This window comes from Ovis aries, chromosome 18 (assembly GCF_016772045.2).
Source record: "Ovis aries strain OAR_USU_Benz2616 breed Rambouillet chromosome 18, ARS-UI_Ramb_v3.0, whole genome shotgun sequence".
NCBI classification, from domain to species: domain Eukaryota; kingdom Metazoa; phylum Chordata; class Mammalia; order Artiodactyla; family Bovidae; genus Ovis; species Ovis aries.
The window spans coordinates 9,860,888-10,005,066 of NC_056071.1; the positions used below are offsets into that span (position 1 = coordinate 9,860,888).

The 144,179-nt window shown below is 45.6% G+C and overlaps 1 protein-coding gene and 1 long non-coding RNA gene across 8 annotated transcripts; both read right to left on the reverse strand.

Moving 5' to 3' along the window:
* Positions 1 to 45,992: 45,992 nt before the first annotated feature.
* LOC105603042 (uncharacterized) lies at positions 45,993 to 87,977 on the reverse strand. Of its 4 annotated transcripts, none has more exons than XR_001021938.4 (6): positions 87,824 to 87,977; positions 56,681 to 57,006; positions 54,478 to 55,895; positions 53,989 to 54,049; positions 51,789 to 51,950; positions 45,993 to 51,372 (listed from the first exon to the last, which is right to left on the reverse strand). It is a non-coding gene; the product is annotated as an uncharacterized LOC105603042 (long non-coding RNA). The 4 variants fall into 4 exon arrangements; XR_006056793.2 differs by having other exon boundaries at positions 54,478 to 54,795; positions 55,783 to 57,006; XR_009597313.1 differs by lacking the exon at positions 56,681 to 57,006.
* A 14,260-nt stretch (positions 87,978 to 102,237) lies between these two features.
* On the reverse strand, positions 102,238 to 116,420 carry NR2F2 (nuclear receptor subfamily 2 group F member 2). Of its 4 annotated transcripts, XM_060401382.1 has the most exons (4): positions 116,114 to 116,420; positions 109,978 to 111,549; positions 107,850 to 108,377; positions 102,238 to 105,142 (listed from the first exon to the last, which is right to left on the reverse strand). In XM_060401382.1, exons 2-4 carry the CDS (start codon positions 110,417 to 110,419, stop codon positions 104,868 to 104,870), a joined length of 1,245 nt encoding a protein of 414 aa, XP_060257365.1. In that variant the 5' UTR covers positions 110,420 to 111,549; positions 116,114 to 116,420; the 3' UTR covers positions 102,238 to 104,867. The 4 variants fall into 4 exon arrangements, with proteins under 4 accessions (XP_060257365.1, XP_027812772.1, XP_042090897.1 ...); XM_027956971.3 differs by lacking the exon at positions 116,114 to 116,420 and having other exon boundaries at positions 109,978 to 111,801; XM_042234963.2 differs by lacking the exon at positions 116,114 to 116,420 and having other exon boundaries at positions 109,904 to 110,087.
* Between the last annotated feature and the right edge of the window lie 27,759 nt (positions 116,421 to 144,179).

The window sequence follows — 144,179 nt, forward strand, 5'->3', positions numbered from 1 at the left end:
CCATTTCCTTCTCCACTGAAGTGGCTGAGACACTGAAAATTCTCCTTAAGCCAGAGTGTTAGGGCTTTCCCAGTGGCTCAGATGGAAAAGAATCAGCCTGCAATGCAGGAGAGCTGGGTTCAATCCCTGGGTTGGGAAGATCCTCTGGAAAAGGAAATGGCAACCCACTCTAGTATTCTTGTTGCCTAGAGAATTCATATGAAGTTTGTTGATGAAAGAAAATTTCCCTCCATCTTAAGATGATAAAAGGCAGCCACTGTTTACCTGAAGCCTCTACTAAATAAGCTCATCAAGTCATGTCACATGATTTGGGGATGTGATAAATGGTTCGTGGAATCGATTTGGAATAACAGATGCTAGAAAATGAAGTTTGTTATCTGATCCAATGAGATGTCCCCATGGATTGGGTTGGTTCTTATTTTACGAAATCAAGAATAATTTAAGAGAGAAGATGTCACCCAAATAAGAGTTTATTAAAGCCGAGACCAACATATAATGGCTTTATGAAAATCTCCATTTCTAGTTTAATAAAAACTAGGACCCAACTTAAAATGGAAAAATAATGTGTTTGAAGATGGATGCAGAAACTGAGAGAAAAATTCTCTAATAAACAGCATTTTTCTAGGTTACAAAGAAAAAATATACTTGTTATAGAAAATATGACAAAGAAAATATGAAGTATTCATCAAAGCCATTGTACACATTTTACAGCACAAACTCTAAACTTTTCCTCCTATGCTCACATGTAAATGCAGATTCTTGACAAAATTTAGAATATGGAGTCATATTCTAAATAACAAAGTTGATTTTTCCCTTACCTTATATGATTACTTCTCAACATTCTTAAATATTGTTTAAAACCTAAAGAATGGAATCTTCTAAAATACAGTCTCTCTTTTCTCTAAATCAAAGATAAAGTCTACTTTCCTTATTTGTAAATGGCCTAGTCTCACTGGGTCAAATTCTGAAAGACAAAGAAGATTAATTTTCATATAGTCAGCATCAGTAATTAGAACATTCATTTCTCTTAAACTGTCAATAAAATGATAATTTCCAGTTTTGCTTTTAACTAATACTAATTTTGGAATATAAAAATATATATATATCCATGCTGGAAAGATTATTGGAAATATTGCTATACTATGTACCTTTGGATATTGTCTTTGTCCATTCAGAGTGATATAACAGAATCCCATAGACTTATAAACAACAGAAATTTCTTTTACATGGTTCTGGAGGCTAAGAAGTACAAGACTGAGGTACTGACAAATCAGTGTCTGGTGAGAATCTAATTCTTGAGTCATGTTGCATCTTTGCATGGTGGAAATGGTGAGGGAACTCTCTGCTGTTGTAAAGTCACTCAGTTGTGTCCCCCTCTGTGACCCCATGAACTGTAGCATGCCAGGCTTCCCTGTCCTTCACCGTTTCCCAGGGTTTGCTCAAATTTATGTCCATTGAGTCAGTAATACTATCTCACCATCTCATTCTCTGCCACTCCCTTCTCCTTCCTTTAACCTTTCCCAGCATCAGGGTCTTTTCCAATGAGTGGGCTCTTCACATCAGGTGGCCAAAGTATTGGCGTTTCAGTTTCAGTATCAGTTCTTCCAAAGAATATTGCACTGATTTCCAGGGAGCTCTCTGGGGTCTCTTTTATAAGGACACTAATCCCTTTCGGAGAAGGCAATGGCACCCCACTCTAGTACTCTTGCCTAGAAAATCCCATGGACAGAGGAGCTGGGTAGGCTGCAGTCCATGGGGTTCCAATGAGTCAGACACGACTGAGTGATTTCCCTTTCACTTTTCACTTTCATGCATTGGAGAAGGAAATGGCAACCCACTCCTGTGTTCTTGCCTGGAGAATCCCAGGGATGGGGGAGCCTGGTGGGCTTCCATCGATGCGGTCACACAGAGTCGGACATGACTGAAGCGACTTAGCAGCAACTTAGTAGCAATCCCTTTCATGAGGATTCCACCCTCACAACTAAATCACCTCTCAAAGATCCCACCTCCTAGTACCATCATAATGTGTGTAAATATTTCAATATCCTAATTTTGGGAGGACAAAAGTATTCAATATATTACAGGTGTCACAAGACACACTCTTATTCACTCCACATAAATATGTAAAGTCACTTTCAGAGCAAATAAAATAACCCCTCTGATCAACTTTTTGGCTTCTTTTTTTATTTAGCTGTTTTCCCCAGATATATAACAACCTGACTTCAAGTGCCGAATTTATTTTACTGTTTGTCCTATACCTGTAAAAAAAATAATAAACTCAAGACTGATTACAATGTTCACCTTTGCTGGACCTGTCCTTCACTTTGCGGTATTCCTTTCCACCAGGATCCTACTATTTCTATGATGGAATGAGGTTTCATTGCACTAAGCTGGTTAATAAATATGCATTTTTTCAAGAGTAGCTCACGAATTCTGAAGTATCAATAAGGCTCACTATCAACTGACGCATCAAAATTTTGATTGGTCAAAACCACAATGAGGTATCACCTCACACCAGTCAGAATGGCCATCATCAAAAGTCTACAAACAATAAATGCTGGAGAGGGTGTGGAGAAAAGGGAACCTTCTTACACTGTTGTTGCGAATGCAAACCTGTACAGCCACTATGGAGAACAGTGTGGAGAGTCCTTAAAAAACGGGATAGAACTGCCGTATGACCCAGCAATCCCACTGCTGGGCATACACACCAAGGAAACTGGAATTGAAAGAGACACATATACCCCAATGTTCATTGCAGCAGTGTTTACAATAGCTAGAACATGGAAGCAACCTAGATGTCTATCACCAGAAAAATAGATAAGGAAGTTGTGGTCCATACATACAATGGAATATTATTCACCTATAAACATAATGCATTTGATTCAGTTCTAGTGAGGTGGATGAAACTGGAGCCTGTTATACAGAGTGAAGTAAGTCAGAAAGAGAAACACCAGTACAGTATATTAACACATATATATGGAATTCAGAAAGATGGCAATGATAATCCTGTATGCAAGGCAGCAAAAGAGACACAGATGTAAAACTAGACTTTTAGACTCCGTGGGAGAAGGCGAGGGTGGGAGGATATGAGAGAAGAGCATTGAAACATGTATATTAACATATGTAAAATAGACGGCCAGTGCAAGTTCCATACATGAAGCAGGGCACTCAAGCCAGTGCTCTGGGACAACCCGGAGGGATGGGCTGGGGAGGGAGGTGGGGGGGTGCTTCAAGATGGGGGACATGTGTGTACCCGTGGATTATTCATGTCAATGTATGTCAAAAACCACCACAATATTGTAAAGTAATTAGCCTCAATTAAAACAAATAACTTAAAAAAATATGATTGTTAATTTTCTTTCTGCAGCCCTAGTTAACTTATCAAGGAAGCAGAAACACATGTAGCTGTTTCCTGAGCAAGCAGGTAAGACCTCTGCCACAAAATCTCACCCTTAATGACAGTGTCAGCTACCAGGCATTGTGCGAGGCATTTTCTATTTGTTCCAACTCTTTAAACTGCTCTTCACTTGCTCCATTTGACAGATGGGAAAACAAAGGCTCAGAAATCAGGACACCATAACCCACATGTAATCCATAAAATGGTAACAACTGATACTCTTATATTTACCTAGAAAGCTCAGTTGGGTCAGAGAGAAAGCCCACTGCTAAGGGTGTCAGGAGAGAATATGCTTTTAATATTACAGTTTGAATGATAAAACTTTACAATTATAATACAGCAAAAATCTATCAGTAACAAAATGAGGAATCATTTCAAATTAAGTAAATCTTATTACATAAGCATATGTATAATCTTTAACTCACTTCCCTAACCAACCAAATGTTAGAAAAGAATTTTTTAAGACATAAGCCTACTAAGACAGAGAGATTGGAAGACAACATGGAAGGAGTGAAATTTTGAGTCTGGAAGGCCAGTGGACAACTAGTAACTAGATCAGCAGATATCCTAGAAAACTGAATCATAAGTCAAGCATGTGAACCAAATGTGAATTACATGGCAGAATTTCCAAGGAAGGAAATTATGGGTCACATCAAAAGTATTTCTGAAAGTAATTACGATGGAAAGAAGGGAGGTTAAATCAGTAAAATAAGGAAAATTGGTTGAAAAAACTCCTTAAGAATAAATCACTTTTCTAGATCTTCTCCTCAGATCACACAGCCAAAATATCCCACCCTCACCCTAGGAAAAAAGGACTGGAAGTTTATTCTGTGAAGTAAAGTTTTCAAAAATTTTCAGGCAAATGATTTCTAACTTGGACTTCTATACCCAGCCAAACTAAGTACAATATTAAAGACTAGAATAAAGACATTTTTTAGACACGTCTCTAAAACTTTCCTCCTCCACTCATTTTTCTTTTAAACTTTTTGGTTTGTACTGGGGTATAGCTGATTAACAATGTTGCAATAGTTCCAGGTGAACAGCCGAGGGACTCAGCCGTACACATATTAATACAAGTATCCATTCTTCCCCAACTCCACTCTGACCCAGGCTGCCACATAACATTGAGCAGAGTTCCATGTACAATACAGTATGTACACACTGCATATATAAAATGGATAACTCCTGCACTCTTTTCTCAGGAAGCTATCAGATAATGTGTTCCATTAAAATGAAAGAGAAAACAAATTAAAAAGATGAGGGAGGGACTTCCTGGCCATCCACACGTGCAATGAAGAGGATGAGGTTCCATCCCTGGTCGGAGAATTAAGATCCCAAATGCCATGTTGTATGACCAAGAAATAAATAAATAATGAATAAAAATATGTGGGATACAGGAAGTAAGGGATACCCCCCAAAGGCAAAGACTTTAAGAATGAATGTTCTCTTAATTTCTCTTTTCCATAACAATCTTGAGTGGGGAGGACAGCTGTTGAGCTCCATGTGGTCATTTGGAGAGCCAAATTTCTCCCTCCGTTCGTAATCACTTCAAGGCCAAGGCTAGGGTCACAGCCACATCAGTTTTCCAGCCCCTGAGAAAGGAAAGAAAAATAAGAGGAATGTAGGTACAATTTTTTAAGGCTTAAACATGAAAATGGCATAATATCACTTGTATCCTGCTCAGTTACTCACATTGGCAAACTTACCCACAACAGATCACTGGAAAACCTAGTCCCTGGCTGGGCAACCACATGCTTAACATCAGTTCAGTTCACTTCAGTCGCTCAGTTGTGTCGGACTCTTTGCGATCCCATGGACCACAGCATGCCAGGCTTCCCTGTCCATCACCAACTTCCGGAGCTTACTCAAACCCATGTCCGTCGAGTCAGTAATGCCATCTAACCATCTCATCCTCTGTCATCCCCTTCTTCTCCTGCCATCAATTTTTCCCAGCATCAGGGTCTTTTCCAATGAGTCAGTTCTTCCCATCAGGTGGCCAAAGTATTGGAGTTTCAGCTTCAGCATCAGTCTTTCCAATGAATATTCAGGACTGACTTCCTTTAGGATGGATTGGTTGGATCTCCTTGCAGTCAAAAGGACTCAAGAGTCTTCTCCAACACCACAGTTCAAAAACATCAGTTCTTCAGCACTCAGCTTTCTTTATAGTGTAGCTCTCACATCCATACATGTCCACTGGAAAAACCATAGCCTTGACTAGACGGACCTTTGCTGACAAGGTAATGCCCCTGCTTTTTAATATCCTGTCTAGGCTGGTCATAATTTTTCTTCCAGGGAGCAACTATCTTAATTTCATGGCTGCACTCACCATCTGCAGTGATTTTGGAGCCTAAAAGAATAAAGTCTGTCACTGTTTCCATTGTTCCCCAGTCTATTTGCCATAAAGTGATGGGACCAGATGACATGATTTTCATTTTTTGAATGTTGAGTTTTAAGACAGTTTTTTTCACTCTCCTCTTTCACTTTCATCAAGAGGCTCCTTAGTTCTTCTTCACTTTCTGCTATAAGGGTGGTGTCATTTGCATATCTGAGGTTTTTGACAAAATTCCAGTTAGGTTCCTTCAAATCCTAAAAGATGATGTTGTGAAAGTGCTGCATTCAACATGCCAGCAAATTTGGAAAACTCAGCAGTGGCCACAGGACTGGAAAAGGTCAGTTTTCATTCCAATCCCAAAGAAAGGCAATGCCAAAGATTATTCAAACTACAGCACAATTGCACACATCTCACATGCTAGCAAAGTAATGCTCAAAATTCTCAAAGCCAGGCTTCAACAGTACGTGAACCATGAAATTCCAGATGTTCAAATTGGATTAGGAAAGGCAGAGGAACCAGAGATCAAATTGCCTACATCTGTTGGATCATCAAAAAAGCAAGAGAGTTCCAGAAAGACATCTACTTCTGTTATATTGACTACTCCAAAGCCTTTGACAGTGTGGATCACAGCAAACTGTAGAAAATTCCTCAAGAGATAGGAATACCAGATCACCTTACTTGCCTCCTGAGAATCTGTATGCCGGGGTCCAGCCCTGGTGGATCCAGGGTGATTCGAAGGTGGGGGGGACGGAGTCGGCGTCTTAGGAACTAACTTATTTAATTACAGAAGACTAGCAGAGAAAAAGAGGCTGAATAACTTGGTTCACATGGCATACCAATCACCACCTACGTAGGCCACAGGTGTCTTCCCATTCTCCCGAAGGAGAGGAGGCACTGAGGCCCCCCGGTCTGATCTTAGAAGCCCAGGCAAAATTAATAGTCTTGGTGGGTACCCATGCACCAGATGGGAATTCGGCCAGAAAATAGTAGGAGAGAAAAAGGGGCTGAATAACTTGGTTTACGTGGGATACCAATACAATTCCAAGACAAGGAGTTTGCACCATCTACAAGTGGGCCACCGGTGCCACTTGAATATCGGAAGGTGCCCCTCCTTGGGCTCCTTCTGGCGTGGGCTTGAAAACCAGGGCAAATAAGTAGACTTGGAGGGCACCCACGCTCCAGATGGGAATTCAGCCAGAGAAACGGGGAGCAGAAAAGAGCGACATGAGGGAATTGGTCTTTCCGGAAACTGATCCAATTTCTTTATTTTTGGGTTTGCTTGTATACCTTTTGTTACACATGGGGATGAATACAGAGTCACGCGGGGGTCAGCAGTCCTGACCTTTATCAAAATCAGGTGCTTCACATAAATGTATAAAAAAAAGTCTTAGGGATATTACTTCATCTTCTGGCCATGAGTGAGACCTGCTGATATTTTATGATCCTTTCTTTCTGATAACCAAAAAACTTGTTTCTTCCAAGGGTGTTTTTTCTTAAACCAAGCACCACCCTCCAAATAAAGTTACATTCCTATAGGGTAAGGGTGTAGTGAGTTACAATCAAGAAAGGAATCTATTTAACCCAAGGTTAACATGATTAATCTTAAAGGTTAATACTTATTTCTCCTATATGTTACTTATATTCATTATAAGGGTAGGGAACATGGAGATTTAGCAGCAAACATCAGCCCAATAAATGAAAATCCTTTCACCAATGTTCCCCTTAAGATCTATTTAGTCTTAAGATAGTGATAAAGTTACATTTTTACATAGCAAGGACACAGTGATTTATAACAAAGTACAGTGATCTATTACAAAAGAGAAAATCCATTAACTCAAAAAGTCTAGTATTGCTAACCTTAAAAACTACTATATTTCCTTTTCTATATTCCAAATACATTGATTAATATATTCCCAGGTGCCTAAGGATATGGAGGCCTGGCGGCAATCATTGACTCAACAAGAAGAAAAAGCCCTATGCTAATTAAGACTCTCAAAATACTCCAAAACTCTCTGTGCTGTTAATGGTTAAGAGGTAGTAAACAATCATGTGCATAGTGGCAGGAGTATGGATAATCCTGTCACACAAGCTAGTCTGTCAGCAGAGAGGTTTGACCTGAGACATCCTTGTCTCACCCAGAGGAGGGAATTAGCAGCAATTATTGACACAACAAATGAAAAACCCTTCACCAATATAATTCCTAACCAACCCACTATACTAATAATTTCTAACTCCCCAAAAGAATTTGCTTTTACTAAGTCTAAAACATCTCGTGCCTCTCAGATTGGGAGGCTGTAAACAATCACATGTGGCCAGACGAACCTATACAGGCGGGCTAGATAACCTTCAGAGGAGTCCATAAGCTGAAACACTCTTGTCACGCCCAGGAATTTTTATTGCCTTGGAGCTGTACGTTTACTCCTTCTCCGAGAGAAACGGTTATGGGGGAGAGCCCCCGTAAAGTCAGAGGTGTAGGTGAGAGCATAAAACAGACTCTGGTTTGGGGGTTAGATGCTCGGGAACAGGGGGTTTCCTGAGGCTTGATCATGCCTTTGCGTATGCCAAGCCTCCTTCCTCATGACCTTTGCCATGGGCGGAGTTCCTCACGCTGGCTCCCGGCAGCAGGTCAAGAAGCAACAGTCAGAACCAGACATGAAACAGCAGACTGGTTCCAAATTGGGAAAGGACTACATCAAGACTGTATATTGTCACCCTGCTTATTTAACTTCAATGCAGAGTACATCATGCGAAATGCCAGGCTGGATGAAGCACAGGCTTGAATCAAGATTGCCAGGAGAAATATCAATAATCTCAGATATGCCTAACATGTTTACTAGCCAAGAAGGAGAAAATGCATTTGGGTCACATTTTGAGACCCAGAGCAAACACCTGAAACTATATACTCCAACAGAAAACACAGGAATACTACTCCAAAAAAATCCATTTGGGGACAAAGGCCACCAAGATCATAGAAGTATTAGGCAAACCACCCCTCACCATTCCTAGCCACTACAAAGTTATCCTAGATGCTATGTTGGAAAGGAGCAGGAAGAAAGGAAAGAAACTCAAAAGACTTTCCATTGGCCCAAAAGAGGCAGTTTTCCAGATAGTTTTAAAAAGCAGCTAAGACTAGAATTACATTCAGTGGTATGAAATAAGTGAAAGCGTTAGTCGCTCAGTCGTGTCTGCCTCTTTGAGACCCAGTGGACGGTAGCCCCCCAGGCTCCACTGTCCATGGAGTTCTCCAGGCAAGAATACTGGAGTGGGTTGCCATGCCCTTTTCCAGAGGATCTTCTCAAACCAGGGACCAAACCCGGGTCTCCTGCATTGCAAGCAGATTCTTTACGATCTGAGCCACCAGTATATACAGTGTATATATATCCTGAGCATTGGAAATGTGTCATATATTTCACAGAATTCTTATCCTAAACGAATCCACTAGATAATTTTTTATTATGTATTCTATACATTGAATCAGGGTCTAAATTGAAACTAGCCAGGGAGTGTTCAATATTTTAACATGAAACTATCACATTATTGTCTGTTAATCAGCTATATTCAATACAAAATTTAAAGTTTAAAATGTCAAAACATAAATAAAATTAAATTTGAAAAGTATTTTGAAAGAAAAGAAACCATGTGTTAGACAGGTATATGTCAGTTTTATTACGTTCAAATTTCCCTCCTGGAATACCATGTTCATATTCTGGCATAAGGATGATATCTTCTCTTTCATTGTACCTGATATTTTCTATTTGGTGGTTTCTTATTGTTGTCTACGAGCTAATTTGATTTTCTCTATTCTATTGGATTCTTTTTTTTCTGTCATGAGCTAATAAAAGCAATATGAGTATAAAAATTAGCGTTACTCAGTAATGAATGATAATTTTTCTCTAGCCATTTAATACATTCTGTGATAGCGGCAGCAGAAGGGATACTGAACTGAGGCCCACCTACATTCAACAGCCACTTCAAGTAGGTGCTACTTGTGTGATTTTAATAAATGATTCAGCCTCTCTGGGCTTTGATTTCTTTGTTTTTACAGAAATAAAAGACAAAGTTAAATTTATTAATTTCTTAGCCCATAAAGAACATAAATTTTAATGAAAGTAAATTTTATAATTTTTATTTGCATGAAAGACACTTGCCTAAACACTGAGCCAAGCACGACTGAAATAGGAAGCTCAAAGGAGAAGGAATGTTTCATTTTGTACTGTCACCAAAAGAATCTCACTGGAAACATTATTAATGATTCTCCTGTACAAGACAGCAACTGCTGGCTTATATTCAGATGGATGTCTATAGTTAATGTAAAATTTTCAGCATCATTTCACTTAAACTCAAAATTCAAATTCAACAAACATTCATTGTGCCTGGAGCTATTCCACATGAAGATTATAAAACAATGACCCTGTCCTAAAGAAGCTGACAACATAGTTAAGTCATTTTCTCCCAGTAGGTTTTCAACCTAGAATCATTTTCATTTACATAAAAGGACTAAGACCAAGAAATGCTAAAATGAAATAACAAACTTCCCAAACTCATCTCAAAATTGAGTCTTCCTTTCAGAAGTTATTTTCAATTTTTTCTTAATATTTAATATATTTTGCATATGTTATAAATAAACATTTTTAAGAGACTTGAGCTCTGTGTGTGTGTGTGTACAATTTTACTAATAGCCTATACTAATTTGTTGCACACTTAATAATGCTTAAATCAAAGTTTCAAAATTAACAAAGAAATATGATTGACATTGGGACTGTAACATGTTATAAAATACAATTACTTAATTTTAAAAATTAACTCCATATAATTAACTAATACACCAATTAAGCAACATGTAATTAAGTAAGTTATCATCCCTGCCACTTAGTCATTTAATCATAAAAGTGAAGCATAGTTTTATAAACAAATGAAATAAATATGAAATCTATTAATTAAGTGTGTGTTTGGAGCTAAGAATAAAATTATTTCCACAGTCTGTGTAATCAGAAAACACGGTCTTACGATCCAGGGCACAGTTATTATATTAGTGTAGACTAGCTGGTACAAAGCACAGCTTGGTAGCTTCTTTTGGATGTTGATTCCACCACACACCAGTGACTCACATATCCTCTCTGAGTATATTTTTTCATCAGTAAAATGAAGATAACAGTAATGCCTAGTTCATTGTGCTGTTTTCAGAATTAAAGGAGATAGTGCCTGGATAGTGTTTACCATACGCTGGTTATGACACCTGGAAAATTCTAGGTACGATTATTACCTAGATGATTTGGGAAATGGTCAGCTTCCTGCAGTATGTGATACTAAATCAGAATTCTGGGACACCCTGTGTCCACACCCTGTGTGTCTATATATACACACACACACAACCTAGTTCTTATGATTAGTAGGGAAACTTTATGGTTCAGATTATAAAGAATCTGCCTGGAATGTAGGAGACCCAGGTTCGATCTCTGAGTCGGGAAGATCCCATGGAGAAGGGAACGGCTACCCACTCCAGTATTCTTGCCTGGAGAACCCCATATGGACAGAGGAGGCTGGTGGGCTACAGCCCATGGGATCACAAAGAGTCAGACACAGCCAAGACACTAACACTTTCAGGGAAACTTTCAAAATGGGAGCAAAAGTATCATTATTTTAGCAAAAACCCTAGATTCCTCTCCTCCTTCAAATTACCCCTTTCTCCTCAAGGAAGTCAGGGTATTGTTATGAAAGTTTCTCTCAGTCCGACTAGAAAACCACTTCAACAAACTTGGTCTGGTGTCGCTGGGTTCGTGTTTCTAAAAGAGAACTGAATTTCCACAGATGGGTCCTTTGAGGAAGACAACAAAAAAATTTACTCTGGCTAATGTCAAGTGAAAAGAATCTGCTGGAAGGAGATTAGGGACACAGGATAATTGAGGGGGCGCTGCAGAACCAGGCTTGGGAGCCGAGGGAACAGAGGCAGCTGTGGAGAGCAGAAACAGGCCCTTGAGGCCCACCCTCACTGCAGGAGTCCCCCGGCCGCAGGGGGAGGAAGGAGTCTTCCCTCCCCTTCTATCTGTTTGCAAGGCTTGGGACACACGCCCGAGCCCGTCTGTACTGGAGCAGAGGAAAGAAGAGTCTGTCCCCCTGGACTTCTCTGGCAAGACAGCAGGCCCAGAACGCTGCCTAGAATCAGCGCCTGCGGAGTGTGAGTGGATTCTGGACAACCTCAGAGGCGGGCTGGTTACAGCCAAATACGTGAAGACTCCACAGAGCTTCTTGAAGCTCAGAAGTAATTACATCAATGTTGCTGGGGGAAAAACCAAATAAGCTCCCACTCAGGGGCTTTAGCACTCACAATACTTTGAAGGATTCACCTGCGGAGAAGGTCCATAAAGCCAGAAGATAATTATAAACTAGCAGAATTCTAGGACTGAACAAGGCTATGTCTGTGGAAATCCTTCATAAAACACAGCCCACCATAAGTACAAAAAGTATCAGCAAATACCTGTTAGGAAAGAGATACCACACTTACCTATGATCGGCGGGAGATATGACATTCTCGCTCCTTACCCATCACTCCCTTATCTCCTGCTGCTGCTGCTGCTAAGTCGCTTCAGTCGTGTCTGACTCTGCGCAACCCCATAGACGGTAGCCCACCAGGCTCCCCCGTCCCTGGGATTCTCCAGGCAAGAACACTGGAGTGGGTTGCCATTGCCTTCTCCAATGCATGAAAGTGAAAAGTGAAAGTGAAGTCGCTCAGTCGTGTCCGACTCTTCACGACCCCGTGGTCTGCAGCCCACCAGGCTCCTCCATCCATGGGATTTTCCAGGCAAGAGTACTGGAGTGGGGTACCATTGCCTTCTCCGTCCTTATCTGCTAGCTCTCTCTTTTTGTTTTATATATTTTTTTAATAATGCTATGTTTTAATCATAGCAAAGGTAGAATTTTAAGAAATGTTTTTAATTTTAAGAAATATATTCAGAAAGCATATATGTCTTCAGGCTATGCTAAATACAGGTCTTGTTTCATAAGCTATTCATACATTAGTTCTCCCACAGGTTTAACTGGCAACCATCAGTTATTGCAAAGAAAGAAACCAAGGAGGGGAAATGCTTTCCAATGAGGCCTGTGTCAGAAGCAGCAATCGAATAAGAATTCAGGGGATGTTCTGATATCAGGATCAGGAGGACTCGTTTGTTCACATCTGTTAAATTTACGGTGCTTAACTTTTCAACACTGAGACTGTCAAATTTCCAGGAAATGTTTTATTCTCTCGGTTTCCTTTGTCTGCAAAATGAAGCCATCACAGAAATATTTCCAAGGAAATCCCAGTGGAGATCTTTTTAGACAGAGAGGTAATTGCATAGATGGAATGAATTGGCTCTGAGTCTTCCTACATGTGGTAAGGCAAATAATATTCTAATCATACAGAAGTTAGCAAATTTGAGGTTTGAGAGGTAAAAGCCAGAGTAATGTTTAGAAGTAATGTTTATCATGGAAAAGAAAGCAAAGGAGAGCAAGGGAGAGAAAACAAGTTAAAGTATACTTTTCTGAAGCAATGTTCAAAAAAGTATACATTTTGCTAAATATTAAAGAGCTCAAGTTATGCCAAACTTTTATAAAATGGAAACAAATGTCTCTGATATATAGGACTTACATTTTGATGAGTAATTCATTTTTTATATTTAATTTTTATCTTTTCTAAAAAGTTTTGAAAATTTGCCTACCCCATATTCTTAAAGATAGACTCTTTTTTTCTTGGAAGTTCATCCTTTTTGCTTTCATTGTAGGTTCACGATTCATCTGTCATTATTGTTTGTATATATGAGGTTCAGTTCAGTCGCTCAGTCATGACTGACTGTGACCCCATGGACTGCAGCACTCCCTGTCCAGGCTCCCTGTCCAGGCTCCCTGTCCATCACCACTCCCGGAGCTTACTCAAAATCATGTCCATCAAGTCACTGATGCCATCCAACTGTCTCATCCTCTGTCATCCCTTTCTCCTCCTGCCTTCCCAGCATCAGGGTCTTTTCCATGAGTCAGTTCTTTGCATCAGGTGGCCAAAATATTAGAGCTTCAGCTTCAGAATCAGTTCTTCCAATGAATATTCAGGACTGATTTCCTTTAGGAGTGATGGGTTTAATCTCCTTGCAGTCCAATGGACTCTCAAGAGTCTTCTCCAACACCATGGTTTAAAAGCATCAATTCTTTGGCACTCAGCATTCTTTATGGTCCAACTCTCACATCCATACATGACTACTGGAAAACCATAGCCTTAACTAGATGGACCTTTGTTGGCAAAGTAATGTCTCTGCTTTTTAACATGCTATCTAGGTTTGTCATAGCTTTTCTTCCAAGAGGCAAGCATCTTTTAATTTCATGGCTGCAGTCACCATCTGCAATGATTTTGGACCCCAGGAAAATAAAGTCTCTCACTGTTTCAATTGTTTCCCCATCTATTTGCCATGAAGTGATGGGACCAGATGCCATGATCTTCATTTTCTGAATGCTGAGTTTTAAGCCAGCTTTTTCACTCTCCTCTTTCACTTTCATCAAGAGGCTCTTTAGTTCTTCTTTGCTTTCTGCCATAAGGGTGGTGTCTTCTGCATATCTGAGGTTATTGATATTTCTCCCAACAATCTTGATTCAAGCTTGTGCTTCATCCAGCCTAGCACTGGAGTAGTATTCCTGTGTTTTCTGTTGGAGTATATAGTTTCAGGTATTTGCTCTTGGTCTCAAAATGTGACCCAAATGCATTTTCTCCTTCTTGGCTAGTAAACATGTTAGGCATATCCGAGATTATTGATATTTCTCCTGGCAATCTTGATTCAAGCCTGTGCTTCATCCAGCCTGGCATTTCGCATGATGTACTCTGCATAGAAGTTAAATAAGCAGGGTGACAATATATAGCCTTGATGTATTCCTTTCCCAATTTGGAACCAGTCTGTTGTTCCATGTTTGGTTCTAACTGTTGCTTTTTGACCTGCAAACAGATTTGTCAGGAGGCAGGTAAAGTGATCTGGTATTTCCATCTCTTGAAGAATTTTCCACAGTTTGTTGTGATCCACACAGTTAAAGGCTTTGGAGTAATCAATAAAGCAAAAATAAATGTTTTTTCTGGAACTCTCTTGCTTTTTCAATGATTCAACAGATGTTGGCAATTTGATCTCTGGTTCCTCTGCCTTTTCTATATCCAGCTTGAACATCTGGAATTTCATGGTTCACATACTGTTGAAGCCTGGCTTGAAGAATTTTGAGCATTACTTTGTTAGCGTGTGAGATGAGTGCAATTGTGCTGTAGTTTGAATAATCTTTGGCATTGCCTTTCTTTGGGATTGAAATGAAAACTGACCTTTTCCAGTCCTGTGGCCACTGCTGAGTTTTCCAAATTTGCTGGCATATTGAGGCAGCACTTTCACAACATCATCTTTCAGGATTTGAAATAGCTCAAGTGGAATTCCATCACCTCCACTAGCTTTGTTCATAGTGATGCTTTCTCAGGCCCACTTGACTTTGCATTCCAGGATGTCTGGCTCTAGGTGAGTGATCACACCATTGTGATTATCTGGATTGTGAAGATCTTTTTTGTATAGCTTTTCTGTGCATTCTTGCCAGCTCTTCTTAATATCTTCTGCTTCTATTAGGTCCATAGCGTTTCTGTCCTTTATTTTGCCCATCTTTGCATGAAATGTTCCCTTGGTATCTCTAATGTTCTTGAAGAGAGCTCTAGTCTCTCCTATTCTATTGTTTTCCCTCTATTTCTTTGCATTGATTGCTGAGAAGGCTTTCTTATCTCTTGTTATTCTTTGGAACTCTGCATTCAGATAGGTATAGCTTTCCTTTTCTCCTTTGCCTTTAGCTTCTCTTCTTTTCTCAACTATTTCTCAACTATGGCCTCCTCAGACAACTATTTTGCCTTTTTGCATTTCTTTTTCTTGGGGATGGTCTTGATCACCACCTCCTATACAATGTCACAAACCTCCGTCCATAGTTCTTCAGGCCCTCTGTCTATCAAATGAATGCTAAGGTATTTACATGTTTTTACTTGGTTAACCAGTTGTTCCAGAACCATTTATGAAAAATGCTTTCATATTTTTTCCTGAATCTTTTTGTGTCCTTGTGCAAAATTAACTTACTTCATCCATGTAGGACTATTTCTGGACTCTGCTTTGTTTCATTGGTCTATCGATCCCTTTGGTTTATCCTATGCCACAAACACCATTTAATTATTGTGATTTTGTAGTAAGTCTTGAATTCAGTGAAAAATCATTAGTAAAAGCCCTCCACTTACTCTTCTTCCACAAAATGTTGTTGGCTATTCTAGGATTTTTCCATTGTCATATAAATTTTAGAATCAGTATGTTAATGTCTTTAAAAAAAATCTGAAGCAGAGTTTGCATCTATCCTTAAACAGTGAACTTTAGGACTTTTCCAAGAGGTAGAAATATTATATATCTTTTTGAAGCCACTCTCATTTTTTTATATCTTTCCCTGAAAATCAATCTAACTGATAAAAGTTTTGTTGGCTCTGATGGACCACTTGCCAAACCCTGAGCCAACGACCATGGACAGGAATTATGATTGAAACAGCTCCATCAGAGCCCTAAGAACTGACTATGGAGAAGAGATGGATCTCCAAGGAAATCAGGGCCTAAGTTAGAATCAGAAGGATGAGGGGTGGATACCACAGTGTACATCTGCTGCAGCTGCTGCTGCTGCTAAGTCGTTTCAGTCGGGTCTGACTCTGTGCAACCCCATAGACGGCAGCCCACCAGGCTCCCCCGTCCCTGGGATTCTCCAGGCAAGAACACTGGAGTGGGTTGCCATTGCCTTCTCCAATGCATGAAAGTGAAAAGTGAAAGTGAAGTCGCTCAGTCATGTCTGACTCTTCGCGACCCCATGGACTGCAGCCCACCAGGCTCCTTCATCCATGGGATTTTCCAGGCAAGAGTACTGGAGTGGGGTGCCATTGCCTTCTCCGACAGTGTACATCTACCACCTGAAAAACACAGTCCCCAGATTAAACAGGATGGAGGAGACACATGCCTTGATTTGTCTTGTGTCTTGTATTTAATACCATCTCTTTTTGAAGAGATTCTTTTCGCTGTTTTTGAAAAAAACTCATTTGGTTAAAATGTGCTTCTAGCCATTGAGATGCTTATACATTCTGAAATACAAATAATAGCCCTCAGAGCAAAGTATGTGGAAGAGACCCAACTACATAGTGCCCGCAGAGATCCCGAAGCATGTTTGACTGAAGAATTGGCAAGTAGCTGAGCTAGATCATCGGGAAAGCCAGAAGTCAATTTGGTGAAAACAAACTCTAGCACCCACCAAATGAAGATTCCTCAAAGGGTGTTTCATGTGTTTGTTGCCTTGCCTATTTTTTCTTGATTTCCACTAACCAGACAACAAGTTTAAACAAAAATGGGAAGGGAAATATTTTCAGATCGGAAACTTACTATTGCAATCTTAGTTTAAAAAGCAAGTGCTGATGGGATGGCTTCTGCCAAATATTTTCTGGAAACCCAGATGAAGTTAGGAAACATGGATGTGGCAGGTGTACAAAGCCCAAAGCAAAACCCAGGCCAGTCTCCTTATTAATGCCTGACAACACTATATGAACATTATAATTGGAATGCACTGTTGAGAGATGACTCAAGTAATCCGGTTGGCAGAAGATCTAAATTCCTTGGAAATGCCTTCCAGCCTGGGTTGAACTCCTTGTTAGGAGCCAGCCAGCTGAGCTTCGCAGTATACAGCTGCTGAGCTTCATAGTATACAGCTACAGGATGAGAATGAGACATCGCCCACCTATTAAATGCAAGGCTGCTTCAGTAGCTGGTTGATTACAGCATTCTGAGGATTACGCCCTTCTCTTTCTTCTTTGCCTGTCTCTGATTCCATCAAGCACCAGTAGAGCACCAGCCCCCCTCATTTTCAGACGAGGAAACTTGCAAATAAATTCCTCTAGAAATGTTTTCAAGTATGAGATAACTTCTTTGCCCTTGTTGTTGACATTCAGTCACTAAGTCATGTCCGACTCTTTGCAACCCCATGAACTACAGCACGCCAGGCTTCCCTGTTTTTCACTAGCACCCAGAATTTGCTCAAACTCATGTTCATTGAGTCAATGATGCTCTCCAGCCATCTCAACCTCTGTCACCCGCTTCTCCTCTTGCCCTCCATCTTTCCCATCCTCAAGGTCTTTTTCAGTGAGTCCTCTCTTCATGTCAGGTGGCCAGAGTTTTGAAGCTTAAGTTTCAGCATCAATCCTTCCAGGGTTGATTTCCTTTAGGATTGATTGGTTTGATCTCCTTGCAATTCAAGGGACTCTCAAGAGTCTTCTCCAGCACTACACTTTGAAGGCATTGACTCTTTTTTATTCAGCCTTCTTTATGGTCCAAGTCTCACATCCATACATAACTACTGGAAAAACCATAGCTTTGACTATAGATATGGACTTTTGTCAGCAAGGTGATGTCTCTGCTTTTTAATACACTGTCTAGGTTTGTCATAGCTTTTCATCCAAAGAGCAAGCGTCTTTTAATTTTGTGGCTGCAGTTACCATCTGCAGTGATTTTGGAGCCTAAGAAAATAAATCTATCACTGTTTCCACTTTATCCCCTCTATTTGCCATGAAGTGATGGGACTGGATGCCATGATCTTAGTTTTTTGAATGTTGAATTTTAAGCCTGCTTTCACTGTCCTCTTTCATCTTCATCAAGAGATTAATTTACTTTTTAGTTTCTCTTCACTTTCTGATATCAAAGTGGTATTATCTGCACATCTGAGGTTGTTGATATATCTCCCAGCAATCTTTTTTTTTTATGCTTTGGTTTTCTTTTTTTATTGAACGACAATTGCTTTTCAGAATTTTGTTGTTTTCTGTCAAACCTCAACATGAATCAGCCATAGGTATACATATATCCCCTCCCTTTTGAGCCTCTCTCCCATGTCCCTCCCCATCCCACCCCTCTAGGATACAGAGTCACTGTCTGAGTTTCCTGAGACATAGAACAAATTCCCACCGGCTATCTATTTTACATATGGCAATGTAAGTTTCCATGTTACTCTTTCCAACATCTCACCCTCTCCTCCCCTCTCCCTATGTCCATAAGTCTATTCTCTGTTTCTCCACTGCTTCCCTGTAAATAAGTTCTTCAGTACCACTTTTCTAGATTCCATATATATGCGTTGGAATACAATATTTATCTTTCTCTTTCTGACTCAGTTCACTCTGTATAATAGGTTCTAGGTTCATTCACCTCATTAGAACTGACTCACATGTGTTCCTCTTTATGGCTGAGTAATATTCCATCGTGCATATGTACCACAACTTACCTGTCAGTGGCCATCTAGGTTGCTTCCATGTGCTAGCTATTCTAAATAATGCTGCAATGAACAATGGGATACATGTGCTTTTAAAATTTTTGTTTCCTCAGGGTATATGCCTAGGAGTGGGATTGCTAGATCATAGGACGATTTTATTCCTAGTTTTTTAAGGAATCTCCATACTGTCTTCCATAGTGGCTGTATCAATTTACATTCCCACCAACAGTGCAAGAGCATTCCCTTTTCTCCACACCCTTTCCAGCATTTATTGTTTGTAGACTTTTTGATGATGGCCATTCTGAACGGTGTGAGGTGATCTATCTCATCATAGTTTTGATTTGCATTTCTCCATGCAAATGGGAAGCAAAAGAAAGCTGGAGTAACAATCCTCATATCATACAAAATAGACCTTAAAATAAAGAAGATTGCAAGAGATAAGGAAGGACACTTCATAATCATCAAGGGATCAATCCAAGAGGAAGACATAACAATTGCAAATATCTATGCACCCAACATAGGAGCACCTCAATACGTAAGACAAACACTAACAGACATACAAGGAGAAATTGACAGTAACACAATAATAGTAGGAGACTTTAGCACCCCACTCACACCAGTGGACAGATCATCAGAACAGGAAATTAATAAGGAAACACAAGTCTTAAATGATACATTAGATGAGATGGATCTCATTGATATCTTCAGCACATTCCATTCAAATGCAGAAGAATACACCGTCTTCTCAAATGCACATGGAACATTCTCCAGGATAGACCACATCTTGGGTCACAAATCAAACCTCAGTAAATTTAAGAAAATTGAAATCATGTCAGGCATCTTCTCTAACCACCATGCTATGAGACTAGATATCAATTACAAGAAAAAACTGTAAGAAACAAACACATGGAGATTAAACAACATGCTTCTAAATAACCGACAGGTTACTGAAGAAATCAAAAGGGAAATCAAAAAATTCTTAGAAACAAAAACACAATAACTCAAAACTTATGGGATGCAGTGAAAGCAGCTCTAAGAAGGAAGCTTATAGCAATAAATCCTACCTCAAGAAACAAGAGAAACATCGACTAGACAATCTAACTTTACACCTGAAACAACTGGAAAAAGAAGAACAAAAAAACCCAAGATTAGTAGCAGGAAAGAAATCATAAAGATCTGAGCAGAAATAAATGAAAAAGAAAAGAAAGAAACAATAGTCAAGATTAATAAGGCTAAGTAAAGTTTAATATTAACAAAGCTTAGTAAAACTTAATAAAGTTTAATACAATTCAGTTCAGTTCAGTCGCTCAGTCATGTCCGACTCTTTGCGACCCCATGAATCGCAGCACGCCAGGCCTCCCTGTCCATCACCAACTCCCGGAATTCACTCAGATTCACGTCCATCGAGTCCATGATGCCATCTAGCCATCTCATCCTCGGTCGTCCCCTTCTCCTCCTGCCCCCAATCCCTCCCAGCATCAGAGTCTTTTCCAATGAGTCAACTCTTCACATGAGGTGGCCAAAGTACTGGAGCTTCAGCTTTAGCATCATTCCTTCCAAAGAAATCCTAGGGTTGATCTCCTTCAGAATGGACTGGTTGGATCTCCTTGCAGTCCAAGGGACTCCCAAGAGTCTTCTCCAACACCACAGTTCAAAAGCTTCAATTCTTTGGTGCTCAGCCTTCTTCACAGTCCAACTCTCACATCCATACATGACCACAGGAAAAACAATAGCCTTGACTAGATGGACCTTAGTTGGCAAAGTAATGTCTCTGCTTTTGAATATACTATCTAGGTTGGTCATCACTTTTCTTCCAAGGAGTAAGCGTCTTTTAATTTCATGGTTGCAATCACCATCTGCAGTGATTTTGGAGCTCCAAAAAATAAAGTCTGACACTGTTTCCACTGTTTCCCCATCTATTTTCCGTGAAGTGATGAGACCGGATGCCATGATCTTTGTTTTCTGAATGTTGAGCTTTAAGCCAACTCTTTCGCTCTCCTCTTTCACTTTCATCAAGAGGCTTTTTAGCTCCTCTTCACTTTCTGCCATAAGGGTGACGTCATCTGCATATCTGAGGTTATTGATATTTCTCCCGACAATCTTGATTCCAGCTTGTGTTTCTTCCAGTCCAGCGTTTCTCATGATGTACTCTGCATATAAGTTAAATAAGCAGGGTGGCAATATACAGCCGTGACGTACTCCTTTTCCTATTTGGAACCAGTCTGTTGTTCCATGTCCAGTTCTAACTGTTGCTTCCTGACTTGCATAGAGATTTCTCAAGAGGCAGGTTAGGTGGTCTGGTATTCCCATCTCTTTCAGAATTAATAAAGCTTAATAAAACTAAAAGCTGGTTCTTTGAGAAAATAAACAAAATTGACAAATCTTCAGCCAGAATCATCAAGAAAAAAAGAGAGAAGAATCAAATCAACAAAATTAGAAATGAAATAGGAGAGGTTGACAGACAATGCAGAAATACAAAGGAATTTAAGAGACTATTATGAACAACTATATGGCAATAAAATGGACAACCTGGAAGAAATGGACAGATTCTTAGAAAAGTTCAATCTTCCAAGACCAAACCAGGAAGAAATAGAAATTATGAACAACCCAATTACAAACACTGAAATTGGAGCTGTGATCAAAAATATCCCAGCAATCTTGATTCCAGCTTGTGAGCCATCCAGCCCAGCCTTTCTCACAATGTACTCTTTGCCCTTGAACAACAACAGCAACAAAAAGCTTCTTGTTTTGTGCTTATCTTGTTTCTTTCCATGGTTCTTATTTTTTCTTTTTCCTCTGAAACCATCTACACTGAAGCCCTCGCTATGTTTCAACCAGACAAATTTATTGAACATTAAAACAGATGAAAGACCAAAGAAGGACTTTAGTGTTGAAGTGTGTGATGGACAAGATCAGACACTTGATTGAAAGCAATTAACCTGAAGCACTGGCATCAATATGATGGCACTGTTTTAACTAAAAATATCCACCTAGAGTGCTGTGCCAGAAAAATTATAGATGGAATCAAGTGGACAAGATCCCAGGCTTCAGATTATAATCCCGTGCTGTTTGCTTTAAATCAATTGCAACAAGTCTTCTTTGGCATCACCCATCATTTCTCCATGGATCTTAGGTGTAGATAGATCTGTGAACATCCTCAGTAATTTTTTCAGCTAGTCACAAACCCAAAAGGACATTCTGTAGTAAGGATGGAGACAAGGTCAAGGCCCTTTTCAGGAAATGAGACTGTTTCACCCACTTTGCTTCCTCTCTGCCTCTGATGGCACAGCTCACTCCATAACATGGTATCCTTAGTGTCTAAGAGACTGTCTTTTCTTTAAGAGCTGAGTTAAGTTCACAACCCACTACTAGTAAAGGAATAGGATTTTATGAGATGCCATGTCATACTCCATGTGCGTTTCCTTTTTGCTTCCTTTGCTTTTAACTTCTTTTACTTAGCAATATTATATATAAGAATGCAGAGTTCCAAAGAATAAGAAGAAGAGATAAGAAAGCCTTCCCTAGTGATCAATGCAAAGAAATAGATGAAATCAATAGAATGGGAAAAACTAGAGATCTCTTAAAGAAAATTAGAGATACCAAGGGAACATTTCATGCAAAGATGGGCACAATAAAGGACAGAAACGCTATGGACCTAACAGAAGCAGAAGATATCAAGAAGACATGGCAAGAATATACAGAAGAACTATACAAAAAAGATCTTCATGACCCAGAAAACCATGACGGTGTGATCACTCACCTAGAGCCAGACATCCTAGAATGTGAAGTCAAGTGGGCCTTAGGAATCATCACTATGAACAAAGCTACTGGAGGTGATGACATTCCAGTTGAGCTTTTCAAATCCTAAAAGATGATGCTGTCAAAGTGCTGCACTCAATATGCCAGCAAATTTGGAACACTCAGCAGTGGCCACAGGACTGGAAAAGGTCAGTTTTCATTTCAATCCCAAAGAAAGAGAATGCCAAAGAATGCTCAAACCACAACACAATTGCACTCATCTCACATGCTAGCAAAGTAATGCTCAAAATTCTTCAAGCCAGGCTTCAACAGTACATGAACTGTGAAATTTCGGATGTTCAAATTGAATTTAGAAAAGGCAGAGGAACCAGAGACCCAGTTGCCAACATCCTTTGGATCATGGAAAGAGAAAGAGTTTCAGAAAAACATTTATTTCTGCTTTATTGACTACTCCAAAGCCTTTGACTGTGTGGATCACAACAAACTTTGGAAAATTCTTCAAGAGATGGGACTACCAGACCACTTTACCTGTCTTCTGAGAAACGTTTATGCAAGTCAAGAAGCAACATGGACATGGAACAATGGTTCAAAATTGGGAAAGGAATAGGTCAAGGTGGTGTATTGTCACCCTGCTTATTTAATTTTTGTACAGAGTACATCATGTAAAATGCCGGGCTCAATGAATCACAAGCTGGAATCAAGATTGCTGGAAGATATATCAACAACCTCAGATAAGCAGATGATAACACTTTAATGGCAGAAAGTGAAGAGGAACTGAAGAGCCTCTTGATGAGGCGAAAGAGGAGAGTGAAAAAGGTGGCTTAAATCTCAGCATTCAAAAAACTAAGATCATGGCATCTGAACCCATCACTTCATAAAAATAGTGGGAGAAAAGTGGAAAAGAATAACAGATTTTACTTTCTTGGGCCCCAAAATCACCTCGGATGGTGACAGCAGCCATGAAATTAAAAGATGCTTGCTCCTTGGAAGGAAAGCTTTGACAAATCTACACAGTATATATTAAAAAGCAGAGATGGCATTTTGCTGACAAATGCCCATCTAGTCAAAGCTATGGTTTTTCCAGTAGTCACATATGGATGTGAGAGTTGGACCATAAAGTAGCTAAGCACCAAAGAATTGATGCGTTCAAACTGTGGTGCTGGAGAAGGTTCTTGAGATTCCCTTGGACTGCAAGATCAAACCAGTCAATCTTAAAGCAAATCAGTCCTGAATATTCATTGAAAAGACTGATGCTGAAGCTGAAGCTCCAATACTTTGGCCACCTGATACAAAGAGTTGAATCACTGTAAAAGACCCTGATATTGGGAAAGATCAAAGGCAGGAGGAGAATGGGGAGACAGAGGATGAGATGGTTAGAACCTCGCTCCCCGGTTTGCACAGTCCCCATGACTCTCAATCATCACACATGGTTGGCTCTGAATCACCCATCTATAGTTCCCACTGGATCCCTGTTGGCATTTAACTTGACCAATCCTGATCTAGCTCAACTTCTCCAACCCCATTCAGAAAAGTAAACTTAGTATCAGAGTTTAAGCAAAATCAGTTTGCAATTTAGGAACAGAACAATGTATTATATAAATGGTAGCTACTATTACAATATTATTCATTAAAAGAAAAAAATGATTTGGGCCAGGATGTTGGTTTTTGAGATGCTTTCTGTATTATGGTTCTGCATATTTTTTCTTTCGTGACTATCCTCGATATACATTTTTATCAGATTCCTCTCATATCAGAATGCTCTTTGGAAAAGGGAGACACAACGCGATTTGCTGAGTTTCACAGCAAACAATCAAAAAGGCCAACAATTCTGCTCTCACACTGACTGCATTCCATCTTGGTGTTAGTCAAAAGCATTTCCTTTCTAACAAATACCATGAAATTACACTCGTAAATGGTGTGCTTCTGTCTGTGCAGAAAGACAAGATGTTTCTATGTATTTGTAATGTGGATATTTAAAGTTTCCCAGGTGATTCATCTGCATTCAGATGCTTATATCTTTCCTTTTATGCTTTGTTTTTTGCTTCTCTTGTTTTCACAGCTATTTGTAAGGCCTCCCCAGACAGCCATTTTGCTTTTTTGCATTTCTTTTCCATGGGGATCCCTGTCTCCTGTACAATTTCATGAACCTCTGTCCATAGTTCATCAGGCACTCTATCAGATCTAGTCACTTAAATCTATTTCTCACTTCCACTGTATAATCATAAGGGATTTGATTTAGGTCATACCTGAATGGTCTAGTGGTTTTCCCCACTTTCTTCAATTTAAGTCTGACTTTGGCAATAAGGAGTTCATGATCTGAGCCACAGTCAGTTCCCAGTCTTGTTTTTGCTGACTGTATAGAGCTTCTCCATCTTTGGCTGCAAAGAATATAATCAATCTGATTTTGGTGTTGACCATCTGGTGATGTCCATGTTTAGAGTCCTCTCTTGTGTTCATCGAAGAGAGTGTTTGTTATGACCAGTGCAGTCTCTTGGCAAAACTCTATTACCCTGCTTCATTCTGTACTCCAAGGCCAAATTTGCCTGTTACTTGCCAGGGTTTCTTGACTTCCTACTTTTGCATTCTAGTCCCCTATAATGAAAAGGATTTATTTTGGGGGTGTTAGTTCTAACAGGTCTTGTAGGTCTTCATAGAATCATTTGACTTCAGCTTCTTCAGTGTTACTGGTTGGGGCATAGGCTTGGATTACTGTGATATTGAATGGTTTGCCTTGGAAACGAACAGAGATCATTTTGTTGTTTTTGAGATTGCATCCAAGTACTGCATTTCGGACTCTTTTGTTGACCATGATGGCTACTCCATTTCTTCTAAGGGATCCCTGCCCGCAGTAGTAGATATAATGGTCATCTGAGTTAAATTCACCCTTTCCAGTCCATCTTAGTTCGCTGATTTCTAGAATGCCAATGTTCACTCTTGCCATCTCCTGTTTGACCACTTCCAATTGCCTTGATTCATGGACCTGACATTCCAGCTTCCTGTGCAATATGGCTCTTTACAGCATTGGACCTTGCTTCTATCACCAGTCACATCCATAACTGGGTATTGTTTTTGGTTTGGCTCCATCCCTTCATTCTTTCTGGAGTTACTTCTCCACTGATCTCCAGTAGCATACTGGGCACGTACCAACCCGGAGAGTTCCCCTTTCAGTATCCTATCATTTTCCCTTTTCATACTGTTCATGGGGTTCTCAAGGCAAGAATATGAAGTGGTTTGCATTCCCTTCTCCAGTGGACACTTTCTAACAGACCTCTCCACCATGACCCGCCCATATTGGGTGGCCCCACACGGCATGGCTTAATTTCACTGAGTTAGAATATAGTGATAACCAAATGCAATTTCAATTTTACAAAGAACACAGCCCATAATTCCAGTGAATACCCCTCAAAATAAAGGTTGAGAATTATAAGGAGGATGGCACCCCACTCCAGCACACTTGCCTGGAAAGTCCATGGACAGAGGAGCCTGGTGGGCTGCAGTCCATGGGGTTGTGAAGAGTCGAACACGACTGAGCGACTTCACTTTCACTTTTCTCTTTCATGCATTGGAGAAGGAGATGGCAACCCACTCCAGTATTCTTGCCTGGAGAATCCCAGGGACGGGGGAGCCTAGTAGGCTGCCGTCTAGGGGGTTTCACAGAGTCGGACACGACTGAAGCAACTTAGCAGCAGCAGTAGCAGCTGGTGTGTTCAACTTCTTTTTGAATCTTATCTTATATGAGAGGGGCTCCCCAGGTGGCACTAGTGGTAAGAACCCACCTGCCAATGCAGGAGACATGGGTTTGATCCCTGGGTTGGGAAGATCCTCTGGAGGAGGGCATGGCAGCCCACTCCAGTGTTCTTGCCTGGAGAATCCCATGGACAGAGGAGCCTGGTGGGCTGCAGTCCATAGTGTCACACGAGTCAGCCACGACTGAAGAGACTTAGCACATCTTATCACGGAGGCATCATGAGACCTTATTCACTCTGGATATGTGTTTGGAGTTCTGTGTCTCTTTGTCAATGTACTCACAAGTTAGCCTCAGAGACCTCACAGATTCATGCATCTTTGGGGACTGTAATTTTATTGGAAAAGGATTTCTGAGATATGAGTTTTCACTATTTGGAGAGAAGAGTCAAGCTTGTTGAACACTTGCCTTCCATTGTAGATACTATTTAAAATTCTGTCCAATGACTGAAGAGAAAATTAAATGTGAACTGCAGTTTGTGTTTTTATTTTTAAATAGCTTACACAAATTGATTCCTTTTTAATTGAAAGTTACTTGGTTTGATTATGCAACCGCCATAACAATAACAAAGTCAGTTTGCAATCACTTGTTTTAGCTCATGTTTTGCCACTCTGCCATTATTGAATTAATTCACCTTCTAATAAAAGTAATTCCTAATGTTGAGAAAATACAGACAAGTACAGAAAAGCTTTATTAAGATCATTGTATTAAAACTAAATCCTTTTTTCTCATTAAAGAAGATACAGTCAATTTAATTAATTCACATTAATTCCCAGTTGACACTAAATTCATCTAAAAATATACACTCATATAGATTATTAACACTAAGGCATAAAAATGTTTTAAATGATTATTAGTATATAGAAGAAATGCATTTCTGAAGAGTCAAGTGATTATATTTTAAAATGTTCTATAGCTGAACTAATCTTTTGAGGCCATATTTTCAGTTTTCAAAATATTTTTGATTTAGAAAAATAAGAAACCTGGAAGATACCTTTCCCAAAGAAAAACATTAGAAACATTTTACTAAGATGTTGATTTAGAACTTATATTTCCTCCTAAATTAATGTAAAATGATCACAGCTTAAAAATCGAGCCCCAAAGTATCTTTATATTCACATCATTAAAATTTTTATTTTTGAGAAATAGTTCTATTTTGTGAAACTTCCTGATATTTTATTCCTTGACTCTTTCAGAAAAGGAGAATTATTAAAGGCAATCAATAGTCCACCTCCAGAATTGTAAATCATTCTAGATTGTAAAGCTGTTTTACTTTAAAACATCATTATGTATGAACTTATTTTAACTGACATTTTAGAACTGAGCCTAATTATAAGTACTGGATGTCAGAAAGTATATTTTCATTCTGGCCTTATCAGTCTGTTTTCAGGCTAGGGGTCACTTTATAAAGAATGTCCTCATGCTATGTTAACACTGATCTCAGACTCAGTTCTCATCTCAAGTCTATGCAGATCAACCTTCTAAAAGTTTAACTTCAATTCATCAACTCCTTTATACAGAGCTCAAAACTTCCACCAGGGCAAGGCAAGCCAAACAAAATAACTGTCTTTCCAACGTACACTGATTTAAAGAACTGAACTTTCACATCAAATAACAACAACAAGAAATAGACTTGTATTTTATCCAGCTTTTCAATTTAATGATAAGCTCTAGACCTAATTAATAGACTGCAAGATGCCAATTTTCTTTATTTACCTTTTTTGTCTCGATAAACATGAGTGTGCCTGAATGGACACCTCTATTTTCCTTGAGGTTTTAAAGCTTCCTTTCATGTGTGTGAAAAATGGCTAAATATGTCAGGGTTTATCAAACAGAGCCTTGCTTTTTTGGCTGGTCCCCTTCGCCTTATCTAGCAAACACATTACCCTCTCCATCAAAATGTAGCAGTGCAAACACCGCAGTAGGCCGGCACACAGAACCAGAGCTACCTTTAAACAGCCTCCAGGCTCTTTAAACTCAGCTAGAAAGCTGATTAGGTCCCAGATCTTGGGCATTATCTTATTTTTGATAGCTGTGCTATGAAAAGCCAATAAAGAAAAAGCTGTCTAATAGGGAGGCAAGTTAAAGTGTCTGCTTACTTAAGAGCTGCACTTAAAAGGAAGGCTAAAAAAATGAGAACTGTGTAAACTAGTTTAACTATTTGCAAATCTCAAAGGGAGCAATGTTTAAAAAAGAATGTATATTTTTCCCTTAAATTTCAGCATTCACGGACAGGAAACCACAGATCACTGTGATGTGTTTTCCTTTCTGGGGACATTCTAATATCTTTGTTTAGTACCTGTTAGGCAACTTTGAAGCTATTATTAGTCCAAAAATGAGAAAACCAAAGTATCCTTCTAGCCCTACAGAATGATCATGAAAAGATATATTGGAAGTTATGTTTATTTCACTAAAGTTACCTTTCTCGGACCTAAAAGGGTAAACTAATTAAAATGTGAAGATACTTAACACTGAAGCTGAGTTTAAACATGTGAGATTCACTATTTTAAGTAAATAGGTCGATGACACATGCCATTTAAGAGTAAATATTTTCGTGGATGAGCAACGTACACGCCTGATTGTTGGACTCTTAACTTCGTGAAAAGTTCGGCTGCCAGAACTTCATGGATTTTCAGTGTATACAGAGTGGAAAAAAACTGTCTCACACTATGGAGCAGGGTGAAAAGAAAAGATATGAAAGGGATATGGAATGGTGATTTAGGGAACTGAGGGGTGTGGTTCTAAGTGGCAAGGTCAATGTTAACACATGTAAGAAAACACTAGCTCCTGTCCGCCGTGTTTGCGTGATTTAGTTTGGGGAGTGGCATGAAATGAAACCTATTCATATCTGAGGTTCTGCGATCTAACAGTAACAAAGGCAAGTCATATTCTGTCTCCATGTGGGGTAACATAAAGAGAAGGTGGGCGGCATGCTGCCAGCAGCCTTTCAAGCACTCTGGTTTCACTTTAGCTCTGATCTCGAGTTACTCTCTGAAGTGGCACCTAGATCAGCTCAAAAACAAGTCAGATATTCCATAGTTGAGGTAATGCTGATGCTATTCCCCATTGACATTGGTTTTGTCTAAATTTCAGAAGTTGACGTGGATAAATCCACACCCCCTCCCCGAATTTTATTATTTAATTCCATTCACCTTCTCATCAAGATTCTAGTTATTGATCAATATCCTAACCTAGTATTAGGAAACATCACTTTCTGTTTGCCTTCGACAGTCAAATGGAGGACAGTGCCAGCTCGTACAGAAACCATATCCTGAAACCCAGAGGATATTAACATAAGCTATGAAGGGCTTAGACACGTAAGATAAAATGAGGAAGGGTATGCTGACAGCCTTACCAGAGTGGCTGGTGAGATGTTTGCCTTTTTACAGACTTTTGGTGGAATCTTCTTGTGATTCGATGTACAAACATTTCAGTGGCAGTACCCACCATGCCCTGGAGTGGCACTTTAGCTTGGCATTTACGTGAAAGGCTCCTTAGTGTGTTTGGGGCCTAGGGAGACAGGGAGAAACATAGTGATCACTTTGCTCGTTTGGGGACAATTTTGCACTTGAGTACAATGCACAGTTGAACACAATGCCTTAAGGGAAGCACTTTAAATTTGGAGGACAGTCACCACAATCCAGGTGACCGTAAGTAAAACTATTATTTTCAGTAAGGATGTTAGTAAGACACTAATGCATACTATGGGCTATAATAAGAGCAGATGCCAATTTAGATATAAGTATGTGGGGGGTACTGCTTTAAGAGCTTCTTCACACATTAACACACGCCTTACAGAAATCCTTGAGGCTGGCACTATTATAATTTCTCCAGATGAGGAAACTGAGGGACAAAGAAATGAAGTGATTTGTCTGGGGCTGCACAGCTAAGAAGTGACTAAACTTCAAAGAAGTTCTTTTGTATTAATATATGTGTCTCTCTGTGAGCGTATGAGCATGGTTAAAGAGGCCCCTTGAAAAGAAATAGGACCCAATTTATTCGAGTCCCCAGGAGACAGCCAACATGTGAAAGTATTTTCTTCCTTGTTAGGAGTGACGTACATTCTATTCAAGAAACACGGTGGTGGTAGATGGCTTTAAAAGATTTATTTTCTTTTTTTATATTATTATATAGATTATATATTTTAGTAAGTAAGCAAAGAAAGAATGGAGTACTCAATAGATGTGGCCTTTGGTCAGCAGTAGAGCAGGTTTTTCTTGAAGTCAGGTAGACGATTTTGGTTACTATCTGGATAATTTAGGTAAAAAAGCATCCAGATCATTTGAGTTGCAGTAATTTTTTTTTTTTTTAATCTGGAGATTCTGACTGATTAGCCTTCTTTGCTTAATGCAGGTTGGTGTAATAACTTGTCTTATGGGGTCCTGGGGCCTAGGGAGGATGATTATTAACCAAACACATTCACTGGGGATGGAAATTCAGTCAGTTCCTAGCTTCTATCTCTCCAGTTGGAATGGCTCTTAGAAATGGCTTATTTTCAATGCAAACCAACGCAAGACTAAAACATTTTGGAAACATGGCTCCAAGTTGATTCACAAGGCATCTATCTCAAAACTCCTTAGCTCAAGTGATTAAAATGTGTAGATTTGGTTCATCACAAACAAATTCGCCTTTTCTTCACCTTGCTTGATCTGCCTTCCTATCCCCTGGCTGCCGTTGAGTCAGAGATTAATATTTCTTTGTCAGCCTGCCCTTTCTCCTACTCTCCAGATATTGTGTCTGTACTGATTTTGATAATGGCTATTTTTCCTCAGCAGAAAGATGCATCTCCTGGAGTTTTATAAATATTTTGGTTTTTGTCATCAAGTGCCAAATAAGGGTAAATAGCAGCATCTAGGGATAAAAAATACATTGCTGAATATGATGCTATCAGCAAGGAAGATTTACCATCAGGGTCTCCTAAACCTGTTCCAAATAAAAGGGACGTTTCATAAAAGGAAATATTAATTGGAATGGGAAGTCTGGATCACACTGGTTAATTTCTTCACCATCATTATAAAGTATACAATCAAGCCAAAAGGTACACTTTTGTGAATAATCATATTTAAGAATGAGGAAAAGTGAAGGATGGATGGATGCATGATGGATGGATAGATGGATGGTGAAGAAAGTGTTAATTATGAAGGTTGGAATCCCTGCCATCACCAGATACATAATTTTTCCCCAGTGTTTACCTAAGAGCTGAAGGGGAAAAACACTTTAAATGTGTTGCGTTATTGAGGGGCAACTATCCACTTGACATCTTTTTTAAATCCTACCCCCACCCCAGCAGTGAAGCATTATGTAAATACGCAGTAAACCACTTTGGTAAAAATCTTCTCATCTGATCTAGAACAACAAGATGAGACTCTAATGGACAAAGAGATACAGTGCTAAGATTGCCTTTCCAGGCTTCGGGAGTCATTCCAAGAGTTTCTAAAGGACAAATGTAAAAATAGCAAGCATAACAAACAACATCTCTATTACTAGAAAATAGCACACATTTTGAAAGTTTGCCTTTACATACACACACAAAACCATTGCTAACCAGAATATAAAAATCCAAGAAGATGCACAAAAAATATGTCCCATTTCATTGTAGCAAAACATATATATTGTTTTGCAAGCTTAGTTTAGTTAGTACACGTGTGTACTCTATTGCTGTTAGTTTAAAAAGAAGTCAAAGGGGAGTCTCCTTTTTATAAGAAACCACATAGGAAGTAATTATTCATGTGTCCTTCAATAAGCAATGCTAACTTCAGATCAAAAATTTCAGAACCACTAGGGTGTGCCCAGATCATTGGGATTATTTATTTGAAAAGACACAAATATTACGAAGTTTATTCCATACATTGAACAGGACATCACTTATTAAAAAATCTTGCCTTAACCACAGGGTACAATGGGGACATTTAGAGGTAGTAAAAATCTAGCCTACTGCCAAAGGACGCTTTGAACTCATTCCCAAAGCAACCTGAGGAGACTGTGCAAAAGAGCCATTTCGTCTGTCTTTCTACTGCTTCCACATCTCAAACCTGTTATTCAAAGAAAGAGAGCCAAAGAGAAGAAAAGAAAAGCCCACACTATCTAACATTTTCACCACCACCACCCCACTTCCCGTGCCACCCACAGTTAAGGAAATGTTGGTCCAGCTACAAATTAAAATGAATAATCTGATCACACTTAGGGAACTGGGGTAAATAAAGGCTGTGTGCCCTGTAATTATACCAACTGAACCATCTCAGGAGGTATTTAAAATATTTGGGGGTTGCAGGTGGAGAAAGGTTTCTTGGCGGTAGTTGTTCATTGAAATCTCTTACAGGATTTTTTTGTTGTTGAAACCTAGTCTGTGATGCAAAACCTGCTGTGCTAAATTATGAACCAAAGGCTTTGGGGTGGGAACAATCAATCAAAATACCTGGAGTAGTGTGTAATGTGCATGCTCTTGTCAGCGTGAACAGGCTGCCCCTGAACACAGTCCCCCAGCAGGTTAAATAAATATGATACTATAGACAAACCGACAGGATCATAGGGCTGCATCAATCAGCTGCTGATAAAATACAATCTTCCTTTAATACATGCTGAGAAAGTTATTTAACACTTACAAAACCTATATCCTTTCTTGTCTTTTTTTTTTTTAATCTTTTTTTAAAGTGCAACTCTTTTAAGGGCAAGAGGAAAAAGATGCACTATCTTGGAGGAAGGAAGATTTAAGAAGAGAAACAGTGAAGCACGGCTATTTAACTTTGTGGGGTGGGGGTGAGAGGGAACGGGGGTGATACGAGGAACAGCGGTTGAGGGTGGGAGAACTGTTCAGAGGCTCGGTGAGAATGCAAAACCCCACCTGAAGCTTTTCGATGGATCTGGAAAACGCGGATGCCTCGTTGAAACTATTCCCGCAGTGAAACCCCTGGTGCAAAACCAACCCAGGCTATGTCAATTCCATTCTTATTTCAGTTCATTTCAGCTCCGCAGTTTGTTGCATCTGGAGAGCATGAGAAACTATCCTGGATTAACTGGGAGGGAAAAAAAATAACTGGAGAGGAAATCATTTAAAAGTGGGGAACCGGAGAGAAAAGTGATCCCATAGGGCTGATGGTAAGGGGGGAGGTGATGGAAGACTCCATAGCGATGACACCTGGGGGTCAGTCGAAGGAAAATAGGAAGACAGTTGCCCGGAGTTCTTCGCAGCGAGGGGGGTCTCGCCTGCGTGCTTGGTGACTTGAAAACAAGTTCCCCGCCCTGATCAAGTCCTCCCCTCTCCCCAGTTGCAAACAGGCAAAAATGACGCGGGCGGTGGGGGGTGGGAGGTGAAGGTGCCAGGACCCAGGCTCGGCTGTCATTGAAGTCGATTTTGACTTGAACCTTCTTGGGGCGTCTCGCCCTGCCCCGTTTAGCCCCGGCGCGTCCCCTTGTCCCGCGTGGACCCGCCACCCCGGGCGCCTGTGTCGGGCCAGGCGGGTGGTGTCGGGGTGCCGGGGAGTAAGCATGGGGGGCAGTCAGAGAAAGGGAGAGGCCCGGGCCGAAGCTGGCAGGCTCTCTCTTACCAAGATTAATGTCCCATCCACAACTAAGCTCTGCGAAGTGCTGTCGATACACCCTAAACACGGAGAGTGAGGAAAGGCGTCGCCTGCCACTCAAAGTGCCGACCTCTCGCAGCCCGTGGAGATCACTCGCCGGGGCGGCCCGAGGTGTTGACGGCCACGTTTGTCAGCGCGTCGCGCCTCCCCGGACCCTCCTCGGCGGCGACGGCCGCTCGGCACTGCTGCAGCCCGGGCGCCGGCGGCCGCCGCGATCGCGCCGCTGCTCCCGCGTCCGCGCGCGCCCTCCCCTCCGGTTTGCCCAAGACCCACGCCCGAACCCGGGGGCAGCACTGGCGACCCAGCTCCTGGAGTCCGAGCGCCCTGAGATCAGTACCGACCGGCCCCTGAGCGCCCAGCCCCACCACGTCGCTGGATAGCCCGGGCGGCCTTTGCCACTCGAGCGCACGTGGGGACACCTCGAGCCCCCGGGAACGCGCGGGACCCGAACGCGCGGCCTGGACTGCCTTCCCCGAGTCCCGTCCCAGACGCCCTACCGAGCCCCGGTTCCCTTGCTGAGCCGGGTCCTCTGGGCGGGAGGCGGGGAGGGAATGGGGATGAGGGAGGGAGGTAATCCGGCCAATCTTGACCCTGATTTCCATCCCCCCAAATTTTCTGGGGGTTCCCTCCATCTCCGGGCGAGGACCCGTCCTGCACTGGCTGCACCCGGGGCTGCCCCTGCTGGAGGAGGCGCTGGAACCCTGTAATGTTTTGGCGGGGCGGGGGGACGTGGCGCTTTCCAGAGCTCTTTACCTGAAACTGACACCCGCAAGCACTCTCCCGGGGCCTGTCGGGCAGATGGAGAGGTAGGGCCGGGTGGGGGCCTGTTGGCGAGACACGGGGACATTTGTCAAGGGTGACCCAGCACCTCGGCTTCTGGGGCCGCGCCGGCGCGGGAAGCCCCGCGCTAATGTCATGAAACGAGCGCGACAAGACGAAAGGCCCCTCTCGCCCCGGGGCCGCCACATGCTCGCTGGGTTTTACTGCCAGGGCTGGTCGAGGCTGTGGCTTCATTTCATATTCCATTAATATTTACAGCAGCTATTGAATTTCCCATTACAAAGTTCACCATACACACTGCTAATATGAAATTTTAATAGTAGTGTGCCCATTATGAAAAGGCCCACCATTAAGAAAAGAGGTGGGAGGGTCCTAAGGAGAAGTTACCCTGGGAAGTTACCGCCCGCAGAAGCCTGGAAACGCCCCTCCGAGTCGTTAAACGTATTCATTTGCAGCTATTCCCAGAAAGACGTGAACGGGCGGGCATTTTATCAATATCGAAGTCAACAGTGAGGGAGGGAATGGAGTGGATAAAAAGCTCGCTGGTTAAATCGAGTCTGTAAAGTTGTGCGCGCGCGTGTGTGTGTGTGTGTGTGTGTGTGTGGTGTATTGGAGCTCTGCCCTCGCTCACAGATGCCTCTTTCCTTCTTGGGGAGCAGGGGAGGAATCAGGAGTCTCCGGGTGATGGCTTTGGGTTCTAGGTGCAGCCAGTCCTAGGTGGAGGGTGCAGGGTTGGCCCGGGTGTCTGGGGGGCTCTCTGCTACCAGCTTGCCCTCCCCACCAGCCCAAAGCCCCAGAGATTCCCAAAGCTGCAGCGGTGGGGGTGCGGTGGCCCCAGAGAACTAAAAGTCCCGGCAAAGAGCTGTGAGAGGCGCCTGTCTGAAACTTCTCAGGATTGCCACCCTTAAGGTCAGTGGTTTTCCCACTGGCCTGGGAGCCGAGGTTCCTTTTCCTCGTGTTTGTGCGTGACCAGGCTGGGGAGGACAAATGCTAATTTGGACTGAAGAGGGGAAGAGAGAAAGGCAGATGGAGAGGGGAGTTTGGCCTGGGCCGCTGCACAAACTGACCCCGGGTCCAGCCGCCTGCAGTGGTCCAGAGAGGCTCCAAACCGAGGTCCGTGGCGGCCGCACTGCCTCGCGGCCGGTTCCGTCCCTGCCTCTGCAGGGCCGCGCGGTGGAGGCAGGGGCAGGCGACCGATGGCAGCCGCACCTTCCACCACCTGCCCCCCTGCGACCTTGACCCCGCGGGTCAGCATCTTCTCCCGCATCCGGGCCCAGTCACGCCTCGTGGCGCGCCTGGGGTGGAGATGTGGCGTGGGATATATGCCCACCCTGCCTTGGCAGATTAACCGCAGGTGCCCCAGTGACAGTCGCTGCGATTCCCCCTTTATACAACTAACTGCAAGGACAGTCAACTTCCTGGAAGACCCAACTGTTCTCCAAACCTCTGGCCTTCTGCACTTAACACTTGTCCTAGGGTGGATCGTAAAATTGGAAGGGAAAGCATGCCTACTTTATCAGTTGTGGAGGAGGGCGTGCGATACAGTTTCTCCAGTATGCACCGGGCTTTCACACCCCCGGCCCACCCCCCCACATACACACAACATCCTCTCCCCACACCCCTGGGGTGTAAATTAAGACACTACTTTGAGAGCCAGGGTGGTGCTTAATAAGCTTCATTTCTGCAAAGAGCAGACAATTTCTGAATCTTTAGGTTACTTTTCAGCTAAAGGAAAATGATAGTGCCAGGAGGTAAAGATGCGTGACATTTCCGCAGGAAGATCTGATGTTGGTTTTCTCCCTGGTTTTAAAAATTGTGACTATGGTGATCATTCCCCGCCCCATTTTGTCTGTGTGTGTCTGTGTTTTTTACAGCCCCTAAATGTGTCCTGCTTTGTCACATCCTCTGTGTGTGTTTTTAGAGAACATTTGAATAAAAGGCTCGATGCCAGGTATTGGTGACACAGGGGGTGGAATTTTCAGCCGCTCCACAAAGCGGTGGCCTCCTCTATTTGCATAAGGTCAGAGTAGTGCTTCTGATAGAACTTTAGCAGCATCCCTGTCTCTTAGCAACACCCTTGCACTCTTGGTCCCTGCATTAAATTGACTGGTCCCTTCCTTTTCTTCCTTTCATTGGGAGGCTTACAATAAAATGTCACCCTTCCAACCTGTGCCTGTCACCCAGTAGGTCATCTGTATCTTCCCCTCCCCCTCCCCTACGCCTTCCTCTTCCCCTCCCCCCTCCCCTCCTTTCCCCTCCTCCTCCCCTTTTCGCTCTAGCTCCAATTAGAGGATGAGGTGATTCCTTTGGTGGATTCTCCAAACTGTTTCATTTTATTGTTAATTAATAGTAATACCATCTCTCCCTTTGTTATTAAGAAAAAGCCCTCATAAACAGAGGCGAGATAAGGAGCAAATTGCCAGCACCTGCCAAACAATGGGCCTGGAGAGGGGTAATAAGGCGAGTTGGAGATAGAAAGAGCAAGGTTTGGGTCAGTCTCCCCATCCATTTAGTTGATGTGGGGTTGAGCGCAGCCTGCAAGCCCTTGAAGCGCTAGGAATATGCCAGGCAGCCCTCTTGGCTCTGGGATGGGACACAGTGACAGGATCCAGATGCTGATAGGTGGTGTTAATGGAGGGTCACGTTTGGACAATAGTATCCATCACTTGCCTCCTGGCTCTTCTGTCACGTGGAGTCATTTCTGACTACTCCATCACTCAGATTTGGGATAGATTCAATTATTGCCTTCACCCTGGCAACAGGATACACAAATCTATGCCCAAAGCGCTAAGCAATCATTATTATTATGACTCCAACTCTTGTCCTATTCATTTTAAAAGAAGACACCCCTAAATGTTCAAAAAATTCCTTCCTGTTTGAGACTAACAACAGCTGGCGAGTTACTCAAGCCCCGCAGAATAATGGTTGCCTAATTAGTACAGAGAAACTTTTGTTTGAATGCCTGAATGATTACTGCTGATTTTTATAATATCAATTGCCTAAATTAAATAGTCTCTGGATGTTTTCTAAAGTTTTGAAAGAGTTCAATTTAGGGTCTTTGAGCTATCTTTAAAGCATATAGAACAATGTTGCTTCCCTTTTGAGAAGTGTTTGCAACAGAGCAAACACAGGAGTTGTATCCAAAAAAGGAGGGGGAGGAGGAAGAGGATTCACAGAAGAGCGGGTTATATGATTACTGTTCATAAAGTTAAGACTTCATTTAAATCAGGTTAAAGGTAACAAAAATTAAAGTCCTGGGAAGCTGGCCAGAAGGAACTGAGAATCAGAGGGATATAAGGAGGGGCGATGCTGGGTTCTTTACATTTTGTCTTTCAGGTTCAGAGAAATTGACTTCTTTCTTGGACTAGGAGTGGTTTGTTTCCTGTAACATAGTACTCATCCCTTAAAGTGACATAAATAGGAAGGTAAAGCATTCTGCTTTTCCCTGATGTTTGCACAAAATCCCAGCTTTGTTTTCTCCTCTCTTCCCCCTGCCTGGCACACCCTGTAATTCCGGCAGTATATTGCTAGATAAACTTGCAGGTAATGGGGTCTGCGAAAGGTAATCAGGGTCAAAAGTCAACTAGCTCCTCTTTAATAATTCACATGTCATATTTCTTCCACTATGTCAGGTTTGCTAAAGAAGATGGACAGGAGCTGAGGGGCGGCCACTTGAGTTTATTATTCCAGCCTCAGAAGGGAGGAAAACTGTAAAAAGAGATGCCCCCTGCACATCTCACAAAGGGGCTGAAGCTGCGCCAGCCTCCCTCCAAGTTCCTCATCTCACTTTGCTCGCCTCCCTTTCCAGATCTTCTCCAAGCTGCTAGGGTGATTTGTGAAGACAGGTACAAAAAAATATCTCTAGGTAACCTCTTCTTACAAATTTGTCCTCTGTCCCCCATCACCAGTAACTTCATTCTTATTCACTCCCAGAGGAAAGGCGATTCCTTTTTTTCTCCCGGCCCCTGGCCGCAATACAGAGCACCTCTGCAGGGCAGTTTCACTTACAGGTGACGGCTCTGGCTTTAACTCACAGATGACCTTTCTTATTTTTATAATTTTTTTTTTTCTGGGCTGTTTCTGGAGACATCTTAGTGTTCCTTCTACTTGAATCTCTCTATCCTCTTTCTTTTCAACAGGGTGTACGGGAAAGTTTGAGATGTGCAGTTTTTCTTTATATTCTCAACAATTTGCTATATTCAGAAAGGGGGCAGGGGACAGAGCATACAGAAAAGACAAGAACGTGTAAAAATCCATGAAATGTTAAGCATATTTGAGTTTGATTCTGAACGATGAATTGATATATAACCCCATTCCAGAAAGCAAGAGAGAAGAAAAAAAAAAAAAAAAGGAGTGATCCTTATCTGTTAAAACTTTGCCAAATGCAAGAATGGGTATTGAGCTCAGTTTGCGTTTTTCCTCTCCCTCAGGCATTTTTGTAAGGATTCCCAAATTACATGGACCAAGCCAGGGGGGTGATTTCGTTTATAATTTCTCTTTCCCAATCTTTTGAAAACCAAAGCACTAGAGGAAGCTTTTCCATTGTGAGGGCTAAAATTTTTTTGATATTTTAACATTTTACCAAAAGAGTCCTACGATTCTGCAAAACATGTAGCTGATGAGTTGCCAACGGACAGTAATTTGAAGAACAAGAATTCTTGTTTGTTTTTTTAGTTCTGAAGAAGTTTAAAACAAAAATAACACAAACAAATAGATCTCTGGGAAAATATGGTTTTATCTTCAAGGTACTATTATGGCTTATGATGACAGAAAAATGACTAGCATCTCTCATTCTATTCATCTTGTGACTTCTTGTCACACAAATTTTCTCTTTTCCAGGGGCCTTTCCCACTCATTTTCAAGGCTCTTTACACTTGATGTAAGTTCTGCAGCACTTCCTCTGCACATGATGAGCACCCAGGACTTGTTCTGCAGGCTCAGCGGTTTTCATATGAACTTTCTCCAACTTCTGTCGCAAATATGAGGTACAGGTCTGTCTGTGCATCTGAAACAAGTTGTTGGGGGGTGGGGAGGCTTTACTGAGAGTTCCAGGGGAGAGTCAAGAAGCAAAGTCTCTGAAAATCAGGCACACTGACATAAGGAGGAAAAACTGTTCTGCAAGAAACTTCCAGTAAAAGATTGGATCGAGGTGAGAAAAACGAAGTTGGGTTTGCACGGGTCTGTGCCACAGGGTGGGTGCTGGGGGGAAGGAGGCATGTATGTTCAAGACCATCACCCCAAGAAAGTGCCTCTCTACAATTTTAAGAGGTTATTACTTTTATCCCATTGGACCATCAGGCAAGCACTTGAGCTACTTTTCATACACTTGAGGGGACCCAGCCTTCCATCAGGGGATGGGAAATGGTGAGGGATACCAGCTACATATTTGGTATGTATTTGTGGTTTATCTGTTCCCTCACCTCAATAACAGAGGTTCAGCGGGTCCTCCACTTCTTATTTCCTTAGATGTTTTTTTTTTTTAAAGCAGGACAGGGAAAGGGGAAGAAAAAGATCTGTAAGCTTGTTCATTTTAAATATCTGCTATACTGTGCTACATATTTCTGCCAGAAAGTTTCTTGTTTCTGGCTTTGAGTTCAAATCCTGAAAATCACCGTGCTTTGTAGGGAGGCTTGCTTCTGAAACTACTAACCACGTCTTGTTTAGATTTGAGTGCTAGAGATGGACTTTAGATAAACTTCTCTCCCTTCTGGGAATACGTTGCCCCCCCCCCCACTCTTCCCCTCCTGCAATTATCTAGATAACTGCCCCTCCTGGAGATCAGCCGCCACCCTCAGACCAACCCACATCTGGCAAGCGCCACTTCCATTTGGGGCTAGTTTTCTGTTCTGATGGAGTCCATTCCACCTCGAGTTCAGAGCCGGACAAGGCTCTGCAGGTCTGAGCACTCATGAAGACAGAATTATTTTCCAAGGGCGATGACTGATGAAAAGCGTCTGAAAGACGGCCGGGGAGAAGGGGGTTGTGTTCCCATTCTGCAGAATCAGCTAGGGTCAGCGGGACCCTGAGCAGCTGTTAGGACTGCGGGGCTGACTTAAGCAGAAACCCCAAAAGACGCATCTCCCACCTGGCAGAAAAAAATAGAACTCTCCGCTTGAGGTCCTTTATTTCTGTTTTAACTAGATGGGAAGAAGTAAACTCCGAGAAAAAACGAAAGTGAAGTGTGTATGGAGCACCACACAGGTTCTCAGAGGAACATCCCTGTTCCCCCAGAGGTTCAGAGAGAAACAGAACCCGGGGAGGAGGGGGAAAGTGTAGATTTCCCTGCATGGATTCGGAAAACCCAAGTTGGGCGGAGGGGCTGGCGCGAACCTTCTGGGAAGGTCGGTCGCAGCAGTGGCTGGACTCCGGGAGGAGGCGGAGGGGAGGTCGCAGGGGTCTCGGGCGGCGCGGGAAGCGGGGACCCCGACCTCCCCATCCCCGCGCCGCCCCTCCCGCCCGGCCGGCCCTCAGATTCCATCTCCAGCCCTGCTAACACCTATCATTTGAAGCCATCTCCGCTCTGTCTCCCAAACATCTCGAGCATCTTTGATTCCGCTCGCCGCTCCTTCTTATTGAGTTCTGCGTGTCTCTCGGCAACTTGTCATAACCTGTAATAAAATGCCCTTTCTGGCGGGAGTTAAAGTCCAGAGGGCAGCCGTTCTATTTCCAACTGAGAGCCGAGAGAAGGAACCGCGGCCGCCTCCCTTTTGTCTGCCTCTGGGTTTAACTCCTGCGGGACCGGTCCCGGGACATGGGGCCCCGCGTGGATGCGCTCCGAGGACCCGGGTCCAGGGGACCCGCCTTCCCAGCTCCCGGGCTCGGCCCCCCACGCCTCTGCCAGAAAGTTCTGGGTCTGGGGGCTGCGCGCTCATGCTGCGAAGGCGTGTTCCTCAAAATGAGAAGAGCCCTGTTGCACTTTGGGGTTCATTTTTTCATGGAAAGAGGGATTTGCCGGGAGGAACAGAACAGGATGGGAACAGATAGAAGAATGGTACCCAGGTCATTTCCGTCAGCATCCCATGAGCTTTTCACGAGCCTGGTTATGTAACTGGTTGAAATCACGTCTTTAATCACAGTCAGTCTCATAACTGTTTTCAGAAGCTGAAATCAAAATGGAAAGATTTATTGGAGATTCCCTCTCCAGCCGGTGAACGTGAAGAGTTCACACGCATTGCCATTTCATCTCAGCAGAAATTAGGAGCTCCCTAGGACCCAGTTCTGCACCATCCACCCCTAGCCGCTGCCACCTGCAAAGGGCAAGGAGTTGATGTGTCCTGCGTCCCGCAGGCCACCAGGTCCGTGGAGTTCCAAGTGAGGATGAGCGCCCCTGAAGGAGACCTCTGGCTTCCCATCGTTCTCAAATCTCTGGAACACCCCCTTTTCCACCATTGTGTGTTTAGAAAGAGCTGCCGGTTTCTTACCTGCCTACCTTGGAATACCCTCATGGGCTGATGGCAGCCAGGGCATCTTCAGCCATTTTTCAGTTCATCCTAGGAGAACCCATGGCTGTGATGGCTCCCAGGAGGAAAGCCAGTGTGGGAAGGGGGCAGGTACCTGGGAAAGGAAGACCAAACCAGAAACCCACCAGCCGTCTTCCTGGTGCTTTATTTTGTCCTGAAAGTGTCAGTCACTCTGTCGTGTCCAACTCTTTGTGACCCCATGGACTGCAGGCTCCTCTGTCTATGGGATTGTCCAGGTGCCTCTGCCCGTGGAACTCTCCAGGTAAGAACACTGGAGTGGGTTGCTCCAGGGGATCTTCCCAACGCAGGGATCGAACCTGGGTCTCCTGCATTGCCGGCATATTCCTCACCAGCTGAGCCACCAGGGAAGCCATTTGGTCCTGAGTTTGTTTAACAAGGAAGTAAGGCGTTTCCTCATAAAGATGGTGTCTTCATGGAGATGGTCTCCCCTGTGACCTCTGGGCCCCATGTCCAACCCCCAAACTCCTCTTCAAAGACCCACAACTGGAGAGGTGCTGTGAGATTTTTCTCATCCAGTTATAAAGCAGAAACAGCCTATACTTAACTTACCCCAGGTGTGGTACTCTACCTCCTCAGAGCATCCCCAGAGACTGATACCCTGATTCTGTCCTGTGACTGGGGTTCCAGACTTCCTGTGTCCATCTCTCTCCAATTCACACCCTCTCTGCTAATTTTTTTCTGTACTGAGAAGCTAGTAAAACATTAGAAACAACATCTTAAAACCCAAACCACATTCTGTTCCCTAAAGAAAACCTCTGGAAATTGACCAGCTGAACTCTGCAAGTGATCTCCCCTTTTTTTCCCCTAGGGGTGGAGGTAATGGTGGAGAGTTTGTGTCATAAACTGTGATAAGACAGGAAAAGTAGAAAGATTTGATTTGAGAGTCTATGTTATTTGATATTCCTCCACACAGAACATTCTGTTAAAAAAAAAAATGCATTCCTGTCTTCTGCATCAGAACTTACTGGTGGGACACAGTGGGGAGAAGTTTAACACATATAGGAAAACTTACGTAGTTGCAGCCCTTTATCCCCCAGAGAATAAAAGTTAAGAAAAGATTAGCAAAAATATAGACAAATGCACTTGTTTAGCAATCATTTTAGGGATACTCCAGTGCACGGTTTACTGCAGTCTCCCGTTTCTCTTTGTTTATTTCTCGAGGTTGATCTGTGGATCCTTCATATAACCTTTGACACAAACATGTTCAAGTGGTAGTCTGCCATCAGCCATGCAGGAGCTGCTGCCTTTATGAAGGTGATGATTACTGTTCCTTTTAATCTCTGGACAGGGCCAGACTCCTTTTCCGTGTGTGTCCTACTTTTAGAGAGACTATGACGCCGTAGATCCTAGAAACAGTCTGGGTTTAAAACCGTGTTCTGAAATCCTCGACATATTTGAAGATCCTGACGATTATAGTCCCATTCCCCCCAGTTAGCTCGTGGACTCTATTCTGAAGGAAGCTATTTGAGGGCATGTAGAAGCCAGTAAATTTCCCGATGCACAAAAGATAATGGTGCTTTCTGCCTACTGCCTCTTTCCACTCGAAAGTGAATAATGCCCCAGTTACTACCAGGCCTGACTTGATTTATCTTGGTTAATAGGATTAATGTGTCAGCCCCTCTCAAGAATTTCCAAATGCAGATCTGGAGTGTCACTGACTCGCTGGTGTCTTTTTTCCTCTCTGATGGGCGTAATGACGCACCTACAGGCAGAGGGCTTTTGTCCAGTGGGAGCAGACAGATTATCTGTCTCCAGTGAAATAAGGCGTGTTGTGGCCACCTTTGCCAAGACTCAAAGCCAGAACCCAGTCACTATAAAATAATTGTGTCACTACCTCACCAGCGCGCTGTTCGTGTTTCATTTATCTTTTGACTGTAATTGAATGGTTGAAAAGCAAAAATGTAGACAAATTCCAGCTGTATTGAGATCTATTTCTTCCTCCAGTACCTCGGCCCATCATTAGATACTTTCCCTCTCTGCGCAGGAGGTCAGAGTGTATAAATATAAATTGCATTTTGCATTACTTCTAGATGAGTGAAGCTGTCAAAGCAATAATATGAGCTTTCAGTCCCACTTTCTACCACTTCTTTCCCATTTTTTGGCCAGGAGGTCATGTGCAAATTGAACGTGACAACCCAGAAGACATGTCCAACAGACTCGTATTGTTACCCCGCTCAGCCGCCTGGCTCATAACAACATTAAACCCACATTAGTCTCCAGCCTCCGCCAGGGAGGAGCTCGTAAACTCGGGACCCAGGCTTCTCCAAAAGTTCACTTCAGTAGTGACATTTCATCTGAAAGTCGTAGGCAGCACTAACTCAAAATATTCTGCGTCCAGGATTCATGAGGGTGTCGTCCTTAGAGACACCAAGCCAGTGTCTTACAGGACAAAGGACAAAGAACAAGATAAAGAGCTGAGAGTCCTCCAATACACACACACACACACAGGAAAATGCCCACGCTTGTATTTGAAATTATGCAGAATTTCCAGAATCTAATAACCATAGGGTTGAAAATCACTTTTGTTGTTGTTTGAACAATGAAGATGCCATCATTCAGGCAGTTACCCTAAAATATGGGTTGGCCTTGTACCCTTATTTGCAGGTTCTGCTTAGCAGTATTTTAAAAAGCCTATTGCTCAAGAGAAATTAAAGTTTTAGCAGCTTAGTATCACAGTGATTAAAAGAGAACCCTCTTGAAACTATATTGCAGTGAAGGAATCAGGAACTTTCATCAATCTGAAGGAAGCTAAATGGCTCAGAGGATTGGTAATTGGCTATCGACGTGACCCATTCATGTCTTGCCCAGATTGCAGTTAGCAGAGAGCTGTTGTTGCCTGACAGGGTGTTTGATGGTTTCTAGGAAATGAGTGGCTGTTTTCATTCCTGTTCCAAATGGACAGGTGTCTACATCAGAATTGGCAACCTGGTTGGCACACTCAAAGAGTGGCCAAAGAGCGAATTGTGTATGGAGAATAAACTTCCCTCCTGCCTGTGATGCCTGCGCATGCGTGGGTGGGGAGGGGGCAAAGCGGAGATGCTGGAGGTGGAAAGGTTGGTTCAAGTCTGTGAACGTAAGCTGGCTGCAGCCCTTTGGTTCCTAGCGGCGCCATATGCAACTGCGTCTCTTCGGCTTTATCTTGTGCTTTACCACATTGCACTCTAAATGCACAAATAAAAATCCATGAAAGATGCTTAGGATGCTCTTATCGGTCTCAACAAGTAAAATGAGCCAAGAGTTGTGTTTTTTCACACTTTGTTAAGTAAGCATTACTTTCAAAAATCTTTCTCTTCTCAATAAAATGGATTTTTTTTTCACCTCCTCCTCTGTAGGTCAGATGACTTGCATGTGTTTGATACTGAATATGAGGTAATAGAAACTGCAAGAATCATACCTGGTGATACCTGGTTCAAAGTAGGAAGTATTGCTCTTGTCCTTAGTGGATAATATCATATTTTATTGTATTATACCTAAGTGAAGACTATCAGACCTATAAAAGTATTTCTCTCTCCTTTCACTTTCACACATAATCCCTGTTGTTCATGCAAATAATTTCTACTTCCTGAGTGTTATTATAAAATAGTATGAGTCATATTCTTGAAGAAAAAAACAATCATTGTAATACTTCAAACTCTGATGTTTTTTATTATTTAACCTTTAATTTCACAAATATGAAAGTTAACGTTTGGCATAAGATTTTTAAAAAAGAAAACAAAAGGCAAAAGACCTCAGACTATGAGACTAAAGCAGTCACTGTTGTTGATACTGGAGATTTACATTTAATTTGGGGTAATTTTTGTTAGTAAGAATGTTTAATTGTTCCAAACTTTAAAATTTAGGTTTCCAGTTGGAAGATTCTTTAATCCTTTTCCTTGGTTCCTAAGTTTTCCCTTCTCTTCTTAATGAACTATTTCTGCAAATCTGACATTAATTTTTAGTTCATTTTGACCCGTTGCTTTGGGGTCAGAAATTGTACCAATTGGACTTGAGCTCAAGTCTACCTCTTCTGATGAAGAAAGTGGATGAAATTAAACTCAGGGAAGTTGCCTCACTGATCCAAAATGAGTCTCAAAATCTGAAGGAGACTGTAGAGTTGGAACGTTTTGTTTCCTTATGGTTACATTAATCCACTTCTAGAAATAGAATCAAACCTTTCTTGAGCTGGCATATAAGGACAGACCCAGGTGCCATTTAAAGATTCATCTTGAAAGAACCCAAAGGAACTCTGAAGCCAGCAGCCTCTAGCACCTGCAGAGACAGTCAGGCAGTTCTCAGAAAACTGCCTGGGAAGGAGTCATCAATCCTGGTTTTCTGGGAATATCACCTTGAGTCAATGTGCGCGTGCGTGCTCAGTGGCTCAGTCGTGTCTGGCTCTTAGTGACCGCATGGACTGCAGCCTGTCAGGCTCCTCTGGCCATGGGATTTTCCAGGCAAGAGTACTGGAGGGGGTTGTCATTTCCTCCTCCAGGGGATCTCCCCGACACAGGGATCAAACCCGCGTCTCCTGCATCTCCTGCACTGGCAGGCAGATTCTTTACCACTGAGCCACCTGGGAAGCCCATTGAGTCAGTAATTCAATTCTATTAGGGTTTTGGGGGACCCGTATGTTGAAATAAAATTTCACGTTGGGAGTAATATTCCATGGCTTGGAAGATTCCCTTACACCTCAGAGTTCATTGGTATAATCTCCTAGAAAGATGGGGAGTTGGTAAGAACTGGAATTTTCCAATTGTAAATCATTTACATGTTAACACAGCTAAATAAAATCCTTGTCCTAGCTGATTCCATATATAAAACCAAACATTCCTTAAATGATTATATAGAAAACCAGTTTGTTCAGATAGCCCCTATACTTGAATCCTTATATGAGATTTGGGGTTGTTTGTGTGTGCGTTTCTACTGTATCAACTGCCCAGTGGTATTTAAAACTCTCATGCCTTTAGTTCAGCAAGGAGCCAAATGGAGTTGGGTTCATTCCATTCCCTCCAACATAACTGCCTCCTTCTGGAAAGCAAATGAGAAAATTTAATGAATAATGAAAATTAAAATGTAGGCAGAGGGAAGTGAGCTCTCTACCCAGAGTCACCACGGAACAGCCACACCAGCAAGAGTTTGGCATTTGCCTGTCATCTGCTTTTCTGACCATAGGGAACAGCTCAAGTGACAGGCACACAGATGGACGCCTTGTATGATGAATGGCATCCACCAGGCCTGGTGGTGAGGATGCGGGAGATGGCGACCGACATGAGCTCGTCCCCTTTTTGGTTTAATGGTCCTTCCAAGGTTTGAAGTTGAGAGGGATTAGGAAAAACTCCAGCCCCATTCGTTTTTACTAGAAAAAATCTGAAAGCACCCCTCCTTCTTTCTCCAGCATCACTTGCCAAGACCAGACCTTTAGTAGGAAGCTATACCAGCCTTCAGAATGGCCCACCAAAATTACATTATCCTCCCACTTCCTTCCTTGCTTTGCGCCTTCCTCTCTCTCTTTCTTTGTTCTTTTCTCCTCCCATCCCACTTTGTTTTTTGTTTTTGGTGGGGTTTTTTGTTGTTGTTGTTGTTGTTGTTTTTTGCCTCTTTCTCCTAAGCATTGTCTCATTTCAGCAAGCTCAGGATACAAACTAGCCCACCAGAATGGGCTCTTCAAAATCTCTGATGAACGTGCAGATCTGAGCAGGGCCAGAGCAGGCAGCGTGAAGCCCCATCGTCACTCCCAACCTAACACCTTCGACTCTACCCCAGCCACCTTCGGTCCAAGCAGGTGGCTCCTCTGTTGCATCAAGAATACAGGAGACCAAGGTTCCACCCTTCAAAATAGGCCATAGCCTCAGGATCATACCTAAAGTTGAGAATTCTTTCCTTAGTCACTCAAATGTGTCAATTCTTTGTGACCCATGGACTGTAGCTTGCTAGGCTCCTCTGTCCATGGGATTCTCCAGGCCCAGTCGTGGAGTGGATAGTGAGTCCCTTCTCCATGGGATCTTCCCAACCCAGGAATCAAACCCAAGTCTCCAGCATTACAGGTAGGTTCTTTGCTGTCTGAGCCACCAGGGAAGCCCCTATTCTTTCCTTTACTGGCTTTTAAATTCTAATTTACCTTGAATAGACATGTAAAAGGTAGGAAAGGGCAATAACACTTCCTCCTATCTCCCAGTCCCTCCCATCCACGTTCACCAAAACCCTTTCTTTAAATTAATACATTTTTGGAGGAATTTTAGATTTATAGAAAATTTGAGAGAACTGTATAAAGAGTTTCTGTATATCCCTTCATATCACTTCCCAACCTTGCCCTGCTGCTACCATCTTGCTTTGGTATGGTACATATATTACAACTGATGCTCCAATACTGATACACTATTATTAGCTGAAGATAATAGTTTACATTAGGCTTCACTCAGTGTTGTATGTTCTGTGAGTTTTGGCAAATGTATAAAGACATGTGTCTACCATTAAGCATAATAGGAAATAGTTTCACTGCCCTAAATATCCCCTGTGTTTGGATCTTGATGTTCAGTGCAGCACTGTTTACCATAGCTAGGACATGGAAGCAGCCTTAATGTCCATCAACAGACGAATAGATATGCAATGGAATATTACTCAGCTATAAAAAGGAATACATTTGAGTCAGTTCTAGTGAGGTGGGTGAACCTAGAGCCTATTATACAGAGTGAAGTAAGTAAGAAAGACAAATATAGCATATTAATACATATATATGGACTCTAGAAAGATGGTACTGATGAACCTATTTGCACAGCTGCAGTGGAGACGCAGACATCGAGAACAGACTTATGAACATGGGAGGAGGGAAGGAAGGAGAGGGTGGGAGGAATGGAGAGATTACCATGGAAACATACACATTACCACGTGTAAAAGAGATGTCTAGTGGGAATTTGCTGTATGACTCAGGGAACTCACACCCAGGTTCTGCAACAACCTAGAGGGATGGGAAGGGTGGGAAGTGGGAGGGAGGTCAAGGGGGAGGGGATATGTGTCTACCTATAACTGACTTATGTTGATGTATGGCAGAAATGTTGTAATGCAACATTGTAAAGCAATGATCCTTCAGTTAAAAATGAATAAAAGTGAGAAAAAAAAAACAAAACAACAACTGTGTTCTATCTATTCATCCTTCTCTCCCCATGGAGCCTCTTGGAACATCTGGGGTTTTTACTGCTCTATAGTTTTGCCTTTTCCAGAATGTCATATAGTTGGAATTATATACAGTACATGTAAGTCTCCTCCATGTCTGTCTACGAGCTCATTTCTTTTTATTGTCGAATGACATTCCACTCTCTGGTTGTGCCATGGTTTGTTTATCCAGTCACTTACTGAAGGACAACTGGAAAAGTACTAAGTCTTGCCAATTATGAATAAAGCTGCTATATACGCTCATATGCAAAGTTTGATGTGGACATAAATCTTCAACTCATGTGAATAAATATCATTGCTAGATAATATGGGAAGAGTGTGTTTAGTTTTATAAGAAATTGCCAAACTGTCTTTCAACCCAACGCATCTCTTGTAGTTTTAAATGACCTATTAGTTAGGTCCTATTACATTATAGGTCCTTAAGCAAACATGGGGACCTAGGCACTGCCAACAGCTCCTGGTGGACCCCAAGGCAAGAGCTAGGACCATTTGGAGGAACAAAGAGTCTCTCCTAAGACCATGAACTTCATCAAGCTACAGGGCTTCATGTCTTGCCTTTGTGACTTACTTGCTCTGTGACTTCAGGTAAGTTACTTAACCTTTCCATGCTTCTGTTACCTCAACTGAAATTAACTTGGTAATAGTACCCAAATGCTAGGGTTCAGAGGATTACCTGAGCTATCTCATGCATGTCTTAGTATCACTTGGTAAAAGTGCTCAATAAATGTTCATTATTCCTATATCTTATTAGGAAAGTGTTTCCATCACTACCACCACCACCCAGCGTATAGCCAGTATATCCTTTAGTGACGGATTTGTGTAACACTTCAGTCAGGTACACCAAAGACAGAACAGTTGATATATTGTGAAATCTGGCGAGGGGAAAAAAAAATGTGCAGCAGCTAAAATAAAAGGCAATCAAAACTAGAAAGGAAATGTCTTTAAGTGCAGAGGTTTTGGTCCACAGAATAAATCCGCTCATTCTTCCTTAGCCCTTGACTCCCAACACTGTCTTGTTGGCTCAGAACCCTCCCGGGTAAGTTCTTGATTATGAAATGCCCTGTCTCTGGTGGCCTGCCAAAGCCTGCTCCGCAGACTCCCAGGCTAACCTGGCACTGCTGGTGGTGAGAAGCCTTGTAACCCCGAGGGCCTGACTAATGCGTGCGTATTTTCCTTTCTCAGACAATTCTGCAGGCAGGCAGGAGGAGGGCCGTTAAGCAATCCACGTGGTAATTTCTTTTTTCTCTTTTTTTGGGCAGTTCTTCCAGGATGACATAATGATATGTGCTAACAATGAAAAATAAAGGCACCATAGCTGTATCTCTTCATACTTGGGTTTACTTTGGAAATCAACAAACAAACAGAAAAGAAATTCTCTCCTGTGCTTTCTTGATGAATAATCCATGGCGCCCACAATGCCCTCCCACCAGTGGAAATGGAAACATTTGACGGCTCTACAAGCTGATTTGCCTTAGTGATATCAGATAACTAGTTTTCCTGTTTTAACTGCATGAGCTGGGTTTAGGTGTCAGGAGGTCGGAGCACATGGAATTTTTTTTTAAACTTAGGGTAAACAATGAAACCCGATAACTTATTCAGGGCATATGGCTCAAGAGCAAGCAGTCACTAATATGAGTCACATCGCATTAATAAAGCATGACACTAAGGGCATATTTGGATCAAAATATTTCAGAGTAACTGTAAAACTGAAATATGACAACAGAGCTCAGACTCCTACTTAGGAATTACACAGAGGTAGGTTTGAAAAGTTGAACCGTAGGACATGTGAGTCTGCTGGAGTCTTCCACAGGGATGCTGACAGCCAAGCATTAAATCTGTTTAGCCCATTAGTCCTGTGGGAAGAACAGGAAGAGGGCAGATCAGCACGAGCCAGTCTTTCTCAATCGGCCCTCCCACACCCACTCAAGTGTCTTGCAATGCCTGGCAGAGCTTAATAGAGTCATGAGGAAAAGGAAGAACAAAGGAAAGAAGGAAAGAATTGGCCCCAAGGAGAGCTCTGCCACTCTAAATTTGCTTTGGTTGTTCTGAGGTGCAGGGAAATCTTTCTAGATTTTCTAGAACCTTCTGTGCCTTAAGGTCCGGCCTGGTAAGTTTGGAAAGTGATTAACAGTATGGTATCAAGAATCAGACCATAGAAAACAACTTGAAGTTCTGACTCCACCCCACACTAGTCCCGTGACACTGAGCAGTTCCTCTCTAAGCCTGGGCTTTTCTTGGTTGCGAAACAGAAATAATAATAGCAACGTACCTCCTCCAGCTGCTGTAAGGATCACAGAAAATCACAGTGCGTGCGTGGCTGCGTGGCAAGGTCTCTGATGCATAGCGAGGGCTCAGTCTAGGTCCTTACCGCACTGTTGTTGTCATCATTGCTATTTTGACTCAACGACCCCAGTTATGGATACTTTTCTATCTGAAACAGGAAACAGGCAGGAAAGAAGTTAGAAGTAGCAGGGTTCAGGCATGACACGCAAGCTGAGCATTTCCGCATCCTTAGATGCCACCAGCTGTGCTTGCTCCATTATTTAATTCAGTTCAGCAAGTCTGTTTTGAGTTCCTTCTCTATAGAAGATTCAGGAAAAAGTTCTAGGAGTGTTCTAGGATCCAGGGGACACAGTAATGTTCCTGCCTGACAAAGGGGTATTTAATAAATGTGCCTGTCCAGTTAGTGATGAAACTGGACATGGTCTTTCAAAATACCATATTGGCCTCTTTGAATATGAATTCACACACACATAATCCTGACCCCTATTCTCCTTCTCCCCCAAATATAGATAGATAGATAGATATAAATATTGACACAGTATGAAAACTGAAAGTGTTAGTCACTCAGTCTTGTCTGACTCTTTGTGACTCCATGGACTGAACCCCACCCCGCCCCGCCGCCACCCCTGCCCAGGCTCCTCTGTCCATGGAATTCTCCAGGCAAGAATACTGGGGGGGGGGGGGGGTTGCTGTTCCCTTCTCCAGGGGATCTTCCCAACCCAGAGATCAAACCTGGATCTCCTGCATTGCAGGCAGAGTCTTTACCATTTGAGCCACCAGGGAAGCCCATTAGTATAGTATTAGAATCATAAGTATAGTAGAGTAGAGTATTATAGCCAGTATTAGTATAGTATAAAACAATTTCAGTTTAAAATCCCTTTTAAGTTAAAATTTAAATATCAACTAACTGCATTAAATATGTCTAAGCAAAAGAGGTTTTTTTCCTAAATATCCTTTGAGGAAAACATGGTTCCAAATGTTTAAACACTATATCAACCTAATGCATGAAGACCGTGGTCCATTCTGCTTGTCTCTGTACCCAAAGTATTTGTCAGCCTCAGTGAGGACATGGATGAGTCATGCCTCTTTAATGATTTGGCATATAACTTCTGCTTCAATGTTTAATAGTTTTGGTATAAAAGTATATTAAGGTCAGAAACTGAATGGAGGTCTAGGACCCTACACTGACTCTCCAAACCAAATTTCAGAATACAGTCTTACATTTGCAGACTAGAACCTGCATCTTAGATATCTGTCCTAATCACTTGCCTTCATTAGGCCAAACAAAAACAGAATCAGGGGATCAACTAATGTAGATAAGCAGGTCGGTAAACCGAGATGTTGAGCTCATTCATGAAGAGTATGCGGAAGAGGATGGGGGCTCAGATGGCCTTCCCGATGCCCAGCAAGTCACAGCTCCACCTGGCAGAATGTGCCGGGCTCCCAGGAGGCCTCGTCTAGCAAGCTGTCTTTTCCACTGGCAGCTGAATGGCCCTTGGTCTCCTGTCAGTGGAGACGTGGATGGACGGACGGAGGTGCACAGGGCCTTTTCTTCAGGTGCAGTCAGGGCAATTATTTTCTGCACCAGTGGGAGGATGGGCAGGGGGATCTTGTGTCTGACCTTTGTTTTAACCTTTATCTTTAATTGGAGGATAATTACGATACTTCGAAGGCTTCTGCCACGTGTCAACATGAGTCAGCCATAGGTGTGCACACGCTCCCGCCCCGCTTGAACCTTCCTCCCGCCTCCCTCCCCATCCCATGCCTCTAGGTCGTCGTGGAGCAGGAGCTCTGGGTTCCCAGCAAATCCCCACTGGCTCTCTATTTTACGTATGATCGTGCATACGTTTCAGTCCTGCCCTCTCAAATCATCCCACCCTCCCCTTCCCCCACTGTGTCCAAAAATCTGCCCTTTATGTCTGCATCTCCTCAGCAGGGCCATCTTTCTAGATTTCATATATATGGGTTAATATACAATACTGGTCTTTCTCTGACTTAACATCACCCTGTATGATGGGCTCTAGGCTCATCCACCTCATTAGAGCTGACTGATTGTTAATTTCCACTCATCACAGACTGATCCTCCCCCTGCGTGGGAAAGCGAAAACATCATTAATTTTTATGACTGCTGTGGCTTTTACCAGCAAAAAAGAAATTTGCAAGTTAGAATGAAAAGTACTACATACCTGGAAAGGTGTTTTCTGTGGTGTCTCTCAGCTGTATTTGCCTGATGCTGAAAGGAGTGCCCTTAAAGAAAAAAAAACAAATTCTCTCTGCACCAGGTGAGCCTCTGTTAGTTTCCAGAGAGAGTAAAGCCCATTACACCCAGCTAGTCTGCCAGGCTGCCCATATCCCATATTGTGATCCCTATCTAGGAAGGCAGATGCGTGGATATAAATGTTTGGTATATTATTGAATCTCTAATGTCCTCTTTTCTAAACTTCTGAAGCTACTTCAAAAGACTTTATTGTAATTATTTGAACTCAAAACTAATCTTGATGAGATTTAGGGAAAAGAACACCTTCTTTTCCCCAAATAGCTTCCCAGGTACTGTTTTTAGTTTTGTTTCCAAAGCAGTAGCTACCCCCCCCACCCCCCCAAGCCCTGGTGTCCTTCTTCACCAGTGAACTCTTTCCTGGAACCCTGCCCTGCAGCAACCCAGCCCTCCTGCCCACCTGGACTTCTCTCAGCTTGTCTGCCACGAGCTCCGTCTGTTTCACCGATGACCTTTTCTCTTCCTAACTCCGTCTTCTTCTGGCTAGCTTCTGCGCGTCCCTTGAGCATCAGTTTGAACACAGCTCCCCACAGGAGGTCTTCACATCTCGGAAAGCTCTTTACCCATGCTCCCGATTCCTGGACGATGACTTCTCAGGCACTTCATGCAACTGCTTCTTGACTGCAGTTTTCCCCCTCTGAGTTTAGACGCTATTTCTGTTTTACTCTTGTATCCCAGAACCCAGCACCATGCGTACATGTGGTAGGTGCTCAGTAATCTTCGATGGAAATAAAAGAGGGAAAAAATAGGAAGAGAGAGACAGACAAAGGAAGGAAGGAAGAAAGGAGGGGGGAGACCGTGAGAGAAAGGGCAAAACTGCATCACTGCAGAGGCACTCCTGGTTCGTCAAACCTCCTTCTCATGGCCTCTCCCCTTCTCTTTTTCCTCTTCCTCCTCTGTCATAGCCTCCTCATGGAAACACCATTCAGTGAAGCAAAATTAAAATCATCCTTGCCTCAGTATGTACTCCAATTTGGTGTGGGTTTTTTTTTTTTTTTTTTTTTGGTCTTTCTGGGTCCTGCCTCCATGATTTAAATGAACAATTTCAAAGCCAATTTATTCAACGAGCACAAAGCATCTTGTCTCTCTCATATATACCTCAGTAAATAAATGACAAAATATGTTTTGTTAAGATACAGTTTTTTCACTTAAGGTTTGAAAGTCTTACACAAGTTTTCTTGCTATCAGATAAGTCCAACTTGACAGTGGCGTTATAAAACTGAGACACTAGAAATAATATTATTTGGGGGTGCGGGTGGAGATGAGGTGTATCCTGGCAAAAATCTAGAGAAAAATGTGGAGCTTGAGTAGTTAGATATTGTATTATCATTTGATTTCACGAGTAACTAATACTTGAGATCTCCATTTATTTAAAGAAATAGATGCCTAGTGTTTTAAATAAAAAGAAGGGCTTAACCACTCCCCTCCATGGGATGCAGAAATTAGAACAAAGATGTGTCGAAGCCCCGTTAGATCATTTTTTTTAGGATAAAAAAAAATCCCAGGGTGTATAATGTTATAAAAGAGAATACTGCACTGTATTTGGATATGAACTAGATAAAAATTTTTTAAAGCAACTTTTTGTTGTCTTCCATGAATTTCCCCTTTTTGTGTGCAGAGAAGATAGATATGAAAGAGCGCAGCACCACAGCATTATGGAGGAGAATAATACATCTTCATCTGTGTTACTGTCTCTATTTCTCACCTGCAAGTATGTGGTTCAGGGATGGCAGAGCTCCAGAGCAGGACAAGAAATTGAGTGCAGGGTAGACTCACTCATGACGAGAGATTTCGAAAGTTAAAATTACAGAGTCAGGGCTAGAAAATAAGAGAGATTTACTTAGGCATTAAAGATAGGTACTGCGCAGTAAAACTGATAGATCCTTATTACATTGTCCCATAAGAGACTGGGCCACTCGGAGAAGTTAATGCTAAGGAAATTTAAAGCAAGTTAGAGGAAATACTTCTTCACCTGGTAGAATTCATTCTGAGGAATTTGCTGCCAGCAGCAGTCATAAAATCAATCACTGGGTTGCATTTTTCCAAAGGGTAGAATAATATATGACCCACTCTTCTGACTAGTTGGGGAAGATAAAAGCAATCAATTCTCCTGCTTCTAGAAGATCACAGTTGATTACAAGTGGGGTCAGCAAAAAGGTGTCCCCCACACTTGATCAGGATAATTAAAAACTGTTTGCCCATGCTCACATGTCTTAGAAGAAACGTCAAAATAAAGCTCAAATGACCTGATCTAATATGACAAATGTTTGTTGACAGGGACAAAAAATTAAACTATGAAAAAGAAAAAAACTATCCTAGGAAATAATCACAGATATTCCTAAAATATTTGTCATAAAAACATTTTTGTGATACTATAAATACGACATGATGCTTTTGTTTTTGAATCTGATTTGCTTGACTAGTACTCTCAGAGTAAATCTGCCAAGTTTGAAACAGTTAGCAAGCATGACTTTCTTTCTCCCGATAGAGCATAGAGTTTAGTCAGAAGTTATACACGCACTAGAACTGTTAGCAAAGTGAAAGTGAAAGTGAAGTCGCTCAGTCGTGCCCGACTCTTATCGACCCCATGGACTGCAGCCTACCAGGCTCCTCCATCCATGGGATTTTCCAGGCAAGAGTACTGGAGTGAGTTGATGTTAATTCTGAGGTTATCATGTGGAAGATCCGTGACAAACCCCTGGATAAAGGCATCTCAGTTTAAAATTAGCTTCTTTTTTTATGGAATCTGCTCCACTTTTTAAACTTTTTTTTTCTTAAAATTGTAATGTATTCTCTAAAATTTCACTTTTTGCTACAACCCATGTATCAAAAGTCATATGAACTTCTGAACAAGACATCCAAAAAGCCATTGTTGGAAGTATGGCTGGAGCCTCCATTTTCATTTGGGGACAAAAGAGTATAATACAATCTATAAAAAAGAGAGAGAGAGATGGAGAGAGAGAGAAATTGTGATAAAAATTGCAAAGTAAAATACAATCCTAAATAAGTCATACTAAAAGCACATCTTGAATTTCAACAAAATGTAGCTGTGCTGAAAAGTCATCGTTGTCACCTCCTGGAAACCAGGAAATGTTACTGACTTTAACGGACAGTGACCTGTCTAGTTTCATTACTCATGTTAAAAAAAAAAAAAAAAGTAAAGATAAAAGGTGTCTGGAAGTTCTTTCATGATAAATCTCCATAACTTGCAATGGTAGTTATAAGTTGAGCTTAAGAACATCATTATTTTCATAACTATCTCTTATTAAAACATTATCCTGACCAAAGATTTCAACAAGGAAAGAGTAAATGCCATATATGAATTTCAGTAGAGTTTTCTATAGTTGCCATGGCACCGTTGGAAGCTCTAGAGGAATTCCTGAATTGGCTCACGAGACAGCTTACTGCTACAAGCACTCGTTGTGGGGGGACATTCCCTGGAGCCAGCCTCCCTCAGTTTCAGTCCCAAGAAAGCCATCTGCTGAGTGCCTTGAGCAGGTCATTTCACTCCCCTTGTCTCAATATCCTTATCTATAACGTGGGTACAACAATAGTGCCTATGCCACAGGATTGTTTAAATCGATCTAAAGTAACTAAAACTGTGCCTGGTATATCACAGAGTGCTCAGTCATTGTTATTTTCTTTCAATCCCTTGAAAGTCTGGGCTTTAAAGGGAATCATCTTTCCCCTGCTTCCCTTGTGGCTAAGCTGAGAAAGAATCCACCTGCAATGTGGGAGACCTGGGTTCGATCTCTGGGTTGGGAAGATCCCCTGGAGAAGGGAAAGGCTACCCACTCCAGTATTCTGGCCTGGAGAATTCCATGGACTACGGTCCATGGGGTCGCAAAGAGTCAGACATGACTGAGCGACTTTGACTTCACTAATCTTTCCCCAGGAGAGAATGGGACATCAGAGGTCATTTCTTCCTTCGTGGGGTTGGGTGTAGGAATGGGAGAAATTTCCAAGGTTACATTCTCTCTTCATTCTGGTCCCTACCCTTTTTTCTGCCTTCTCTCCTGCCAGTGTGAAAAGTGAAAGTATCGTCACTCAGTCATGTCTGACTCTGTGACCCCATGGACCATAGCTTGCCAAGCTCCTCTGTCTATGGAATTTTCCAGGCAAGAATACTGGAGTGGGTTGCCATTCCCTTCTCCAGAGGATCTTCCTGACCCTGGGATTGAACCTGGCTCTCCTGCATTGCGGGCAGATGCTTTACCCTCTGAGCCACCATGGAAGCCGGCTTGCTCCTTAAATTCTGAGCTCCTTAATCCCTCTCAGTTTCCTCACTCCTCACAGTCCTTGCATCTCCTCTTGGCCCAGAATAGTTGCCTCCTTTCTCCCCCACCAAATCCTGATGTGGCTGATTCACACTCATCCTCCAGCCCTCTCCCTGGATGTCATCGTCCTGGAGAATCTCCCCCACGCCAAATCTACACTCGGTGCTCCCGTCCACATGCTCACGGCCCCCCTCTTTTAGTCACCACCTCTTATTTCCTGCTGATGCTCTGCCTCCACCATGACACTAGAAACTCCCCTTGGCAGAAAGTTGGATCCGCCATGCAGCAGTGCTCCTTGTTGCTGAGCTCCAGTTCTGACACACTGAGATGGAAGAGAGCGTCAAGACCAACAGGAGAGCCTGCCCCTTTTCAGGAACATGCTTCCTATTTCCCTTTGCATTGACTCTACAAAATCACTCACTGATGAGGCTCTGCTCAAAAGAAATGGATGTTTTGGCTGTCATATTCAAAGCCAATGTTACAGAAGAACCATGTTGGGGCTGCGTGAAAATAATTGGCCTACCTTTAATCCAATAAACACTGGGAAAATCTATAATGCAGCCTGAATTGGGAAAAGCTCAAAACAAAGTAAAAGGGGAAAAATAACTTGCTTTGAGGTTTATTTAGTCTGAAAACCAGGACTCCAATGGGTGGTAGTGTTGTTTACTATTAGTCTAAATTGTTTAATCATATTGCAGAATTGATACATATCTCCTAGAATATGCAGGATAGTATTAACCTTATAACCTGTTGAGTACAAATAACAAAGACTTCGCTTCATAGTGGATGATCAGAAAGGCAAAAAAGATAGACCAAGCAATTAGATGCAAGCATGATGAGGTAAAGACTGATTCAGGCAATTTGCTCTCATGTTTTACCCATACCTGAAAGATGTAGTTAATAGAGGCATAAGCACACGAATGATTCAAATCTTTATTTCTCTTTGTGAATGAAGGTTAAATAAGCACTTAAAGATATATGATGAGAACAATACTTAGAATATTGAAGCATGAATTTACATACAGAGCATTTGCTAAGCACTGTCCATGTATTATTTTATCACAAGAGTCCTATGAGGTATGCAATGGTTAAAACAATACAGTTGAATAATTTGAGGCTAAATGATTAAGAAACTTGCCCAAAGTCATACAACTACAATCAGCAGTCAGTCTTAAAACCCTTGTTCATTTGACTCCTGAGTGTTTTCTTGAACCTTCCAGTGAACACTACAGCCTTCACCCAAATTCAGATGCAAGATGTAGTGGGAAAAACCTGAGGTCTGGACTCCAAAAACTCACAGTAGTCATCAGTTTGAGCAGATCCCTCCATCTCTGTTTCATTAGTTTTGATAGGAGAAAAGTAATATTCTTTTCTGTCCTTCCTGCCTTCCAGAGCTCTCATGATGATCAAGTGACAGGGTTTACATGCAAGAACTTAGGAAGCGGGAGTGCTATACAAGAATCAGTTGATAGAGTTTATTTACAAGCATAGCCTGTTGATGGATTTGTATCGATTTAGTTGGTATTTAGGGAATATTTTGTGTATGAGGGTTGCAAATGAGTTCCACCAAAACTAGATATGACAAGCAGATGAAAATGATGGACTCTGCCCACAGAGATAAATGGACATGATTTGTAGAAGGAACTGGTTGTCCCATAACTGCACTCCAGTCTTGGGGCACCAGTAACTGGCATTTTTAGAAAGTTAAAACACCAAAGATAAGGTTCCTCTTCTGAAGGCAGTTGTACTTGGGATCAGCACTGCTTACAAATTAAGTGAAAGTGAAAGTGAAGTCACTCAGTCATGTCTGACTCTTTGTGACCCCGTGGACTGTAGCCTGCCAAGCTCCTCTGTCCATGGGATTCTCCAGGCAAGAATATTAGAGTGGGTTCCCATTTCCTTCTCCAGGGGATCTTCCCAACCCAGGGATCAAACCTGGGTTTCCCCGCATTGGAGGCAGACGCTTTAACCTCTGAGCCACCAGGGAAGGTAAATCAATTGAATAACAGGGAGCCTGGGGATTGAAAAGCGATCTTATCTAAAGAATAGACCAGCAACTCCATGTTTACTTACCTGGAGAAGACTAATCACTTACAAACTTTAAAAATTTTGTTTTATAGCTTATAGACCTCCCCCCCCAATATATTTTTGTATTAAAAATTTGCAAAAATTATTATCAACTTATATTACATGTGTAAAGCTCTGAGAAACTGTAGTGTTAAAGAGAAGAAGGTAACTTGAGATCTGACTTCATCTATCAGATTTTTTCCACCTGTCCTTAGCATCCTCGCTGTCTTTGCTCTCAACATAAAATAACACCCTTGGCGGTAATAATCTGTTTTTCTCTCCTGCATTTGTTGAGTACTCAAGAATATAGTTGAGAATTGCAATAGGTATCTGTAATTTTTCTCTGCCCAGCATCCATTCCTTCTTTATGTAATAGAAGCTGGATTTTCTGTTAAGATACCACCTCTTTTCTGTATCTCAGTCCTTAAGGTTTAAATAGACCTGATTCCACCCACTGGGTCCAGCAGGCGAAAGATAACTGAGACCTGATCAGTCTAAACGATGGTGACTTTTCCAACACTGAGCATCAGACCCAATCAAACCTATGGTTATTAACCTGGAAATGTTTGATGCAACAACTACCAAGAGAAAAAAAAAAAAGCTAAATTACAAAGCTATAATCTTTGAGGTACGAGTGGCCATCTTTGCTGCCACTTGAAAAGAAACCACTTGAGAATGCATCAACACGAAGCAGATCCGAAAGATAAAAAAATAATTTCCTAGGGGCATTATACGCACATTCAGCTTTTCCCTCTTCTTTTCCATTACCAAAGGTAATACATTCTTTTTTTTGATCAAGCCAGTTTCTACCCTGGTTCTATTAGCTGCAACTGGAAGCAAGCATTATTATTTCTATTAGTTGCAACCATTAGCCCAAGGTTCTATTAGTTGTGACCATTAGCCCAAGGAGATGTATCAGTTGTACAAAATTTCTACATAGGACATATACTGTCTATCAGTACTGTGATAGCTTCTAAGGAATAGAAAGTAGATATAGAAAGAAATTGTAGAGCTGAGTTTACTCCACTTGTTTCATATTCCTCTTTGCTCTTGATTATCCCAGAATATTGAGTAATAAGTAACAGCAAACATGAGTAGAGTGTATGGAATATGAGAGGCATTCTTTTAATCTTAGTTATGTTATTATTCCCAACTAAGGAAAACATAAAGAGCAAAAAAAAAATTTGTGTTTCAGAAGAGTATTGGAGACATAAGTTGAGCCTCAATGTAACACCCTCCAGATGTCAAAGTGTGTTATATTTTTCTCAACATAAGAATCTAGCAAAAGCATCCAAGGTTAAGAGTCAAATTCTGCTCCTCCTCCTACCACGGAAAAGCTGCTGAAGCTTGGAGAAAGTAACCTATTTAATTTACACCAGGAAATCCACAATGCTAGGAAAAAGAATGGTGGCAAACCAGCTTGTGCTTCAGCACCAGTTGTGAAAATCACAGCTTTGAATTTTAGTCCCAGGGTCACCACTAACTGGTTGTGTGAGCTTGTATGCATATTCTCATTGACTTGCTGCTACTGCTGCTAAGTCACTTCAGTCGTGTCCAACTCTGTGTGACCCCACAGACGGCAGCCCACCAGGCTCCCCTATCCCTGGGATTCTCCAGGCAAGAACACTTGGGTATCTGTAAAATTAAGGCAGTGACATGCAACCTCCTTATTTCTCGTACATTATGTGTAAAGCGCATGAGAAAAGATACTTGAAAATGACTTCAGAAGTTTCTAAGTACATACAGAATATTGTTACTACTTGAGTGTAGAAAAAAAAAATAGCTTTTGCTTAAGTAAAAAAAGAAAACTCTCTACTAGTGAGATATGGCCTGGAACTCCTCTAAGCCACAGCCAGAAAATAAACTTTGCCTGGCATATGATAGAAAAGGGTAATTTAAAAATCACAGCAAGGTCATCATTCTCCGCTCACACCTCATGATTTACTCTACATACGCTATGTGCTGTTGCTTCAGTCATGTCCAAATCTTCACGACCCCAGGAACTGTCATCCACCAGGCTCCTCTGTCCATGGAATTCTCCTCCTCCAGGGGATCTTCCTGACCCGGGGATCGAACCCGCGTCTCCTGCGTTGGCAGGTAGGTTCTTTACCACTAGCGCCACCTATCAGTGGCCATTATTTCCCACAGAGGAAGGAGCAACTACTGCAAAAATAACTGCAGAAATAACAGCTGGTACCAAAAGAGCTGAGTTCTAGTACTGACCCTGCCACTGGCTTATTTTGTGGCCTCGCACACAGCCCTTGCTAGCCCTTGCTTTTCCTGAAGGGATTACATTTGTAATGTGGGAGACAACATGGGCACTCACCAATATCTGGCTTTCCGCTGCTTTCCAACCACACAAAACACTATATTTTCTAGACTAGGCAGTTATGCTTAGCCAGATGACTAGTTCTGGTCAACAGGGTATGAGAAGAAAGACCAAATGCTACTTCTGGTCCTGAAGCCTTTCAGTGCTTTCTTCCCCTGCTGCAGCCACAGAGGCTGCCATTAATTCAAGTGAAAGCATTAGTTGCTCAGTTGTGTCCAATTCTTTACGATCGCATGGACCATAACCCACCAGACTCCTCTGTCTGTGGAATTCTCCAGGCAAGAACACTGGAGTGGGTAGCCATTTCCTTCTCCAGGGATTAATTCAGGGTGGTCCAGCAGTAGACAGTAGAGCCTCCCTCATCTTGGGCTCTGTGTAGGTACATGGAACAGAATCCCCTTGCCATCCTGCCACTGATATGTAGAAAAGCCTTTGTTCTGTTAAATTACTAACACTTCAGTGCTTATTTGTTACAGCAGCATAATCTAGTTTATCCTTACAAATAAAATAATTTCCATGTTTCTCTAAACTCTCTTTGATACAGTTGCCATGCAATATGTTTTCTATGCTGAGATAATGGATTTAGAGCAAAAAGAAGCTATGAATCCCATAGATCTTCTAGGATGTTTTTCTTTATAAGTTGCAAGGAGAGAGAGAGATATATAGATAGGGAAAGGCTCCATGGAGTTTCTCTGCCCCGAGGAGGGGGCATTCTACAAAATTTTCTCGATTATGCTTTCTATTTCCTCCCACCAGGACTTTTAAAAAGTTAAAAGGTGTGTTTTATCTTACTAAATATCAAAAACAAATGGGAGTCAAACTTGGAAGACACATTTTAATACAAAAGTGAACAGAACAAAAAAACAAACAAAAAAATAGTGAACAGAACAGAAATGTAGCTTTAATATCATTAGATGTTACATTTAATTTGTTCGTCATACTTATTTGCAGATGCGTCCCAAAGGGCTTGAATAATATTCTAGTGGGATCTACCTAGGAACTCACTTACTGGGCAAATTCCAAAGTGCCTCTACAACGGCAGCACACAACATGAGTAAGAAGAGAAGAAAGGGAGGACCCAGCATCGCTCCAGGCCCATTCCAGGTTTTCTTCTCTCCTCCCGGAGTAGGAGGAGAGAGAAGGGGAAGAGAGAGGGGGAAAACTGAGGCAGATTATAGGGATGGGCGAGAACAGAAGAAGGAAGTGGCCAAGTGACAAACTTAACAAGATAAAGAGAAAAGGAGAAGAGAATACGCAGGCAGACGCAGACAATTTCAAGCACGGCCAAGACAAGGTGAAGCAGCTAGCGGTGAGTAAGAGAACAGCTTCTTGACTTGTCTCTCAGTAAACAGCCTTGAAATCTGCTGGCTGAACTATTTCTACAATGGCCCAGGTAGCGCAGACCTCAGAGTTACCGCTTAGAGATATGCAGGACCAACCATCAAGGTCACACTGATGGTGCAGGAGGAGCCTCCAAATGCATCTGGTCTCTTCAAGAAGCCAGTCAAAAGCTAGAACCTAAGAAGAAAGAACACCTAAGCAGAAAGCCACATGCGGCAGAAAGAACAGGAGCATGAGTGCTCAGCATCTTCCACAGTGTCCACCCTTAAAGACTGCAGATGTGCCCATGCTCTGTTTATCTCCTCTTACCAGGCTCCTCCGAGAACAGCAGACGAATCCAACCGTGTCCTAATTATACTCTGTGACTCTGTACTTTCAGATGATCTCAACATGTCACACATGGTAAAGAACCTCATAGGGAGGTTCGTGTGAGCAGGAAAGCGGCCATTCATCATAAGAAGAGGAAATAACCATTTTTAAAGGATTTACTACATTCCAGGAAGTGGACTAAACCTTTCACCAGTTTCATCTGTTTTAAAACCGTGCATCATACTCTGCTTGCTTAATGTGTGGATGAGATTTCAAAGGATTAAATGAGTCTCTTAAGTTCTCACAACTGGTAAACGGAAGAGGTGAGGTTCTGAGCCAGGTCATCTGACCCAAAAGGCAGCTCAGGGCACATACCACACTCCAGACAGGATGAGAGGCCACACTCCCCCTCACTGTCCACACTCACTGTTGAATGTCCCACACTATTTATATCCCTTGATTCGGTGATGGTCTCATTCTCACCTCTGAATACCTTGAGTTTGTCGATGTAGAGATAAATTTTGTCCTTCTCCTAATCCTTCACTTTTCTTGGTGACTTGTGTCTCCCCAACCCCAAATCTAGTTTTCAACTGCTTTAAACTGAGAGAGCTTCCATAACTACTTCTTTTTAAAAGCTTGGCAGATGCTCCAGTGGGCTCACAATATTTCACAGAGGAAGAGTTGTTCATTGACAAACAGTAACAGCCATGAATATTTGTTGAATGACTGAACTTTTAATAATTGAAGAGACCCTTTCCTAGAAACACTCTGAAGCTAGTTAAAAGGTTGTTAAGTAATAGGGAATGCTAAGGAAGAATCTAAATTCAACTTTTCATTTATTCATTTTAATTCATGCACTCCACAAATATTTTTTAGCCTCCTAGACAGCACCAGACACTGTGCAAGTTACTTCTGAGTGATGTACAAGCTATCTATTGTTGTACAAAATTAGCCTGAAACTTGGCAAGTTGCACAAACACTTGTGATCTCACACAGTTTCTGACTCAGGAATCTGAGAACAGCTTAGTGAAGTGGTTTTGCTTCTGGATCTCTTGTGAGGATGCAGTCTAGCTATTGGCTGGAGCTCAGGTCATCTTAAGACTGACTGGAGCTACAGAATCTGGCTCCAAGTTCACTCTCCTACTTGTTGGCAGGCTCAGTGGTTCACTGGCTCTTGGCAGAGACTTCAGTTCCTACTCTTGCGGACCTTTTTGTTAGGCTTCCCAGAGCCAAAAGAGAGAAAGCCTGCACCCAAATCAGAAGCCACCATTGCTTTTTATTACCTAATTTCCAAAGCAATTCTATGTCATTTCTGGGAAATAGGTTCCATTCTTCAAAGACAAGCATCACAGAATCCATGTATACAATTTGAAAACCATGGAGGGGAGTTGATTAGAAAGGAAATTGCTAAAAAAATTTTTTTTTCATAGCTTTTTCATTTTTTTGACTAATTACAGTTAACACGTGATATTTTGTAACTTAATTTTCTGCTAATAAACTAGATACAGCCATGTAGTTTCAACCTTTTCATAGGAGACCCAGAAAGCATCAATTCCTCAAGATATCTGGTATCTTTAGATGAGGAATATCATTTTCCATTCATGTGTCAGGAGTTACACAGACCCAAATTTCTAGTTCCTGAGGAGGGCATGAGATCCCACCAGTATTTTTACCAGGACAATCCCAGGAACAGAGGAGCCTGGTGGACCACAGTCCAAGGGGTCACAAAGTATCAAACATGTCTGAAGCTACTTAGCACACATGCACACGTCCAAAGTTCTAGTTAGGTACCTTAAAAGCTCAAAGAGAATGAGGGAAACTTAAGATGACATAGAAAAATCTATCAGAAAGATCATCAGGGAAACTAGAAGCTGCCATCTAAATGTATTTCCCAGTGCAATTCATTTAACTTTTCAATGGTCTGATTGTATTTTGACCCACTGCACTCTTTCAAAGATGTAAATTTTCACCATTATCTTCCACGTCAAATAATGAGTTCTGAAGCGGAATTTCCATCTGTCAGTTTACAGAATGCTGCATCGCATCTCATCTCTGCATTGAAATCAAGTTCCCCTCACCTTTCAGCAGCCAAAGCACCACTTCATCGTCAGCAGTGGGGAAAGCCACAAATCAATTAAACTCACGGTGGATTTGAGAGTACCCATGAATTGCACTTACAGTGGTCGTACAAAAAAGATGGCAGCACAGGGTTCTCAACAAAAGCACGCAAGTCAGGCAATGGCACATTTGGGGTCAGTTGACACTTTCCGTCTTTGTCCTGTCTGTCACTTGAGCAGGGTTCTTCATTTTGTTTTCCTAGGGCCCACTGCCACATCAGCATTGCAACAGTCCACATCGCTTTATTTAAATCTGAGAAGCAAACGACATGCAGGTTTCTGAAGAGCCGCGTGTGGCTCAGAAAGCCTGGGGTTGGAAGGCAGCGCCCTTAATCCCCTCCCAGAGCTAAAGAGGACGAAGCTACTCCGGAGAGGGTTCCAAACACAACAAATGCCCCTTCGAGCTCAATTTTGCATTTCGTTTTCTGCTTTAAAATCTCTACTGGCTGCACATCTGAGAAGGCTTAAGAACATAATTTATTCCATATAAAGTTCCCAGTAATTTATGCTCACCAAGTTGGCAGCATGGGAAGAAATTTTTCATTGGCTACCATGGAGGATTATTACAGACCTTGACATGTAAGTAAAGATAGCACCGGCAGCCATACTTTATTATTTTTCTTCATTTATTTTTTTATTGAAGGTTAGTTGATTTACAATGCTGTGTTAATTTCTGCCAGACAGCAAAGTGACTCAGTTTTGCACGTACATACATTTTTTTTATATTGTTTCCCATTATGATTTATCCCGGGATACTGGATATAGTTCCCTGTGCTATATACAGGGAGTTCTCCGTTGTTTCAGTTGTGTTGGATTCTTTGTGACCCTGTGGACTCTAGCCCACCAGAATCTTCTGCCTGTGGGATTCTCCAGGCAAGAATACCAGAATGGGTTGCCATGCCCTCTTCCAGGGGATCTTCCTGATGCAGAGATCAAACCCAAGCCTCCTGTGCCTTTCGCATTGCAGGCCGCATTGCAGGCCGATTCTTTACCACCAAGCCACCGGGGAAGCCTGTGCTATACAGTAGGACCGTTCTGTGTGTAATAATTTGTACCTTCTAACTTCAAACGTTCAGCCCTTCTCAGCCCCCTCTTAATAAATGTGCATTAATTTTTTAAAACACCATCCTTGTCGAGAAGGAGGACAAAAAGGAGCAAATGTAGACAAATACGGGAAACCTACTGAAAATGTGCTCATTTCCCCAGTACCCACCATCCTGCCACCATCCTGCAACACAAAACTAGTGCGGCTCACGGTTTCATCAAAATTCCACTGTAACTCAGAAAGCAATATGGCTGGAAGTCTCCTGGTCCCTACACGGGAATGTAGTTTTTATAGACAGTAAACAAAAATCTCTAAATTAAATTTGCCTTTATATATTCTTTTAAAATATAGAAGCCCCTGGCCCCAGGCAGCCGCCTTGGCAATCACAAGTCTGCTCTCTATGTTTGTGAGACATAGGTTCATTTGAGGCAGCCATAATTTAAACAAAAGGAAATGTACTAGCATCTCAAGTTTTAAATTCAAATGATTTGTATCTTTTTAATCTATAAATTTATAATTTTCTTTCTTGTTATTTCTTAGGAATGCACACATTGAGAATAGTAAATTGATATATTAGTTGTAATAATTACTCAGATTCCTCTCTGTAGGCATACAGATATGAACACCGTTCTCCAAGATGGAAGAGGTTACTATAACATATTGATTTCCTCTCAGAATCTCAAAAGTGAAGTCTCTACTTTCACAGAGCCACCAGAATGCCAAGGGCTGGCAACTGACCTAAAATTGGACTTCCCATCCTTGCATTTGTGTCATATAATCCCATCTGAATCTCTTATCATGGGTTCTCTGGAATCATATTTTGATATTGCTAATAGGAGAGTTTGACACTCTTCTTGCCCTGAGAGGTCCACAGCCCTCAAAATTTTGCCTTTTTATGAGCAATGTAATCAAGATTGGATGATACCTGTATTGTACCTCAGCTGACTGGGTACCAAGACACAGTATCACTGAGATGATTATCAAGCATAACACAGCCTCCTCAACTCAAAGCAAAAAAAAAAACAAAAAAAAAACAAAAAACTATAAACTTCCTCCCTGAAATATTCTACTGCCCCATTGAGCTAGGAATAACAATGAACATAGCGCTCAAAAATACATTCTATTTCACTTATGAATTTCTTTGCAATTTGAATCCTAAAAAGAGAATTCACAAGAGAGAAGATGGTGGAGAGGAATTTTTTTTTTTTTTTTTTTTAAGGAAGAGTGTATTTAGAAAAGAATGAGAAGATGTCTTGCCACTAAGCCAGTGGGAATTTGAAATTACTCCAAGCCAAGGAGCCAATAGACCGGCTAAAACATAAGGTAGAATTCAGAGGGAGCTGATCATGTTTTCATCACATTTTATGCTTTTCTTCATGCTTGTTTCCAAGACCTAATTGGTGCCTATGTTGGAAAATGTTAACACAGAGCAACGATGCAAAAGAAGGGTACCAAAGCATCTTAGACTAATCCTTCTTCCAACCTAGATTTTGCCCTCTCCCTGAGTAAGTGGCCTTAAGATATTGACTTTTAAGAACCCAGATGATTGCCATTCCCTGGGTCATCTAAAAGTTATACAGAAGCCTTGGGAAGAAGAGGGTATCTTAACCTTTCTTTAGTCCAGCTATGAAAGTATCTTGGCCAAGGTCCAAGTCATACATGAAATGACGAAAACAACAGCAAAACATATGCCAAAAGTGAGTTTTGGTTGTATGAAAGTTCACCATGACTCTGGACGGTAGGAAGACCAGCTCAGAGAGAACAGTTAAGTCAAATCATCATGCTGAGAATAAGGAGAGCAACAAATTGGACAACGCTGATGTGGAGCCTCTGGTACAGTGGGTTTTCAATTTGTGGTTCTTGAGTGTCTTATAAGTGAGTGTCCAAGGTCAAGGCATGGGGTACAGTTTAATAACTATTGTGCTCAAAGCTTTCACTTCAACAGGCTAGTTCCACCATGAATAAAAACAAGTTATTATCAAAACTAGTTGTTCCAGTGATTACTCTGTGAGATCACAATTAAAAACCTAAAATGATAAACCTCAAAAGATATTCAGAGTCTCCATCATGAACACAAACTAAAAGCCAGCATCCTTACACTTGCAGTGTTCATTCATTCAGAATGGACTGAGCTCTCTTTATGTGCCTGGCGCTGTGCCAGGAGCTGGGACCGTAAGAGAAACAGTTCAACTCCCAGCCTCCGTGGGGCTTCCAGCCCCAAGGGAGAGAGAGACACAGAGAACTAACCCAAACAGCATGTTTCATCTGTTCTGAGAGAAGTGGAAGCTCTGAAGTGGAAGCCGACGGTACCCATACTTCTGGCACTTGTGCAAAGTTAGGAATTCATTCTGGCAGGGGTTTTTTGTTTTTTGGTCACTATCCTCCTTATACTAATCTCCTCTGGTATTTCTACAACCTTGTCCATGTCTGTGTGTCCTTCTCTCTGTCTTAAATCTTCAGGTAAATGCCCAAGGGACAAGGAGTTCAACTTATTCACTCCAGAAGGGAATCTAAACGTGGTTCACCAGTTAGACTAAAAAGAAAATCATCTCAAATCCACTCCTCCCCCCATGAAAATGACAGGGAGGCAGAAGACACACTCTACTTAAGAACTATGGGAGAAACCTCCAGCTTCTTTATATAAGCCCCAATAATCCAGGGAACAGTGAACCTGAGTGTCCCCCAGAGAAATAAGAACCCTGGTCCCTACCTTTACTCTGCGCCTCTTTCCAGCTGAAGTTCCCATTCCTCTCTCCTCCCGCTCCTTGCTCTGCCCTACCTCCCATACTTTTTGAATACCGAATGAAATCACCTACATTGGACATCTGTCCCAAGCAGTTCTCTTTCAAACTTCCGAAGCTCTTTGTTCACATTGTCAGAGAGTATTATGCCCTGTTTGCTTGCCTCGCTGCTGCAAACTTAGAAACTCCTCCAGGCCAGGGCCCATGACGTACTAATCTTTGTGTCCACAAGTGCCTCATACCATGCTGGGAACATCCTACCTGCTTAGTAAGTGGGTGTTAAGTAAATACAAAAGTGAGAAAGTCTCCATGGTGAGCAGAAAGATAATCACCCTTCCTCCTCCTCCTGGATGTCTGCATTTTCCATGCTACACTCATGCTTCCACCTCCTCCCAACACTGATGACCCACTTCCCAAGCCAGGAAGCTCTAAATTCAGGAAACTGTAAGCGCAGAATGCCTGCAGGGTCACCAGGTAGGCACAGCTGATCTTGACTTAGCAATATTCCCCTAGGACTGGCTGACCCAAGCTGACCATCTCCTTCCAAATAAGTTACACACACGGGTAGTTCCTTCCTGCAAGCTGAGGATGTGAATATTATCTGTCATTTTTTCTGTTTTGAATTTTTGAAAAAAATGACTACCTCGGTACACTGATTTTTTTTCCTACATTGACCTTAAAAATATTGGATGCTTAGACTCATGGAGATGTAACTTGTATGTGTATATGGAGAGAGAGAGACATTAAGGAGAGTATTTTCTTAAATTCACTTCACCCTCATGAGAAAACAGAAATAAACAAACAAACAAACAAAAAACGGAAAAAGAAGAAAAGGTGAAGTCGAATGCTACCCACACCAGTTTGGCAGGAAAGTTAATGGTTCTCTATCATCACTACTATGTAAGTTTGTTGTGGTTACGCTTAAGGCATAGTATGCTTTTCTAGATGAAAAAAATAATCAGTTATAAAGCCTGATTCCTCATGAAATCCACGAAAAGAGCATGGAGATAGATTAAAAGGAGAAACAGGTGAGATGCTTTCCTTAGTAACCTGCAGTTGTCCAGTCACTAAATGGTGCGGACTCTGTGACCCCGTGGACTGCCACGAGCCAGGCTTCCTTGTTCTTCACCGTCTCCCGGAGTCTGCCCAAACTCGTGTTCATTGAGTTTAGACAACTCTCTGCTCTACCCTGAAGACATTTTCCTGGGATCCCGTGAGGAAATGGGACTTCTTACCAAGAGGGAAGTTCTCGTGACTGTGTTCACATCACTGTCTTTCCCAATCAGAACAGGAAGCGTATCAGAATGTTTGAAATGAAACTTTATTCCAATGCTGCAAATCGTACTGTTGGCCGCCACCAATCTGCGCTCCAGCTTCCAAGATGAATATGCCCAAATATCCCAGGTGCTTTTTTTCCTTTTCCCTGCCCCCCCTTCCCCTGACAAATCCAGGTGCTCTTTTAATAAGCTCTTTAAAAGGGATACGATCCCAAGCTTCTTTTGTGGGCACACGTAACACAGCAAGCACCCCTGATTCATCTCTGAAATACAGAAAGCGCAGGGGCATACTGTCTCCCGTCCCTGGAAGCAGCAGGCTGTGCCTTGAAGGGGAATTGCTGGCCCACCTGCTTGCTACCTCTCAACCGAGTGGTCCACGGGCTGGAGCCTGCTTGAAAACCCTTTCCTGACCCCCTTGGCAGGGACAGATCACCCGCGAAGCACCACTCTGTCCCCGGGAGAAGCTCCATTTACCCTCCAAGTGAGTAGGTTTCTCTCCTAAATCCAGTGTGAAATGGAAGCTGACTTCCAGCAAGTTAGCCTGGTTCCATCCAGGCCTGGTCTGTCGCTAGTGGGCTCAACGTAAGGTTCTTAACTTCCCTGAAGCTCAGTTTCTTTAGCAGCAAAGAGGAGACAATGGCAGTTCCTAAGTCCGTGGGGAGGTGGGATGGGGCGGCTTGTGGGAGTGCGAGGGTGCGGTGCTTAGCCGCGCGCAGGGCTCAGGGCTCGCTTCAGTCTTATTTCTTCTTCTTCTTCTTCTTCTTTTTTTTGATCCATGCGTTTTCCTAAAGAATCTTTCTGGCTGTTGACAATCAACTTTATTGCGCAAAGGTCAATATCCGGGGAAAATCACTCCTGAGCCGTCTATAGAGATGGGAGGGTCAAACCTGCAAAGTAGATTTCAACAGGGCTGCGAGAGTAGATAGAGCCGAACGATGCAGCGGGAACTCAATCGCTCACAAACCCAGCCTTGGCTGCGCTCCCAGGTGAAGGGGAGTCTCGTACCAGCCAGACCACCCCCCTCCCTCGACCATGCTACCGACCCTGGGTGAGCAGAACGAGGGCCCTGGACGCGCACCCTCTTCGCCTCGAAGCGGAAGGAGTCCGGGGCGCACCTGTTTCGTCCCCAAGACGCCGAAGCGCAAACCTAAGAGCCCGTCGTTTTCGGCAGAGAACACCCGGTACTGGTCACAGATATAGGAGCTACCTGCTTTTTCCTCCTGCCCTCAACTGAAGCTTGAGTCCATTTACTCCCAACATTCCCGCGGCCTCCCCATCAAGTCACTTTACCGAGTTCTTGTAGATTTTTAACCCCTCCCCAACTCCACCCCAAATTGATCTCAGCTTCAGGAGGCCACGGAGGACCAGGAGGCAGGGCACCCGCACCCCATCTCCTGCGCACGCAGGAGAGCCAAAGAACTTGGTTCTGCCGGAGAGTAGACGTAGGCGGCTAAGGGTTGTGTGTGGCTGGGGGCAGGGTCAGGCGAATGCACCCCCACCTTGCAGGACCACAGAGCTCATTCCTGCTCCAGGGCTGGATGCCTCCAGGGGCACTAGACTTTTGGTTCCAGAGGAAACGTTGAGTCTAGCAAGGAGGGGGCGGAGGGGGGCGCGTAGACTCCAGGGGGTGGGAGCTGAAGGTTTCCCAGGAAAAGAGAAGGTTAACTGGAGCCACAGTGATGAGTGAGGTGGATGCCAACCACCCCTCCCCCACCACGGCTTCCTCTCACCACCACCACCTCAAACACACACACACCACACTCCTGTTCGGTGAATCCCAAACTAAGGCCATAAGACTTTCCCCACTCAGTGGCTCAGGGCCAGAACCCACAGCATTGCTTATCCCCCTCAGGAACAATTTCTCCTACACTGTCCTCCCCACTGGTTTCAGTCCCAATTCCTCCTGGACAGTTCGTTCAGCCTGATTCCCACCCCACACAGCACTGGGCGGCTGGGGGGAGCCTAGCGTGGCCACTAGCATCTCAGTTTCTCTGGCTGACCTGGGCAGACGAGGCTCAGACCCCTGGGTCAGCAGCCTGGTGCGCTAGTCTCTCCCAGCGCACTGGGCTCATCTCCTGGGGCCTGCTGAAACACAGCCCAGCCTCTAGTTCTAGCCTTTCTCTTCTCCTAGTTTCTTTAAGCTAGCCATAGAGGTCTTACACAGTGGGTAAGGGTAGGGAGATCCCCTTGCACTCCTACACAAACACACATTTTTGCACACTTCTGTCAACCTGCTACTACCCAGGCCACCAAGCCAAAGGCTGTCCTGGAGCAGAAAGGGGTGGGAAGGAGGAGCAAGGGAAAAACCAATGAATCATGTTTGCTCTCTCCACCTAGAAAGTTCTGTCATGCTCGAGAGAGGAGTCAGTCTGGAGGGAAGGGTACCAGGGAAAAGAGTTGGCTGGCCCTGAGGTCTCAGCGAGGCCACTGCTGAGGGGTAGGAGAGACAGGAGAAGGGTTGGAGGGATATACCTTGGAAGAGGAAGGAGGCCAGGGCTGTTGCCAAGAGACTAGAGGGAGGTGATGAATCCTGGGGCCTCCCAGGCTTTCCCACAGCCCCACGTGGCCAAAATCAGAGGCTGGGGACGTCGTTGGAGTAGGGGTGGGAGAACACACAACGGGGCATCTCAGCACGGGCCCCCAAACTCGGGTGCCTAGCCCTGGGCAGGATACTTTCCTCGTTCTCAGGGCAAGCAGGTACCCAGAGACGCCAGGCCAAGGCTGGGGGAAGGGCACAGGCCAAGGGAGCGCTGTCTGAGCCACCCTTGGCCGCAGGCAGCGCGGGAGAGTCCGAATCCAGTGGAAGAGTGAAGGCAGAGGCCTTGGTGGCGCTCGGATTACTCTGGATCGCATGTTGCTTTTCCCAGTTTCTACAGTTCCAGGTCCTGTCGTCATCTTTTATTCAGACTAGGCTTCGGGTTCTGGCTCTCGCGGGGTCCCCGGCAACTCCAGAGTATTCGCAGGACTGAGGAGGTGCCCCGCCTGGGCTGGATTCACCAGGGCCCGGGTCCCTCCGGTTCTACCCTGCGGGGCACCTCCCGTGTCCCCAGTCCCCGAGGGGCAGCTCTGCCCGGCGGGCGGCCGGTGGCAGCAAGAGCAGGAAAGGCAGCCGCAGGCCGCGCGCAACTTTTTTGAAACGCATTGCTGTCCCCCTGAAAGGTGTTATAACAGCAATTCAATTACCGTAAATGGCGCACAGCGTCCTCGCAGCTGGAAAGTCGGTAACGAACTGTGGCCGACGCGTGTAAAGGAAAGGGGCTAAACGTACGCTCTTTATCTCCCTCTCCTCTTTCTAACATCCTCTCTTTCCGCCTTTTCTTCGCTGTGTACTCATCATAGCCGGACCACAGGTTAATTAACTCCAAAGAGCTCAGTCTATCTGGACAGAAACACACTGAGAAATTGGCAGGAGATCCTAAAAACTGGAGGTGGGATCAAAAAGACCACCTGAAATTCCCTGCGTTTCCCTACAGGTCTGCAGTCTTGCCTTCAAGGAACAGAGTTCCAGGCGCAAGTGGCGAATCGCCGGGAGTGTGGTCACCTGGGCGTGTGTGGAGTAAAAATATTCCTGTCTGGGCTTAAATCGAGGAGCCGTGCCCACGAAATCCCACATGGCATGGTCTGCAGGCACCCAAGGAGACGTGGGGTCTGTTGCTGGTGTGTCGCCACTTACAGGCCACTGGAGACAACCCACACACTCGCCATTGGTGTCCTGGCACCGTGTATTTCCGGCTAAACTTTAAGGAGAGGTCCATGAAATTAACCATATCAACAAAAATGAGGCAAAGTGCTGGGGGAGGCAGGAGGCGGGCGGGAAGAGCTGCCTGCTTTCCGGAGTGGCGCTAAATCATTACAGTACTCCATATGTTAAAATCTAGAGGGAGGGCCGGAGGAGGGGGAGAACCTCTCACAAGGCAGCCTGGCAACCATTTAAATAAAGGTAAAATTAACATTTGCTCCTTTGAAGTTAGAGTACAGACAGCTTAAAAGCGGGTTTTATTTAGTGGATGTCATATCAAAAGAGGAAGAAAGGCGTTGCCTCGCCTGGAGTTTTTAGTTTCATATTTTTAAAAAAATCATTTGTAGAAAAGGCCAAGACGGCAACGTGGGAATTCGAGTGCTTTCTCGCCGCCCTGCGGGGCCGGCCTCTCCCAGCCACCACGGGAGGTTTCCAACAGTGGAAACGCCGAGTTTTCCAAGCTCGCGGTAATACAGACATAAGATGCCTCTGGGTGCTCCCCTTTTCCCTACCCAGCTCTCGGGAAGATTTGCGAGTTTCACTCCTGGAGAGGGCAAGAGCGTGCGGCCTGGCAGAGGGGGCGCAATGGGGCCCGCCGTGCGCGCCAGCCCCCAGCGGCGCTGGGCTCCCCCTCTGAGCCCCGAGCCCTCCCTGCCCTGTGCAGCGCCCCCCAGAGCCACCCTGTCCGGAGGGGTCCAGCAGCTGCGAACAGGGGTGCAGTTTCAGGGTCTCCTCACTCGAGGCGGGACAGGCCGAGGCGCGCGGGGGGCCCAGCCCAGGGCCTGCCTGGGGATGACCCCCGGAGCAGGGGTGCTCGGCGCACGCGCTACCCTGGACGTCCCGAGCTCTGGCTCAGGGGCTACCAGGGGCTCTGGGCTGGTTTTCGGCTTTGTTTACTTTAAAACCTAGAGGCGCGGGTTTCTTTCCTGCTCCCTGAAGCCTCTAACATGCAGTTTGCAGTTATCCGCTGTGCCGCCCCTTTTTTGTCCCCCAAGGCGAGACCAGGACAGGTTTCCCCTGTCCATAGCTCCCAGGGCTGGAGACCTTAGAACGTGGGGACCCGGAGGTCACCCGCAGCCTGTGGTTTGGAGAGACCACCCTCTTCTCCATCCCTTAAGTCCCTGTTTAATAGGCTGCTGAAGGGTCACTCCGCGCGGGTCCTTGGCGGGGCCGGCACTCGGGAGTTTCACCTCCCCTCCAGGCCCTCCGTGGTGGGCAAAGAGGGCAGTCCTCAAACCCGCGTCCTCGTGGTGTTTCTTGATGGACCCTCCTGCCAGCTCTCCAGGCTGCAGGGAAGACCCCCGACGTCCCACTCAAGGCGCCCCTAGCCCTCTCCGGCCCTGGTGCAGCGGGGATGGCGGTCACTCGGCGTCCCCGCCGTGGCCTCGATCCTCGCCTAACCCTCGCTCCGCCGGGCCCCGGGCGCGGCTCTGGCTCGGAGGCGGCGCCGTTTCCTTTCGGCCGAGGGTCCTCTCCAACCTCCCCGGCTTTCTGTCCGTTAGCCGCCGGCCCTTTTTCCAGCGCTTCTCCTGGAAGCCAGGACAGGGCCCCGATGTATTCAAGGCACAAAACCCCCGCTTTTAAAGCCCAGCTGGGAGCCTCGGTCCCTCGTAGGAGACAGAGAAAGGGCGAGATTGAGAGCCCAGGGGGTGGCCCTCTTGCAATGAGAAGGCCCCCCTTCGTTTGCATCTCTGGTCAAGTGTTTAGAAGTTATACTCAAGGCCGCTGTCTATTCCTTTCCTGTGGGTCTGGAAAAAAAGACCCAGACATATATATAGGACATGCCGATCTAGAAGAGCCGCTATCCTGTAGATATAGGGCCGCTGGCTCCCAAACCTCCGGGGCAGGAGGTTCTGCCCTGGTAACCTGAGGGTCTGCCAACGGTCTGGATGTGAGATTTGAGGGGCACTCTACTTTTCCCCCGCCTTTCTTCCGGAATTCCAAATCCAGGGGGTCTGCAGCTGAGTGCCCCCCACCCCAGCCTGGTACAGGAAAGACTGGCCGCAGCTGAGGCCTGGTTCCCTCCCCAGCTGCCACCCTGGTTCAGCCCCTACTCCCCAACTAGAAGGGGCTGGCAACGGCTGCTCTGGCGGACAGAAGCTAGAGTAGTCAAGGATTTGGACTTGTAAAACCAGTTAGAGCAACTCTTAACACTTTTCCCTTTCTGCCCACCTGTTAAAGAACACATGTTCTTAAACGGTTTGACTTGATAATTCAGAGAATAGGAGACATTCTTTACTCTGGCCTTTTCCTCCTCTGTGAGGTCACTGCTCTTAATGCATGCACTTAAGAGAAGTTCTTAGGCATTTAACTTCTGCTCATCTTGGTCTCAGACTTAATGAAACCCAACCATAATTTAGATTATTTCTCAGAAGTACCTAGCTAGGTAAATAGGAAAACTGGCAAACTGATGATGAATTAGCCATTCTTTTTTGATCTTCCTAAAGTTGGTCAAACTAATAGAAATTCATTTTAGATGACTCCCATTTTAGCATAACTGGCAGGACTTCTGCTTGTTCACAAAGTCTTTTACAGCTGGGACTGTCAAACCAGCCTCCTCTACTCCGCCTGGTCCCATTTCAGAGTTCCTTACAACTGTTCTCATAGGACCCACCCTCCCTGTCCCTTTATTTCCTCCCTTCACCAGCCATGGATCAATCAGAGAGACAATTGATTTTCCTGTGTCCTGTTTGAATCAGAAAATGCTGACGTCTTGAGGTGTTGGATGAAATCTGAGTGAGCATGAAATCCCACAAAATATGAAGCAGCCAGGCCAATCTCCAGGTTTAACAAAGTTCTGTGTGTATATACATGTATATGTGTTAAGTGTGTGCTTATATTTATCCACCCGAACTTGCATAAGATTGACAGTGGGAAGAAATTTTAATGTAATGTAGGGACACAAGCTGAATGAGAAATCATCTTAATAATCTGGATAAATGAAGAGGAGACCCAGACCTAAATGTCTAGGAGTAAATCGCTACTTATGAAATCCCAAACTCTTTTGAGCTAGGGTCCTATGCTTGCCAGAAAATGGTCATTTTTCCTCTCTTTTATTGGAAACAAGATCCTAAATTCCTTTTGACTGAAAAGAAGTTACGAGACAAGATGTAATTTTCTCTTTCTTTTCTGACAACTCTTGTCATCCAAGGGATCACAGCTATGTCAGGGTGTCTGTCTTGGGAAGAAAAAAGGGAGGGAGGTCGGAGAGAAAGAGTGAGCTAGTGAGAGAAACGGTGCAGCCCGTGGCCATCTTTGCATCAAATTCTTCCAGACCTCTATTTTTGATTGTGATCCCACTGATCTGAGTTTGAAATGCAAGCACAGTGAAGCCCCTAAGCCTTCAATCGTGTGAAATTTTCAAAAGATCTCTAGAAGCAATCTCAGGCTGCCTGACCCCTGACAGGAGCCGATCTCTTTATTCCTCTCTCTGCCGGCACTTCATTTGTTGGAATATCTTTCAGATTTGCACCTCCAGATGACAAACCTGAGTGTTTATTATGTGTACATGAATCGGAAATCTTCAAGCCCGCAGAAAAGCACCATCTTAAACATAATATTTAATTTCCCGGCCTAAGTGCCTGCTTCTTTATTTGCTTTTCATTAGCTTAAATATTTTTTCCAGGTCTCCCCATGTGTCACTTTGATATTTAGATGATTCTCTCTTTTAATCATCATTTCCCCCTTGGAAAAAAAAAAATCCCCTGTCGCCTGCGTCTGCGGAACTCACACTGCCACGTCACTGCGCGGCGGGCAGCGAGGCCGAGAAGCTGGACGCAGAGCCGTTCGGAGTTTGTGGGGGGGCACCTCTCCGGGCCGGGTCGGGGGCGGCCGTGTCACAGAGAAACGCTTGCTTTGTAGCTGGCGGTCAGGGCTGGGCTGGGCCCGCTGACCACCTCGTGTCTCATTCCACCTCTCCTCCTTCAAGCCTTTTTAGATGCTTCTTCTCCTTTTTTAAGAACAAAACAAAACCTCAGGCGGCATGGAAAGGTGCTGCTTTCAGCCGCTGGCAGTTGGGGCCCGGACCTGTGTCTTGAGCCAGGGCGCCAAGTTGAGACATCTCAACTCAATCATGCGGGCGCTCCTTCCGGCCCCGCACCCCCTCCCACCAGGCTCTCTGTGGGCCCCAGATCCTGGGGGTCCGAGGGCACTAGAGGCAGGAGTGTGGGGGAGGGCTTCCTGGGAGACGATTGCTTTGTTAAACTTCCCTCTGTCGAATAATTCCGCGGATAAGATTTTGGGGTGGTTGCCCCAATCTCAGCCCCAGAGTGAGCTTTAGAGCCCAGCCCTGCACTCAGGTGGACCGAGATGACACGGAGACTCACGCTACCCTGCGTAAGCGGGAGGTGGAATCGCCACCCACAAGCCCAGTCCCAGGTCGCGGAGGTGGTGGGCTGAAGCCCGAACGCCCCTCCCTCTGTGTTTGGATAGGCCGTGTTGCTATGATTAACTTATTAAACCCCCTCGTAATTATTTTAATTCGACTAGAAAAAATACTTTGGGCGGCAGTTACGATGTTTGTATTTATCCATCCCCCCCATAAAACCTGTGTTAAAACAAATGTTACTTTTCTCTCTCTGTACATAGACCCTCCCTATTTGAAATAGACCGCAGGGACTGCCATTAGATCGAATGGCAAGTCTTTATGGAAAGTGTTTTGCATAATTACATACCAAAGCCAGAACAGTCACCTCCACATTTTATGGGTCACAAACCATCAACAATTGCCACATTATTGTCCACGAAACCTTAGTCCCTTCATTGATGGAGCGGACTCCACTGCTAATCTAGAACGGGAAAGGATGGAAATTTCTTCTAATAAGAACCCGAGAAGATTATGTCCCCACTGACAACGTGTTTACATATAGTTATAAAGTTCAGAGGACCGACGGGGGAGAGGAAAGGAAATCGAGGGAAGCCTGATTAAGAGCCACGCATCGGTCTAATATAGATAGCGCATCAAAAGGAGTGTCTGAATGTCCTCCCCTTTTCAGATCCGACCCCTTCCTACCTTTGTCATGCAGTAATTAAGATATTCTTATTTAGACAGACAGCGTCTCTAGTAACTGAATAATATTAGCTCCTTTGATGTCAAACTTTTGACAGTTATCACACCAGCACTGGGCAATTTAGCACAAATGCCCTCCTTTAAAAAAAAACAAAACAAAACAGAAAACCCCCATTGGCTTTGAAGAAATCTAATAAGTGTGATCCTTATCACCAAATGATCTAAATCGCTGCCGACAGGCCGCCCAGCTATAAATTACATTTCGTGTTACATAACGAGGCCGAATTTGGGTTTGAGCTCATTGAGGCAGTGTTGGTGGGAACTGGGACGCTCCCCCCCGCCCCATCCGTAATTCCTGTGGCCCCATTTCCGACTCCCAAAGCCTCTGTCCACTGTAAGAGCAAAACCTCACGAAATCGAGGGGTCAGGGCAGAGATGGGGGATCCAGCCGAGGTGCGGGCGCGAAGCTCAGTGCCCTGGGTTCGGCTCCAGAGCGCAGGGCAGGTTCAGCCAGCCACCTACTCCCGGATGCCACTTCGCCGTGGCTTTCAGAGCTCAGGCGCCAAATTTGGGATTTGCCAGATGGCAGGATTATCTTCGCGTCTGCTATATTATGTGTGTGTATGCGTGTGGAGTGTCTCGGGGTGGGGGCGAAGATGGGCATGGAAAGCAGAGCCGGATCCGCCTCTGCCCGAGCTGCGGCTAGCAGCCTGGACCCGTCCCGGGGCTCGGGGCAATCTCCGGGCCGCCCCGCCGCAGGCAGCAGGCGGAGTTCCGCCACCCCCCGCCCGTACAGACCGAGGCCCCGAGGCCCAGATGCGCGGAGCTAGGGGAGGGGCGAGGAGAGCGCTTCCCTCGGAGGAGAAACGGGGGGGGGGCAGGCGAGTTGGAAGAGAAGGGGGCAGAGTGGGCGGGTGGGGAGGGCTGAGACGGCGACGGTGACACCTGGAAGGCATTGTCCTTGCGAGCGACACCTGTCAATCTCCGCTCCGGGGTCCCGGGGCCGGGGAGGCTGATGTCATCGCAGAGTCCCTTCCCAGCCGAGGGCGGGGAGGACTGGGGGGAGGCGGGGGCGAGCGGAGCCAGGCGGCCTGGGAGACGGGTGGGGGAGGAAAGAGGGAAAATAAACAGCAGTTGCACTCTCTCGCCGCGTGCTCTGCTCTGAATTTACACGGCCGTCAATATTCCAACTTCAGTTATTATTTCTCATCTCGCAGGGCCTGCCTAGCCTTGTCACTGGGGGAGGGGAACTGGTCCAGGGCCACACAGCATCCTCTATCCCTGGGAGCACCCCGCCATCCCAAAAGCCTGGAGGGGGGCTGACCCTCCTTCCAGACCCAGCTCCCTCTTTGCCCGGCGGCTGTTCCCCGCCAGAGGCTGCGGGCTTAAGGAGGAAACACTTGGGATGAGTTGTGCAAAGTCTTGTGAGATTGCAGGGGGTGAGGGGAGAGTTAATTAACGTGGGGCTGGCTCAGCGAGTGGGAGAGCTGGCGACTGCGTGGGTGGGCGGGCCGGGTCGAACGCGGGGATGCGCTCGGTGCGGGGTGCTTGTGATCTGGGGGCCCAGCTTGGAGGCCTGGGCTCGGGGCGGGGCGGGGGGTTGGAGGGGGGCGGGAGGAGCGATGGGAGGGGTCCTCCGCGGGGGCTGCTGGCGTGCTCCGCGAAGCCTCCGGTTGGTCCCTGGGAAATTCTGGTCTCCCACCTACCGAGCTCGCACCCGCACCCCCCTTAGCGCTCCTGGACTCTCCCTCTGCCTATTCTTTTCGGCCCGAGCTAATTAGCAGCCTGCCAGCGGCCTGATTTATGGAAACGCTCGGGCGGGCGGAGACGCGCGGCAAGCCGCGGCTGGGTGCCTCGGGGCGGAGAGGAGGAGGAGTCTCAGCGGCCCCCTCCGCCCGGCCGGAAACGGGGAGTTGCTCTCCCCGCTACCCACCCTCCAACCCTGGCGAGGCCCGGCGCCCCCGCGCCCCCCGAAGCCCCGGCCTGGGACGCTGGGAACCCTGGCGCCAGCGGGGCGGGCAGGGGGTGGTGGCCGCGCTGCGGCCAGCGGGGTCCCCGCAGCCGGGTTCCAGCTCGGCTGACCTGGAGGGCGGGCCGAGCGCGCGGAGAGCGAGAGACTTGTGCGCCCGGGTTGGGGCACCTCCTTCCCCCCGGTGTGGTCTGCAGAGAAGGAAAAACGAGGGGAAGGGGGAGAGGACGCTGCACGGGGTCGACAGCAGGCCCCCTGGCCGCGGAGGGCGGGGGCGTCTCAGGCCTGGGTGGGCAGCGTGGAGCCACCAGCCCAGCGTGGCCCCTATGTCGCTAGTGACTGTCCTCGGGAAGGGCATGGTCCCTTTCTTCTCCCTTCCCCTGGGTCTCACCCTGAAAGTCGTGTGAGTCGGAGCCTCCCGACTAGAGTCGGAGCCTCCGGACTAGAGTCGGAATTTGGAGCTGGGTGATGGCTGGGGAGGGGGGAACCACAGGACAGGTCTAAGAGCCGCCCCTCCCGGCACTTGCCCGCAAACTCCGGCGCTGTCTCCTCACTGGCCTTGAGTTGCCCCCGAAAACCCCGAGAGAGAAGACGGGAGAGGTGCTCCCAGGCTTCCCAGTGGACCCCAGAAGTTGACGATGGAGAGAGCAAGGGGAGGCGAGTTCGGGGGACAAAGTGCAGGGACCTGTTGCTGGCGCTCCAGCAGAGTGGCGCCTCTCCCTGGGGAACAGGGACAAAGGAAACGGGGGAAACCTCCGGGCCCTCCTCCCCCGGGAGAATTGTTGGAGGAAAGTGATCCTGGCAGACCCAGAGGGCTAGAAGCCCCTGGCATGCTCCTTCAGACTTCGGGGGGCGGGGATAGGGACTGGGGGTTGAAGTCATTGGGAAGGGAACCAGTCCCCCCAAGCCTGGGCCCAAAGGTGCAGTTTTGAGGAACTTGAGATGTCCAAGAAAATGTGTCAACTTTCTTTTAAAACAGCCTACAAGTTCACATCCCTTAGAACCGCCTCTCCGACCCTCTGCCTGGGGGAGGTGCAGAATTAAGACCTTTCTCCCATCGCAAGACCACCGGATGCCTGTCCCGGGGTCTCTGCCTTTTCTAGGTTCCCTCGTAGATAAGGCCATTTGATGTCAGTGAGAACAGGAAGCGCTCCCAGCGCCACCCACCCAGGAAATTTAGTTTTCTGCTCTTCTTCACCTTCCAGCTTCTGCTACCAGTTCCAAAGGGTTAGTAATATCGGGGGTCAGGAAGGCCCTGGTCTTTCTGAACCGCGGCAGGAAGTTGACACCCTCAGCTGGGTGGGGAGCTGGGCTGAGCACCCATCTCTCTCCTGCATAGCGTTTAGTCCCCTGAGTAGTGGCCCCTCTGAATTTCTAACCGTGCTGAGGGCTGAAGTCACCTGCCCAGACAAACTGCGGTAGCCGAAATCTGCCCAAGTCTAAGCGGAAAGAGAGACCCATCCCCGTCAAAGTGTTGCCTTCAGGCAGCTCGGGTGCCAGGACTGCTGGGTCACCCAAGGGCCAAGCTTCAGTCTCAGGGCCTCACCAGGCCACGGCTCCCAGGGTAATCGCAGGCTGGTTTCAGAATCTGCAGCTTGCCCAGCAAACGCTGGCGGTTAGGCGCCCAAGTAATATTCTTCATTCGTCTTTTTCAAAGTTGATTTATCGCAATCGACAGGTTAAAGCCTCATCTGACTTCATTACTTTTAAAAGCTGTCTATTTCACAACTGTCACTTTTCATTGCTTAACTCAAATAAATACTTGAAGAAATGAATTGGAAGAGACTTTTAGATCATGTTTATAATTCTTGGTCGCCACGTTAACATTCTAATGACCTGACCCTCTGAGTTTCTGTAGACCCCTAAATCGGACCGAGATTTCCTGCATTTATATCAGAAAATGTCAGGGAGGGTGAGGGAGCCGGAAATACGGGCTAAAAGAAGTGCAGTTGGCGACAAGTCGGCGACCGGGTGCAGCTTCAACAGAGTCTCCCCGATGGGGGCTAGGGCCTAGGCCAGGTAACCAAAGCCCCTAGGTAAGGGGGCAACTCTCGGGGCAGGGCCCCGGGAAATCGAAATGCTGAAAAAGAGGGCCCAGCCTGATGTTTGCACGTGGAGCCCGGGTCCCAGAGAGCCGGGGGCAAACCGCAGAGGAAGTTCACGAAGGATAGAATTTCTGTTCACCGTGACTATTTATGACTATTATGATTTCTGACATTGTTTCCAAACTGGTTCTAATAGGCCCCACGCAGGTTGAGTGTGACAGGGTAAAAGGCATTTCCTGCCCGTCGTCTTTGACTTAGAGCTGTGAGATACCCCCTGAAGGCAAGTGTGGAAACGAAATCGTGTGGATGGAAATAGTTAAGTAATTTGAAGTAGTTTATTCTGCCATTCTGCTGTCATTTGCCCAATGCTGGGTCTTCTGGAGCTAGTGTTAATCTCTCTCTCACCCACCAACCCACAAGGAACCAGCTCTCAGAAGTATAATAGGTTGGGGGGGGGGGAACAGAAGGGGGGGGACACCACAGGGGGTTAAAGTTTTTTAAAAAAGGCGGGGGGAAGGAAAAGAAAGAAAAAAGAAAAACCTATCAAACTGGAAGACTGCCTAGTTTGGGGACAAACCAATAAGGAGTGCATTAGATTTTTTTTTTTCCTGTATTTTTTTTTCTTTAAATATATGTATGTGTGTAAATGAAGAAGAAAAAGAAAAAAAGAAGGAAGGCTCCCGAGCCCGGGGAGGAGCTGCCTAACCCTCCGCAGTGTCCGGGCCGGGGCTGACCCCGCGCGCGCTCACCGGGCCAGCGGACCCTGCGCCGCAGCTCCGGCCCCGCCCGGGTCCCGCTGCGAATACAACTTCGCAGGCTCCCGGGACCACGGCGCCCTAAACGCGCCCCGGTGGGCCCCCGCCGCGCTCCGCGACCCCGCCAGCTTCGCGGTCGCCGCCCTGGGCCTCCGCCCACCCCGAGAAGCAGCGCGCCGAGCGGGTCTGAGCGCTCCCCGCCTTTGGGCGCCGAGGCGAAAGGGAGGCGGCGGGCGTGACGCTCGCAGGCCGCGGTCTCTGCGGGAGCGAGGCCGCGGCGCTCGGCGCGGACGGCCGGGCGCTCTGCCGCGCCCTGGAGCGCCACCTCGCTGCGGAAACGGGAACTCCTCGGCAGCCCCGCGCAGCCTCCCGCCTCACTGGACCGTCAAGAGTTTTCCTTGCATCATCTAAACTTGAAGACAGGCCGAAACGCACAGGCCTTCTTTCCACCGATCTGTGACCAACATACCCCACAATGTCTGTACTGGGCGAAAGGGCAGATCATAGGAGAAAGGGGAGCAAATATACAGCCACAGCATCACCGAGTCTAAGTGGTGATGCTGCTTTCATAGGAAACATAAAATAAATGAGCGGGGTCTTCCTGGAGGACACGGATTTGGGCCGTCGTGTGTTCCAGGGCCACTCAGCTGTGGCGGCTGCGAATATCTCCCAGGAGGCGGGTGCTTATGAAGTCAGACCTTCCCAATTACGATTTCCACCCATATCCACTCATTCTCATCAGATGGACATAAAGAGGGGCTGTGCCATGCCTGTCGCCAGCCTACTGGGGACCTTGTCCCCTCCCCCCCAACCTTCAGCTCTGCTGATAACCACAAAATGCCGCCCCTAACTTGTACACCTGTAGCCCAGTGAGAACAGGAAAGTCAAGAAGTACAAATCATGCAGCGTTTCTCTTCAAGGTGCAAGTTTGACATTTTATCTGGTTGGTAACATAACTGTTTTGTCCTACTCTTAAGCTCACACGACTAAAAATACACAGAAATTTTAACTTAGTTATATGTGTACTTGTTGAATTTGTTGTTTTAAAGCACACTGCCCCAGACACAGGGTGATTAGTGAAATATTTCACAAAACAAGATTTTTTTGTGTGTTAAAAGTAGAGAGTATCTACTTTAGGGTCCTGTGAAGATTTGTGTGGTTTCTTTCTTTTGAGGCAGGTACAGAACCTTTCTCTAATTTAGTTCTGACTGCAAGTTTGTTTTTGTTTAAAGGAACTTGGTGGCTCCCACATAGAATGATGGTTGGACTGGGGACTACAGAGTGGGGGGACACTGTGCCTGTGGTGGTAGGTGAGCCCTGGCATTTCCCTGCCTGAGCAAAGGCAACATGGAGAGCCTTACCCGGAAACTCTGCCCTCCCTGAGTTGGCAGGGTGAGTTCTCTAAGGGCTGGCAAGCAAGGAGGGAATGTTCCTTCTCCCTGTAACCAGCACTCCTCAGTGAAGATTAGGGGGCTCTCTGAGGGCCCTTGCTCGAAAATTATAGGGCTGCATCAGGAAAATAGCCACGTTGGCTTGCTGGGTGGTGGTTCTTTCTCCATCAAGCCAGGAAAGATTCCTGAGAGACCCGATGGGAAAGAGGCCCCAATTTCCTAGCAGGACTTGAATGAGGATTCCTCACCCCAGCCAGCTGAGAAAGGGTGGCCCAGCCTCTGGGAGTTCTGGGGCTTCCTCACCAGAAGGGATGCTACGTTGGGGCAGAAAGGAGTAGCTGAGAGACCCTGGGAACTAGGAGACAATTCCGATCAGGGTTCAGGGGTCCACCGAGGCACAAGGATGAAAACAGACGAGGAGAAAGCAGAGAAAATGATAGGCTTGAATCTGTGTGCCTCTAGTTCTGAGAAGTCTCTAAACTGGAAAGCTTTTTCTTCTTTCTCCTTCCCTCCTTATCTTCCCTCTCTTCATTTTTCTCTCCTCCCCCTCAGCTTCTCACATTCAGATTTTCTCCCCCCCTCTCCGAATAATGCCTGGAGATGAAAAATGATTTTTATTGCTATTACACTTCCTACCGCAAGATGCAGTGCAAGGCGGCAGAGTTTGTATTACAACTATGTCACAGTGTTTCACTGATGCAAAACATGTAGCCAGAGGGTGTTGCTAATGACTCCTGGATTAGAGAGAGATTGAGGCTGGGAGCAGGAGAAGAGACACACAGAGAGAAAGATAGGAAGGCAGGAGAGAGAGGAATTTCATTAGAGGAAAGGGGAGGGGGTGCCACCATATAATCAAGTCTAATAATCTCATCAGGATATTTTCAGAGTTCGAGATTTTAAGAGTGTGAACTAGAGAGAGAGCAATATCCTTTTAAACACCATAAAGGTTGCTTTCTTTTTTTCTTTTTTTGCAAGTTAAATAACTATTAATTATGTTTACAGTCATTTAAGTGAAGAACTCTCCTTTGGAAAGAATCACACTTCGGAAAACCCTTAATATCAGATTAAATGCTTTTCCAGGAGCCGCCCCGCTTGGAGGGAGGTGGGGACCCGGTAATCACCCCACAGTGCGTGGACCGCTACGGGGCCTGCGGAGGCTCACTGCCCTCGCCCGCGGTTGTGCACACTTGCACACCTGCCCAGGACGGCCCGTCCGGGCCCGGGGCTCAGCCTCCGCTCGGTCTTGGCCAAACAGTCTCTACGGGCTCGGAACTCCCCGGCGCCCTCCCCCGAGACCCGCTCTACTTAGGGAAGCGGGAGGTTTCGAGGTTCCTACCGTGGCCCGGGCCGGTCCCACAGCCCTGCGGTCCGCTTCTGCCCCCCGGGGCACAGCGAGGAGGGCATCCCCTCGGGGCCGCGGCCCTTTGAACCCGTGAGCCCCGGACTCCCGGCCGGCGGCGTGGAGCTCGCTCGGGGCCCAGCTGCGAAGCGGAGTGTGGGTGGCGGGCGGGGTGGAAGGGGAGTGGGGGAGGCGGGGGGACGAGGGGCGGGGGCGGGGGCGGGAGCCGGGCGCTAAGCCTGGAAGCTTGGCTGTTTACCCAAACGATTTTCCTTTCAGGCCCGAGACACCAATGAGACAAGATCAAGCTCCCCTCTTCGGTGTGTGTGTGTGTGTGTGTGTGTGTGTGTGTGTGTGTGTGTGTGTCGCCTCCTCCAAGCGCGGCTTTGTGAATGGGGGCTCCGGGGACGCTGACGGGGAGGGACCAGAGGCCGACCCGGGCGCCAGCGCCTCCTCCCGGGGGCTGGGAGAAGCCGGGAGGAGGCCGAGGGGTCTGAGGGCATCGCAGGCGCCCCTGACACTCAGTGTGGTCCCGACCGAGGGAAGCGAGCGACAGGGACACAGGCCGCGGAGAACCGAGGGCCGCATCCGCGAAGGCCGAGCCGGGAGGCGCCTGGTCCTGTGTGTGTGTGTGTCTCTGTGTGTGTGTGTCTGTCTGTCTGTGTCTGTCTGTCTGTGTGTCTGTGTGTGTGTTGCGGGGAGCGGTGAATAATGTGAATCACATCCTCCTTCCAGTCCCTTAATTTCCGATCCCTCCAAAGCCCCAATCTAGCTCCTTAGGCCACTGATTTCTTCCCGACTCCCTCGCTTGAGATCTATTAGCTGTAAATCAGGCCAAGGTTTTGGCGATTACGGTACAACGCAGGCCGTGTAATCCGCGCCGCTGGGCTTGCGCCTGGGTCCATCCTCGCTCCGGAAAAAAAAAAAAAAAAAAAAAAAAGATGAGAAAGCAGGAGGGGAGGGATGGTCTGTATTGACAAGGCATTTGTCATTTTTAAAGGGCTCCACATCCAAGGATATCCATCAGCCTAGGTGGAGTGGGGAGGAGGCAAGGGACGCGGATGGGGCAAAGTCCCGGGGTCCGCGCAGCAGGTGAGCGCCCTCCTGGGCGTGGCTCCCGCTGCAGTTCCAGGGGACATCCGCCGCCGAAACGTCGTTTGCAAAATAACAAGAATATTAGAGGTATTATTGATAATAAGAATCAGGAAGGCGGGGTGATATTTAATTGAGGTCGTAAGATGAAATCCGGCCTGAAGGTGTCGTGTGTATATTTAGTGGCAGGTCTCCGACAGCTAGCTCAGCCCAGGCCTATGAAAGGCTTACCCAAGAATGTGTTTCTGGAAGAAAAGGGTGTCCTTCCGGTGCTTCTGACTCAGCTATTATTGCTCCTGTCTCGGCCTGCCCTGCTCCCCCCAAACCCCACACTGAAGGTCGTCATTTTTTCTTGTTTGCTTTAAAAATCGCCCTCCCCCCAATCTTTCCCAGCAAGTTCTTATTTAATAGAAGTTCCCATCTCCTGGCGCTGACCCGGGCAGAGCTCAGAAGAAACCGGGTAACACATGGTTCGGGCCTCAGTGTCGGGTTCACTGTGGTTCAGACCTGGACAAGCACTCTCCGAGAGGGAGGAAGGGCGGAGGTCCCCGGGTGTTCTTCCCGTGTGTTAGGAGTGGAGGGCTGTGGCTCTGGGCTCAGAGGGGCCAGAAGCAGCTGTTGGGCATCTGGGTACGAATTGGGGGCTGGGGAACCGCGGCTGTGCTGTGGTTGATCCGGAATAAACGTGTATTAGAGAGGTGCTGCTCACGGAGGAACCAGAAGCGCCTGATAATGCTAAGAGCACAGCTAACATTTACTGAGTGTGTCCACACATTTACACTGTGTCCTCCCCTGGGACACCCCTCAGGGGTCAGGGGTAGGCCGCAGAGCTGGGGGGCCCAGAGGGAGGGAGCAAGTAGGTAGCTAGGGAGGTGGGAGCCCGTGGCGGTGGATGAGAGGTTCCTGCCTCGCAAGGCGTCTTCTGCCTGAGAGGGGTCGCGCGGGGCAGCCAGGCCCCGGGCCCAGCCAGTCTCCCGCCCTGCCTGTGGTCCTCCCACATCCGGCCGGCCTCGCGCGGCCACGCACTGTGCGGGGCCCCCAACCTCCGGCCGGAGAGGAGGACTAGGAGTTCCACTGATGTGCCCGCTTCTTCCTGCTGGAATTCAGGAGGCAAGGAGACTGGGCAGTGAGGAGAGCGAAGGCCTCGCGAGGGCCGGGCGAGCGCAGGGCGCGCCGAGACCAGGCCCGCAACCAGGCCCGAGGCCTCCTCCCGCCGTCCAGGCCCCGGGCGCGGCGGCGCTCCGAGGGAGGTGCGCCTCCCCGGCGGGGCCGCGGGCACTGCACCGGCTCCGAGGCCGCCGCCTTCCTCGCGGCCCCAGGGGCGCCCCGGGGCCGGAGCTGGGCGCAGGCCCGGCCGCTCTCCACGCACCACCCCGCCGGGGCGCCCCGGCCTCCGCTCCCAGGCGGCTCCGGGGAAGAGGGCTCTGGCTTCCTCCTGCACGGCCTCCCCTTCCTACCCCCCCAAACCAGGGGCTGAGACTCGCCGGTGACCCCTGCCGTGCCCCGCAAGGGTGGAAGAAAACAGACGCTGCGCTCTGTCTGCAGACAAAAGGCCTCCGCGTACAGGCTCGGCTGGAGCACGTTTCGCACCCGCCTCCACCTAGGCGGAGCAGGTGGTCGGGGTGGTCGGGGTAGAGAGCTCCGACTGATCCCAGAAACCAAACACCTCCGAGGCCCAGGGCATCGGCACGACCCGAGTACCTGCTCCAAAAATATCCAGTCTGCCCCCGCCCGCCCCGATTGCCCCCACCCAGCCACCCTCCTATAAAAGGGGCCCCTATTCGCGCTTTTTTTTCTTTTTTGGCTTCTGGTCTCATTGCGAATCACCTGGCAGCTCGGAAACACCGGCTCCTGATATCCACCAGTAGAGGTTACTTCTTTCTCTAAAAACGACTCTAGCTTCTTCTACTAGACCCGAGGGAAAATTCACATTAAGAAAAACAAAACAAACTTTAAACCCTCTCTGGGTGCGAGACATGGTGGGGCGCGCTGAGCTTCCGATCTCCCCACGCTGACTCACCGCCGCACCTGGAAAGCTCGTCCTGCGAAGAAGAAATAGTCTTATCCTGCAGTCTATCATTTTGGTATTACAAGTAACAACCGTGGAGCGAGAAATACCCCCGGCCTAAGAATATTGATAGATGATAGTAGCGATATTCACAATCGATCCTTTAATAGGCAGATGTCATAAATCATGTTCAATTCCCTGACAGCACAGTACTTCACTTAATAATATAATTAAGATGAAAACTCCGGAGGTATTGGAGGCAGCGGGTATTGATAGCGTCAAAAATTGCGTTCTGAATATGATGATGGAAGGGAAAAGGACTTTTGGAAAATACAAACCCCCTTCCCAAAGGATGGGGTTTTCAGGGTGCTCTCTTCTGGGCAGCCCTTTTGACCTTTTTGACCCCCAACGCTCAGCGTACACCTTTTCCCCTTAGCAGCAATCCCCATCTCTGATTGGGTGGACTGGGAGTAGACCAGTTCTTTCTGAGAAAAGGAAAATAAGGAGAAATTGGCCTTGGCCTGGGTGAATGTCCTGTGTTTAGGAATCCTATGGAAATCCATCCCTTCAGCCTGAATCTGGAGGGGAAAAATGTTTAGGAGAACTAGGAAATGAAACTGTTTGGTTGTCTCAATAAAATTAATTTCCTCAACAATGTTTTCAAAATTACACATAAATCACTGAACATATGCAGATACCGTCCCCCCCATCCACTCCATTTCTGCAGTTTAACTGCCTATGAGCTTTTCCAGCATTGCTCTCCAGTCAGAATCATGGACCTCAGGATGGAAACCAAAACTTAACTTGAAAAGTAAAAGCAGAGAGGCGAGGTGCTGTGAGAGTGTGATGATTTGCTCCCTGCTTCATGAGTAGAGCTGATTGTAAGTGCGGCTAAAATTATTCCAAAGGATGGAATATTAATCAAATCAATCAGAGCTGACAAATGAGAAATATTTGAAAGTCAGGGGTAATTTACAACTTTGTTATTAGTTAAGAATCACCTGCCTTGTAGCAGTAATTAATAACACTTAGGAATGATTTGGAAATCCCCCTCCCAGACTCTTTATTTTCCTCTTAAGGAAGGAAAGAGAAAAAGGAAGCAAATGAGTGATCACTAGAAACAGGGAAAACACTGAGTCGTTTGTGGGGAGAACAAAACTGGATAATATAAAAGAAAAGGGGGGAAAAAAAAGATTAGCCCCATGGGAGGCCATCAGGAAATAAAGAAAATACAGGAGGAGGGATAGTAAATCAGAAAATGAATTCTGTAACCATACCCCATGAGCAGGCTGGCTAAAGGTTGAATTTCAAATGGCCCAGAAACCCCATCAAAATGAACAGTGCTGCTAAAAAATCTTGAAAGTAGCTCAGCTCTGAATCAAGGCAGAGCTCAGGGCATTGTCTGTTTTGTTGTTGTTAACAATGTATTTCTTTATAGCCCAGGAGCAGACGTGTGCAGGCTCTTTCCCAAATTCTATCCCTGGAGACCGGACTGGCTTTCATGTTTCTGATGTTAACTCTCCTCTCGGTCACTGACAATCCCCTCCCCCCATCTTACGTTGATTATTAGATTGTCTCAACCCCACCTAAACAACACACCAAAATAATGACTTGTTGAAAAACTATAAATCATTTCAGTGTCTGAGCTTGGAAAACCACTTCAGTCAACAGGCTTGCTGCTAGAAGGTAAAGAAATCCCCAACCTTCTGCTGAGGAAAAGCTGCTACTTCCCTGAAGTTTTATTTGTTAGATGGGGGATTTTTTTTCAGGCTAGTTTAAAAAAAAAAAAATGGAGAGGGGGAAGAGAGAGAAAAAAAAAAACTTTGGCAAACTTTATCTGGTCTTTATTATAAGCCCCAGTCTTGTCTCATTGAGCTCAGGCTGAGTCTACACAAGGTAGCTAGAGACTGAGATTTATTGGTCTCTAAATGAAAAGATTCATTTGATATAAGAGGTTAACTCAAAGTTCCTATACCGTGACTAGCTTCGGCAAATGTCTCTGTCGAGTCAGCACAAAAGCAGTTCAAAGAAATCTGAAAAACACACACACAGATATAGACACACAAACACACTCGCCCACTTAAGCCGCAAATGCAATTCTCTTTTCTTTGTTGTTTCTTCTGTCCTTACAAACCTTCAACTTCTTTCTAGGTGGCTGGGGTGGCTGGCTCCCCCCAAGAAACAGGCAGCTGAACTTTGCCATTTTGTATCTTTTGCTTTTACTAGCCCTGAATGAAAGGATAAGGGGAGGGGAGAAAGTAAAAGAGGAGACGTGAACTAATTCAAATAAAGCAGAATCCGTTTGTAAATGAGGTGCATAGAGGAAAGGGGGGGGGCAAAGAGGGGCGGATGGAAGATAGGGGCTTCAGGATGAAAATAGGCAAACTGTCTGAAAATGGATGAGATGGGTTTTCAGAGATTAGAGTCCATGAACCCAATAGGAACCTGGCAGAACGTGAGGTTGTGAAGGAAGGTCCAGAAGAGAGAGCCAAGGTGCCAGAGACTTCTAGAGGGGAGCCGGGAGGTGACACACTGAGGACCCGAGCTCCTGGGCTGTAAGCAAACTATGGACATGCTAATGAGAGAAAATTAACCTTTGGGTTGGGTCTGTGACATGGGCCCTCTGCTGAATGCCTGACCCAGGGGCTGCGAGCCGCTTCGCTCTGCACCAGCGAAATGAGATAATCGCCCTGAAACCCACCAGCCTTGGTGCACACAGGCGCGGAAACACTGCTGTGGAGAGGGCAGAGTAGCTAGCAGCTCCTTCAAAGAAAAGGAAAACAGGAGAAGCCACCAGAACCACAGCCAGGCATGAAGAGCAAACCTGCAGACCCTAGGTGCATCTGCTTAAGTCCCAAGCCCCTCCAGGCTGGCACAGGAAAGAAAGAAGCAGGGCCTGCAAAGTAAGAAGTAGCTTCCTCTCTCTTGCTCCCTTCTGTCGCCAAAAACCCTGGATAACTGGGCTTCGGTGAAGCAACAGAAGGGATAAATGGATTTTTTATCTCCAGGAACGTGGCCGGTGGGCCAGAGGATTATTGCTCAGGCCAAGGAAATATTTTGGGGAGGGAGGGGGCAGGGATGGAGAACAGAAAGAAGTTGCAGAGGACAGACTAAAACAGACCAACTGAAAAGAAATTCAAAGGGAAATTTTTTAAGTGGAGTGGCTGTGGTTACACGTCACAGACACTGAGACAGTAAAACACACACACACACAGGGATTTTATTAAACAAACAAGCCAACAACCAAACGCACATCAAAAACACATTGGCTCCTGCTATCACAGGGAGAGGGGATTTGAAATGATTGCGGGGTTCTGGTAGGGACCCTTATGGCCTTTATCGCAGTCTCTCTCTTTCTCTCTCAGGGTGTTCCAGAAACCCTGAAAGCCTCGGTGGAGAAGCGGCCTCCCAGAGGCTACGCAGGGAGGACTCCCCGTTGGAGGCGGAGGGGTCGTGTTTCCAAGTAGAGACGTCAACAAACCGCAATCTCAGTGACACTGACAGCGCAAAATTATGTTTAATGTTGTGAGGGGGAAAGGGGAAATATAAAATTAGCACAGAGAAAATGCTTCCCAGACCTTCCTCTCAATTAGGGCCTCGGCATGGGGGTGGGCACAAGGCAGGGTGGGAGCAGAGGCCCAGGCGCGGCAAGGCCACATTGCGGAGTCCAGGCAAAGGTCCCTCTCCGCCCCAGGAGGAAGGGGAAGGCTTCTGGAGGGAGGCGAATGACATCCCGTCCCATCTCTTCCCTGGGTTCAGAGCCTTTCTTTTGGAGAAGCGGGGAGGTTCTGGATGCCCCATCCTGGTAGAGATGGCCGTTCAGGGACGGGCCTGCGCAATCCCAAGAGCCACAGGGGTTTCAAATCAGTCATGAAGCTGGCCAAGAGCTGCCCAGCCTAGAAAGCAGAAGAGGAAGTGGGTGGCGGTGGGGTGGGCTGGGTGGACAGGCGTAAAACCTCAGACACCCCCCTCCTTTCCAGAACCTGGGGTGTCTGCAAGGGGAAGTAAGAACTATCTAATAAATTAGCAAGCTCCCCTCTGGAACTCGCCAGTAGCCCTGCCTCAGCTGCCTGGTACAGGTGAGCTGGACCTCCCACTTTCTCATGATGCTCCAGGTCTCCATAGGCACCCCCAACCCCTGCCAGGACCAAGGACAGGCAGACTGCCACCAGGCAGTCAAGGGGATTGGCCCAGAGAGAGCCAGGGAGGTGGAAAAGGTGTCATTTTTAAGAAGGAAGCAGTTTCTGTTCAATGCAGATTGTTTCCTAAACTGCTTATTGAAAGAGACAGAAGTGTGAGTAAGAGAAAGGGAGTATGAGAGAGAGAGAGAGAAAGGATGAGTCCCCTATTCTCATCATGTTGTGGTTATAAAGAAGAGAATTTTGTCTTTGTCTGGAAACCACTATATTACTGTGGTTATTAAACACACCGGCTTCCCTTATTAGTGTCAAGGCAAGGAGAGAGGGATAAAGAGAAAGGGTGAGCAGACAATTCATTTTCAAATAATACAAATTAAATGTTTTTTAAAAACTAAACCTAACTGATCAAGGCAGGAGATGTGAGATGGCAGTAAGAGAGAGAAACGGAAAGAAAAAACACAGAAAAGAGTCTGAATTTTTTAAAAAAGACCAATCTGTGCAGAGTAATCAGGAAAAACAGCCTGGGATGGAAAAAAGCAACTGCCATTTCCTATGTGGTAGCTCCATGACCTTAGGAAAAATGGAGAATCAGCTCTACCTTGGGGTGGTAGTTTTACACTTTGATTTTAGCAACAAGTATCAAAATATCTAAACTAATTGATTGTCGAGTTCCTTGGCCCTTCTCCAAAGAGCAATATAGATTTAATTGTATGTTGTTTAAAACTCCATTTCTCCAACAGTGTGAAACATGTAATAAAAGTCGTAAACCGTATCGCAGATTCCCCCCCCCCCCCACCTCCAGTAGCATAAATACCCGACTGACACTTGGAAATCTTAGCTAATACTTTTAATAGGCTAAAAAAAAAAGGGTGGGGGGGGGCATCTGAGACGGGTAGCCACATAATAAAATCTAAACTGCTAATCCATTTTAACTCATTCAAAAAGAACCTGTGGTTTTGCAGAGGAGGGGTCGGGGTGAGGAGACCCCACGTCAGACATCTGATTTGTTCGAACTCGGTTCAGCTAAACCACACTCCCCTGAAGCAAAGCAAGTAGTGAGTGGCCTTCCAGAAGACTACAGAAGGATCTCTACCGGGGAAAACAGAGCTGAAAGTTGCCAGCGAACTGCCTGGCCCGAGCTCCCCTCTCGCTCACCGAGGCGGGGAAGCCGGTCGGCGGCCGTGGCTCTCCGCAGGCCTGGGCCCGGCTTCCTCGAGGCAGAGAGGGGGGCTGGCGGCGGGCAGGAGCGCTCCAAAGCTCCGTGGCCAAGTCCCCCCGCGGCCCCTCCCCGGCAGCCTCCCCTCATTGTCCGCGGTCATCCCCGACCCCCCGGCGGCTGCTCGGGTCCACAGGCAGTCCTGGCGCCCCCCTTCCCGGCCCGGGGCATCTCGGAGGAGGGAAGGGAGAAGGGGAGAGCCCCGGCCACGCCTGCGATGTGCTCCGGGATCGGCTGCAGTCCCGGGTTCGCGGCCGTCATGAAGCCGGCGGCGGCGCGCGGGGCGGGCCGGGCCCTGGCGTGGCCACGCGGGCCGGCTGCTGGCGGAAATCTGCAAAAATCCACGTGAGCTGCCCCCTCCTCCAGCCGCCCGCGGCCCCTGACACGGCGGCATTGAAGCCGGCCCGGAGGTCCCCGAGGTCTCCGAGTGTGACAGTACTCAGCATAGCGGGTAGATGGCACAATTTTCTAACATTTAGAGAGAGGAACCCACGCTGGGAGCAATAAGTCCATTTAAAAGCCCTTTATTTAAAAGGAACAAAGATAACTGACAAGCGGAGTACAGAGACATCTCAATGAAATTTCCAAAGAAGAAAGAGAAATCAGAGGCCAGAGCAAATGCGAACCGGGCTTGATGGAACAGGCCAGCACTTTTCCTCCTCTCTCCAGAAGAAAGATAAAAAGACAGAAAGAGGTGGTGGTCAGTGGGGGTTTGTGCGCATTAATGATCACAGTCCAAACCAAATTCTATAAAACCCATTGGCACAGAAACTTTAAAATGGCAGGGTGGGCTCTGCCAGGGCAGGTGGGAGAGAAGCTGGATCTGTTCAGGGGAAGACGCTCGGAAGTTTTGCCCTCCTGCTTAGGGGCTCCATCCTAACCTCAGAAAACAGCCGCCTCTGCTTTGGCTTGGCTGGTCTGGGGAGCCTGGGGACAGCAGGCCCAGCAGGCCCGCCAGGCACCCACTCTGGGCACACTGGAGCCGCCTCTCCTAGAATGGTGTCCAGGGCCCAGCAAGAATCTGAGGACCTAAGATGTGCTCAAAAGCTGGGTACTCGAGAGCCCACTCGCAGGAACAATTGCTATCTCTTGGAAACTGAGAGGAGCGAAAGGTGGCTTTAGCCCCCTGATGTCACCTGGCCAGACCAAGACAGCTCACACTTCATCGTGTGCTCCAACACTGTCATCACCCACTCCCCATGCCCAAACCTGCAAGCCGGGTCCCCCACTCGTCCCAAAAGTGAGATCGAGACCCGCAGGCCTAGAAGAGAGGCAAGAGGCCAGGGGAGGGGTGGTGCCCCTCTGGTCCTCCTGGTGGCGCTGGCCCCGGGCGACCCTAGGCTCCTCCCCACCCCCAAGCAGGCGGCGGAAGAGGTGAGGTGTCTAATGCCCGCAGGGGGTCAAATGATTGTATTTGGGTGGGTGCTCGCCGACGTATTTGCTGAGTAAACCTCCCTTGCTGTGTTGAAGGCGAATCCCCGTTGATAAATCCATCATTACCGTTCAGATTCAGGGAGGCAGCCGCGCCACTAAATTCATCTTACATTTGTAGCGCTTTAATAGACATTTATTAAATGCTTTTAGAGAGAGGCATGGGGCGCGTGATTACATCCTAGTTATAGACAGAACATAAAGACCCACGTTAACACCCGTTTGCAGGAAGGAAGGAAGAGGTGGGGAGGGGGGAGAAAAAGCAGAAGGATGGGGCGAGGGGAGATGGGGCGGGCGGGGACACAGCGCCTGGGCGTTATTAGCCGGGGCTGCCTGGCGGGGAGCGAGGCGGGAGCCGCGGGAAGCCTCCGGCTGCGGGGCGGATAAGCCCGCGTTCGCCTCGCAGTTCCCTGGGCTCCCGTTCGCCCCGCACCCCGCCCCCCGCTCCGCCTGGGGGGCTTGTGTTCTCAGTCGCAGCGCAAGGGATGCTCGCGCGCTGCCTCCGCTGACCCTCTGTGGTCCCCAACCCCCAACTCCTCCTTGACTGTATCCCAGGCCTCTCCAACTGACACTCCTTGGAACAAGCCAGGGAGAGGCGGCAGGGAAGCCCCAGCACTTGAGGATTCCGAAAGCGCCTTTAAAGCGTCCCCTTCGCCCCACCCACCCCCCCCAACCAGTTAGCCAGAGAGCTGAGCCAGGCCTCCCTCGACACAAAGCAGACCGGCGCCTTGGCCACGGGGCGGGAGAGCCCCGCTCGCTCCAAGGTGTCTCTGGCCCGACCTGCTCGGCCTGTGGAGCCCTCCTCCGTCCGGCGCCAGGAGGGAGCCACGCCACCTCTGCACCTCTGACCATCATCCCGCCTGGGGACCTGCCCCAGGCTAGCCTCACGGCCCTCGACCTCGATCTCAGGGAGCTGGCCTGCGGGAATGCCTGGGCCTCCAAAGGGCCTAACCCTTCCTGAGCGCCCCAGGGCCTCACCTAAAGGCCCAGTCCCCGGCTCCGTCAGTTCTGCGCGCCTCCTCGCTCCCCGGGGACGCCGCCACCAGCCCCGGCCGAGGGCAGCCTCGGTCAGGGCTGCTGGCCCTCCCGGGCTCTTGGTGAGGAACACTTCTGCTACCTCAAAGTTGCCATAAGAAAATAAATACAAGTGACATTGTGCTGGGCCAAAGCTCATTAGTTCGTTGTCCAGGCCTAATAAAGAAACAGAAGCGCAAATTACAGAGTTCAGCTTCCACACACGCTCTGTCACCCGATATCAGCGGACGGCGAGCCTGATTCCAATTGCTCCGAACTTGCTGCGCAGTTCGCCCCCCACCCCCTCCTCGCAAGCAGGAGGTTGGGTGGAAAAATATAGTTCCAGAGGGGGTAATGATCAAGCTTTTCCTCTCGGAAGCCTGCGCCACCTCATTTCCCATCAGTAATCCCAATAAAATTAACGTCGTGGCTGCAATTGAAAAGAGGAGGGCCCGCGACACTCCTGAAATAACACACTCTCCCCCAGCAAAAGGTAAAAAGCAAAACGGCCCTTTGTTCAGCTAATTAACGAAGGCCCAACTCCGAAAGCAGATGTGTTTGCTTAGCTAATCACAAGCATGTTTCTTTCAAGGAACGTCATTTCGAGGGGGCTGCTCCGGGGAATGGGAAAGGGGGACACAGCAACCCCCCCACCCACGTCCTCTCTGCCTCAGGGGTCTCTCACCCCCAGACTGAGATCCAGAGGCTAAACCAGGCAGCCCATCTCTCACACCTCTCTCCCTCTTGGTCCAACCCCAGAGGCCCTCTAGGCACCTCGGGGCTTGCCCGAATGCCAGGCCTGCAAGACGCAAGGGGGAAAAAAATGGAAAAGTTTTAATGACGCAGATGCCATATTAAATGAGGCAGTTTTACAGTTCACTTTGAATAAGACGCTAACTTATTACAAGTCTGTTATCAGAAGGACGATAAGATTTATAACTCCAAGAGTCAGCTTTTCCCCTTAATGACAATGGATGTTAAAGAGAGGAAATCTGTTCTCTATTAGAGATGAGAGTCCCTTCCCTGTTTTCGGGCATTTACGGATGCGTCCAGGAGGGCAGATACCAAGTCCCTTTGTGTCTCCTTGTGAAAAATTCGGTCTTTCCCCTTTGGCTATGAAACCGGGTCTCCTGGCTGGGTTAGCACCTCGCTCAGCCTTTCAGCTTGAGCTTGGCAGAAGGAAAAAGAGCGAGCGAGAAGGGCAGGGAGATAGATAGACGTGGGGATGGAAATGGAGCGGGTGGGGGGCGGTCTCAGGCCTTCATGCAGGAAAACTATTTCCCCCTCTTTCTTTGCCATACAAAAGATAGCTTTCTCCTAAACCAACACAGTAAGCAAACTTTAAAAAACTGGGGTCCTATTACAAACCAACGCCCAGCACTAACTGCTTTAAAATTACTGCATAATTAGATTTAGTTGAATTTCACCATTAATTAGGCAGCCGCACTGCAGGGAGCCTTTGAAATCTGAGAAAATGGGAAAAAATCATCTGAAGCACGTTTTTTAAACCTAACTTCAATAAATCTTGACGAGGCCCGGAATTCAGAGAGTAACCTCCCTCCCCTCCCAGGAGGCTGAGGGTAAGGGTCTCCAGGCCTGGGCTGGAGCTACAGTGGGACGTTCAGGGGCGATTCCCCCCGTCGGCGGAGAGCTCAGCCCGGGCCCAAGCTAGTCTCTGAAGAGGCCCTCAGGAGACCCTCTATGGGCGGCCGGATCTGTCCCACGGCCGACCTCCCCTGCTCTCAAACCTGGTTCGATAAAAGAGATCCCCTCTACTGCAGAAGCGCTCCTGTCAGGGGCGCCGTCCACGCCGGCTCCCGCGCTTCTAGCGCCTGCGACCCCCGCCCCCGCGCCCAGAGCCCGCCCTCAGCCCCTGCGCGCCCCCAGGCAGCCCCCCACCAGGAGAGCCCCCTTTCCTCCAAGTTTGCCCCGGAAGAAGCAAGTTAGCTGTGCCCAAGTCCTGCAGGGGGCATGGCCGACCGGTCCCCACGCTCCACCATCCCACCCCCCCACCCCAACAACTCGGAGGGGCTCGCGGGACGACCCCCCAGCTGCAGCCCCGACATTAACGAGCGCGACGACTGACCGAGGTCTGTTCCTATGGCCTCGCCCCCTCCCCCTCCACCACTCATAAGACCAGCGGTTGTGGAGGCCGACTTTCTCTCACTCGGTTCTTGCTGAGGGGGCAGACCTGGAATAACCTCTCCTGCTCGTGAGGGGCGGGGGGCGGACGGAGAAGGGGGCCACCGCGTCACCAGCGTGTCCCCTCGCAGTCCTGCCGCTCTGACGACAGGCAGCACCGAGGCCCGCACTTGCTCGCCGGGGAGAGTTTGAAAAGGGAGCTCTATGCCTGCAGAAGCAGCGGCCTTTAGCCGCCCCCCCCCTTTTTTTTTTCCTTCTTTCGGATACCCAATGTGTTTCCCATTAGCCGGCCCCGCCGCGCCTGGCAGCCCGGCGCTCGCGGCGCGCTGGGAGACGCCATGTTGGCTCCGCTCACAGGACCCAGTCAGGAGCGGGGCTTCGCGGCCGAGTTTCGCACGCGCGCGCGCCCCCCGCGCGCCGCCCGCCGCCTCACGCGCGTCCCGGGAGGGCGGCCCGGCGCGCCCGGCACCCCGGGCCTTCCGGGGGGCGCGGACCGGGCCCCGCCGCGCGTCGGCGGGCCGGGGGGCACCGCTCCTGCGGCTGCTCCCGGCCCCCGGCCCGGCGGCCAGCCGGATGCTCGCTCCGGCATCCCGTCTCCGCGGGGCCGGCCCCGGGCGCAGCCTGCGAACTTTGAGCCCCGGCCCCTGGCGAGAACTCGCTGCTGAAGGGCCGAGGCCGGGCGACCGCGAGCCGAGCGCACGGGCTAGGATTCCGCAACCCACCCCCCCTCCACCACCATCACCACTCCCCTCCCCAGCTCGGTCTGCCCCCGGGTTTGTTTGAAAGTGGCGAGAAGCAGCGGTCGCCCCTTTCTCTCTCTCTCTCCTCGGACCATTGTTGCATTCCGCGTCTAACTGGGTTCTCTCACACACCCCCCATCCCCGAGCACCAACAGGAGGAGGGGCAGCGGGGTTGGGAAAAGAAATAAAGCGAGCTCAGATCAGATGGGGGCGGGGGGGGGGGGAGGAAAAAAAAAAGCAAGGAAAAAGAGACACTTAAAGGGAAAGAGTCGCCATGTTTAGCAGCTTTTTAAAAAAGATCTCGTCAATTTCACACAGAACGCACTCGCTGGGTCCCAGCCCTAGTCTTTTGTCCAATTCAGTCGCAGCAAAGATCTTTTGTTCTAACTCAGCGTGAAAAGAAAAACTTTCTTTAAATGCTATAAACTTAAACCAAACTCAAGACTCTAAACAGATCCTCCTCCGGCCACTCTAAACATATACAAGGGGTTTTGTTTTAACCGTTTGAAAAATTTTGGGTCCTGTTTTTCTGCCTCGTAGATCCCAAGCTACATGCTGAAACTTAGAGAGTGAGAGAGATTTCCAACGTCTAGAACACATGCTTAAAGCAGAATAAAACAGGGACTGTCTTTTGCTTTGAAAATCATAAATTATAATTTAATGCCAATAATAATTTACAACAAATGGCTGTTTACAATAAACTAACACAAAACAAACAAAGCAAAGGGCCTGTGTTTTACTTATTAGCGAAAACTTCACACACTCACATGGATAGCACTTGCAAGAGGAGAAAATAAACAACCACCTACGAAACCTCAATCTAGAGGTCAGCAATGTTCTGTCATAAGAACATACTTAGATTTATGTATGTATATATCTACAGAAAGAAGCTGAGGGTCAGATGGAGAACTCTGCTCAGATGCACAAATCAGACAGATTTTTCTGGTCTACATGTATTGACTGGAACTGAGTTATCAAAGTTTAATACACTTTACAAAATGATCCCTTTTCTTTCACATCCCCTTACCCACCACCCCCTTTTAAAATCAAACCACAACACAGTGATGTATGGTGGTGGTGTGGGTACTGCAAAGCCTCAGTAAGAACAAAAATTGCAAGCTCCCACACACTGAGCTTCCTTCAAACCAGGAAAAGAGAGAGGGAAAAGGAAAAAACAAACAAACAAACCTCCAAAACAAAATAGTTAATACTTCCAAATCCACACACCCTATAAAGTTTCCTTCTTTCTTTTCTTTTTAATTTGGCTTTTAAGGACAAAGAATCCCAAGAGTAGTACAGATTGTATCTATACAATCTGAAATGTCAGAATGTCGCTGTGTTTTTATGTACAGAACTCCAATGGAAAAGATTCCCTTGACCTGTGGTCATGCTCTCACAGAAGGAACGTACAGGGGGGAGGGGAAGGCAGGCCAACTGCAAGTTATCATATATACATTAAAAATAAACCCTTCAGCCACTCTAAGCTACATCACTGAATTTGAAATCCTCTCAACAACCACCCTAGATGAGAACCACAGAATATTTTTAAAAATCACGCCTACTTAAGGAAAAACTCATTGCAAACAACTGCCTTCTATTGACAAGGCTGGATTAGCTTGCTTGAACCGTCTTCTGCGTAACTGTCAGAAATGTACAAAACAGTATTTTTTCCTGATCATAAAATAGATACTGATCTCAAGATTTCTAATACTTTTCACAATACCTTCCCTAAGCAGGCACTTAAGTGTGACAAATATAAGGGCCTTTTTTTTCCCTAGAAAATCCATTTTTAATTAAAAGAAGGATTAGGTGAATGGGGGTGGTTTACTATATCAGTATGGCACTTCCTAAACCATAGATAAACCATTAACTTCAGCTCCCCCCACCCCATCACACCCAAATTAAACAGGCAAATACACTAGTCTACCTTTGAACAAACTGGCTGAGGGAAGTGAACAAACAGAGCGAGCCCCTGGCCCAGCTCAGAGAGAGCTAGCTCACAGGGGCTTCTCGATGGAAAGACAGTGGGGACAGCCAAACAGGTTTCAGATATCAAATAATATTTTAATTTCTGAATACTTTCAATTTCCTTGGAATATAACACACAAAGACTCGACCAAACAGTTCAGTTATTATAACTTTTACAGTATACAGAAATGTTGCACTTAAAAAAAAAAAAACCTTCAGTTTTTTTTTTAAAAACACAAACTGTAAACTCTAAGATACTGAATCAATCACGTTACCTATAAGTGCCAACAGTGTTATTTTGTCATGCTGATTTCAATGGTATTTTTTAAAAAGGGAAAATATCAACAATTATAATACAAAGGGTTTGCAAATATACAAACAGATATAGGATTTTCATAACAATTCAAGAACTAAGCGGGACCCAATTCAAATTACAAAAGTTCACTTTTTATTCAAAACCTCAGCATGTGTCTTGGACACATTCCTTGGCTGCCAATAAATTCCACAGTTCATTCTCTTTCTTAAAATATTTTTTAAAAGCTAGGTTTGTCATGGTCTTTTGGGGGGCGGGGGTGGGTCAGGATAGGGGAAGTTTTTAAGTGTTGTATGTGGTTCCTCCAGTTCTCAAATTAGAGTGCTCAACTTCATCTAAAATTTTTGGTCACCACTTGTAAGTGCGTTTCCATCATCTTTGAGTTGCCTTTTAAAAGTTTTATGTCTTCCTATGATATTTTCATGGACTCAGTTTTAATTCTTGCAGAACATATATTTTAAGGATACACAGTTTTTAAGAAGCCAAGATTATATCAAAACTTATTATAGAACCACAGAATAAACTGGTTTGGAACCAGAAATGTACAAAAAAGAACAGCTAGAGGTACATAGACACAGGACAATTAATAATTTGGAAAAAAAAAAAGACTTACTTTCTCCATTCTGCTAATTTTCTCCCAATCTCCTTAAATGCACTTTTAGCAATATTTTTCCAAAATTTACCAAAAAAAAAAGAAAAAAGACTAATTTCCTTTTTATACAAAAATGATAAGTAGCAAGTTGTTCTGACCGACACAGGAATTTTTTTTTTTTAATGCATTCTGTAAAAGTTCATTCGACAGTCTTTTTTTTTTTTTGGAAATTCACAGTCCATTAAATTCTTCCCCTCTCTTCTTTTAGCAAACTTGTAACATCCTTTTATATCCTTTCTTAACAGAAGGAATTTAAGCAAACAAACCAGTCTTTTGCCTTTTCTTTCTCTCTGTTTCACTCCCCCTTCTTATTTTGATTGATTTATTTATTGAATTGCCATATACGGCCAGTTAAAACTGCTGCCAGACAGTAACATATCCCGGATGAGGGTTTCGATGGGGGTTTTACCTACCAAACGGACGAAAAACAATTGCTCTATGACTGAGGAGGAGACCGTGCGGAGGGAAGGGAGGCGAAGCAAAAGCTTTCCGAATCGTGTTGGTTGGTTGGGGTACTGGCTCCTAACGTATTCTTCCAAAGCACACTGGGACTTTTCCTGCAAGCTTTCCACATGGGCTACATCAGAGAGACCACAGGCATCTGGAAGAAAGTTTAAAAAAAAAAAGAGAAGAAGACGACGAAGAATTCAGTCATCAGATTAAGAGGTTTGAAATGGGTCACATGAAGTGTGTGTGCAGTGCTCTGTCAAACTGCCCCAACCAGAGCTGGAGCAAACGCCTACGGACTGAAAACTTGGGAGCTGGGGAGGGGGGAACCGTGTGAGATGGTCCTGGGATATTAGCTTTAAAACAGAACACAGCTCAGTGTACTGCAGCCTTTCTATGTCCCACTCCTCAGTCTCGGTGACCGGGAGGCCCAAGCAAAGTGCACTGGGTGAATCTAGCTCAGGTCAGGAAACAGACTGACAAACAGATGAAACCAAAACTACCAGTGCTCCGCCCCTCCTCCTCTGTAAATAATAGTTTGGCTTATAATTATATAGTGGGGGGGGGGGGGCAACAACCTGGCCCAGCCCCGGGTAATGGCGCCCACGACCCAGCCTCAGATTCTCCCCAAAGAGGGCGACTGATTTTTCTCCAGTCTTTGAAACTGATTTAAGTGGCCCTTTAAAACTGATCTTGTCAGTTTAGCCTATTGAAGGGCAGCCATGCAAACTGTGATCTCTCTGTTCATTTGAGCTGTTTCTTTTCCCTCCTTTTCTTCTCTCTCCCTTTTTCTCCTACCCACCCCCTGATTTTTTTTTTGTAAACCCAGGTCCCTCCAAGAAGAAACCCCCTCCCCGTTATCTTCAGGAAAACACGTTTCTTTTTCGGATACGTGAAAATACAATAAGTGCCTTTGAAATGAGAGGCTTCTCAGCGAAGGCGGTGCAGGTTGTGACCTGACCTTTGGGGGCTCCTCAGGCAAGACTAGGGCTAACACATGCATATTGTCAATCCTTAAAGCAGATATTCAAAAAAAGCCGCCATTGCGTCCACCCCAAGAACCAGAACACACATACAACCTCCTCATGTGTGGGTCTAGGGCTCTGCATGTCTACAGAATGCATAGGTGTCTGTGATCAGAAATTGAAAGATCTGTTTGCATTGGACTCCTCTCCGCAAGCGCACTGTCTCTCTCAGAATCAGATAACAGGGACCTTTATCTCTTTGTGAGGCGCTCTGCATTCTCCACACAGGCCTCTACATTTTACAAACACTAATAAATTAAACTGTTACAAGAGCATCAGGCATTTCTTTCCCTGGAAGACTAAGGTAAGTCTAAGAGCTAACAATGAGCTCAAGAAAGGAACCACCGGCTGGATGGTCTGGGAACATGGGCTGGGTGTTGGGTTGCAGGAAGGGTTGAAGGTGACTCTGGGTTAGGGGACGATCCTGTCTGTACATTTGCATCAGGCAACCGTTCTAGTTGTGACAGGTCCCCCGAGAAAAATAATCCAGATCCAAGCCTCTGCATACAGCCCTTCCTTGCCCAGACACTGCCCTTTAATTGATTACCTAAGGACTTTCAAAGACAGAATTTGGGGGTGGCGGTGGAGGGGGTGGATTTTATGCAAAAAGCAATAATATATAAAAGAAAGTGGGTTAAGGACTCAAAACCTACCAGACTCAGCTCAAGACTTGGGTCCCCAGATTTCCTTGGAACAATAAGGAAGAGACTGTGGATCTTTTTGTCTGCTACAGGAACTCCTCAGCTCTCCTGGTGTCCTGATTACAAGCTGCAGAACCTGCAGTGGGTGACTAGGTTCCAAACCCTACCCAGGTCCAAATTTTGTTATCTTGAACTGGGAGCCCCCTTCCTCTCTGAGCTGTGACAAAGGGGGTCAGCTGACAACTCGGAACAAGCATGTGGAAAGGGTGATTTCCACCCACCTGGGCTCTGCTGAACTCAGCCTGGGGGGCCAGCCAAAAGGCTCAGGTGTGGCCCAAAGTGGTAAGCCAGACACCTTCCATGATCATTTGACCTCCAGAGTTAATTAATATTAGACCTATTACTCACACAGGTTAAACTACCTGAAAACTAATTAGATTTCATAATGCAGTCAGTGATGGTTTTATATCTCTGGCAACACTCATATCCAGCCCAAGTTGGCACAAACTGTGGGGTGTTTAAAAATTGCCTTAAGTGTTTGCCTGGGCAGGGGAAGCGGCAGACCTGAGTCTTGAACCCCCTGCAGACATTCTGAAGAGTGATGATGGCCCCTTTCTTCCTCTTGCCCCTTCCTGACAGCTCTTTCCCCTCTCTGGACAGTCTGCATTGTTTTAAGAAAAAAATATGCTTTTGAAAATTGCTGCCTTCAGGTTGGCCAGGCCTGGAGCTCCAACTTGCACTGAGTTAGCAGGCAAACTTTTCCCCCTCCCGCCAGGGGCAAACCTTCCCCTGAGGGGCTGATACCAGGACTGTTCCAGCGCCTACAGGCATCTCCCGGAGGCTCAGCCCGGGTGACAGGAGAGCCATGGGGGTAGAGGAGATTCCCGCTCAGCTGGCCCAGAGTGCCTGAGGTGAGGGAGGGAACAGGAGTGTGCATCCTAGTCTGGCGGAAGGGCAACAGGCCTGCGAGGCTTCCCCATGGCCCATTTTGAGACAGTCAACAGTCTGAAGCATCCTTCCCGTGGCCCAGCCTTTCTCTCCTCTCCCCAGAACAAGCCTGCCAGAGCCCCACCGCTAGGCAGAGTTCCCATTCCAAGTTTCCCTCGACAGTGTGGCTCTGGGGGCTCCCAAGAGTTTTAGGCCCTAACTCTGAGCTAGGAGCCCCGAGGCACGAGAGAGCAGGGTTCCTTCCTACCTGAGGTGAACAGGACTATGGCCTTGAGGCAGCTGTACTCGGCGGAGTCGACGTGCAGCGCTTTTAGCTTCTCCACTTGCTCTTGGAAGATCCGTATGTGGTCCATAAAGGCGACCACCCGGTCGGCGGACATGGGCGAGGCGTGGAGGCCGGCAGCGGCCAGGAGCGGGGCGACGTGGAGGGGCATGGAGCACTGGGCCGCGTTCAGAACGAACAGCTCGCTCCAGGTGAGGCGGAGCAGGGCCACCTGGTCGGTGATCTGCAGGTCGGGGAAGAAGGGGATGTTGCGGGCCCACTCGACGGCGCTGAAGAGCATCCGCGCGGCCAGTTCGCAAATGTTCTCGATGCCCATGATGTTGTTGGGCTGCATGCACTGGCTGCCGAAGCGCGACGTGGGGTAGGGCTCCGCGCGCAGCAGCAGGGAGATATATCCGGACAGGTAGGAGTGGCAGTTGAGGGGATCCCCGTTGGTCAGCGCGAACTGCCCGTGGCTCGGCTGGGTGGGCGGCATCCTGCCCCTCTGCACGGCTGCGGGGAGGAAAGGAGACACTCCGCCGTTAATGCCCAGCCTCATCCTCCCTGCTCCCCCGGCAGGGTCAGCCCCAAGCCCGCCCCCCTCGCCCCCCCAAAACCCCCGACCCCGACTCCGCGCGGCGCAGGAGCCCGCAGGCCTGCCCCTCTCTCACATGCGAGCCAGGGCCACCGACCCAAGGGGCGCCGGGAGCCCGGCCGCCCTCTCCTCCGACCACCACCTAGGCCAGCTCCGGCGATCAGGGCGGCCCACTGGCCTCAGAGGCCCGCTCCGGGCCGGGAGGCCGCGCACCCAGCATGGACCACTTTGCCTCGGGGTCCCCGGCACAGTGGGAGGGATGGAGCATTGTGGGGGGCATCTTTCTTCTTTTACTGCTGAACGGCTGATATATTTTTTTATTGATTGGAGAAGAGGGAGCGCGGGGGGCGGGGGGCCGAGGCTGGGGGGAGGGGGAGACGCTTTTGCAAAAGACACCGAGGAGCTTCACCCCGGACTGCCTGTGGCCACCCCAGCACCGCTCTCCATACCCCCACACCCCCAAGCCCGCAGCCCCGGCCCCGTGGGCCACCCCTGGCGAGAGGCGAGCCGAGAGCCAAGGTCTGGCGGCAGCCGACTCGGTGTGCTCGCAGGAAGAGAGAGGGCGGAGAGACAGGCCGGCCGAGGCGAGAGGAAGCCGGGCGAGAGGCGGGGAGCGAGCGGCCGGCGGCGGCGCCGCCCGGGAGGGTCGGGAAGGGCCGGCCAGGCTCGGGCACGAGCGGTTATCTGACGCCGGACGGGGAGAGTCGCTCTCGCAGAAACACAAAGAAACCCGGGCGTTCGCTCGCCGCAACCCGGAGCCCGCGCCCGGCGCCGAGCGCGCCATTGGCCGAGCAGGGCTCGCGGCGCTCGGCGAATTTCATATCACAAAGACCCAACTCGCGCAGAGCGAAAGCAGCCGCCCCAGGCCCCTCGCCCACCCTGCTCCTACTCCCTATCGCGCTCTCCTCCTTTCAAAAGTGAAAGGAAAAAAGAAAACAGGTATTTTTTTTTTAACCGAATGTTAATCCACGGAGGGTCACATGAGCGCTGCCCGGGCGGCAGCGTTAATACGGCGAAGTGCATAAAATTGCCATTTGTAATTTGAACCTCCTGTACAAAAAGTACAATCTCAGGTTGTTTTTTTTTTTTTTTTGAGAGGGTGGGGGCTGGGGAGAGGGGTGAGGAGGAGGGACATATGTTGAACATGCAGGGAAAACAAGGAGAGAGAGAGAGAAACGGAGAGGAAAGAGAAGTAAACCAGGCTTTAAAACAGCCACCATCACCTCCCCATCCCTTGCAAACAGGCGAACTCGAATGAACTGGCCATCAATGCAAAGGAAATGAAAACAGCCCAAAGAGAGAGTTGAGGAAATCAGTCGGCCAAAGCATGCGGATTTGGGGGTGGGTGGGGGGGTCTGGGTTCCACTGCAGAACTTGCTTCTAGTATAAAAACCCTTTTCAGCTGCAATACGAAGAGAAGAGCTTGGGGCGTCTGTGTCCTTACCCAGAGCAGGCTAGCCAAACGTACCCAGGGCCCCGGGACCCCGGGCGAGGGGAGGAGAAATGAGAGGCCGATACCTTCCCGTCTCATGCCCACTTTGAGGCACTTTTTGAGGCGGCAGTACTGGCACTGGTTGCGGTGGTGCTGGTCGATGGGACAGTTCCGGTTGGCGCGGCACGTGTAGCTCAGGTTCCTCCGCACGCTGCGCTTGAAGAAGCTCTTGCAGCCTTCGCACGTGAACTGCCCGTAGTGCTTGCCGCTCGACTTGTCCCCGCACACCACGCACTCGATGTGCTGCTGCTGCTGCTGCTTGTCGCTGCCCGGCCCGCCAGGGCCGCCTTGGCCGCCGGCTGCCGTCTGGGCCGGCGTGCTGGCCGGGCCCCCTTGGCCGGGCGTCTGTGGCGTGTGCGGGGCGCCGGGCGGCGGGCCGGGCACGGGCGGCGCCTGCGAGGCCTGGCTGCCCTGAGAGCCGGGCACCTCGTCCTGGGGGTCGCGCCACGTGCTGACTACCATTGCCATATCTATGGGGGCCGCGTCCGGACTTCCTGCTCCCCTGGCTGCGGGCGGCGGCGGGTTCCCGGGTCTCGGGCTCCGGCGCGCCGCCTTTTGTGTGTGCAAAGGGTGCGAGAGGGCGCGGGAGGGCGCCCCGGGTGGCTCGGGGGGGCTGGTTGGTTGAGGTTGGTTAGTTTTTCCTTTTTTGTTTCTGCTTTTGCAAAGTTTTGTCGATGGCTCGTCTGGCCCGGTGTGTTTGTTTTGTTTGTTTCTCTCGGCTCAGCTTTGTTGCTTTCGGGGGGCTTTCCGCCGGGGAGGGGAGGGGATGGGGCCGGGGGAGAGCAAGTGAGAGCAGAACGTGGAGAGAGAGAGGGAGGGGAGGGAGAGCTGCAAGTCGATTGTCTGGCTTCAAGACAGAAGTAGGAGGCAAAAAAAAAAAAAAAAAAAAATCTCTCCAAAGATCTTCCTCGCTCTCACTCTCTCCCTCCCTCTCTCGTTCACTCTCTCGCTCTCAGAGCTGGTGTGTAGCCGAGGAGTTGGAGGAGGAGGAGGAGGAGGAGAGGCGACTGTCCGGGGGCCAAGTCCAGGGCAGCCCACAGTCAGCCATTCAGGAAAGCCATCGAAATCGGGAGGACTCGGAGAGCAGAGGCGCCGGTCTCGGGCGCGCCCAGAGAGCCAGGCAGGCCGGGGCGGAGGCCGGCGGCCCGCGGAGTGGCCGGAGCGCTGCCCGGGTCCAGGGGAATCAGCATGAAAGTGGTCCGCGTCGGGCGCTGAGCGGCGTCGTCCTGGCGCTGGGCCGCCGCCGCCGCCTGCCCCGGGCGCCCCGGCGCGCGCCTCGCTCGCTCCGGCCGCCGCCGCCCGCTTTCGCCGGATAGAGGCCGCTCGCTGCTCCCTGCGGGCCGCCTGGGCCGCCGCCGCCGCCGGAGCCGGAGCCGCCGCCGCCGCCGAAGCCGCCGGGTCGGGCCCGGAGCCGCCGCGTCTAGCGCCGCCGCCGCCGCTGAAGCCTCTGCCGCTGCTGCCGCTGCTGCCGCCGCCGGAGCCGCTGCTGCTGCCGCCGGAGCCGCCTCACACACATAGGGAAAGAGTCAACTCGCCGGCGGCGGGGGAGAAATGATAAAAGAGAGAGAGGAGGGCAGATCACCACCTAGAAGCACATCCTTCGTGCGCAGAGGGGGGAGAAAAAGACGGAGAGAAAGAATGAAAGAGGGGAAAAAAGGCAGCACGGCACCCGGAGAAAGAAGGCAACTCGGGGAGAAGAGGAGGAGGACGAGAAAACACACACGCGCGCACGCACACACACACCGCGGAGAGAAAAGAACAGAGAATCAAAGTGATCAAATATGCTAAAAAGGGGGGCGCGGGAGGGAATGCGATTTATAGGCGCCGGGGCTGGCAGAAGTGGCTTCTCCGCGATCAGCTCACTGAGCTCTCTATATAGTGAACTTTGACACGACTGCTGCAACTTAGCGCACGTTGCCATGGCGACGGCGCGCCTTATAAGGCAGCCGCCGGGGTTGGCCTGGCCAGGCGCGCGCGCGCCGCCCCCTCGCCGTCATTGGCCGGAGCGCGGCGGCCCCGCCATGGCGGCCGCGGGCGCAGCCCGGTCCTAGCGCGAGCGGTGTCGCGGCCGGGGCTCGGGACGCTCCGGGGGCTCGGGGCGGGGGGCGGGGCGGGGCGGGGTGGCGGTGCCCCCGCCGCAGCCAGGCGGGGGATGGGCCCGCGCCGTCCCCGGGCGCGCGGCCACCGCGTTCTGCGCACCCCGCACCCGAGGTTTCCGCCCCGGCGGGGTGAGGAGCGCGGCGCGCACGGAACGACGCCTCTTAAAGGCTCCGCGAGAGGCTTTGGATGGAATCGGGGACTTCGATTCTCGCAACTTGGCAATGCCACCGGATCCACAGCTCGCGCACCACCCGCGGCTCCCGGCGCATCTTGGTGCCCGCGGTGCCAGAGAAAGAGAAAAGTTGCCCGGTTTCTTTGCAGAGGGGTAGTGGGTGAGGATGGGAAGGCACCTAGAGCCCAGCTGGCAAGCATTTTCCAAACGAACCATTTGGTCAAATCCGGGAATAGACCCTTTCCTTACTCAAGTCTGATCACTTGCTTGGTTTGGTGGTTCTTTTTATTTCTTTTTTAAAGAAAAAGAGCCGTTCAGTGGCTCTCTTTTTTTTTTTTTTGCCCATGTAGGGTTAACATTTCACAGGTATGTGGCCTGACATTTTAATTGCTCAAATAAAGCATCTCAGATGCTGAGAAGCCGAAGTAGACTTCATCTCATTGTCATGACGCAATTAAAATCAATTTTCTTCAACTTTATTCTCTCTCGTTAGTTTCAGCTAACTCCCAAGCCAGCGAGCGTCCTGACAGACACCCAGTCGTGGGGAGAGGTGAAAAGACCTTTCTGCTGGCTGATGGACAAGTGGACGCAGCCTCCAGCGTCCCCTGTGCGTACCCTCTGTGCACACATGTAAGCGCACATGTATCAGAGGCACATTTGTCAACGTACACAGACAAAGACTTCAGCGACTATGCTCCTAGGTCATAGAACAGTTGAGTAGGACTTCATTGTTCCTCAAGTTCCTTTTAAGCATTCATATAGTTATTAAAACACACACAGAGATTCTGCCCCAAATTGGCAATAACACCAAGTACAAGTCACAGGAATCATTGCACAAGCCATATTCTACCTCAAGAGATTTGCTGCAATGAGAACTTCATTGCCTGTGCCATTCTGCTCAATGTGCTAAAAATCATCAAGCCGGTTGTATCTCTGAATTCTGGAGCATTTGGTTTTAAACATCAAACATCTAGAATTGTCCCCCAGAACACATTATATTCCAACGCGGTAATCTTTCTGTTCGCTTTTGACCAGCTAGTGGATCATGACTATTCAACATTTATAGAACAAAACTGCATCTCCATCATACACTCTCTGCACCAAGAAAAATCTATGGACTAGTAATCCAACCAGGTTTATGAACAATTAAGATATTTTACACAAAGCATGCTGAGCTTCAGGAAACATGAACACACATAAAGAGTAAATTAATGACCACAGGAAAGCATCCTTGGTAGTTTTAGAAATCGAGGCAATGAAGAATTTAAAAAATAAATTGTAAAAATAATTGACATGTGTAGATTGTATTCAATACCCTTTACACACGGGGCAGAATACGAGGTAAGAACTAAAGGAAGATGTAGGCGGAGAGGGGCTTGGTTTTAAGGCAGGAAGGATCCTCCTTGCTTCATTCTTGAAACCTTCTTAGCCCTCACCCTTTCTCTGCTGAAATTAGATATTTCACTAAAGCTGCAGGTGCTGGGATTATTTGGAAGTTTTTTTTTTAAAACCTCCAGTGGACACTGAACTATCATGAACCTGAGATTGCCGTAGAGCAAAGCCAGGCAGCAAATTTCAGGATGATTATAGATACAATATAATTTTCTCCTAAGGAGGACAAGAAGGATGGAAAAGAAATCATTTCAGAGAAGGTTGTATCTTTTTTCTTCTTTTTCTTTTCAGTCTCTATGATTCGAGGAGGAATTGCCTAATGCTACAGATGTCAGTAGATTAGGGGCAAACTCAGCAAAGATGTGGTAGGGCTGGGGTTGAGATAGAAAATCTAATGGGCATCCTTATCTCAATTTAATAGAAGATAAGAATAATTGATTACAGAGAAACCCTAAACTCACCTCTTGGGTGCAGGCATTTCTATGGCAAGATAACCTTCTACAAACATGCAGTGGAAAAAATTTTGAGGAGCAAGAGTTACCCTGTCCACTTTGAGATTTTTGGTATTTGAAGTACGCTCTGATGGCCTGATTTTAAATGAAGGATGTCCCAACCATCTTCAACAGCTCTGGAGTCTGCTAGGCATACGACCCCAGGGCAGCTATAGAGTCAGAGGTGTTTCACTCTGTATCTTAGGACTCATTCAGTTATGGGGGTGCTATTAAAAAGCCAAAAAGAAACAAAAAAATGACTATCAATTGCAGTTAATTTTATTGTATAGAAGAAGAGAGAAGATTCCAGACTGAGAATGAAAAAGAGGGGAGCAGGTTTTAAAATCTCTTCTTCAGAGATGTTCATATTCTTTGAATAAAACAGCTCTAAGACTAAAAGATAAATATCAATGTTATTTTTTTAAATCCAGCCCAGTCTTTTATTGCAGATATAAATTTATTTTAATGAGAAGAATGGCAAGCTTAAATTTGGCCAGAGAAAGTTGAAAAAACATTTGTTTAACTGTGGCGGAGGGGGGGGTGAACCCACCCAGGAATATGATTTTCTTGCAGAAAGTGCCTGTAATTCTACACAAATTAAATCACAATATGAATACAGACCCCAGCAAATGCTGAGTTTAACTCTGAACTCAGTAGAAACCAGTTCTGTCCACCAGGATTCATTGAAATCCTCCTTCCCCTCAATCTAGTCCGTGTGTGTTTTTCTCTTCCACCACACTGGAGCTCCATGAATAGGGAAAGGGGCTTCCATTGTGTGTCTCTGAACTTCCAAGTCAATGCAATTTTTAACCACTGGCTTGTGGTACTTTGAAAATCACCAGGGGCTGTCAGAGTTGGGTCCTCTGAAAAATTTACAGTGCTAAATCAGAGCATATGCTGGGAGGGAAAAAATTGCTTAAGATTGGAGCTAGTACAGTATCTGTCTGCCCCCTAGTGTAAGAGTCCTCGCTGCCTAAAATTCAACTTTAAAAGAAAAGAGCTCTTAAAGGGAAACGACTTTGAGCTCACGTAGGCATAGCAGAATGAAACTTCTGTACATTTTAATCTGAATAATTCTTCAGGATTTAAAATTAATTGGTTTTGACTTGGTTGGACCGGACTCAGATCTCGCTGCCTCTGCGTTTCCCGATTCCCTGGCAGAGAGGTGATGATTTTTTTTTTTTTCCTTCCTGAACTGGGTTTATGTGCGTCCCCCTCACCCCCTCCTCTCTTTTTCTTTCTCTGTCTCTGTCGTCTCTCTCGCTGGCTTTTTAAAAATGAGGAACCGTTCCTTGAACGTTTTGGATAGAGCACAGAATTGCTTAAGTCAGCCCGACGCGGTTGCAATAGACAGCAAAAAGGTAAACGTTTGCCTGAAATTCGCACGCCAGCTCCACCACCCCGCCCGATGGTGAGTACCCTTCTCGTCGCGCTTCTCCTCCTAGCTTAACCGAACGCTCGCCTCCCCGAGCCGCGGCCGAGGGCGCCGGGCAGCGCTTTCCTCCCTCCCTGCCTGGCTGGTTGTCAGTTGCACACGGTTGCAAAATGCAGCGCCGAGGCAAATCGAACAGTAAATTCTGACACTTAGTGCGAGCCTAGCAGCTCCTTTGCTAGAAAACCGAGTCGTCTGTTGCTTGGAAAAACACGCTTATAAGGACTGGCTTTTAGTTTGCTCTAGCGAAGGAAATGAGTTTGAGGAGATGGGAGGCACCGCAGTCTTTACGCTTCGGTTTAATCATATTTTGGCAGCTTTGCAATTGTATATTCCCCCTCTTCCCCCCTCCACCACCTCTCCTACCACACACATGTAATAAAATATGGCAATGCATTGAATTGACGGTTTCCCCTTCCCCAAACCCCTTAAACCACAGTCCTAGGCATTTCATACACGTTAGCAATCCGATTTTTTCTTGAAAAACCCCAAGTCATCCCCAACCCCACATAGCACAAGGAGAAAAGTGAGAAAGGAGAGAGAGAGAGAAAAAAAAATACTGTAAGTAAACATACCAAAACCATATTTGCCTTGTTCAAGGTCCCAAACCGCTTGCATCTTCCTTCTAAACAGGAATAACTCTCCTTTAGTTTGGCGGGTGAAATAAACCGCTTTGTTGGCCCCCTGAAAAGATGTGTCTTTGATAATTAAAGAGAATCTCCTCCTCGGTGTTTATCTAAGCGATTGTGCAAACTGATAAAAAGTAGGCACTAGCCTGCAGGGAAAAAGAGGAAAGGTGAAGGGAAAGATCTTCCACCTCAAGGAAGTGCTTCCCCATGTATCAGACGCTCTCAGCCTTGGAAAGCCCTGCACAGTAACTTTAGAGAGACGAGGTTTCAGGGAGCTTTGTACATAGCTGCTGAGGAATGCAAGCCTCGCCTTTAAGAAAAAAAACCCCAAACCGTAGGTAGGAGAAGTCTGGAGTGATCCTTGTCTCTCATCTCATTCCTTAGAAGGAAGAGTGCGTTGTTACACCTTGTTTGGGGCTGGAAAGAGGAGACTTTAAAAACACCCGTCCAATTGAAAAAAATCTCCCAACTTAATGAGTTTAGTCGGAGGCTGGGGCTAACGGCTCAGCCTCAGCAGAAAGCCGCCAACAACTATAGGCGATAGTGCAGAGCAAAGACGACCCAAGGCACAGCCAAATTCCACTGTTTGGGGTCGAGAGGGATGGAGACTAATCCTAAAGCAAGTTGGAAAAAAAAACAGAGGTGGGAGAGGAGGGGAAAAAAGCAGCAGCCTCACAGACTGGCAGACAGGCTCCCCTCACCCTGGATCAAAGATAGAACTTGAAACAGGAGGGCAACATTTTTCCTAGGAATCCGTTGAAATCCTCATTTTCTACTTTTAACTACCCCCCAAAGTGATTTTTCCCTCTCCCCTGCAGATTCATGCCCCCCCCCCCCTTTCCCAGTTCTGCTTCTAGAACTTTCCTGAAGCCGGAACCTATTTCTTTGGGGGGGGGAGGGGTTCCCTACTCCAAGTCTTCAGATAATGAATGCTTAATTCACCCCCCTCCCTCCATCCACCTCCCAAAATGAATAAAGGAAGCAGGAATACAGTAACTAGCGAAAAATGAGAATAAACTATGCTGCCTCTCAGAGTTTAATGCAATTTTAACTAATGGATTTTTGTTTTGTTTTAAGAGAAGAATAATGGGGGAAACACGGATCTTTTATTTTAGGAAACTGTTATGGTAAGATGTATGTCAGAATTAACAAATGGAACTAACGCTCTTCGGCTGCTTCTTGTCCTTGTCTTAAACAGGAATTAAGTTAAACACAGTGCTGAATGTTAATTACATGTTTACTGGCTAATGAAAATTACAAATGGTTTTGCCACCTCAAACAATGATGAAAACTCTGAAGACACTGTAATTATATACTTTGAGGGAAATAACTCAGAATATTGATCATAAGAAGTGTAAATCTTTTTTTAACTATTCATTAATACTATAAATATGGGCTACAGAAGTTTTTCCTTGCGGTTTGTCTCATCAGTTACACCGAGGGGATGGATGGTGAGGCTCCTCTGGGGAGGTGGTGAACTCATTCTCTTCGAGAAGGAGGCCACTTGTGTAACTGGGGGTGCCCCCCTCCCTTTCGCCCCCGCCCCCTTTAACCCCAGCAGAAGGTCGAGGGATAGCTGAACAGGGGGGCCGGGCTCAGGGCAGGTGAAGGTGATCACAGCCCAGCCTCTTCCCTCCCCTCCCCTCGCCCTCGCCTCCCCTCGCCTCCCCTCCCCTCCTCCCTTTCCTGCCAGGTCTGATCGGTGACCGCCTTCCCCAGCCAGGGCGCCAGTCGGATAACCTGGCGTTGAGCTCCTAATGGAGGACAGCACATCGCAACCCAAGTTCTGACAACCCAAGTTCCCTCCTTTAGAGGTAGCTAGGGCAATTCATTGCAAAAGAAAGAAGGGGGAAAAAAAAAAGTTGAGGGTGGAGGTGTTTATTGGGTAAGATGGCTCAGGCAACCGAACCGGAACTGGTTTCTCTGGGTTTGGGAGTAGAGACAAATATTGCTGATTGAACTCCGGCCTGAGATGTAGCTCTGCACTCCGCAGTGTAGCCGCCACTTCGATCTCGGGGTCAAAGGTGAGGTCTGCACTAACCCTAAAAGGCTGGTCTGGCCTGGCCAGAAGGCCGAGCCGGCGGAGGAGTGGGCCGCCTGCCGCTTCCGAGGGGGTGCCCGGTGAAACCCGCACGCGGGGGACACAGAGCTGAGAGCGGGTTTTCAGTGCAATATTGAAGATTTCTCAAAAGTGCCCTAGGCTCGTGGGACTGGAGTCCTCTTTTCCCCTGAGAATTCCCAAGGCGCTGGTCTTTGTCTTGGAAGGAATGGAGTTTCTGAATGGTGTGAAAGCGACAGAGAGGGTCGCTTCAAATCGATTTTACTTGTCCTTTCTGTCTTTTCGGATCAACGCCCTTCAATGGGCACAGAGGTGCTCTTTCAACCAAAAACTTGTGCTACATTTTCTGCCTGTATTGGTGCTAAATACAATAAGCACCGGGCAGATTTTTTTTTCTTTGCTCTCCAAAGCCAGAAAGCACCCTAATTAAATTGTTTTATATGGACAGTCAAGACGGACCAATTAAGTATGCATTAGTATAAAGATATAGTCTGCAGATAAGGCGGTTTAGAAAATCACGTGTGGGACAAAGGAGAGAGGGCTAGCGCTGGGGAGGAGGTGCCTGGGCCAGCAAGGTCGCTCACCTCTCTCCCTGGGCTCCGGGGGATTTGAGGAACCCGGGCCTCAGGTGAGAGGAGGTCAGGGCCGATCACAGGTGGGCTGTGTTGGAGCTTTGCAGGCCCGCGCCCCCGACCGGAGAGCGGCGGAGCCCAGGGTGTTAGCATCTCTCACAACCTCACCCTTGGCCCGAGGTGGCGGTCCCGCAGGAGCGGGCGAGGGTGGTGCTCTGAGTCCAGGTCGGGCCCACAGCTGGTGTCTCCCCTCCCCACCGGGCCCAGGGCGCCCTGATCGTGGGCGCGGCCCTGGAATAAGGAAGGAGTGTGCGCCCCGGGGAGGCCCGCGGGGCCTGGGGGGCGCGGACAGAGCCGCGGCCGCAGCCCTCTGGCAGCCGGGATCAGGGTAGGAAGCCCCCTTCCAACTTGTCCAAGCTACGGGCTTTCTCTGCTTCTGAGGAAACGGGAGTTTCTTGGCGAGCAAAGCGAAGTTCCCGCCCGACGCCAGCCGGCCCAAGGGGCGTCGAGGGCCAGTCGCAGAAGTGGGGGAATGACCGGGGGTTGGAGACGAGGGCGCCAGGACAGTAGCTCGAGGGCCGGGTCCCCGCAGCCTCCCCGGGCCTCCCCACACCCCTCCGCCCTCGGAGGTGTGGGCGGACAAAGTGCAGCGCGCCCAGAAGACGACCTCCGGGGCCGCGGCCTGCGCTTCCCCGCGTGGCGGCGCAGGGCTGTGATAGGTGGTCCCTGGGGCGCGGGAAGGGCGCACGGGGCGCCCTGGGTCCGGGTGGGGAGGGGGGAGTAGGGCGAGAATTAGAGCCTGGGGAGGCGGCTGAATGTCAAAAGTAGAAAGGTTGAAAAGCCAATTTTCCCGGCGCGCTTTCGTCCCCCACCCCCCTCCCCGTTGCTGGTTGCCGAGGCCGTAAATCAGCGGCCGGCGGCGAGGGCTGGAGGAGCCCCCTCGGCGCGGCCCCGCCCGGCCCGTGCGCACCTCCCGGTGGGCCCCGGATCGATCCGAAGCCTAGCTGAGGATGTCACCGCACTAAATATTTACTGATCACACACAAATAGCCGGGGCTCCAACGATTTTCCTCTGTGAGCAGAGCTCAGAGAGAAGGGTAAATCATTTTATTAGTGTGGATAAAGCCCAGAGCACACTCCGGGCTGGAGTGTTTTAAGATGTGTCTTCAACGGGATGAAAAGAGTTAGGGAAATCGATACGGAGTGATTAGAAGCCCCCGGGGTGACCGAGGGGGCCGGGGCTTTCAGGGATTTGGCGAGGCTGAGAGGGGGGGCGAGCAAGCCTCGAGGGGGGCGGCCCGAGTCCCGCCGGGGAGCTTGCGGGCGCAGGCCTGCGTCTCTCTGTCCTCGACGGGAGACGCGAGGGCGCAGCCCGGCTCGGCTGGGCCGGCGCGGGGTGAGCGCAGAGCCGGCCGCTGCGGGGCCGAGGGCTTGCGCTCTCGGGCTGCACGTCGCGCGGGCCAGCGGTCAGGTGGCCGCGGAAGGGGATCGCAGGCCCAGCGCCGGGATGCTGGCAGGTTGGCCACAGCTCGAGCGCTCCAGGCAGCCTCCTGGAGGAACCTTGTGGCCCAAACGGGTTGCGTTTCCCCCCCGCCGCGCCACGTAGCATCCTCGAACTTTCTCCTGGATGAATCTCTGGGCACCCCCGTCTCCCTTAGTGTTCCCGCAGCGGCCCAGCCCCGCTGGCTGCCTCTCCTTCCCACCCATCCAGGGTCAAGGGCAGCCGCCGGGTGGCGGGACCCGCTGCGGACCGTAGGGCGAGTGGATTCGGGGTTCGGGGCTCCTGGGCAGGTGGAAGGGAGTCTGAGGGCGAGCAGATAGGCAGAGGCGGGGTGACACACACCAGCGACGCCCCTAAGGAGGTCTCGGTCCTCTCCAGGGCTGGGAAAGCAGTTTTGGGCCGGCGGGGGTCTCAAGCGACTGTCCATCGAGGGAAATGGGTCTGTGGCCCCAAGGCGAGATGCAGGGGCCTGAAGTGCGAGGGCGCAAAGGCTTGCGGGGCTCGCTGGAGTTAGGGGGGAGGTTTGCTGGGAAGAAGAGGAAAATCTCAAGCAGCAAAGTCCTGGAGTATAAAAAAAAAAAAAAAAAAGGCTTTTCACTTCTGGAAGAGGAAGAGGCATCGCTCTCTCCTGTGGACAAACCTTGAGGTTCGAAACAGCTGCAAATAATCAAGAAGGCACAAATTTCGGGGGGGAAAAGGGGGACACAGAAGGCGAGAAAGGGAAGAATCTCTTTAGTTTCTTCGTCCCTTTCTCGCTCTTAACCTTTCCCTGACAATCTGCTCTTCTTGAAGATGCTGATAGCTTGCTGGCTTATTTATTTATTTACTTCCCCTCTCCCCAAATTTGCTCGATTTCCTTGGCAGCTTGAGGAATTCAGTTCAGGCTGCCCTACTTGGCTCCTCGGCGCAACAGGAAATATAACTGCAGATCCAATTAACCGTTTTTCAGAAGGGAGTTTTTTTTTTTTTTTTTTTTTTAATATGAATCCCAGTGGATTGGAGTGATGTGTTCAGGTGTGAAGCGATTGGTGCCTCGAATTCTTTCCTCGGTAATCCTTTAATTCCTGCGATGGAAGCTCGAGAGCATCGCTGACCTGCAGGCTGTCAGGAGCCGGGTCTCTATTAACCCTTCTTGGTCTCGGCCAGAGCGAAGGTTAACTACACTAATGTACCAAAGGGGCTGTAGCAAGGAGGAAGGAAGGGTGGGAAGAAGGGAGGGAGGGAGAAAGGACAGAAAGGTAAATTCATTCTAGCTGCAAGGATTTTTAAAGCGCTCCCTGGTCCTCCCCCACCCCCACCCTTCCTACGAAAGCGGGTTTCCACTGAGAGAGACAACAGTCTCATCCATCAAGGTACCCCAGTCCACCGAGAGGAACTTTGGGGAATAAGAAAACGCAATGTCGTGAAATATTTTCTTTTATTTAACTGACCACCCAGTTCACTTTAAAAATCATTCTGACATGTAAGCAACAATGAACTATTTGGGGAGGGGTTAAGCACTCCCCCTCAATCTTAAAACATATTTTACCTTCTTTAAGTAAAAGCTAATTTAGAATCTTGTCAGTAGTCAAATTATAGCCATAAAATCCAGATGAGATTTGGAAAATACATTCCGCAGTTTTCATACCTGGTGGCCTTTTAATGAGTAGTTATATAATAGTTATGTGCATGAAGGTATATGCACATGGGTGTGTATATATTCTTGGGGTGGTAGAAGTTCCATGATGGATTAAAGGTTTATATACTCAAGCACTAGATAGAGGCTGTCACTCATGTGTATACGCTGGGGTTCTGGAGGAAAACAGTACAAAAAAGAGTTTCGAATGAGTTCCTTGGAATCACTATTGTTGAAATACAAGCTGAAACAACTTAGTATTGGTGAAGCTATTGTGCCTTGCAGAATCATAGAAAGATACTTCAAAGTAAAAATGTCAGTTTCCAGTTTGGTAGCTTTGGCAGGGCATTTAAACAAAAGGTGAGCATCTTTTGTCTTATTTAAAAATTCAACAATACCCTACTGTTTATTTTACTTTTCAATGAATTGAAGAATTAAAACAGAATAGGCTCTAGCTAGAGATGATAACATAAGGGATTTGTTGCCCATTTAACCAAGTCTGATGTGGTCTGTATATGCTTTTAATATTATATTACAAGGCAACTCCTGTTGAAAAAGTTTTAAAGACATCTAAAGCCATGTGGACATCAGTTCTTATTTAGAAGTGGACAGAGTGAGGAAAGATTCTGATTCTGTATTTTTTTTTTCCTCTTAAGAGACTGGTAATGAATTCTTTAAAATGACAGTTCATTTTTGGTATGTCAAAAAAGGCATTAATCAAATGGCATCAAGTGCCAGTCATTTAAATGTGAAGGTGTTAGTAAGGCAAATATCCAGATAAATTAATTTGTTAATTAGCTGCATCAATGTACTTAGAGAATATACAAAATAAAACAACAGAGGGGATTTATCTTGTTTAATTTCCTTGAGCCACAAACTCAAGCTGAATTTCAGAAGGAGAAAATAATATAAGGGGTAATTTCCATTCTCTTGGCTTTTAGAAGGTTGAAAAACCCCAGTTTTAGTACAAAGCATATAATTAGAAAAGTAAGTAAATGGACAAAGATATACTACCATAAGAGAAAAGCATAATGTATGAATTTAGAAAACACAATTAATTAATTATCAACTGTACTCCTCTTAAAAGGATGGTTTCTTGAAATGGTAAAGGTACATATTAAAGGACTACTGTGCAAAATTAAGAGGAGGCTATATAATATAATATTCAGTTTTATTTTTTTGACCGTAGGAAGTATCGCTTGAGGTTTTACAAAGTGTGATGTTTAAATAAAATTTACACTGATCGTTTTTGTTTTGAATACAGAATAAAGGTGCCTTTTCTATCTATTACAATTTATAATAAATTAGTCAACCTTATCAAAGGGATTACAATGTGCTTGACTGAGGCAAATTGACTGAGATGATATCACTTAAAATAGTTTAAAGCAAAAGTGAAAATGTAAAAGGAAGAGAATATTGACTTCAGTGAAAAATGTCACATTGGGTATTTCTTGACAGGACTACATTACATCACAGGTCAGGGAGAAGTTAAAAATTTAGGCACTCCTATTTCTCTGCAGAATGCATGTTAATAATATATTTATTGACTCTAAAAGGTACGGTGAAAATTTTTACTTTTCATATACTTTGTTGTTATATTGCCATCCAAATAGAAAGAAGTGAAATTTAAGTGAGGTTTAAAAAATCTTAAACAATATTTTTCATTATAGTTTCCAAGAATTATGCCTATTTAGTCATTGACTTTTCCATATGATTTTGATTAATAGCTTTTAAAATCATATACTATTGTGATGAATTCTACATTATTTTTACATTGAAAACAAATTTAAAGGCATTGGATCTTTCTCAGAAAGTGTAATTGAATATTCAGTTATTGAAGAGCTACTGTATAAATTTCCCAGGTTCTAAAGACCTAAACTTATTCTTTCCTACCAACTTTTAAAATTACAACTGGCATGGCTGTGGATGAATATTTTATATAAGAGCCTTTATTTCTCTTCTTGTTTATCTGGGAAATGCCTCTAATTTGCCTTTTATGCTTAAATACTTTAAAAAAGCATTAGTCCATCTGCAAGAATTATTCATGCTCTTGAAAAATAGTGAATAAAATCCTAATTATAGAGAAAAGGTGTGATGTTTACTCTGAAGTTTCAGGAACATGTAAAGTTTTCTTCATAAACTGGAAGAAAGTCTATCCTAGATAAATTTAAATAGGGCAGCTGTTGGGTATGGCTTATATAAGCCTTCTGCCTTTTTGCCTTTGGCACTAAGGTATCTGGGTTCTTGTCTTCACACACTGTCTGTTGTTAGCAGATTTTGAGATTAAAATACTTTCAAGTGGTCTTCTCTTTATAGTTTCATACATTATTAAATTGGGAAGTAATATTCAGTTCTGTGTTCAAATTTGTATGTCCAGACAATAATGAGGAGGTGACTCTCTGCACTACTCCGCCCATCCCCCCAAATCCAACAACAACAACAAAATTATTATATACACAAGTTAAAGAGGAAAAAAACTAAACCTTAGGATTCAGTGTGTTGGAAATACAGGATCATTGTTTTTACAATGGAGCTCTTTATAAGACTTTTTTCATCTTAACAATCTCCGAAGATGGGACACTTCAGTTTTATATATAATTTTTGAAGTCTGAGCAACTTTTAACACTATATCAAATTTTAACAACATATCACAGGCTTTTTGAAGTGAAGGAAGATTTGAAAAATAAGCCTCCAAAGTAAAAAAAGAAACACACACACACAGATAAGTGACAGGGCATGAGGCTTGTCTTTGTTTTTAGGGATGTTATGAAAGTTTTACTTTAAAAAATTACAATAACATGCTTTCTCATTAGGTGCAAAGCAAGATAATTATAGGGAAAAAAGAAAAGATTCCCTCTCATTCTTTTCCACCAAAAAACCAAAGCATCAACAAAAGCCAAAACAAACCCCAATCCTAACCCCCACATAAGAAGCCCCTTACCACTTTAGGGAAAGTTTCTGTGCTAACTGTGGGTCCTGCCCGAGCTCCTGGCTGGTTTACTTTGAAACTCGCCAGGCAGTGGTTACACTCCAGCCTGGCAGCCTCAAAAAGGAGGCAGATTCTTTGAGCTCACTGCAGATAACCTACCACTTAGAGGGAAAGTTTGGAAAGCAACTGTTGAAAGTTAACCTCTGCTTTCCAAAGAAGGTTTGCAGAGGCAGGACCGTGAGAGTTGATATTACCAATTTTATTATTTTCTAAGGCATTCCTAACTTTTATGATTCCACACCCCCCACACAATCCCCCTTCCTTTACTATCTGTCTTGTGCCTCCAGGCCCAGTGAAAGAGCAGGGCAGATTCTAGATTGCTTTCAGAGTTTGCCTTCTCTGATGATGGATTACCATGTCAATTTAAACGGCATAGGATTAATTTGTTTCAATGATTTCTCTTTAGGCTGAATGCCAGCCGTTTTTCTCTCTCTCCCCTTGCTCTTCAGAACAACAACCACCACCAAAAAAAAAAAAAAAAGCCTTCTTTCCATATTCTAAGTTAGGAGACAATAATAGAAATAGACAAGTTAGGTGTAATGTTGCAACACAGGTATAGGTCTGAGTGTTTTTATCTCTGTCTGAGAGGCTGAAACATAGAGTCAGTCACATTAAAATGAAATTGGACTCAACATTTATTCAATAAATACTTGTCTTGTAGATAATCCAGTGCCGAGGGCTTTTGACACATAAGGACTTAATTTGTCTTGGATAAAAAGTTATTAATATGGCACATTTAAACTTGCCACCTACAATAAGAATTTTGAGATCTATAACAATGCAAAAGATCATTGTGAAAGATAATTTGTGTGAGGGAAGGAAATCTTTTTGAGAATGACTATCTTTATTACTTATGAAGATATGTACATACAGATACATATATATATGTAGTTACCTACGTACACACACACACATACACAAGTAATACATATACATTTCAGATTACATACAAACAAAAAGGTTCAATAAATTAAAAAAAAATCCATTCAATATGCAGGTAGATCTAACCCTTCCAAACTAAGAACATCAGCCAGTTTTCTCTTTTGAATGATTTCTAAAGTGCACAAGAAAAATGCTTTTCAAATGTACCTTCCTTGCAAGACCAAACCCATTATAAGGATGAAACGGCACAAAAAGCACTTAGGTGCAATCCAAAATCAAACACCCCCTCCACACTTTTCACTGAGACTAACCTTGCAGCTAGAGAGAGCATTTTGCTTGTAGATAGAGGCAATTTAAGTAAAATAATCTACCCCTAAAGTGATTACTGTATTTCTTTCTTAACAGAGGTCCTCCAGCAGATGCAAAGGATCAGGAGAGGGGTTTGATCCTATAGCCTTACTGTGTTGAGTACATGTGGCTCTTTCGAACGCTGGGCCTCTTTTTTTTTTTTTTTTGCTGGGCCTCTTTTTTATTTTTTTGTTCCATTTTCATAATAGCATCTCCTTTTCCCAGCATTCCCCTGCGCTGAAATTAAGCATCACAGTTCAGAATACTACCTTGCATTCCGAATATGAACACAATGGCTTTTCCAGCCTTCCTCTTTTCCTCCGGCCTCTCAAGGCACCAGTGGCTGCACTTGAGCAGGTTCTACTTTCTAAGGACATACGCCATCAGAGGCCAGGACAGTCAGAACTGGAATCTATATGCAATATTAATTTGTAAAAAAGTTGTTGGTTGTTAACCTTGAGATTGTGCATCTCTAAGAAACCAAATCTTTGAGTGCTCTCCCTGGAAAATGATGTTACACATGAGCAGAAAATCCAGGCAAGAAAGGCTAATTGAATGAAGAGAGAGAATTAGGTTAAAAAATAGAGTACAATGTAGTATCACATTTTCACTAGTGTGACTTGAAATGAAGGTGTCTTCAAGTCGCCAGTGATACCAGAGTGTTTAGATGTTGGCCACAGATGGGAACACCTATTGAAATGTGTCTGAAGAAGATTAATAGGGCTTGTCACTGTTGGGAAAGCACTGCTTTGCTGTAAATTTCTACCAGCACAAGATGAATTACCGATGAATGCTCACTTATCAACCCCATCACTATCGTTCGACAGTAAATCAAATTGAGAAGTTATCTGCAATCAGAAAATTTCTTTTTAAAATAGACATACACCTTTAGGCCCTGACTCTTTACTAATCCTACTCACAAAACAATTACGCATCCCATGATGCTTCTTTAGTTTAAACAAAACTGTATCTTAATCATGCATATACTTTTAAGTTCACATGCAATGGACAGCTGGTCATTGGCAAAGTTTGCCAGTATTTTAACACAGTTATGAAGCCTTCTTGGAAGTGCTCAATGAATATTTCATAGAGTATGCTTTCTTTACTTTGAGATATTTCTTTCTTTCCCTTACTTGAAAGGCAAAGAAGAAAGTGCTGCTTTCGCTGTTCTAAACCCTGTCTCTGCCACTTCAACATCTCCTAATTCCCTGGTAAAATAAAATTAGGAGAGAATTACAAGTTTAGATAGAGAACAGTGGAACAGGACTAAGTGGATAACAGTGATAACTGAGGAAACGCATTTTTTCTTTTATGATTTCGTGGTGTTGCATATATCTCATTTCTAAGGTGATTTATCTGAGAAGCAAATCAGTGGCATTAGCTCCTTTATCACCTGTTAACTGGCGCTAGGCATCAAGAGGCCTTGTGACCTCGGAATAATAATGTTTTAATAAAACCATCAACCCTTGCATTTTTATAGAGCTCTATTTACAAAAGTTATCCTTATATGCATAACTGACTGGATTTTTTACCAAAATCCTGCAAGACTGAGATTTTAAATTCCCATTTTGCTGATGAGTAAACTGAGGCTCAAAGACTTATCTGAGGCTATGGAGCTAATAGGAACAGAGTCAGAATTCATACCTTGGTTTCCTAGGATCCTTGCAGGGTTTTTCACTATGTAAATGAATAAAATGATGGTGATGCTAACAGTGGTCAACATTTACTGTATATATATACCAGAACTATAGTGAGTATAGACATGGATTATTATATTTTAAAATTAATTAATTTATTGGTTTTGGCTGTGCTGGGTCTTTGCTGGTTTTCCGTGGGCTTTCTCTATTTGCAGTGAGCGGGGACTACTCTCTAGTTGCCTTTCGTGGGCTGCTCACTGTGGAGGCTTCTGTTGTTTTCAAGCACAGGCTCCAGGAACATATATGGGGTCCAGCTGCGGTGGCGCAGGGGCTCAGTAATTGTGGCGCATGAGCTTAGTTGCCTTGTGGCTTGTGGGATCTTCCTGGACCAGGGATGCAACCCATGTCCCCGGCATTGGCAGGTGGATTACTATCCACTGCGCCACAGGGAGGTCCTACACATGGACTATTTTATTTAATTTCTTACACAACTCTGAGGGAGATACTGTGGTTATTTTCCGTTATCCATGAGGAAACAACAACAAAAGCAAACCGAAGCTTATGGAGGTCAGGAACTTGCCTGAAACTCACATTGTCAGTAAGCTGGGACACATTATTCAAATCCAGGAAGCCTACATTCAAAGCCACCGCCCTAGCCTATGTTCTTGTTTCCAAATGCAAGGAGTCTTCAGTTGCACTGAGTAGTCACAAGAAATTCTACTTTTTTGGTAATAGAAAAATCCCTCAGACTCTGAGGCAGTGTGTTTTACAAGAATAGATCTTGGTTTGGAAATAGACCTGGGTTTAAATTCCAGCTTTGCCAGTTACCAAATATTTGACCTCCACTACTTGGGTTTGATCCCTGGGTCAGGAAGATCCCCCTGGAGAAGGGAATAGCTACCCACTCCAGTACTCTTGCCTGGAGAATCCCATGGACAGAGGAGCCCGGTGGGCTACAGTCTGTGGGGTCTCAAAGAGTCGGACTTGACTGAGCGACTAACACTTTCACTTGCATTTGACCTTGACTTTCTTCATCTCTGAAATGGGGTTCTTTGGTCAAATGAAACTACGGGCATTGCTTTTGGAGCTTCCTTCCGTCTTGGTCTCTAAAAGGAAGGAAGTGAGGAAGAGAAAAGTGACAGCCGTGCCCGAGGAGGAGAGCTGGGAGCAGGAGCATTCGAGGTGCTTTGAGAAGGTGTGACTGCTGTCTCTCAGCACTGGGGACCCTCAGCATTGGACAATGTCTCTATTTTCTTCCTCTCTGCTGCCAGAGGACACTGAATATTTAAGACAGGCATTTTGTTGTTGTTTAGTTGCTCAGTTGTGTCGGTCTCTTTTGCAACTCCATGGACTGTAGCCTGTCAGATTCCTCTGTCCTTTGGACTCTTCAGGCAAGAATACTGGAGTGGGTTACCATTTCCTTCTCCAGGGGATCTTCCCCACCCAGAGATCAAACCCACATCTCCTGCACTGGCAGGTGGATTCATTACCATTGTGCCATCTGGGAAGCCCTAAGACAAGGACAGTTCTTTCCAAACCTTAGAATTTAAAACTTACAAGGAGAGCTTTAACTCCTTATTTCTCAGATGAAAGCAAGAAGAAAAACCTTAGGTCTGGAGAAGCGGGGTGACTTCTGTAAATTCTCTTAGCTGATTGGTGACAGGGTTGAAATTTGACTCCTTTTCTCTTGGTTCCTAAACCAGAAATCCACCCTCCCCCTGTATCTTCCAGACACTATGTTCCTATTCATAAACAAAACAAAGCGAAACCTATTTTAGATGATCTGGTCATGTCCTTATTACAACTATTTCTCCGTTCTAACTATTTTGATATGATAATTTGTGTGGGTTAGTATTGGTTGTAAAATGAAATCTTCCTAGATCTCCCCCACAGTAATTTTCCATAAAATCTCTTAAGCTAACCAGCCAGAGTTGAAGCTGAAATGAAGAATCACACAATAATAAAAATATTCTATAATCTCCATTAGATCACTGTAATATTCCAATCTGTATTTATTACAACCCTCTTCTGATGCTTACATAACCAAAATTGCTAGATTTATATTCTCTAATGGTTCCCCAATGGGAAAAACCTGTGTTTTTTATCTTCCTTTTCCTGTCCCAAATCACCCTTCCACATACATTGGCTTCTTTGGGAAAACCCGTCTGGGTTTAATCAGAAGTTGCAAGACAAAATGTGCATTATTAAGAAATATAAATATTTTCAGAAGCAATCAAAGGGATGAAAGATTGATTCAGCATGTAGATTGGACCTAATTCGAAGCAGCTTTTTTCTAATGAAGGCTACTGGGATACAGAGTCAGGAGTTCTTGTGGCCACCAGTTGGAAACGCCGACCCATTAGAATAATGTCTGGATTTCTCCTGCTAGGCACAGTATGTTGAAATACTTTTTGCAAGGTGTATTCTGTAGTCTCTGGGCTGAGCCACCTTTCTTGCCACCCTTAGGGACTTGGAGTAGTTACCTTTGAGAAATTATGACTAATTCCTTCTCTTTAGAGTTTAGATCAGCAAGTATCTCCCTTTTTACAACTCGGAAGTTGGCTTTGCATTCACTTTCATAAGAACATTTTGGCCCGGAGGCATCTGTATTACAATCTCTTTCTTGGCTTAATAAAAGGTATCACATTATCTACCTGGTCAATCTCTATCGGCTTTCAAAATAGAGACATGGAAAAACCTAATAAGCCTCATTAAGATATCTGCTTTAAAAACAACAGGCCACCTCATTTAGCATGTTGCTTTGAAATGTCCCAGCAGAGCTGGGTGGTCATTGCTTGAATATAGGTATTGCTAATTTGGGAATTTTGTCAGTCTGATAGCTCTGAAAAAAAAGAGTCTAATGCGTAGGTGGAATTTTAATATACAAGGGATCAAACCCTTATTGTTGTATTTTGTTTTTGTTTTCTTCTTTTTCTTGTCTCCTTTAATCCCACTTTTTGTCCACAGGGCGCTATGTGTGAGAGATGGCTTGATTTTCTTGTTATGGTTTACCTATCCACAGATGGATTTCCAAAGAAGACTGAAAATGTCTTTAAAATCAACACAACTCAGGGAGACCGAGTGAACAAGTTTTCCTTTGTTGTAGGGTATAGTATTATTGGCTGTAGGTTTTTTGATATACATTCTAAATTAGGCCTGCAAAGGCATGCTTCATCTTTAATTCATCACTCTCAGCTGAAAGAGATTAGCAATGTCTAGCACGCACCCCTCGTATGGTGCTGACCTCATCAAGTATGGCCTGAAATTAATTAGCCTCATTCATTCCAAATGGAAAAGGATAATGGAGCAGCATTTTAGAGATGACCATCACAAATTGTATGCAGCATATTTAAAAAGGCTCCTATTTTCAATCCATGTAGATTAAAATTCTTTGCAAGGTTTACAATATGCCAGAGTTATCAAGGACCCAGAGCGAAACCCGAGCAGGTTTCGGGTGTATATATTTGAGTGTGCGCATGCGTGTGCCAGCGTGCGTGCATGCCCAGTTGTTTGTTGTGTGAGTGTTACAGCCTGTGTATAGATGGGTCCATATTTAGCTGACGTGCTGTCTAGGGTGATACCTGGAATACTTGAGCGACAAAAATCTGATGTTTCATGCTGTTTTAAATGATCCGGTAATAAAATATGTTAAGTGGATTTTTTTTTTCTTTTCTTTTCTTCTTGTTACCATAAAGTGGGCATGCCAGCACAAACTTGCTGCTATTTTCCAGTTAGATGCTATTCATCCTCTAATTTAGAAACCAAAAGCCTCTTAAAGAGATGCTCGATGTTTCTATTCGGAGTTATTTTTGAAACTTTCTTTGTCGTTTCCCAGTCTTTACTGTTTGATCATATTTCAAAACACGATTGAGGACTAACTTGGATTACAGATTCACTTAAATTTATCATCTTTCTAAGATTAGCTGATTTTTTTTCCCTTTTGGGGATTGACTAAGGAAGGCTAAATTTTTGAATATCAAAATTGCTTTCTTTTCTAGCCAAAATAATCTTTACTGGGGTTCTTTGGGATTCTCAAAGACGTTGTAAACTTTATTTTTATGACCGGTCATTTGGGGACTGCAGATTAGAGGAAGAAGAAAACCCATGACTTTTTGTGTATGTCTTTACAGGATTTTTGTGTGTTTTTTTTACATAATATAAAATGTGATTAATTTATGAAAAGATAGCAGCACTTAGGGGAAATTTTATCTAAAGCACAGTTCTTTAGGGAATTTTTGTTTTTTAATCCCAAAGTGACTTTGTTTAGTTCCATTGAAAAGTAGGTATTCCAAGTAATGCCATTGCAAAGCTTCTACTTAACTATTGGAGTGAAAAGTGCACTTTCAGGCAATCTTTATAGAGCTCATTGATATGTTAACTCTCAATATGTAGGTTATTTAAGGTCATTTTGTCTTAAAACAGAAACAGGAAGCATGTTGCCCATATCTCTGAAAATGTAGGATTTGGAAATTTCTCTAAGCTCAGTCTTGTTTAATCTTCTCATCCCAAGGCCCCTTTATTTAATGGGCATATATCATTTATATGCCTAGGATCATCAATCACAAACTGTGAACCTATCATTTTGACATAAAAGATCTATCCTTAAATCTCCCCAAACATCTAGCATATAATTTGAGGAAATTAGCTAAAGTCTGGGCTTCTGACTTCTTGGGAGAAGATATGTAAAAATGGAGAAAGCTTATATTATACAAATTTGATTGTAAAGTCATGGTTTAGGTAAGCCAGGGATTAAAAACTGATGCAGGAGCAGATCTTTAAATGTTGACAGAAATAGATAATTTTATTAATTATTATCTCGTCAGCTTGGAATTTCATGGCTAATGAACACAGTATGAAATAAAGGAGAATATTTGCAAAAATAGCATGACTCATTAAAGCATATATTACCAAAACTATATTTTTCTCACAGTTATTTATTATTGAGACAAGGAAATTCATATGTTCTAAAATATTGCAATTTGCTTAAATATTGAACAGCATGTCTCAATTTTTATTTTAAAAATGTTTTTTATCAACTGAGGTGAAAATGGCAGGAAAACCATAAATATAAGGATTAAGGCTGCATGAAATTTGAGTTCATTCAAATGACAAACCCAAAGTAAAACTCAGATGAACCTACCAAATTTCATTTGGTATCCACCTGAAACTATAAATCCTCTTTTGGCATTTGAGAGTAGAAAGGACGTTCACCTAAAATTCAAACCAGGTTTTCCTAAAGCTAACCCAGACTCACTCACTTTGGGGTAAACTATAGTTCCATTTTGTGTTCATAATAAAACTTTCATCCCACTTTAGCTAATGATGAATAGATGATGGGCTGGGAAAGAGAACTAGATGTTTTTGGAATTACTGATTCGTCTTATTTTATTTCATATTTCCTGTAAGGTTCTGAGGTAGGGAAGAACAGTACGTGAAGCTCATTTTCAATGGTACATGTGGAGATATGACCACATATGAGAGACCAGAGGGGGAATCAACAGTTAAATACACGTATGATTTTTTTTTAAAAAGGAGACTCTAAATGAAATATCAGTAACTTACATTTCTTGAGTGCTTACTATAACCAGGCACCATTTTAAGTATTTTGCATGTATTAACTCAACTTAGCTGACCGTAACAGTACCATACAAACACTATTATCTCCATTTTGCAGATAAGAAAGACTAGGCACGGGGAAATTACGTAACTCGCCCAAGGTTACACTGCTCCTGAAAGGGATTTGAGCCCCAGCATGTTGGGTTCTGGGATCTCTGTACCTAAGCACGGTGCTCTCCTGCCTCCCTAGAGAAATTGTAATTGCAGTGTTGTTTGCAAAACAAACTGCTACAATGATATGTAGCAGAAGCGTTTTCCCGTTTTTAACTGCTGAGAATGGTGGGAAACGTAATGGCAGAAACCAAGGTAGAGAAAGCTCATTCTTGTCTAATCTCCTTATCCCAGAAGTAGGAAGGGAGTTGAAGGCTCAAATCTCCCTGAAGTCTTTGCTGAGCTTCTGCTTGGAATGCTACATACGTAGAATACTTTAATGCCACAGAGATGGAGATAAATGGGGTGGAATTCAAAGGAAAGAAAAGACAAAATGACAGGGTGAGAGGATGACTAGGGAGAGAAGTTCAGAAGAACTGAAAAAGGAAACCTTGGAAAAGCAAGAGTTAATGTAAAACTCAGTAGCACTCTAGAGATATTCAGAAGAAAAACCAAGGCCTACAAATGTCACCAGGGAGATTGGAAATAGGTGAAGAGGAAGGTCTGAGAGACAAACAAGGGAACTCAGTTAGTTAGATTTTGTCATGTTCTTGAAAGACCAGTAATGAAAGCTATATATTTTTTTTGAATACTAAAGCCCAAGCCGGAAATTTCACAGGAAAACAAAAATGTATTCCCTGCCTCGTGTAGGTTGAAGCAGAAAGATGCTGTTGCTGTCTAGTCCCTAAGTTGTGTGCAGTTCTTTACAACTCCATGGACTGTAGCCCTCCAGGCTTCTCTGTCCGTGGAATTATCCAGGCAAGAATACTGGCATGGGTTGCCACTTCCTTCTCCAGGAGATCTTACCAACCCAGAGATCAAACCCGTGTCTCCTGCTTGGCAGGCAGACTTTTACGCCTGAGCTACTGGGGAAGCCTGAAGCAGAAAGATAGGCTTTATATATATAATATAAATACTGTTATATATTACTATATGATAGTAATATATATACATACTATTACTATTATATATACTATAATAACATAAAGGATTTTAAAAAACATATATATGGATTTTAAAAAGTACTTGACATCATAATCATATGTAGGGAGTGAAAGTCTCTCAGTTGTGTCTAACTCTTTATGATCCCATGGGCTGTAGCCCACCAGGCTCCTTTGTCCAGGGTATTCTCCAGGTCAGAATGCTGGAGTGGGTAGCCATTCCCGTCTCCAGGAGACCTTCCCAACCCAGGGATCGAACCCAAGTCTCCCTCATTTTAGGCAAATTCTTTACCGTCTAAGCCTCCAGGGAAGCCCAGTCATATGTAGCCTGCCCCCATAACCTTTATATTCATTTTCTCATTTAATCCTCATGGTGCGTTTGTCAGATTTACACTATTAGCTCCATTTTGCAGACATGAAAACCGAGGCCCCGGGAGGTTGTGTTACCTGCCCAGGGTCCTGCAGCCTGTGGTTCCCCCTGCAGTATCCCAAGCTTCGTCTCCTCCCAGAACATCACACACTGTCTTCTCTCACACAGCATCCCTAGGACTTCTCCCAGAAGATGATGTCACAGAACAATTGGTTTCAGGCCAAATTCACTGCGGAGCATCACTCCTGGGGCACACGCTGATAAGAACATGCTCTGCCGGAATGGGACACAGCCCGGTTTCTGGCGGGCATCCTCTAAGAGCTGGCCCATCTGCTCAGCTCTTGCAGAAGTTGTGCATGTTAAGTAAATCTTCCGAAGTTGACTTGGATGGGGGCGCAAACCGTGGATGGACGAACATTCGAACGTGGACTGGAACGCTCCAAGCAGACCCCCAAGCACCCAAATGAAATCACCTGGCTGTTTATAGGAGTCTTAGTGCTGATGAAAAGACTGAGTTACGCTCCAAACTTTTCCCTGCCAAAGGAGAAAAGTTCCAGGTTCTTTAAAAAGTATGTAAAGCATCTGATCTGAAAAGTGGCAACAACATTTGGGACCAATTACTCAGACTAAGAGGCAACAATGCTCTGTTTACACTTCGTAGCCAAGAGGCGTTTGGCTCTGGCCCACAAGCTGGAGATTGTAAATTATAGAAATTTCAGCCTAACTTTGCCGTCTCTTTTGACCTGTGTGTCTGAGGGTAGAGAGAATCAGCTAGAAAAGCCCTGTTGTTACTTGCCTTAAAATGTCAATGAATGGGAAACTGAATGTTGTCTTCCAGGTAAGACGTTTAACATAGATCCTCTGCGAGGAGAGCATGCATTTTCTCACTCAGGGAAGGGTCTAATTGACTGAGGATGCTGTGTCAGGATGTGGTTTTTCAGTTTGCTACTCCTCAAAAATTAGTTTTGCAAAAGAAGTTGAAACTAAAGGCTGTCTGACATCTTTTGCTTCACTGCCATTGCATTTCACTTTAACACTGTTTTCCAGTATGCTGTGGATTAATCATTAACAAGCGGAAGTTGGTGGCATTATTACCGTGAGAATGCATAGACACAGCTCATGTGGACAAGAAAGAGGCCTCAGTTGGCCAAAATGTGGAGGCTGAAAGGAGCTGGAATCATTTGGGACTGAGATTTCCTTTTCTCCCTTCACTAAGGAGGCCAGCCCTCACTACATGCAATCCTGATGATTCCAGAAGTTTGGGAAAAATTCTCGTCTTTCTTTTAATGTAATCCTGATGTTAAGGGCTTGACCTTGCCAGGGGGAAAAGGAACCACAGAGGTCAGACAACAAGAAGAAATGAGAGGCATCTATTCCTGTAGCACAGACCTGTGGAAAAGACAAGTTGTTATTTTACCAATAGCTGAAATGCATGTGTGCGGAGGTTTATAATTTAACCACTTTCAATATTGCATTTAGACCATCAAGCTGGACACATCACAGGTAGGGAGTGAGTGGGCTCTCTTTTTGAAGTTCTACAGGTTGGATAGTCATTTAGGTGAAAATGTGATTGGGGTTTTGATTGTGAAGTATTATGAAAATCTTAGCATTGGAAAACTTTTTTGTTTTGGAAAACATTTGTACCCAAGAATCCAGTGTCCACTTCACGGAGGACTGTCTTCTGTGGCAACTCATTTGAGGACATTCCAGTCCCCTTGGATGTCAGAATGTATATGTATATATTTTATAAAAACTGATCAACAATCAACTGTATTCATTTTGGATTCTTCTGACCCTGGCTGGTCTATCTCAATAATTTACCATTTTCTGCAGTGTCAGAGCTTCCTGACATCTACAATTAACTCACAAATTAACTTAGAAATGATAGTAAGCTCTCAGCCAAATGATATAGTGGCCACTGGGGACTAGGCCAATTTTCTAGAATAAGGTTAGGACCAAGTTACTCTGTAACAATGCTAAAGTTGGTTGTGTAGGAGTAGTTCTTCAAATGTGAGCAGGAATCTAGCTGTGAGGGGGAGATGTTGTCAGCATCTAATTCTGTTGGTTACTCAGCCCTCTGATATTTCTTCATCTATGAAACAGGGATAACCGGTTTTTACAAGGCCATGGAAGCCTTAAATGAAGGCTCCATAATGGAATCAAGAAGTCATGGAACGGTTCCCTTGGAAGGAAGCTTGGAGAACACTGGTCCAACTTCCCACTAAAGCCAGACATCTGGAAATGGGCAGATGGGCAGGCAGACATGGATTTTTAGGACTTATAAACTCAAGTCAGGTCTTGTAAATATGTGAAGACCTGGGTGAAGCCTGCCAGTTAGTCCTGGCCGACCACCTAGACAGATGGGAGCGGGAGGGGTCCTTTTTCTGAGGCTGCCACTACTGGGGGCTTCGTTTTTAGAAAGTTTTATTCCTTCTATGGGAACCAGAGAGCTTCCCAGTTGGTGCAGTGGAAAGAAATCTGTCTCCCAATGCAGAAGATGCAAGAAATGTGGGTTTGATCCCTGGGTTGGGAAGATCCCCTGGAGCAGGAAATGGCAACCCATTCCAGTATTCTTGCAATGAAAATTCCATGGACAGAGGAGCCTGGCAGGCTAAAGTGCATGAGGTTACAAAGAGTCCACGGGGTTACAGAGAGTTGGACATGACTGAACATACACAAAAGGGACCAAAAACCGTGTCCCTGGAGTGTCTTTCTACAGAATTGGAGCCTGTCTTCAGAAGCAGTACAGCTGAACCTCATCCCTACACCATATGGCAGCCTTTCAAACCCTTCAAGGTAACTTTCATTCTTCACCCATCCCCTTGGCTAAATTCCCCAGTTTACTGTAGGATATGGACTCAGAAGTTTTGTCTTCCTGAGTTGGCCTTAGTTTCTCAGAGTCTCTTAAGACAAATCCAGAAACAAAATATTCAGAAGTCTCGTGTCCAGTGCTGTGTACCATGCATGCCATGTGACTTTAATCAGAACCCTGGTCGGGGAGGAATCCCATACTGTGGAGTCAGATCTCAATCATCAAGCAGCGTGTAAGGAGGGATTTATTGCATTTGAGAACGTCTCATGTTTATCCCCATTAAATTGCATTTTGCTTTGGCTTTTTGGTGGCTTTTAAAGTCTGTCCCTCTCATCTTTTGTTCCTTTACAAATTGCATTAGCATGTCCCTTACAGTTTGTCCGATCATTGATCTGCATATTACAGAAGCCAGTGTTTCTGGGGTTTCTAGGTTCTTTGATGTCACTAGTAATTATATTGAAAATAGTTAGACGTTTATTTCTTCAACTAGCTCATAAGCAGTGGTTAACAGTAGGACCTCTGCAAACTAGATTTGCCAGGATTTAAATCCTGGGTCTGCTGATATACCAGGAGTGTGGCCTCGGGCATGTGGATTTGCCTGTGTCTCAGTTTCCTCATCTGTAAAATGGGGGATAATATATGGCTGCTTTGATGATTAAATGAGTTAATATATGTAAAGTGTTTAGACTAGTTTCAGGTACATAGCATGCACTGTTTATTATATAATGAAAATAAATCAAGACAAGGTTCCTAAGGACAGGGACAGTTTCTCATTGATATCTGTATCTCCAAAGACAAGCACTGTGCCTGGAATATACTTAGGGCTAAATAAATTGGGCATATGGACCAGTGAGTTTCCATAATGTTATGGACACTAGATGCAGACAGATAATATAAGCAATGCTATGGTTTCCAATGATAACAGATTTTCAGTTCCATTCAGCTCAGTCTTGTGCGACTCTTTGCAGTCCCATAGACTGCAGCACACCAGGCTTCCCTGTCCATCACCAACTGCCAGAGCTTGCTCAAACTCGTGTCATTGAGTCCGTGATGCCATCCAACCATCTCATGAAATTGTACACCATTCAACCTCAGGCCATCATCGGACCGGTTATTTTCTCCCTAATTTTTCTAGGAACGGTCATCGTTGTCACCAGGGTCTTCACTGATACTAATCTGTTATGTCTCGGTTTAGCTCAGAAGACCAGAAAAATCAGACATTGAAGTTTACTCTCAACTCAGAAAAAGGGCAAGGGTACTGTCAAGTTTTGCCTGCACCAATGGGAGAGGGGACACTATTTTTAGCATGCAAAGTCTCTTAATCCAAGACTCCTAGCGTTCCTTACTCAGATCTTTGTGTTTAAACTTTTGTAGATTCCCTAGCCATAGGCAAACTCATTCCAAAAGACATGCTAAACAATTTAAACGTTTGAAAAGGCATCCACATCCACAGCGTGGAAGTTTCCGCATCTGCGTACCTTTCCATTAACAACACCCACAATAAAGTGCTAACATCAGGGTAGGTCTTGATTTAAGTGCATAGCAACATAATGCCCGCCCCTCCTCCCGCCCTCCTCCCCTCTTCAGTTTCCGGGTGTTAAACCAAGTTCTCCTCGGGTTGCAAATTTAAATCGTTCAGAGATACCTTTCACAGGGAGTTCTCTTTGAACTTCTGTCCAGGCTAATTCAAACCCGTTCGGTATTTTCCTCCTTCTCCATTAATACAGTGGAGCTCAAAGAAGAAAATTCACCAGTGTTTTCTCCTTTGTACGTGTTCAATAGGTACCCCTGCAGCAATAACCTGGAGGAGGAGCCGGTCTGCGAGAGCAGGGGCCACCGGTAATCGGATCCGGGGTTGTTGTGCGTGTAAAGTGCTAACACTTTTGACAGCCACCATCCTAAAGGGGTGTAGCAAGTCATTGGGAATTTGTACACAGACTGCCCTATCCATTACGCATCGCCCATATCATACCCATAATCTCCCAAGGCAGAGATGCTATTACACTCAGCGGGCCAAGGGCTGCCCGCGCTTAGATACACACAACTCCCACTGACTCTGTGTGCTACCGACGTACTTCAATGGGACTTGTCAGCGGCATAAATTTAGCTCAGTACAGTCACTGCCGCAGCGGGCGCAGCCAAACAGAGAGACCAGGCTGTGTGTTTAAAAGGCTGAGGAAGAACAAAAAAGCTGCCAGTTTTCATAGGAAATCTTATCCCTAGAGCATGAAGAACTGGAGCCTGACACCCGCCACACCACCCTGCCGATTCCAGCCTGGAACTTGGAAGCAGCGGAAACAGAGAGGGCATGAAAAAAAAAATTTTTTTTAATGTCCTGCTACAGGGCATAAAACTGTGCTTTGCATCCAACCTGATTATGTGAGGGAAAAATTCCCCATAGATGATTCTCGGAACATTTATCGAAATTTCAAGGAACATCTTGGAACAAATGACCCTCTTTAAATAGAGAATATTTAAAACACATATCGCAAGGTCACATAGATGGCCAGCTCTTGAAAGCCGCCGCTCTATTTTGAGTCACACACAGGCGTCGTGGGCCTTGTGGTATATAGTACAGCATTTCTTTTTGGCCCTTTCATAATGTTTTTGCCATGTTATCTAATGTAATTCTTTGAGAGGTCTGTCTTGGCTTTTCAGACAACCCCAAATCATACCTGGTAAGGTGATGAGTGTCACTGACCACAAGGCCAGCCTACAGTAAACTCCAGGGTTTAATCTGTATTCTGAGCCTTCGCCACTGCAGACAACAAAGTCTGTTCATAATCACAGAACGTTTGGTGAGCAGGGCCTGAGTGCCAGTCCATGCTTCGCATCGCACTAATTGTGTGTCTTGGACGTATCCCTTAGCATCTCTAAGCCCTGGTTTTCTCACCTGTGCAGAGAGTACCAGAAAAGATATGCGAAACAGCTTGAGATCTCCATCAAATGGGTGGATCCACGTGTCATACTGTGTGGTATACGGTCATAGTGTCTGAGCTTCCCAGGCGGTGCTCGTCGTAAGGAACCCGCCTGCCAATGCGGGAGATGTAAGAGGTGTAGCTTCAGTCCCTGGGTCTGGAAGATCCCCTGGAGGAGGGCATGGCAGCCCACTCCAGTATTCTGGCCTGGAGAATCCCCAGGGACAGAGGGGAGCCTGGGGTTACAGTCCATGGGGTCACACAGAGTTGGACACGACCAAAACGGCTTAGCACACAGCACACAGGTACTCAAGAAAAGCCTCCTCCTCCTATTTCTTTTTCCTCTCTTCTTCCCCAAGACAGTCTTAAGAAGTTACTGCCCATGCAAACCCAGGTCTATTAAGAAAAATACTGCATTTCAAGAAAATGATTATTGCCCCACGAATGATAAATGGTCACATATGTAAAAGAGCACATTTAAAGCTATCCTCATCCTTTGATACTTGTTACAGAACAGATAAGAATAATCTATTCAAAAGGAAAATAAAAAACTAAAGGGTAAGGAAACAAATTAGACATTTACTTAGGTCTGATTAGTGGCTCCTTCCAGTGGTGATTTGAGCTGAGTTTAGGATCCCTGAACTGTTAATGTGCACTGCTGAGAGGTGACCATATTAAGAAGCTGAATGCATAATTCATTCAAAGTTTATATAGATTGTCTTAGTTTGGGAAAGAACAAACTCAGGTGCAGTTCCGTTAATGCAGCAAAACTAGTATGTTTCATGATAATAAGTTTAGGTATAGAAAGCTATCTTTCTCCTGGATAAATTTAGTTTTCTTCTCATTGCTTAATTTTTTTTTTTCTTTTCTTTTTTTCAATATGAGGACCCTCGTTCAGAGTAGAATTAATCATGTTGATCATGTGTTAAAAAATTACATCACTCTAAAAGACTTCCATTCATTCTAAAAAAGGTAGTCTTGGTCAGATTTTTATAAGAATGCATTCTTGAATAGGAAGAAGGGCACTAGGTTAAATTTGAAAAGTATGAGTAATTCAGAAAAAAAATCATACTTTTTAATGTTTTCTGATATAAAAATATTGCTCTACCATTGTTAAGTAACTCCCATTGGCACATTTAACTCTCTGAAGGCTCTGATGGAAGATGCAATATCATGTTTATGAGAAGAAAGTTACAACTGAAGTTTAATAAATTTGGAGAGAGCACATGCTAGTTTGTGTGTGTGTAGAAACTGACTTTTTTCAGTTATCTCTGGTGTGAAGTTTTGCAGTTAGAAATGTTGAAAGTGAAAAGAAAAATTGAATTTGCACCACGTTCAGGGGATCTGAAGAGCTTGTATTTAAAAATTTGGTAGTGGTGGGGACCATGCAACCTGTTCTATTTGTGTAAGAAAATCAGCAGAAATACAGCAAGCTTTACTCTAAATATGAGCTGAGGTCGTAAATCAGGCTGTAAATGGAAAATAAAATGGATATACACACATCCAAATATACATGATAAATTCTTTAAATTCTCTTTGTCTTATCAAAGAGAATAGAAAAATACTAATAAAATTAAGCTGCCTTCTGCCTTCCTCCTTTCGTGTGGACCTGATTATAATAGTGGCCTCTTCAATCTGGCTAAACTTTGTGGTTAGTAAATTTTGTTTAACAGAAATTCTTTTTAAAAAACAAGGTCTGTCCCCTGTTCATGCACACACTTGCCTCCATCTGACTGATCCCTGCCGTCCGTCTCAGGCAGGTCAGGTCAGAGCGCCGCATCAGCCTGCGACGAATGGATTTAGGACACGAAGCATTTCCTCAAAAATAAAATTCCCTGTGAAAACTTTGCAGGAGCAACAAATACATCAGAAATGCGATATGGGAAGAGTGCCAGAAGTCAAGCTAAAATGAAGGCCGAATCCTTGAGATCAGAGAGAAGGGGAAAAGGGTCAGAGAGAGAAGTGAAAGGAAAAGCAGGGCAGGAGGAGAGAAGGGACCCAAATTAGAACAAGAGGCGATGCTTATTAATAACCTTGCTGACCCACGGGCCCCTGACACAAAATGCATTAAGTATTGTTGGGACATTCAGCTCCATCACTTACAGGAGAAGCGTGTGAAATGGTGTTGGAAGCTGCAAACTCTCGAGAAGAGCAAGAAAAGCCAGGGTAAGGTAAGGGCGTGGACTCACGGGGTTGAGAAGTTCCCTTTCTTCTCCTGCAGCATCCTCTCTGGGCAGCCTACCTCACACCTCCACGCTTCCAGCCAGCTGGAATTTAAAATACACACATGAGACTATGTTTTTCTTGAATGCAAAAAATAACACACATCCTGAAATTCCATGGCGGTCCTGTGGTTAGAACTCTGCGCTTCTATTGCAGGGGCCCTGGGTGGATCCCTGATTGGGCAACTAAGATCCCACAAGCAGAGCAGCGTGGACAGTTGAAAAAAATAAGAATAAAATAGATACACGTTCATTGCAGAACATTTGGAAATTATGGAAAAGCAAGAAGTCGATAATTCTTCTAGTCCCGCCACTTGTATATAATCATTGTCAGTACGTGGATACACATTTTCTCATCTTTTTCCTCTGCTTTCTTGCATGCATATATTCGCATGTTGGAAAAGTACAACTGAGGTCCTGGTGTCATCCACTGTTTTGGAATCTGGTTTTCCTATCTGACTAGTCCTAAAAGATCTTTGCAAGGGTTATTAAAACTATTATAAAACACGATTTTTATCTTGGCATCATAATTCCTTATTTGATGGTGAATTCATTTGACCTCTAGATATTCATGGAACGTCGTAAATTTTTGCATTTTAAAATGTTCGTGTGCGTCTCTGTTCACTCTGGAAATAACTGTGAGTGAAATTCCTGGGTCAAAACCTTTTGCGGGGGGCTATAATTTGCAGAGATGCCCTCTGAAGTACTTATGCCAGTTTATATTCCCACCTGACATGAAAGAGAATCCAAAACTCACAAACCATCATTAATTCTTCCCAAACCGAGATAAGAAACTTAGAACCTACTGTGATCCCTATTTCCTTAATAACTTCATGTTTATTGGCTGTCTTGTTTTGTGTGCATGTTATTTGCCTGTTATTTTAATTTCTATTTAAAATTGGAAAAGGTGTATTTAATTTTTAATGGTGTTAGAACTTTACATGTTAAGATGTAAAGGTTCTTTGAATAGTGCATTTATTAACCCTTTCACTCTTGCCCATTGCAAACATTGCTCCATTTTGTCACTAGATTTTTAAAACTGTTAATGGATTTTCAATGTATATGTTTATCAATTTAAATATATAACTATTTTCATTTAGTCTTTCTTCCTCTGCTTTTGTGCTTAGATAAGCCTTGCACATCTCAGGGTTAGAGAAATATTAACCTGTATTTTCTATTAGTATTTTTGTGGCTCTTGTTATTTAAAAAAAAAACACACTTAAATATCTCTCATATATTTGGTCTGTGTGATAAGAATCTATTTCCTCACTGATCTAAATGTCGCTATTTATTGGACCTATTTCTGTATTTTAGAATTTTATTCATTATCTTTCTGTCTTTATCACTTCTTTTGCCAAAACTCTCCTCTTTTAAAAAAAT

Bases quoted from the DNA above. Each gene is read 5' to 3' on its own strand.
- NR2F2 (XM_060401382.1), bottom strand. From the start codon at position 110,419: ATGGCAATGGTAGTCAGCACGTGGCGCGACCCCCAGGACGAGGTGCCC. The intron at 108,378-109,977 runs GTATCGGCCTCT...TCCTCCCCGCAG, and splicing joins AGTGGGCATGAGACGGGAAG to CCGTGCAGAGGGGCAGGATG. The intron at 105,143-107,849 runs GTAGGAAGGAAC...ACTTTCTTCCAG, and splicing joins CATAGTCCTGTTCACCTCAG to ATGCCTGTGGTCTCTCTGAT.